General features: G+C 42.6%; 4 protein-coding genes across 4 annotated transcripts in view; all 4 read right to left on the minus strand.

Annotated features, from left to right (window-relative positions):
- Positions 1–8,403, minus strand: part of LOC137258969 (uncharacterized) — a 10,025-nt gene extending 1,622 nt beyond the window's left edge. Inside the window, exons 1-2 of the mRNA XM_067796664.1 lie at positions 8,289–8,403; positions 225–2,894 (exon numbers count right to left, since the gene is read on the minus strand). Coding sequence (XP_067652765.1) covers positions 225–2,894; positions 8,289–8,349 — 2,731 coding nt within the window. The 5' untranslated portion in view covers positions 8,350–8,403. The remainder of the gene's footprint in view (positions 1–224; positions 2,895–8,288) is intronic.
- A 3,293-nt stretch (positions 8,404–11,696) lies between these two features.
- Positions 11,697–16,068, minus strand: LOC137258538 (uncharacterized). The gene is made up of 4 exons (XM_067796247.1): positions 15,963–16,068; positions 14,377–14,475; positions 12,683–12,780; positions 11,697–12,019 (listed from the first exon to the last, which is right to left on the minus strand). The coding sequence occupies exons 2-4, from the start codon at positions 14,453–14,455 to the stop codon at positions 11,855–11,857; spliced, it is 342 nt and encodes a 113-aa protein (XP_067652348.1). The 5' UTR covers positions 14,456–14,475; positions 15,963–16,068; the 3' UTR covers positions 11,697–11,854.
- A 2,352-nt stretch (positions 16,069–18,420) lies between these two features.
- LOC137258199 (uncharacterized) lies at positions 18,421–30,331 on the minus strand. Its single transcript, XM_067795781.1, has 3 exons — positions 30,201–30,331; positions 21,119–21,405; positions 18,421–20,465 (listed from the first exon to the last, which is right to left on the minus strand). Exons 1-3 carry the CDS (start codon positions 30,256–30,258, stop codon positions 20,316–20,318), a joined length of 495 nt encoding a protein of 164 aa, XP_067651882.1. The 5' UTR covers positions 30,259–30,331; the 3' UTR covers positions 18,421–20,315.
- A 4,116-nt stretch (positions 30,332–34,447) lies between these two features.
- LOC137258877 (mucin-2-like) lies at positions 34,448–93,643 on the minus strand. Its single transcript, XM_067796572.1, has 54 exons — positions 93,394–93,643; positions 90,668–90,782; positions 89,519–89,829; positions 89,094–89,208; positions 88,170–88,357; positions 87,533–87,647; positions 86,379–86,698; positions 85,224–85,338; positions 84,835–85,091; positions 84,085–84,199; positions 83,300–83,583; positions 81,316–81,430; positions 78,633–80,278; positions 77,738–77,852; positions 76,501–76,775; positions 75,075–75,189; positions 74,047–74,297; positions 73,191–73,305; positions 69,095–69,339; positions 68,364–68,478; positions 67,700–67,878; positions 66,980–67,094; positions 66,262–66,452; positions 65,261–65,375; positions 64,272–64,510; positions 63,763–63,877; positions 62,677–62,843; positions 62,136–62,276; positions 61,522–61,633; positions 60,758–60,987; positions 59,605–59,719; positions 58,416–58,696; positions 57,865–57,979; positions 56,953–57,125; positions 55,902–56,019; positions 54,590–54,834; positions 53,711–53,825; positions 52,536–52,825; positions 51,285–51,399; positions 50,220–50,437; positions 48,687–48,801; positions 48,103–48,326; positions 46,723–46,854; positions 46,180–46,329; positions 45,218–45,310; positions 43,555–43,730; positions 41,602–41,759; positions 40,726–40,892; positions 39,987–40,037; positions 39,074–39,103; positions 38,375–38,492; positions 37,095–37,186; positions 36,183–36,297; positions 34,448–34,653 (listed from the first exon to the last, which is right to left on the minus strand). Exons 3-54 carry the CDS (start codon positions 89,652–89,654, stop codon positions 34,527–34,529), a joined length of 9,774 nt encoding a protein of 3,257 aa, XP_067652673.1. The 5' UTR covers positions 89,655–89,829; positions 90,668–90,782; positions 93,394–93,643; the 3' UTR covers positions 34,448–34,526.
- Positions 93,644–120,951: the final 27,308 nt, after the last annotated feature.

Genomic DNA, 120,951 nt, shown 5'->3' on the forward strand with positions numbered 1-120,951 from the left:
ACACGTGTGTATGCACATGCGTACGTACATACATATATACTGGACAAAACAAGTTAAGGATATTGGTATATTTATGACTGATATTTTATCAGTGTGCCAATGAATAAATACATTATTATTCATGATTTCCAAATTGACAAATAACCCTAACTATTTCTTTCCAGTATATTTAAATGTACGAAAGCACATGGGTATAAGAAAAAATTGTGTGCTGTACAACTTACTTGAGAAGAAGCTTGAGAGAGTTTCGCTCTGCATAAACCGATTCAGCCAGTTGGTGCTGACGCCCTCGAGGTGGAGCTGAGCGATGTCACAGGTCATGGCCGTCTGGGCGAAACTGTACTGGCTTTGACACAGCGTCTCTAAGTCTGGGGTGGGGTCCGGGGCGTTGAGGCTGGTGGCGAGGTGAACGCGGACGTTGACTCCGCAGACCATACCAGCCACAGAGCAGGCCGAGGTCAGCAGCCAGAGAGGAACTGCGGGCAAAGAGTCCGCTTCCGAGGAGCTGAAGAAGGGGATGATGATACGGCTTCTCTGGACATCCTCTGGGAACTGCTGAAGAAGATCCTTAAGCTCAATGAATGTGACTTCATCAATAACACACTGGTCAAGATAGATTGATGGAATCAATTCATTTTGTCCAGAAAGTAGGGAGTTCCACGATTGCGGTAGGTCAACGCTGGATGATGTCTGTCGGCAATCTGGTCTCATAGAGCCAGACGCAATGCCGAGGATCGTCGACTGATTAATGGTACAGCCGTATGGTTGGTACAGCACAACATCCTGTAGAGTTGGAACAGGGAACAACAGATCTCTCTTGAAAGCAGGTAGACCTACAGCAGCTTCACCGACAATAACAAGGTCGAGTATGTCAACTGGCGCGTCGGAACTACCAGGCCGATAGGAACTCATCATGACATTCGTCTTTTGTCTGATTGCGGGGAAGACTTTGGTCATGGTTAAAGCAAAAACTTCTTGAAGGTCCTTTTCTTCCACAGCTTGACACCACTGTGGGTTAAAGTCTTTCAGGACAGATATAACTTCATTAATAAACTCTACAGTTATCACCGTCTCCACAGACAGTTTAGAGCTGATAGTCTCACGCTCCTCAAAATATTTCTCGGTCTTCTGTTGCAGAGAGACGTATATGTCCATTTTCTTTTCCAGAAGAACGATGCATCTATCCAAGCATTTCCTGAAGACAGAAGGTGATGCATCGTCCAGGTCCTCCAGGGCTTCTTGTATGTCTTTTAACTGGATTGCAACTCCAACTGATCCTCCAACCCTGCCCGTGGCGTCTTTGTTCATCTCGGTGATTTTCCCAATACATTCAAGCAAAGCTGATTCTATTTCACCTAACTTTCCATGATCAAACTCAGGAGCTGCCAACAGTGGAGCTGCATATTCATCAGGAAAGGCAAAGCTGATGATGTCAATTCCCGTGGCTGCTTGGAACAGGAAACCTTTGGCAATCCTCTTCACTGATATGTCAACCTTGCATAGGGTTTTCAGTACTCCACAGATATCCCAAAGAGTGTCGATAAGATAGTAAATAATTCTGGAAGAGATGACATCCTCCTCGACCAAGTCCTTCAAAGTCTCGGCATCCGCAGCTGACTTGTATGCTTCCAGGATCTTTGATGCGCCTTTAAATGCATCGCTTGTGAAGGATACCATGTCAGTCTTTCGGCTAAATCTCAGCAATAGAGCAGATGCAGCTCCACCGCCACTTAGCAAAGCCAATAGACTAATCGCGACGATTATCAGCTCATTGACGTCCACAATATCTCCTGGAAACTGCGCAGAAAGGCTGCCAGATTGCGCCTGCTCAATCTTTTGGATAATGATGCGGAACTCTTGGATAAGTGTGCGTCTCCTTGACAACCAGATCTGTATCTCTTGGAACAGCTTAATGGCGCATTGCTGTCCATTGGTAACATCTTTGTTTGGAAACTGGTACGGAAATTCTGGGAGTTCAAACTCCATGAAGAAGGCAATGTCGAATGTTCCACCATCTGGGTTTTGGCCACTGATGACGTTGGCTCCTGGATTGATGGTGCCGGTGTATGTCACCGAGGTCGTGCTCTTCGTGAAGGTGATAGTGGTTCCACTCCAGGTTCCTGTCAAGGTGAAGTATCCAGTCTCGTCTCTGCCATTGCCAGACACCTTCCCAGTCACAAACATCAGCTGAAGGTAGCAGCGATACTCAGGGCGGCCACTCAGGAACCAGAACCAGACTCCACTAGTTGGTTGATCAGAAGCAACTCCTGAAGGAACGACACTGCCTCCACCAATCTTTAGGACAAATCTCCCTTCAACCCAACATCCACCTGAATCCAGGAACATCCCAACAACCTCCGTTCCCGATTCGTTCATTAGGCCGTAGTAGACGACGTTGTGACGTATCAGACGGAGTCCTCGTCCTTCAAGGCGTCCTTTGATTCTGAAGCTCCCATTTTCATCTTTACCACGTCCAGTTATCGACTTGTACGGAGGATCTCCAAATTCAAAGTCTATACTGAACACCTTAGTTTCTCCAGCTGGGCAGAGGTGTCCTGACCACTGACCAGACTTCGGGGTGACCTTTGCATCTTTCCCACAAAACATCAACTCAAAGGGAGATTCGGAACCGCCGTTACTCTTCACACATGTACCTGTGATCTTGCTGTCAGCATATTTCCCGTTGTAGGTGACGTCGTATTTGCCTGTGTAGTGGATGACGAACTTAACACCGGCACCTCCCCACGTCCCGGAGATGTAGTAGTCTCCCACGCTGTCGGTGCCACCTCCCGCCATCTTCTCGTCCTTGAAGAAGGCAATCTCCAAGACAACACCAGAAAACTTCCAAAGCCCGGACGGTGGCTGTTCTCCCATTCTACATGCCCGCATCATTGCTAAAATAAAGAGGAAAAACACTGTGAGATTTAACTTAAAGATCTTTTATTGCACAAAAATAAAATTTTAATGCATACTGAACAACAAAAGAAACGCATCTGTAGCATTTGCCAAGTTTTAAATCGAAAGCTTGCTTATATGACATTTCATTTTTCGAAAATTGCGTTTCTTTTGCTGTTCTGATTAATGCTTCCAGATTAATCAGACCATAGAGAAACGAGTGACTTATTTAGAACATTTACACATTAGAAAGAAACTTCAATGAAGAGCTATGTTATCTGGATATTTGACAAGACAATATCGGTTTAATGAAATATTTGCTATTACATTAAAAATACTTCTCTGCACTGTGCGATAGGTTGTGAATCAAATGAGGAAAGCTTTGTCACGTTTGTTCATAATACTTTCATGGGACTTTCTAAATTACTTTTTACAGTTTTCTAAATCTCTATGTATAATTAACACCAATGTAATTTACCATTTTTAGCTGTTGTTTTCTTCGTGTGAAATATATAAAATACTCTTAAATGCACGGGACAATACAGCTGTTTTTCGTGTTACTGTTAAAGGATATTTGTCTACAGAAACCTGTTCTCGTTCAGCACTACGCCATAAGAACAAACTACTTGCGTTTGTTTTAAAAACATAAACCGTCCGAAAGATATGCATAAAATTGATGATTCATTTCAGTTTTACAGCCCCAAATAGATCACTGTTCTCTTTACAGACGTGTTTAGAGAAAACATAAACAATTCTGAAAAAATCTGCGATTCACCCCCACTCTCACAATGTACGATTTTATTCAGTGTAACACTTGCATCACAGAAAGCGAGACCAAGTATGTAATATGTACATAGACCCATCTGTAGCATAAATATCCACTTATCTGCACACTGGTATTTCTTTACATTTAAATGGTATGTTTTTGAAGTGTTTGCCAAGTTTGTATTTTACCTCCACGTATCGAGTGCAATCAAACAAGGATGGTTAGGGCAGATATAGTTCTGATGTCAGTGTCAGTAGGAACAAGCAAACTAGCAAGTTACATCCTGTTGTTTACTCGCTCGATGACGTCGTGTTTCTCTGTCCTTAGAACTCGGTTCCCGATCCACGAAAACGTTCGTAGCGCTATGACGTTCGTAATCCTATGATAAACTATAAGAGTTACGACATCTCGTAACATTACGAACGCTTTGTGGATCGGATCCTAGGCGTTGTTTTTCGAAGCTGTCTTAGCGCTAAGGTAGTCGTAAGTTAATGTTAATGTATGTCACTTACGACTATCTTAGCACTAAGGTAGTCGTAAGTTAATGTTAATGTATGTCACTTACGACTATCTTAGCACTAAGGTAGTCGTAAGTTAATGCTAATGTATGTCACTTACGACTATCTTAGCACTAAGGTAGTCGTAAGTTAATGTTAATGTATGTCACTTACGACTATCTTAGCGCTAAGAGAGCTTCGAAAATCTAGGCACTTCTCTCTAGTCGTAGTCCATCCTTCCCCGTTAATCCGGTACCTTCTGTAACCCACGCGTAGAGGATTACCGTTGTTCTCACAGCTAAAGTTGAATTTTAAAATGTTGACGTTAGCATATGCTCTACTGCATTACTTACAGAACATATATCCAAACTCAGTTGTTTGCAGCCCATCGTCTCATGTCAGTACTTCCTGGTGTCACGACTAGGCGTATGCCGAATTCGAAAAGACCACAAATTATTGTTCGTTTTACCTGTACTTTACCTTACATTTCGACTAAAATATGGAGCAAGTGGTTGTGGAAAACCCGTTCGATATATCTTTTAATTCGTAATCAGCAAACTCGATATGTCAAACAAATACAAGCAAGCTGCATTCCTCTTACAACAGAAAATATCGTTGATATTAATATCGTTGATATCACTTAAGTTATCATTAGGTATCATGTATCGTCGTTAGCCATAGTTCCATTAGCCTACTGATCAAAGATTTTCCCCCAGTTCTTCCACATATTTGACACTCCTGTTATGCTTTAATCTTATGTTTTATACATGTTATGCACATATTGCCTAGTGCGTGTGTCATTGGCCATCTGGCCTGGTGTTTAATGTTCTTTTACCACTGTCATTTTTATTGATATGTACATTCACGTGACACAAAAATAGACTATTTTGTCTTTTGTCTGTCCGTATCAATAATGACTTCTTGGACTGTGTCTTGACTTGTTTCAGTCAATATGACCCTGAACACTCTGGTTAACTGTGTACACAGTGGATCACCGCCCACCACGCATGCTGCCAGTACACGCTCAGTCATACTCTCAAAACTGAGGTATTTAATGACGACACACCCAGAGTCAAGCAATACGAAGCATATGAAGTCCCAGCTACATGGACTAAAACATTTGTTGGTAGTGTTCGTCAGTTTAGTCCACATTCTGACAAGATATTGATGCATAGGATTTAGATATAGTTGCAGATAATTAGACCGTTAAATAGAACTGACGCCAAAACCACACCCTCGTGTATCTAGGGAATCTTGTCTTCATTTTAACATAATATAAGCCCTCGAAGGTAACAGATCCATGCTATTTAGCATAATGGAATATAAATGAAATCGTTAAGAAAAATGCATGATTCTATAGAAAGGGAAACTTCCTTTTAACTCTAATGGCAACTTTTAAATTATCAATGCTGCTGAATGGTCACATGCACCCAAAACATCAACCATAATTAAAACACAATTATCATTTATTCATGGCATATGATATACATTGCTGCTTGTAAGAAAACAAATAAACAAATTTTGTACTTGGGTTTACTTCCCTCGAAACGAAGCCCTCGGCAGACCGAACCCAGTCATAGCGGGTGGGTGTGCACTCAGGTGTAACGACGGATTCCTATTTTCTGGTTCATTTGCTGATACGCTGAGGGCTCAAAGATGATCTCTTTGATGGGCATTTTAGAAGTACGGCGAGTCACAAGAAAGTATTATTATTCTTAATGGATAACAACTTCTTTCATTGCAATATACAGTTGTCAAACAAAATCATATACACTGGAAGAAGTTGTTATCCATAAAGAATGTATTTAGGGAAGTTGGGTTTTGCAAATACAATTCAGTCAAAAACCATCTCCATAGAGACGGTAAACTACTGCGTGGCTAGAAACAGTCGTTCGTCCAAGTACAAAGCAGGGCTTGAAAGAGTTTGCACCAGTTTCCGTCAGATCCAGTCATCCGATGTAGTTTGCTTGCAACCCACAGGCATAAAAATATGTCATGTGTACAAGTATCACACCTGCCCTAATTACATAATGTGGCAGAGACAGGAATCGGGTGCACGAGTCATATATCAATTGGTGTTAAGTTCGAATTGCATGTGGTCAATGAATGAAGCTGTGTATTGCATATTGTCTTTAGCAGACAGGCAGGCAGACACATAAGTATCAATAAACAAGACATTGATCTTTCTCTGTGACATGTGACCTTTAATATATTCTGACGCGACATGATTCAGAATGCTAATACAATAACGGGACTCGAACCCGTACCGTCTGACGACCTAGTGAGCTTACAGTCCCAGAACCATGATTCCCTTCCATCAAGTCTTAACTGTGATCCAAAAGTCCTGAAAAACAAGTCTACATTTTCTTGTTTAACATCCCTCCTCACAGACTCTTTTCCTTATTGCTATTTTTTCTATTACAATGACAAAGTTTCAGAGGTTAAGCGTTCGTCTACATGCTGAGGGTGATATACTAAAATCACGAGGAAATTTCTGTGTCACGTACTGGAACTTTCTTGTGCAGTTTAGCAGATAAAATGTCCGCTCAACCCACCAATAATCTGTCTTCGATTAGATATCGGTAAGATGCGCCTGAAGTCATTCCCCCTCATCCTCCCCCACCCCCAAAGCCAGGCCCCACCCCACAGTTATATGACAGTCCCACATTGCTTATAGCGGTGTGAAATATATTCACCCTTTTATCATTAGAAGGCGATAGATAATTATTTGGCTATTACTACACAGTGAAACGTGCACAGAAGAATTCTAATTGCTGTTGACACAGCGTGTCATAAGTGTATACGCTTGGAGAGTGGTATAGAATATGAGTATAAAGAAACATGATGTCTCTTTTAAAATACCATGTATGCCAAAACGATAAAACAGCGATATCCTTTGTAAGAACTGTTGGTAATCGTCTTTCCATATAGCAAAGCCACTGTTGCAGAACATTAGGATACGGGGAAGACCACGTAGGACGCAACATGGGGTATTAATGTAAACAGAGATCCGATACAACTCGCGGAGGAGGATACAACAGAGCATACAACCCAGGATACAACAGAGATTGTACAGAGTACAAATGCATACAATGATGCTTTTTACATTCACGAATAAAGCATGATGCTTTCTTTTGTGATGAAATTGGCTTGAGTGAGTGGATAAGATTTTATATGCAGGCTACAGCAATATGCATGCAATTGTTTCACGTCTTTACCCATCAACATGGGAAAGCCAAGGAATCTTCGTACAGCACGTCGTGACTAAGCAGGCCCATTTGGGAACCAGGTGGTTAACCTCTCTTAGGGGTCCTCACACGCCAAGGGCATTGTGCTGGAAAAAGTTGGTGTTGAGGCTTAACAGCTTAGTTCTGCCCATGTGAGGAACCGAACTTTTGCGTGCATATCGAACACTGTAACTACTAACTTACCCTACCAACCGATTGGTGTGAACTGCTAATAAGAATCAAACTGGAGTGTCTTTTAATGTGATATATATCAACTCGAAGGAAAACACTTAAAGCTCATAGGCTTTCAGTTATTTAGCACCACAAGCAAGCAGCCAGGTTCATGTGAGGAGGGATTAGTGATGTCATTCCATTCTGACGTCATGTTAACATCAGCCCCTTTTTCGCTCATATCTTGACAAAAAATTGAAACTTCAATGCATATAGGGAACGTAACTTTACTTCATCTTACCTGTCTCACCTGCGTCGCTGCATGCAAGGTTATTAACCTTATGCTTGCTTATCGCACATACATTTTGGGCACGTAGTCTAACTTCACTTTACTTGCCTCAACTGTATCAGTGCACGCAAAGTTATTATACCTTATGCTTACTTATCTCGCATATAGTTCAGGAACGTAGCCTTACTTCACCTTACTAGTCTTACATCACTGCACGCAAACTTACGATACCTTATGCTTACTTATGTCTTGCACAAAAATTTAACCTTATCCTTGTCTTTGTCAGTTTATCTCATGTTCAGTCATTTTCGTCTTCTGTTCCATTTATTGTGTTTTGCATGCATGGTGCATTACCACTGTATACTATTATCTCACCTTTCCAGCTACCCCCTGTATCGAACTCCGCCCAATCCCCACCGACCTCTACTCCCCAGTTCACTCACCCCTCACATCCACCGCCTCTCCACGTATCCCCGGGCGACAGTGCTCATACATACGATGCATCACTGAGGTTCTGTTTCAGCAGCCTGTTCCGACCAAGACTTCTTCCCAACTGACACCCTCAATACCCCCTTACCCCCGACACCACGTGACTGAGACCCCAGCTACACGCTGCTATGTGCCTGGAGTGCACGGTTACTTCAATAAGGGGGTGTCTCTTGGACCCAGTGCTGTGTACATGTGGCTATTCTGGCAGCCCATGTTCTGTCATCTCTTTTGTTGCGCTCGACGAGACTCCGCACAGACGTGAAGTCTGTCTGTTGGTCTCTATGCCTTGTTTACACGAGTATGATAGAGTCTTTGTTGAAAGGTAGGGGTATTTGGGTCATGGTCGCGGTGGATCAGGTACATGCTGACATTGCTTAAAAAGCAAATTGCTGCATTTATGATTGGGAGTCAATCTGACTGAGAGTTTAGTTCAAAGTTAAGGATTCTTAGGGCCACGAGCCCATGTTCTGGTGTCCCTCGCAGTGATATTGCTGGAATATTACTGAAAGCGGCGTAAAACAAAACTCACTCACTCATAGGGCTACGAACATTTCGAGGATAAGGGCGCTGATCTTTTTGCATTACGTATATATGATAAATGCGTCCGACTTTACACCAGTAGGTGCACAAGCTGTATGTATATATCAATGCAGATAATAATGACACCCCCCCACCCCCCACCCCCCACCCCCCGAATTTTAGTCAAACTCGTTTCAGCTGCATCTTATACATATTGTAAATGAGTGAGTGACTGGTTGGTTGGTCATGCGTTTGAGCAAGCGAGTATATTTCACACGAACGTGTTTTCGTTACATCAGTGTGTACCAACTACATATTAGTGTACAGTCATAAATAAAATATGCCGTTGGAGAGATTAAGGGGAAAGATATACTGTCTACATTAGTGTCTATAGCCAGCTTTAGAGCGAATGGAAGCATGAATGCAGTTATAAGCCTTAAACTTCAGTTATCTCTCATTTCTTTTTTTTAAAAGCTGAAACCGTTACATATTGCATAACTTCATTCAAATCACAGTTTGTAATGTTTACACAGTGTTGTCTGCTGAAAATAAACCTCTGTCGCCAGTGCAATCACACCAAACATGCACGTGGATCTTTGTCTCAGTCTTGTCTCCACAATCCATTGATCACTCGGATTTCATCGGAAATCTACGTCTATATATTAATATATTAATATACTAATATTGCAGCCAACACGCAGATTCACAGTTATGTTTACACAAGATCATAAGTAAATGAGTCACAAGCAGAGTTTTTACTCTGGTTTTTCATGACAGTTAGGACTGAGTAGTAGAACCGGTTTTCTCACAAAGTAATTCTGGCTGTTCAGTGATCTACTTTCAGATAGGGTGTGTTAAATTGACAGCTGAACACCAAGAATTATGGTTTTACACAGCTCTTTAAAACATCAAAATCTAGATTAACCATAATATATTTTATGGATTATGAAGAACTGATTGTTATGTTTTTGTCCTCTATTCATGTTTTATTCTTCTAGTAGGCGATGCACTCTCGATGACAAAGCGTTCATTATAACGCGATGACTCATTGATGTCTTACTTGTATGTGGCAAGGTGAGAAACGTTTGAACTAACAATATATTCAAACTCTAGTAAGTGTGAGGGTGTGGCTGTGAGTGTAGTGTGACCCGAGCCGTTATCCACGTAAACTACAGAGGGATATTGTACTGCCGCTTCACAGTTTGTCATTGTTTGTGAGACGACTGACACGTGGAACTGGTTCTCGATTAACTGGTGTGGTATGAGTTCTGGTTCACAATTGAAAGATGTTGCTCTTTAGAGGAAGGACCCTTGTAACCGGTTCATGTTTAACAGGGGATGTTCGTGCTTTCATGCAACGTTTTTGGCCAGTTTCACAGTTGATACTGTGATGTCTGTAAGTGAATTGATATTTGTGAGTATTCCTCATCTGGCAGTTAAACAGTTTTGACTTCCATCTGATATGGGTCATATCAGTTCACGGTTTGGTGCAAAAGAAAACAGCTCCTGTTGGAAATCTGGAGTTCTCTCTTTAGTCAAGCAGTCATGTGAATAGTGCAACAGATGAGGGTGTTTCACTGGTGTCTGTTCAGTCGAGTTTTGATATTTAAATCAGTGGAATAGATGGGTAAATCTTTGTGATAGATGGGTACATCAGTGGTACAGATTGGTAAATCAGTGGATCAGATGGGTCAATCAGTGGATCATCTTGATTAGGTATCTGACGCCATTCCTATAGCAGAGCAGCTGCCAAAGCGTTCCACGTCCATTGTTAACTTGAATATCCTTATGGTCAGCATGTTATATAACAAATGGCAAGCGAGTCAAGGAATGCATATATCTGTTGTATTGCGAATAGTTCTGATGCTTTGGTGGATTTCTTTCTCAGTTAACTCACCAGCGTTATATCTGACGTTGTTTGACGTCACTTCCGCCAAGTTATTAGATGACACGATCTATGTAGTGACCCTTACTATAACGGTCATTTGAAGCTAGTTCGTGTAGAATAGGCGGTTTCTGAATGGCCGCTGACTCAGAGTGAATGAGCTTGGTCCAGTTCAGTTTCCTTTGTCACAGTTTGTGCATTCTACTAACATCACACATAAACAATATTTCAACGCCAGTATTAGTCTGGATGCTTTGGAGTAAACTGAAGACACCAGAGCGGAGTGAGTGGATGAGTGAGTGAGTTTAACGACCAGACGCTTTAGCCACTAGGCTCCCTCACCGTCCTTGGATTTAAAATTCAAAATTCAGGTAAAACTATGTGAAACGATCACTGAAACTCAGCTACCACACCGTGAGTTTGGTAATTACATGTAGTTGTGAGTTAGGGCGCTAAAGACCTATTCTGTCTCGGGAAAGGCAATTCGATAAGTATACTCGCGTCCCTTAGGCGAATTCCGATTCACCTGCTTAGTGTCTTTAGCCTTGTAGAGACCGTGGGGTAGCCGCTCCCGGCTTTGTCACATGATGAGTTAACAATTTACATCATATCGGCATTTTTTCAACCACAAAGCGAGGAGATCAAGTCTACAATTATGTAGACTAAATCACAAAGATTGCAGGAGTTTCCTAAAATTCGTATTACATTACGACAGTGTCACACACTAGAAGGGGGCAGTAGGGTAGCTTTGTGGTTAAAGGGTTCACTGATCACGCCGAATGCCCGGGTTCGATTCCCTACATGGGTACAATGTGTGAAGCACATTGTTGGTGTTCCACGCCGTGATATATTGCTAAAAGCAGCGAAAAACCATACTCACTCACTGTTGAAAGCGGCTTTTAATTAAACTCAGTCACCCACTCACTCACTTAAAAAAACGTCATGCACCACGAATACATTTAAGATAAAAGGAATGCTTTAATCGAAAAATATAGACATATACAACCAATCAACATTAATTGAAACACAGAAAATGTAGGCACCGAATATGTGAACACATTGAGCAGTATATTCAGGCATTAAGAACACCCTTAAAGGGAGAATGGTCGTCACATGTCACGTGACAGACGCTTGGTTATTGAGGCCGACCGTTGCAATGAAGGCCAGGGCGATGATAGAGAGGAGCGTGATGATGCCGATGACGATGACGACTTGGAGACAGCTGGTAGTGCGTGTTGACGTCACATCGCCGTCCTTTTCTCGTCTCAGCAGGTAGGGTTCCTGTGGAAACGAAATCCCAGTTATGCATAGCCAGGCCATACAGCGAGTGAGTGAGTGTGTTGGGTTTTACCCCCATTTGAGCAATATTCCAGCAAATGTGACTGCAGGGGGCACCAAATGGTCTTCACATCGTGTACCTCTGTGGGGAATCGAAAATGGGTCTTCGACGTCATGAGCAAACGCTTTAACCACAAGGCTATTCCAAAGCCGCAGATGACCAAGGTATACATTTTAAGATAAGGCTGGTTAATCACTGGAAATGTTTTAACTTTTACTAGACGATATCACATTATTCATACATCTGAGGATTAAGGAAAACGTCCTGGACAGATTTCCGGGTTTGTTTTTGTTTCAGCTTAAGCAAAAACATTAAGAAACAGATCATGAAGGAAGAAGGTACAACTGATGCCCAGAGGGAGGCCTACTTTTGCCAGAATTAACACAGCTGCTATCTGTGAGGAAGTCTTGTTTCCACATTGTTTTCCCATACAGTTCTACGATATTTTTAATCAGTTGCCACGAACCTTTAAAAATAACACATATAACTTTATGACTGATAATAAATTTCTCTTAGTTGAAGAAATCAAGAATTAAAATCCTAATTTATGGTTTGTTTTAAAAGTTGGACAATTAATTAACAAAACGGATGATTATGATAGTTACCCTAAAGCCCCATGCACTGCTACCAGAGTGTACTGTGTGCGCTCGGGTATATCGCCATGGGAGCGGCCCCAAGGAGGAAGGTTGTGCTTTACCGGAAGCTGAAATAAGAAATACATGCCTGATTATACAGTCCGTTTGGGTTCAAATTAGAACGGTGAATGATTACATATACCGAAAGAAGAAAGAAGTAAGTAAGACACATGGTTCTGAAACCTCATCACCCATCTGGATCTGAAATCCGCTTTTTTCATCGATCACGCCTGATTATATGCAGTGTCGTTCCTCTGTAGTTAAAACAAAAGGAAACCATTGGGACCACCTCGTCTGTTTCATGTGTAGATTTATCTGTGAAGATTTTGAGTGAAACAGTTTTGTTATTGGTAGACAATTTCTTAATTGTGATAGTTGCGACATTTCGGTTTAGATACTAAGACCTTCATCAAGCAAGCTGACATGATGAAGGGGACTGTTGTCATGGATAGGCAACTTCGCCCACAGATGCTACGCTTCGGTGTAGATGAAAATTTGTTAAACGTTCCTCTTCATCGCACAAGCTTCCAAATGCCACTTTAAGGCACGCTATCACGCCACACTTGTCTAAAATTCAATATTGCATTTCTCTAAATAATAATATCAGCAACTCAGCGAAGCTACAATATAACTTATTTCCAAAAATATACCTATAAAGATTACTTTATGAAATTAACGATGAATTAATGCAACCTTGCATTAAATCGACTCTCGCGCCCTTTATCGGCCGAACACTATTTCAAGTGTTCCCATAGAGTTATGTCCCTTGGAACGCTCTTCACGAATATCCTACTGCGCAACTTGTGATTTAGGGCAGTTCGACAAACACTGACAACACCGTGTGCGACAGTTTTCGATGTACGAAGCTTAAGCTTTGGAAGAAAGTAAGATTCTTTATAGATAACAACTTCTTTATTAAATATGATACGATGTTCCGGTATGGAGCCTTGTATGTTGTCAAGCAAAAATACGGAGCTCTGGTTACATTCCTTGTACATGTATGGCAAATGTAGAAGTTTAAATTATCGATTTCAGGAGAGTCGCAAAGGATGATAAGCATATACATATATGTGTGTTTTGTTATATATATGTACAAAAGCGTGGCATTATGCCTTTAAAGTGATACAGAGTGACCCCTCAAAGGACTGTCGTGAACACCATTTCTGAATTCCTGTACGACAATTGCATCTCTATACATGTTACACATATACATCGTACGCACAACTGTCCCATTTCGCTGGGCTATATTCCAGTAGCTCCGGTATTTGGTGTTTATATTTCACAACTTTTGAGGTATACACTGGAGCATTCTACCAAATCTTTCAAAGGAAGTCACACACCTCGTGTTTAAAGCTTGTGGATTACAATATTCAGGGCCCGTGTGAAGCTTCCATAAATGTTTTTGTAGATGAATGTTCCATAGTTTGTGAATAGGCCATGTTTCTCAAGATAGAGTTTCACTACAAATGTTTCGTCATTTGTCAGATAAACAACTGACTTCCGACCGTTTTGACGTGTCATCGTGGAAGCAGAATACGATAAAACTGTAGTCATCACTATTTAATACAGATTCATTGACCCATTCCTATTTTCTTTTATTTCGTGCATCCCTCGCCAAGTATCAAATGGTTTAAATTTGTTTCAAACAATGTCAAGTGACATACCTGAGGCCCATTCTCGAGGAGCTTGAACAGACACGGACTCATGATAGTCGTCGTCGTACACAGCCGGATGTGACGTCATTTCAAGAATCGGAAGCGTAGCTGCAATAATATGACTTTGAATACAAAGATTGTTGGTGCATTGATACAGCCTCAGTGATCCATTCATCTGTTGCTAAAAATTACAGGTACTTCCCGTATATGGTACTGACATTTTGTGCGTTGAAGAGAATCAAAGAGTGAATTTCATTGCTGCACACTACTCTTACTGTGCAACCTGGTGCGTGTGCGTAGGTGTGTGCGCATGTAATTGTGTATGGATTTTTGTATTATTTTCTTATACTTTTACTGCTGGCAAAGGAACTTTAAACTGAGAAAATTAGCATCTCGCCACACCGAAAACTCGGGTTAGATTCCCAACGTGGGTACAATGTGTGAAACCCATTTCATGTGTCCCAGCCGTGATATCGCTGGAACAGAGTAAAAACGGTGTAAAACTAGACTAACTTAAGTATTGGGAACAAACCGAAGTAGTTATTAAACGGTTACTGCTCTGGTGCATGGGAAGGACAATAACCAGGGTTAATTTTGGAATTGAACGTCCCCATCCCTGAACACCAACCCTTTTCCCTGAACACCAACCCTCCTCCTTGATCACCAATCCTCCTCCCTGATCACCAACCCTCCTCCTTTATGGATAGACGGTGTCACTTTGCCACTATGTCGTTTGTGAAAGGTCAAAGGACGTTTTCTAAATATCATATTTGCTTCATTGCTTTAATACTGTTTTGAGTAGCAATGCCATTCCAAACTTGTAGGTTGGAAATACAATATTTAAACATAGGCACCTGTTTCAACACTGTATAATCGCTGCTAGAACCATAGCAATGACTTCCTCTGCCTTTTTACGAGAAGGTTTCAGAAATAATGTTATACATCTCTATACAAAACGATGACAGTCGCTCGAGATAGATTATTGACAAATTATTGAGATGTATATATACTCATGGGAACAAATAAGTTAACACATGAACTTACAAGTGTTCCTTTTATTTTTGCAAGGTTTCTTAACACGACATGTATCGCACTGTGGGTAAAATTCTTTAAATAAATAAAGGAACACTCGTACTTCCATGTGATCCCCTATTTGTTTCCATGAGTATAACAGGATATCGTTACAGGAACATTGTAACAATGGAGCATTCTATCAAATCTTTCAAAGGGTGTCGCAAATTCGTGTTACAGGAACATTGTACTTTCAACTATGCAACGACGATAAATCAGCCTTTTTATATAAGATGACCCAACGACCAAGCTGCTTTTATGTTTCCATGACGATGAGTCACCATAAATCTTCTTAAATTGGTAGAAAGATACAGTTCAACAGTATTTGTGTTATTTACAATTCATACATCGTGGGAAAAAGGGTCGTTGAACAACTACGTATACATGTCAGTTAACTATGTCAGTTAACATATATGGTAATCAGCTGATCTTTTGAAGCATGGCGTTTTGTTATCATGTTATGAAATACACGTCACTGCTGATTTGAATTTACAGTAACCCTTATCAGTTAAATATAATCTTACCTTAAACACCGAAAATACTGTCCATGTCACATACACCCTGTTTCTCCGTAGTATTCGCAGTCGTCAATGACGGGACGACAACGATGTGGCCTGGGTCCACGTCACCAGGTCGTCACGTGATCAAAACATTCGGATGGATGAACACTTGTTATCATAACATTGAAACTACGTGTTTCTGCATGAGCGTCTTTGACCGAGTCGCGGGGCTTGGTCACCCGTGACGATCGCTCTGGCTGTACTCCTTGGCAGTATTTGTGAATAGCGACACCCTATTTGAACTGAGTTCGGTGAACAGCGTTCTCGACCGTTAAGCTAATACCGATAAGAAAAAAAATGAGATGCAAATATGAAAGCGCTGTTTGATAATGATGCATTGGGTATTGAATTGAAGTCGTTAATATCGGACATTGGAATACTGCCTTTGGAACGGCAAGGCAAAGGTTTGTTAGCTTGACACATGATGTTTTAAATCCTCGTTAAGGGCTGCTTTTGTGTTTCAGTAAAACCTGACATGGATTGGTATTCAGTCAGTTTACACCTTGTCCACATACGCTACCAGATAAAGAACGTATACGTTTGAAACTGAATTTGACCGTACAGTACAGGGCCGCGTATTGAGAAAGTTACTGTAGCGCAATAAGTCAAGTATGTTACAGAATAGGAGCTACGCCAGCCGTAACCCTACCTTAGTTTTGTGAACCCGGGACTCACGTGTTATGGTAACGTCACTAGTCCGAAAACTGTTGCCGACCCATTTCCGAACTTAAATACCTGAAATAATTCCTTTTGTAAATCCGCCATGAATTGACCTTACTTGTGTGTTTCATCTTAACCACTTCTCATCATAGATGTATGTATGCATTGTCTTTTGATTGGTGGCGTGTAAATCATCAGCAAATGAAATAGTATGTTGAAGTAATATGGGATCAACGTTATTTTTGTGGTTGCTTTATCTGAGTGGTTTTATTTGAAATTATTTAAAAGTAACCGGAATAGATACGTACATATTGCATAATTTGCAAAGTAATGCATTTTAAAAGTAAAAGGTTTCTTGCCTGAACGTATTCCTCGTATTTTCCGAAACGTTCTACATATGTCATTGACAAGAGAGGCGGTGGGACAGCCTGATGGTTAAAGCGGTCGCCCGTCAAGCTGAAGACACGGGTTCGATCCCTGATATTGGTACAGTTTGTCCTCACATGCGTACTGTTTATGAAGCCCATTTCTGGTGTCTCCCGTCGTGATATTGCTGGAGTATTGCTAAGAGCGTTGTAAAACTAAACTCACTCACTCACTTTGACCAAATGTTCATCATTGCACGAATGGATATTTGAGTTTCCACCTTTTGCACATGCTAGTAAATGAGTTTGTCACCTAATGCACATATAACCAAACTTTGAAATAGACGTCGCGTGGAGGGAGCCAGTTTGCATATATTACTCATATATATTAAATAGACTGTGTGATATATGAACAAACACTTGTCAGGCCTCACTTTTAAAAGCCAAACTTGGATCTCATTGTCCCTAGGTACGTCAGACCTGTGTGCAACCTTTCCCTCCCGTCCAAGCTACCAGACAGAACTGTCAACACCAGACTAAAGGTCCATCTAACTGTCAGTGCTATCTTAGACAAGTTCCACTCTACATACATTACAGCACCGAAACAGACCTGATACGTGCTTTCAGTGGCTTATTCTCTGCACTAAATGATAGCTACATGGCTTCCGCTTCATGCGCGATCTGGCAACGGCATTTGATACCATCGACCATTTGACATTCTCCTAAGCCATCTTTTCGTTGAATCTGTCATCCGTGGTAACTGCCGCATTTTTTCCATCCCACTTGGCAGATCGTAGACAAGCAGTAATCATCGGAAATGAAAAATCAGATTTCGTCCAAATACATCGTGGTGTTCAACAAGGATCTGTTATAGGTTCGATACTCTACACATTGCACGCGGCAAACGTGGCTAATATCCTACAGGTCATGACGACAGACAAATGATGGATAACTTCAAAATGAAGAAGTTTCAGGACTCCTCCCAACGCATATCTGATTGTACTTCATGGATGACAGCAAATAAGCTGAAATTGAATGCAGTAAATGGATGGAGGCGATGCTGATCGGCATTAAGAAACAGTTGACCAGAGTAGAAGAACAATCCACCATGATAGCAGATACAGAAATAGGTCTCAGTGACAATCTTAAAGATTTCAGAGTAAATCTGGGCTCACAACCTCTCCATGGAGACACAGGTTACCCACATCAGTCGAAAATGTTACTATAGTAACACTGATTGATCCGCAACACCCGACCACATGGTTCCCCCCTTGCAAGCAACATAGGACTATACTAAATGAGAGAGGGTGTTCATAATACTATGAAAGAAACACTGAAAATATTTCTTTGCAATAATAACATACGTACAAACTAGATAAAACATCATTTACCACTCATTTGTAAAATATATTAAAATATTTTAATTTCGTAATTACGATACATGTACTAGAATTCACATTCAGATATTATGAGTGGAACACATTGTGCAGGGAGTATTGTTTATATACATATAAATATACAATCACTTTCAGTGTTGTCTGTCAACACCCAATGTTTGGCGAGAAGACAAAGTATATTAAGTATTTATTCATGATTTACAACGAATATGACATGTAACGACGAACTGGCTTTAGCAATACATATTCCTCATGCCTTTTAAGCATATACTTTTAAATATGTATGGATGTTTTCAAAATAACAGCGACAGCTTCTTGTTTTGATTATTGTGATAATGTTCTGCAGATAATCGATCTAAGCAAGTTTCATACGAAGGAGGAGCGGTAGGGTAGCCTAGTGGTTAAAGCGTTCGCTCATCACGCCCAAGACCCGGGTTCGATTCCCCACATGGGTTCAATGTGTGAAGCCCATTTCTGGTGTCCTCCGCCGTGATTTACTGGATTATTGCTAAAAGCGGCGTAGAACTATACTCCCTCACTCATACAACATCATGCATCAAACAAGTCAGTGAACCTAACGACCAGGGACCCGTTTTACAAAGCCGTCGTAGCGCTACGTCTTTCGTAAGTCCATGTTACAGTATAGGAGGGGCGACAGTCGTAGCGCTACGTCTTTCGTAAGTCCATGTTACAGTATAGGAGGGGCGACAGTCGTAGCGCTACGTCTTTCGTAAGTCCATGTTACAGTATAGGAGGGGCGACAGTCGTAGCGCTACGTCTTTCGTAAGTCCATGTTACAGTATAGGAGGGGCGACAGTCGTAGCGCTACGTCTTTCATAAGTCCATGTTACAGTATAGGAGGGGCGACAGTCGTAGCAGTAAGATCCAGACTCTTACGCCAAGCATGGGTTTCTGTGTGTAGATTTCCAAAGCTCTCTTTGCGCTAAAGTTATCGTAAGGTAATGTTAATGTATGTCACTTACGACATTCTTAGCGTTAAGAGAGCTTTGAAAATCTATGGCCCGAAGGTGAACACTAACGCGAATTTGCGAATCTGCATGTACATTTCGTTAATACCTATTTTAGGTTTCTTCTTCACATGCCTGATGCCACGCCTCATTGGATATCATGCCTCAAGACAAAGACCATTAAACCTCACAAGTACTGCTACGTACCAACGAATGTTGCCTCTCACAGTCGGTTCACATCCATTCAACCGTGGAGATCTCTGGCAACACTATCCCCTTTTTGCAATATCACGAGCAATAGCAAAATCATTTAGCACAATGGACGTGACACTCTACATAAACTGACGAACAAAAGAAAGTATACTTGAATACTTTCTCGGAAAGAACGTTAACATTTTGAAAATAGTTTTGATTGTGATTGAATGCCACTTAGGGAAGGCCACAAACATTGGGGATTCACAAGTCAAAATCAGGACTGCTTGCAGGGGATTTTACTCTGCTTTGAGGAAAATATTCCCCAGAGCACCTTCTGGCACACGTTTTTACTTTCTTTTTGTACCATGGTTTATTCATAATTAAAATAAGAACTTTATAATGTTTTCTTTATAACAATTTAGCAATGTCATGAAATGTCTAAAAACTAACCTTATTATCTAGCCTATACTGACTTCAAACGGTTTCCAGGATGATAAACCGTTTTTAATACAAAAGCAGATTTGTCAGGCATATAACAATATGTCAGCGAGACTCAAGAGGAATTAATCCAACGCATACAGTTCGTGTATCCTTAAACCAAAAACAAGTTTCCAAATTTGCCCCATCAACCTTCTCAACATAACGAAGGCAGGCAGGTTCGCTATTGACAATGGCAACAATGACGAATGACGGACAGGTGATATATACAAGCACGTGTAGCAGGAGGAGTCACTATGAGTTTTGTGTGTAGACAAGGGCGATGATAGCAGCAAGGCCGACAGCGAGTATGACGAATCCGCCGACATAGACAACAGCCTCGCGTATACACGATCGTGGGGGGTCGTCATCTGACTCCAGGTCTCGTACCAATCGCCGGCGACCCTGGAGATGAAAATGAAAGGAACTTTAGATACCTCTAACATATACAGAACGGTTTCAAAGGAGGGAATGGGAACATGGTTTGTGATGGACAGTGACATGTGTGGTGTGCGAATGAATGTGTTATTCACATCTAGACTTGGTTTTGTTTTTCTCCGAAGTCATATGTATTTTCAAGCTGCATAGATCTTTTGGCGGCGGGAAGCTTAGCGGTTCATGCGTTCGCTCGACACGCCGAAGGCCCGGGTTCGATTCCCCACATGGGCAGAATGTGCGAAGCCGTGATATTGCTGGAATATTGCTAAAGGCTGCGTAAAACCCACCTCACCCGCTCTTTACATCAAATGATACGCGCTCAGTTTCTTAACCAAACTATCAGATTGGAATGAGAATATACGTCTGCTGAATATGCATGTGACCGATCCGAAATAGGTGGTGATCAAGAGAAATGACGGTTTTTGAAAAGTATTGTAACGTTTTTACTTGCTATCCAAATTGAGAGTTCAGGCTCCCGTACTTTTTTCAAAGAATATATGCCTATTTCGTCTACTCACACGTGTACGTTTCATGTCTTACTCCATCAGTAACCATAGTAACAACGAGAGTAATATAGTAAAAAACAAAATTATTAGATATATACGATAAGAATCATTTACCCGTTTCGGTCTTCTCCCCGACCAGTCGTCATCAAAAAGTTTTGTCATGGAGCCATCAGGCGCTACCCACGTTGGTCCATACCCCATAATGACTGGTTCCCGGTATGGCGGCACCACCAATACTGCTTCCTGTGAGAGGTCTGGGTATGGCCTGACTGGCCAGTCAGTGACGGCCAGAGGTTGCGGCGACGACCGAGGCGACTGTTCATTCGTGACAACGTCATACGACATGTAGGTATTGCCCTGTTGCCCTGCCACGTAACCTCGTTCATCGGGAGACAACTGACCTGAAAAAGCAATAAAACATTTTCGTTATGACTGATGCTATTCGAGGTAACGTCACAGAGACGTCACGTCTGTAACGCTGAAAATGATAGATTATAGATATGTACTGTGTGATGCATGGACGATGTCATGCCTCACTGTAAACCAAAAGTCAACGTGTTCTGTGATATGTTTGGTTGAAAAACATGATCATATGGCATTCGATTCCCGGAAACCGCTGCGTATTGATATGTAGAAACATCGCAAACAGTTGTTTTCCTGTGTCATCCACAGTGGTGACGTCATTCAAAGCATTTTATGACGTAAAGTCAGAATGACGTCACAAATGAGCAGCTCTAGATGCTACCACAGGAACCAGCTGAAATGGACAGCTGTTGACACTTCACTACTGCACCCGTACTCGATGTAAACGAGTGCAGACAGTAAAACACTTTAGTTTGCTTTTTTGTTTACAATGTCGATAAACATCGTGTGTTGGCCAGTGTCCGGGTGTTAACGCCGTAGGTTCCAAATATATTCCCGTTCTTCAAATACTCAATAACACCCTGAAATTGGGAACACGTTTATCTCCTAATTCGAAACCCTGCTTTGGAAGAGATCACCCTAATCATTGAACTACCCTAGCACACAGCACCTCATATGATTCAATTAATCATTCTGAAACAGTGTATGCGTAAACCTGTTTTTGCTTTATTTTCTCACATCAAATTAGTTATTATGTTTTTACCATACATTTTATTTGAACACAGACAAGATATTTTTTCCTGGAAATCGTCGGTCCAAAATATATGACCCGACAAAAATACAGCATGCGCCGATGTCATGGCTACAGATAAACAAATATCAAAAGGTCATGGTATAGTATAGTATAGTAGTTGTATTTTCGATCTTAGGTGTTTTTACTGTATCTTGCTTTCTAGATATATATGTTTTTATTATTTTAGTATATAAAAGTACAATAATGTCTTTATCGAATCAGACTGACGGTTAAAGCGATCGCTCTTCGCGCCGAAGACCAGGTTTCGTTTTTCCTCATGGGTACAATGTGTGAAGCCTTATTTCTGGCGTACCTTGTCGCAGTCTGGCTGGTATATTACTAAGAATGGTGAAAAAAAACCAAATTCACTCAATGAAACCCAAGTCTCCAGAGCTTGGTGATCGGTCAGCTTTGACAAGGTTGCTATTTTATCTTTCGGACAAATCAACACCTCCAGCTGCCTCTTGCATCACACTGCTTTGTTGTCATGCAATCTTTGTTACAGTTATACTCATAACTTGAAGTTTGTTGGCAAGAACTGAATGATACACCATGACGACACAGACCTATGGTACGGTCTTTTTACACCGATTAGTTCTTTTGGGTGTACGAACGTTGATTGGAGCTATGCCCTTTGACGTGAAAAATACATATTCTGTCTTGACATAAACTGTGCATGCAAATGTCGGCTGTATACTTCACAGAAAAGGTTGATCGTTTACAGGAGCCAAGACGTAAGCGTGGATCGACTATCATGTTCACAGCATTTAGATGGACCTGGATTGTCAAATGCACAATAGTTGGATTTTTTTCTTGTTTTCACTGGGTTAGGTAGCACAGGGATTAATTTGTTCGTGTGTAACCGGAAAGACTCGTGTTCGATCCCCATATGGGTACAATGTATGGAGACCATTTCTGGTGTCCTCCTCCGTGTTGTTGCGGGAGTATCGCTTCAAGCGGCATATAAAACACTTTTACCTCGCGTCCTTTCAACAGAATCCTCGCTTTTATACTTGGGGATCAACAGAAAGTCTCCTTTAAAGAGTCCCCAATCGTCACAAGTGTATAATTGTTCGTTTGCCAGTAATACATATTAATATTACAACTGATGGCTGCTATATTTACACATATCATAAATAACGCCCTCCAAAGGCGCCGGCCATGCTGTTACTGATGACCTGTACGTCTTTAAGTATGCGATCAGCAGAATTTCTGCTCGTTGTTTTTTTGCATGTTCTCTCATTTGATCAAATCAAATGCAGGATGGGAAGTGAAATAGTTTTTCTATTGAGTGTTCCATGAATTTACCTGTCCAGACGGGACATTCTTAGATTAAACTATCATAATGACAATGTTATTCCTTTCGCCACAAAGCTATCTGCATTTTGTTACTGGGGATGTTGAACTGGGTATGTTTAGTGGGGAAGCAGTGCAATCAATGATTTCAATCCCCGTCTCTAGATCCGCCAATGTATATATCGATATTCAAATGTTATTATATATTTGTGCATTCTTGAAAACACAGATGCCATGTCATACTGACCCTGGTGGTTGTCAGGGACAAGCACAAGAGTGGATGGGTGAGTAGGGTTGTACACCCCTTTTAGCAATATTTCAGCAATAGGTAATCGAACCCGCGTCTTGAGCGTGACAAGCGAAGGCGTTCACCACTAGGCTACCCCACCGCTCCCTGCACACCCAGTGTCACACCCACACCACCCAGTGTCACACCCACACCACCCAGTGTCACACCCACACCATCCAGTGTCACACCCTCAACATCCAGTGTCACACCCACACCACCCAGTGTCACACCCACACCATCCAGTGTCACACCCTCAACATCCAGTGTCACACTCACACCATCCCTTGTCACACCCTCACCATCCGTTGTCACAGGTTCTCATGGAGACTTGGGACAGGGAACATGACTCTAATCATAGTCAGACATGTTTCCGATATTCCCTTAAAATAATATTTATGCTATAGTCCACCACATGTACGATCGTGTAATGGGAAGGGGTAGTAATGCTTTTTTTAGCTTCTATTCCCACGGTTACAATTTTCTTTGACAAAATTACCACCATGTCCTCGACTGCACATATACGGACATTTTATCACATATCAGCAATACAGCAACTGAAGTCTGTCCGATTTATTGCAAACCTGACACATACACCTGGATACCTTTCTCAGTCGTAGCGTCTGTATCGTTTCGCCTGAGTAACTGGCTGTATTTATGGGTCAATAAACACTTAGTATGGTCCTCCCGATGTACCCCGGGGGTCAGGCCTGATTGTCCCTTACTGTACTATGACCTGCGGCGTGTTTTGAAGAATGTCCCCACGAGTAGCAGATTTTATAACAAAAATACCATGACCATAGAACGTACTCATGAGAAAGTACGGTAAGTACTTACAAAGGTGCGGATTGGCACCACACAAAACCCGAAAGACTAACCACCACCCCCCTCCCACCCCCACCAAAAAAAAAGAAAAAAAAAGAAAAAAGAAACAAAAAACAAAACAAAACAAAAAACAAAGCAGGATTACACGATCAAACGACCGACTAAATGCGACAGAATCACGGATTAGGGAGACAAAAACAACTTTGGATTAAAATCACTCTAACCAAAATCCCTTTACCATGTAGATATCTCGGCATTCCTAATCCTTAACTCGACATCCTGCAACCTACATTTTTATATGAACGTGTGCATATAACTGGATATGAAACATACACAGCTATTCATATAGGAATTCCTTACATTCAGTGGTATGCCTGACCTGACTATGTAGCACTGACGCCTGACAGTGTCTGACGAGGTAGATATTCATCACTTGTTTAGCAGAAATGGGTGTGTCGTGACTTCAACAATGGAGCCTTGCATCCATTCCTCAATACAGAGGAGCAAATATAATCGACCTGGTTCGGGAACGTTATCTGTTGCTGAATGCTTTATCTGACCGTGTGGAGTGTGTGTCTGGGTGAATAGCCAGACCGTGTATCTCTGGTGTGGTATTTGTGCTGGGGGCTGCTTTTCTCGCCCTGTGCACAACCTTGAGCGATACCTGGTGTTGTATACCATTAAAAAACTAGGAGATATTCCATTTTGCGAGCATACCACTAGCCAATACAAATGCATATGAGAAAATGTAATGTGTATCCACACAGGAGAAACATTTCCAAAAGTATGAAAGAAATTGTCACATTTTCCCTTAATTGGTTTATATCATCTGTTTTGCTAGTTGACTTCATCATTTGTATTTTATCAGTCTTATAAATCCAATATCCCCTACTTTTTGAATGGTATACATGTATATTGGAAATGTTGCAGCGGTGTAAAGTGCGACCATGTAGTTGATTGGACTCATGTCAAAGTCATGATGGGCAAACACACTCACGACTGGGCTGACTTAAGATATAGACTGTTAACAACAACGGTATCCACTTCCTCGGTCAAAAACCGATGACAGGTTTGCAAAGAACTAAGAGACATTTTCATTGTAGTGATAGCGTTGTCACAGAGGAAACTCGGAATTATCTCAGTAACGCGTTATCTAGCGAGGATGTTAGAATTAGGTTATAAGTAACAAAACCAGAAAATGTCGATGATATAATATACTGGTGGAAATAAATAGAGGGACAGAATACAAGGCAGACTGAGTAAGTTCAGTTTTACGCCGCTTTAGCATTGTACCAGTAATATCACGGACACCAGAAATTGAACCCATGTCTGGAATCAACCCGAGCGAACGCTTTAACAAATAAGCTACCCAACCGAATCTATCAATCGAATGGACCCCTAGGGAATGAAAAGCTTTGTGTATATCCTGCCCACTGACTGCAGTTGAGAATATAAGCTTTAGGGTTCGGGTTAGAACTGATCTTCTGCAACCCGGACTAGTCGAGGCGACTTTCTACAACCTTTATACAAACCATCGTATCGCAACTGCCTGGGTCACGGTAGTATAAATCACTATACTTTCTGGCCAAGACAATCTTTCACAAAGATGAAACATTGTCGAGTGTGTCTTTAATGAAAAAGAAGGATAAATACATTTGTAAAACAACCTTATATTCTTATCATCATTGCTGCAGTACTTACCGTGGGTACCCTGCGGCAGAACATATCCCAAGTGATCGTGTTTAGGGCCACAAAATCAGGTCGATACAATACATTAAGTATGTCACATGACTGATCGTGTCACGGCTCATGCTATCAACCACCTGTATACTGGATGATCTACATTCTGTCGTGATTTAGTGGGATTAGTGGTGCCCCTGGCGTATCTGTACATACAGCCACATTATCAAAATAATATTTACGAATATGTCCATTCCATAAATATGTTACCCAGCTGTAAATAGGTAATATGTTACACCAAAGCATTTACTGTCAATATCAAAACATTAATCAAAATACATCTTATTGAAAAGCTCTCTACAAAACACAACAAGATGTCATGAATCACGACAGATCCATATCTGAAACGGACGGAAGGATCATATATGACTCTCATTCACCTTTTCCAATAAGAAATAAATTAAAATTGTAATTTCGTTTGGCTTTTTTTAACTTAACGACCCAATTTTCCACCAAAACAAAGAAAAGGATTTGCGGCATATAAATTCGCTTTCTACACTGCTCCCATATAAAGATGACCCATGAAGATCCGGGCTAGAATTAATCTTTAGTAAGTCATGCTTTTCGAAACAGGTGACTAACGGGATCGGCTTTATCGCTGACTGGGTTGACACGTGACATCGGTTGCCAGTTGCATAGGCAGTTGATGCTGCTGTTGATCCCATGATTTTCTGGTCCAGACTCGATTATTTACAGACGCTCGTCAAACGGCTGGAATGTTGCGGCGTAAAGCTAAACTCACTCATATAAGGATGACGCGAACGACAATGGCCATGAGTGAATGCTGGTTTTAGGGTCGCTTCATATGGCAGAGTTTCTGTTTAACAGGGGAGGAAGTCCCGAAGCTACGGAGGTAATAATAATGATGATGATGATGATGATGATGATGATGATGATGATGAAGAGGAAGAGGTCTCTTACAGGTAAAGATTCTTTAAACCACCAGTCATGAACTTTTCACATGTCACCAAACGAACAACGGAAACGTCTCCATTTAGGTAGGAATGCGTTTGAAAGAGCCACACGCTGTTTTTCACTGGACCACGACAGAGAAGCATTACACACTGTATACTTTAAGACACAGGGAGATAGATGACGCAGTCCTGCGGAACAGGCGATGCCATCACAATTTACCACATCAACCTGAGCGTGACTACAGGAATGTGACATCGTGACCCGAGGGCGTCCCTGTTAAAACAGTGTTAACAGTTTCTCTCAAAAACGATTTTCTTAAAAGCGGGAAACATTTTATATAGATATATATATAGGTTTGTTTTGACACACCACTTTCCTTTAGGCGGTTGAATTTTATGAAATTCATAAAATTAATGTTTGGGTTTGGAGATGTTTAATCACGTACACAAACCGCCGGGCGTAAGGACGTATGATGGGTAGCTAAAACTGAAACTGCCTAGCAACATTTTGAAACCGTCTGTAACTTCTTGTTAAATCCAATTTTCAAGTGCATACGTATTTATTGTTTTGTTTCGTTTAGGTCATTCATTTGGCTCTACTGTGTAGTATTCTGTATTTTTTCTTTTAGTTTAACATTTAAAGAGTGATTACAGGCAATATCTTTTCAGTTTTTTCAGACAATATAGTAATATTTCGTTAACTCGAAGCCCTGGAAATCAACGAAAATATGCATAAATTTATTGGTATTCGACACAAGCCGAATGCCGTTATTAATGGTGTCAGTAACGATTCTGTGAAGATACAATAAAATCACTTTACAAGATTTATCGAAAGTGTATGGCTTTTACGACACAATAATCCAGCAATATCGCGGCTGGGACATCAGAAATGGGTTTCACACCTTGGACCCATGTGGAGAATCGAACCCAGGTCTCCGGTCGTACAAGCAAACGCTTTAAACACTACGCTATCCTACCACCCCAGACGATGTATCGACATAACAGAGGCTGGATTCATACTCTACAAACAAGAAACCTATTTCCCTGTCCTTGTCACCCACATTCTGAAATGGACATTAAGCGGCGCCCGAGGCAACGACGATAAAGCACCGAGGCATTTATGGCCGAACTTATCAGTACCCCGAAGCGAGCAAGCGTAAACACTACACTTGTATACAGACACAACGATCGGTCTTGAGATAATGTGGCAATCTCATTGTTTATCATACGTTACTCGTGGAATGTAATTCTTCACAAATACGTAAGGAAACAAACAATATTTATTTACAAACTTCGTTAATAACACTGGGCCTGCTTTCACCTTGCAGGTGTCTATTTCGTTTGACAGGTGTCATGGCAAGCCGTAATTTACGACTTGAAATGAACAACTTACATGTTAATTTCTATTAAAACGTGGTACTGTACCATGTTTATACACATAAACGTGTATGTTTAGGTTTATGTCCCGATAAATAATTTCTTCATGAAAATTAATTTGGGTCACATTCAAGGAGTTATTTTGATACCATGTAAGATGCTGGCTGCACTGATCCAAATGTTAGTTAATTAACGAGTCTGTTATGAACTTATCCTTTACGAATCCGACTTAAGACATTACACTCCCGGTTTATTGCTCTGTAACATTGCGTGACTATATCCGCTTGATTGAACTTAGTTTATGTGGGTCGGTAGCGTTCAATGGTCAGAAAACCAGTCATTCTTGTTTGACCTCAAGCACATACCGAAGCTGTAGGCTATTAAACACGCCAAACGAGCACCTGCGTGTATCGTGAAACTATCAACACTTGTTATATCATCCACTTTATTGTAAATATGAGAGTTTGTATTTCCTGTATTTATGTTCTGAGGTGATTAACCCATTAACTGCTGTATTCAAAAACGGTGTGGTCCGTATTCACATGGGCATGTAGTCATATTTGACAGGTGCACACATACTGTGAGAGTTGACCAACAAATCAAGACTGGAAGGGTGACCGGCTACATGGCATGGGCGAGTAAATACACGGGAAAATCCCCCTTTTGCTCTGCAGAAAGAGGTCTAGGTGGTCACAAATTCGAAAAGACACATTACTTTCAGAGTTAAGAATACCTTAGTCGAATCAGAGATGAAACGAAGTTATTTAAATACTTATACGTTTAATGATGAGTGAACGAATAACTGAACGATGATGACTGAAGGAATAACTGAAGGAATGACAGAACGATGATGACTGAACGAATAACTGAACGATGGTGACTGAAGGAATTACTGAATGATGATGACTGAACGAATGACCAAGCGAATGACTAAATGAATGACTGAAGGATTAACTGAACGAATGACTAAAGGATTAAATGAACGATGACGCCTGAACAAATAAACTGAAAGAATGACTGAGAGAATGAATGAAGGCTTAACTTAACGAATGTCTGAAGGAATAACTGAAGTAATGACTGAAGGAATAGCTGAACGAATGACTGAACGAATGCCTGAATGATTGTCTCAACGGTTGACCGAACAAATGCCCGACAAACTGACTGAACGAATGGCTGAACGATGATGGCTGAATGAATAACGGCTTCAAAAGGGATTGTGAACATACCGGAGCATGCATCCCGTAAACCCCATGAACTTCAAAAGTCTCAACAAACATGTTCCAGTTCAACCCCGGCTTGAAACCGAGGAGCCGAGACAATATAAACGCTCACTGTAGCGATGATGTTAATTCAGAGTTTGGGCAAAGGAAGACTGCAAACATAGTAACTGTTAGTAAATATTCATGTACCAGATCATTCAGAACTCCAACTAAGAAACGGACAGAGAACGAGAATGCCCTATGTTTGAATAGACCTGGTCAACAAACTGTCCAGTTCATCTGCGAATTATCGTACAGCATCATCCATGCAATATAACTGATCACCAAGGGACTAATGTAAAACACTTAAAAGTAGATAAGATATTTATATATCAACACTTACGTTTGTTTGAGTCTCCCATATCCACAGAGCTCGAGTCGGCAGGCCTCTCCGTCCCCATATCCCAGCTAATCTCACCTATAAAGGTATGCACATATACGCCCGTTACCTACGGCTCTCCCTTGACTTAATGGGACAAGCCTTTGTGACAGAACTACAGCGTGTGCCTCGTTGTACACAAGACATCCATCTCAGTGGCCGTCAGTCCCACCCCTGACAGAACACGCTGCTACCCCCGGGCTATAGCCCAACACGACTCGTTCTGCAACAGTTTTGATATCGTCAGACTTGACTTCAAGGAGAGCGGATTGGCTCAGATACATTTCTTGCTTTTGAGATGTTCTTTGAAAGTTGATGCTTAAATGCTAGTCTTTATTAATTAAAGGCGCACAGCCACAAAATAAAAAACAAAAGACTTGTCATTCACATTCACATATTTAACATATTTTAGTTACATTATGACAGACACAATACAAGCTGAAGTTTGAAACTTAAGTTAAATTTCTTGACCTATGTATACATTCCTTTAAAGCCCCATTTGGACTTAAGAAAAGACGCCGATTTGAGTGAGGGCATACTAACAAAAAAGTCAGTGAGTGAGTTTAGGTTTACTCAGCAACATTCCAGCTATATGGCGGTGGTCTGTAAATAATCGAGTCTGGGCCAGACAGTCCATTGATCAACAGCATGAGCATCGATCTGCGCAAATGGTAATCGATGACATGCGTCAACCACTCCAGCCTGTTAGTCTCCTCTTGCGACAAGCATAGTCGCCTTTTATGGCAAGCATGAGTTGCTGAAGGCCTGTTCTACCCCGGACCATCACGGGTCTACTAACGGAAAAAAACCTTATCTACCATAACAAAAAAATGCACAAAATAAAGTTAATTACATTTATAAAATTAACCCTAAATATAAATGTAGCAAAGCAGTTTGCAGCCATTTTGGTGTCCATGGAAACACGATCTCATCTCCATGGAGACGTTTTCAACAATGTGGCAACACAAGAAATTGCCTCGGTCCGGCCATCCACGCGTGAGGTCACATCAGCAAGGCAACCACATTCGGCTGACCCATCTAAGGAATCGATTCAAAACTGCCAGTTTGACTGCTCGGACCATTCCTGGCATACGTCCAGTCAGTTCCAGGTCTGTACCAAAACGACTGAAGGGGCACAACATCCGGTCACGACGGCCTGCAAAACGTCCAATAATGATCCAAAGTCACCGACAGGCACGTCTTGCCTGGTGCAGACCGCAACAGTACAGGTATAGTGTTTTGTTCACAGGCGAGATTTTACCTGGACAGCTCAGATGACATGGCAATGGTGTACAGACAGCAATGTAAACGGCATGCTTTCGCCTACGTTGTTCATTGTCGATGTGTTTGTGGTGAGAGCGTCATGATATGGGGTGACATCACATGTCATTGTCAGTGGGAATGTGACAGGGATGACATCACTGGGCCTCATGTGCAGCCGTGCACTCAAGGACAGTGACATAACTTTACATTTCAGCAAGATAATGCCCCTCGACATATCACTCGGTAACCTCCCACAACCCCTAAAGCCCATAATCCATACAGCTTACAATAACAAACTTCATGGTCCAGGGCACTCCTCATCTCCTGCCTGTTAATCATTTCATACAGTGGACCAGTCCAAACACTTAAACCTTAAGAGCATTATGATTATTTAATTAACATAATATCATAACATGTTAATTTAAATAAATATAATTTACCACCCAAGTACATCGTTCCAGTCTTTCTTATTCTAACAATAGGCGACAATATTGAACTTGAGGTTTTAAGAGTCTTTCAATGTCTCTATTCAAGTTTAAGCAAGTGACCCACAGCGTCAAAGAACTATAGAGGTGTTTTCAATCTATGATCAAACGATGCTCAATCTTTCTCATTTTTATCTTCCATTCTTTACAATAATTATGAAAAGAATCTGTACGGAAGCGTATTAGGGCCACGGTGAAAAATAATTTTAAAACTCATTACCCCCCCCTACGTATGAGATACTATCTCCTACGTAATACTTAATAACTCCTAATTGACTGTGGCTCTACTACGCTTCCGCAAATCTGACACATTTTGAAAATCACAAGGATCACATCTGAGGATACAATGAAAGTATTATCAGCATGTAGCGCCACAATAAGTTAATAAGCGTATTTATTCGGTTGTGAAAATCACCGTGTTAAAGTTGTAAAACACAACCTGAATCTGAAGCTAAAACATTTTCAAGCTTATTCAGAAATAATGAAAACAAAACTGGAGACAAGATCTCTCCTTGGCGGGCACCTTATTTACATAAAAAGAAATTAGAGTAACTAATCTTTCCAAAAGGTGGGATAATAATTATGAAAATATGGTTTGTTGGCGAACATTCTTTTCTGAAATACAAGCCTGAACTTCGGAAAGGATCTGGTTTGATTCAAAGCATTTACTTAATCGTCCACATAAAATAAATGTGAAAAGTTTTCCAAAACAGCTCCGTAACGTTATGGATCTATCATTTTCAGGGTTTGTAGGATCGTCTTTATTTTTATGAACTAGTTTGATGATGCCCCAATAATAAATAGTACAATATTAAAAGTTTAACATACACATGAAGGAATATACGCTAGACACCAAAAGAAAAGTTACCCTCCTTCCTTACCGATGGAGGTGCCTATCTTCAGCTTTCGTTGTGATGCATGGACGCCCACCTTTTGGTCTGTCTACTCTGACCCCATGTCTGTCTGCAGAGCTGAATAAGTCTGCTAACCCTGATACGGTGGCATCTGAGGGCGTTGGCAACAGCATTGTATGTCGACCCCATCTACACCATCCCAATGGATCCCACTCTCTCTTCAGCTGTTAATCATGGCGTATTTCTCTTACTTGTGTATCATATCAAGCATTCTAGTCGCTCTTCATATCCTATAGAATAATTCTACACTTGAAATGTATGTAAATACTGTTTGAATATTGTTAAGTTCTGACATTGCTGTGTGTAAAGAGAAAATGGAAAAAATGCTACAAATGCAAGTAAACATGGAAACAACGATAATTTTAAATGTTCCTGAACACATCAGAGATAGCAGAACATTCCGGTACTCCCCTGACCAGCTGTTCTTCCAAAATTGTCCCTTTTCGAGTACGCTTGGGAAGAAATGGAGTGAAGTTTACGTCAAGAACAGAATCAGCCATTGACGTTAGCGGAACACAGAACCATATTTCTCCAGCGTTCTTCAATCGATCAGTGTCGTCTTTGCGTTGCCGCTGTCAAGTTCGCATTAACGCCAATGTTGGACACACTTTATACCGAATTCTGACTTTGACGCCACATCTGTTCAAGGGCTTGTCACGATGCATAGTGTCAAATCATACATATTTTACTATCACCCTGTCACCAGTTTAACAATGATTAATGAAAACACCACTAGTCATGTCATCATCTGTTTTGCATAAAATTGGCATGGCATCACATCATGTACTGTTACTTTACTTCAGTTGTATAATATTGTATTTCACAGCACCAGGCGGGGAGTGTTAACACGAGTGAGGTTATATTCCTGTTTACTCTCATATTACGATTATTCCATGCCATTGAGAAAGAGGTCAAATGTAACACGTGTTATTATTTGGGATTACACTTATAGTAAAGTACAATTGTAGTACTTTTGTGGAAATCGCGGTGGCTGAGCGGGTTAAGCGGCTGACTTTATATGCTGGCGTGTAGGTGTCTGACTCTGAAAGTGTGGGTTCGAATCCCGGTTGGGACTCAACCCCAAAAGTACTATAATATGTACTTTACTGATGAAGTATAATCCCAAATACATCATATGTGTCTACAATATTAGTTTTTTCAGAATTCAGATGGAATCCAAGTTTAGGTATCTTGCGAATAACTGTCCCTAAAATTTTCAGTGACGTTTGAGTCGACACAATGATGTGTTGACAAAAAAGTGAAACAAATTGCTTCCATTACATAACATTACCTCCTACCCAATATCCAGCGAGAGGTGCCCGCTATAAACCATTAGCCGGCGTGAGAGTGAGTGAGTGAGTGAGTATAGTTTTACGCCACTTTTACGCTATGGCGCGAGACACAAGAAATCGGTTTAACATAATGCACCCATGTTGGGAATCGAACCCGGTCTTCAGCATGATGAGCTGACACTTTAACCATTAGCCTACCTAATCGCCCTCGCCAGTTGGCGAGCCGAGGTGTTTTTCAGTCTTTCACATACCCATCAGACAGTTATATGTATAACACGTTTTATTATATAAATAAATACATTAGAGGCGTGAGAAGCGCTACTGGCGACATTGTGTTTACTGTTCAATGTACCCAACAGGGTAGTTGATGACGAAACCGGAGGGGCAGTTGGGTACGGGGCAACATTTGCCCGCGGGTGGACTGCCCATGTGGCATTTGTCCGGCAGATTCCACTGGAGACACCTAGGACGAAACCACTGCATTAGCAACACATCTTTAACTCGACGTCCTCGTAATCACAAAATGCATAGATATATTCAATCTGGTCGTTTGACACAAGCCGGGTGTTGTTATTAGTGGTGTGAATAAGAATTCTGTTCATAAGGATAAAACAGCATCACTTTAGACGATGTAATGAGTGAGTGAGTGTGGTTTTAGATGTTCCAGCGTAAGGGGACGCCAGAAATGGGCTTAATGCACCGTACCCTTGCTGGGAATCGAACTTAGGTATTCGGCGTGACGAGGGAACCCTTTAACCACACACCACCCTAACACCCTGCATTTATTAACAATCAGTCGTACTGATTATTTATTATTTGATTATCTTATTTAATGAATAATGTCTTTTATATTCTCACGTAGGATATTTTGTATACGGAATCTGAACTACACGAGTGTAATAATATACCATGACACAATCTTAAAATAATCGAGGTGTACTTTGTAGGATTGGCGAAGGAATATAATGATTTTCAGAGTGAACGGTCTCCTTAAAAATATAGTGCAAACTGAAAGTGTGAAGGCAAGGGCTCTGTGTGATAGAATGCGTGGCTGAGTGAGTGTAAATGAGTGTGTGTGTGTGTGTGCTACATAAGAGTGAGTGAGTAAGGTTGTAAGATGCTTTTAGCAATACTCCATCAAAATCATGATGAAGGGACGCCAACAAAACGATTTCACATAAAGTAACCATATGAGGAATCGAACCCAGGTCTTAGGCGTGACAAGCGGACACTTTAACCATTAGGCTACCCCACAGTCGTAAGTAAGGGAACGTGTCTGTTTGCTACACGAGTTTGCTTATGTTGCAGCAGTGTTACCATGGATACCACCGAGACACAGGATACTAGAAGCTAACGTTACCATCCCCAAACGTCAGGCAGGGTAAGGTCTCATAAAAAGCTGCATGTTAGAGGGGTACTAAACTCAACGCATGCCAGTCATCTGTACCCTAATCTACGTACATACTGCAGTCAGTGCTGTGTGTGAATCTGATACATATGTCCCTGGGTGATATTAATTGCTAGTCTGATAGTTTCCCATGTATCGAACAAAAATGTGGCAAGATCGAAAGGAATTTACTTGCAAAGATTGCAAATTGGTGAAGCCAAATCTCCTCTAATCTGTCTGTGTCTTTGCGCAAGTAAATTCGTGGATAGGGGTCGTGAGTGCCTTCTTATCTTCAATTTGCACTGGCATTCGTAGTTGGCAGAAATATAGCATTGAAAAAAGTAGGGGATATATGTGTTAGCGATCATACCACAAGCCAGTACCAATGGATATGAGAAAAAGGAACGAACAAATGAAACATTTTCAAATATTGAATAAATTGCCACATTTCCCTTAATTTCTTTTCATCGTCCGTTTCTTCACCATTTCCATTTTATCAATCTTGTAAATCCAATACCCCCTACTTTTTCAGTGATATAATTCAAATGACAAAAACAGTAATAGTATGTGGCTAGAGCTCATCGCGTTGCGGGACCCAGTCTTACTTTGTCTTGCACTGGTAAAATGACCTTGACCCATCTACGCAGGTGCACGTGTAATCACAGCCATCGTCCCAAGTCTGACCCTCTGAATATGTCCGGCCTTTGTAAACACACACGCCTGTAAACAGAGGGGACGGGATAGATGCAGTCTGATCACCGTGAGTCGTTCATACACTAATCAATGCCCAAGGTTTATAGCATACAGGAATTCTCTTGTATAGACGCCATAGGAAACTGCCAATACTTGAGTCATCACAGCACAGCATTAACAGAGATATATACAGCACAACAGTATTTAGTGTGCAGGAAACAATTCTCCAACACTGAACCGGGTGGGAATACGACTTTATGATAGTGACTCCTTAGTTATGCAGTCCACTAAAACCAAAAAAAAAAACAACCAAAAAAAAAAAAATAAATAAATTAAAAAAAAAAGAAAAAAAAAAAGATGTCGCGGACATTAAACTTATAGTGAATTCTCCGTTCAGAGCCGTATCACACAGTTTTAACTAAATCAAAAGGCCGTCTTTGAACGTAATGCTTACTCACTACAGTGGTCTAAACTATTTACCATTGGTCCTCACCAGTTGTAAGTTTCGATTGTAATTTACAATGACCTTTGTGCAAGTGGAAGGGGATTGTGGTCGATGCCACAATAAACATGCTCTGTGGAAGTGGGCCCAGGAAACAGTCGAATTATGAGTAGAGAGGCTCGTGGTTGATGGCACAAGCGTCGATGGCAACCCTTGGTACATTTGTCCCGACAGGTCTCCCTCCAGTTGGTACACGGTATGAACTCGGGCCAATGAGCGCTGAGATTACATCGCGGGAACAAGATATTTCAAGCCTGGTCCCTTGGGTGTGCTGCGCTAACGCTAAGCTAAAGCGTCATGGCACTTGACCACGGTTACCTACCTTTAGTTTCGTGACATATGGGAGTACTACAGCACTGGCCTTCTTGCTTCTCCAGCTTACAGTTTGGTGGAAGGTTGGAGAAGGACGGGCACCTACAACAAGAAATAGTCACTTCATTCATTCATTCATTCATTCATTGAGTGGACCCGCGAAGGTCTGGGGTAGAATAGGCCTTCAGCAACCCATGCTTGCTGTAAAAGGCGACTCTGCTCGTCGTAAGAGGCGACTAACGGGATCGGGTGGTCAGGCTCGCTGACTTGACTGGCACATGTCATTGGTTCACAGATGGATCACTCACTCATTTTATAAATGCAGACTTGATCTCTTCACTGTCTGGCTGAAATAATGCCGATGTGACGTATAGCCCAACTCAACCCATTCATGCATTGATCTGTTGAACATCGTTTAATCGATTAATTAGTGATTGTTCCATTCAGCATATTTCAATTAAATATTGTTCTGTTTACCACTTATTGATTGATTCACAATCGTTCTATCGAACACTTCCAAACAGATGAATTGATAATTGTTCTGTTGAATTTATTTTGCTGGAGAATTGACAATTGTTCAGTTTTTTAAGTGATGATTGATAGTTGTTCTTTTTGCCATATATTTTATTGATAAATCAAAAATGTTCCGTTGATAATACGATATGTTATCGATAAACTGATACTTCTGGGGTTCAACTGTGATAGTAGTTATCCCCTAAGTAAACATATCTGATGGAATAATTGACAACAAAGTATTATTTATAAGATCATTTAAACCGGATTACTTGATAATTTATTCCAGTCTGGGCAGTCATCTGTAGAGAGCAATTTGGTAAATAATGATATCCCTCAATATTAATAAATGACATATGCCCGATTTCTTCGATTTTGGTTGATACATTATTGTTGAGTACAATGAAAGGTATTGCCTGCTTTGTAAGTCAATGGTGAAGTGAAATGGTCAAGTCGAGCCAAAACAACCCATGATGAGAGCTAAGGAAACGAGAAGAGGGACAAACGCTCTATCATAGCATAACTTCGCATTAACTCACTCACTCACTCACTCACTCAAACGCCCAAACACTCACTCACCAACCAACTGACCCCCGTATCTCTGCGTTACCATATCAATATTGGCTGATGCGGTACCAAAAACAATGACGTATTATCGCTTGTCTGTCTTAACGTGTGTCTACGCGCGCCTACGTATGCCACTGTGTGTCTGCCTGTGTCTACTTGTCTACATGTGTCTGCATGTTTTATGTGTCTACTGTTAGTCCGTACACTTACAAGTCAGAGCATCTGTAGAAACCTTTGGTGCCGTCAACGCAGCTGCAGTTGAAGGTACAGCCATCTTGCCAGCTCTGTCCAGTCTTGTAGCTATTGCCCTTGTACAAGCACTCATCAACTGCAACACGACGCACAAGTGCTTGTTATCATTCACGCGGGTTTCAACATTATACGACGGTGATAACAGCACACAACTGACTCAACACGAAAAGCGTGGGTCATCAGAACAACGAAATAGTGAGCTCGGGTTAGAATCGGTCTTCAGTAGTCCATGCTTGTAAGAGGCGACTAACGGGATTGCTGGTCAGACTCGCTGACGTGATTGACACGTCATCGTATCTCAGTTTCGTGGGTCGATGCTTATGTTATTCATCACTGGATTGTCTAGTCCCTTAGGTATTTTCATAAGGGACTTGGGGCATAATACACAGGATAATAGAGGTAAAATCGGATATGATATTCCAATAAACATACTAATACATGTCCCCTCTCTGTCTCACCTTCTTCCTACAGATTATAGAGTGGCGAATGTGAGAGTTTAACTTTATGCCACTTTTAGATATATTTCAGCAATATCATGGCGGGGAGACACCAGAAATGGACTTCACGCACTGTACCCATGAGAAGAATAAAACCCGGGTGAACGCATTTACCACTGGGCTACCCCAACGCCCCCTGGTGACAGATAACACCACCTACTGTTTGAGCTTCCGGTCTGCGAACCGACACCTGTAATTAAGAACAGGGATATTGTGAACAATAAGGTACGTCAAATATGTAGAAAAATGAAAACTCTTTCTCTACTTTTTTCTGTTGAGAGGAAATCTATTGTACATTAAACATATAACAAATACAACAAGCTGGTTCTAATCTATACACTATACATGTACATCCATAGTAACAAATACTATTCAAAATACGTTAAGGGTACATGAACATTATTTTGTGAACGTTCATAACTATTTTTGCAGTATATTAAGAATTATTTCGGGAAAAAAACAAATAGTATTTGTATTGTTTGTATTTATATCTTGATGTAAACTACTTTGGTTTGTATATTGCATCAGCAGAGACGTTTAGACAAGAATTGTACAATACAATTATTGCGACGTTTCAACTTTAAATCAAAATGTCATCACCGCAACGGCGGCAAATAAACCGGTTTTGGAAAATCTAGTCATAAAGTTTGTCGAAAAATAGCCATGAAACGGAAGAGCTGTTGTTTGACGTCACTTACTGTGAATTTTATAATCGTGCAATAAATGGTCCTTCTTTTAAGTTGTTTTTGTTTAGTTTTTAGAATGAATGTAAACATAATAACTGAAGCAGTATTATAGCTCTTATCTCTTATTCGTTTTACCCTCCTATGAGTGTTTCAAGGAAATAATTGGTTGTATTATCATACATAATTCGTAGAACCAATGTGAAGCAGCTAATCTGATATCCATTATTTACTGTAACACGGACTACTAATGCCGGGAGAGCCACATTCACGCGATCACTCAACCATACCCATTGCCGGCTGAGCTAAGCCATTTTCAAATCTTTTTTCTTGAACGTGGCTTTCCCGGGCTGTCACCAGGAAATTGATAGACACTGAAGTTCAACTCACACTTTCCTCCGTGTCCGGTGATGGTCATCACGTCACCTTCGCCGGGGTTGGCTGTGGGGAAACCACATATATGTATTGCGAAAAACACAATCGAGATTCTAGAACGTACTACACTAAAAACAGATGATGTAACGTGACACGTGTTCATGTGCCGGGCGACTCTATTTTTGGACCTCAACATTCTAGGCCTTCAGATTTAATTATTTTTTTCTGATCCCCGGATCACCTGCTTGTTACCTCGTCACAGGTTAAATGTAATTTGGGGCAGGCAATGGGTACAGAACTAATAGAAATCATGTGAAGGACAGGTGCTCCCTTTAGGGCAGGATAGGCTAACCCGTTTTGCAAACACTTGGTTTCAGTAATAATTTCAGTTTAATATTCGTAACATATTGTCACATTTATTTTGCTCGTAACATTAAAGGAATCTGAAAACTGATAATTTTCTTGCAGTGTCGTTATACATTTGAAAGATTCAAAGAAACAAAGGACGAACTATAAACAATACAGGAGAATGAGCAAGTGAATGATTTTAGTTTCACGCCGCTTTTAGCAATATTCCAGCAATATCACGACGGAGGACAACAGAAATAAGCTTCACACATTGAAACCATATTGGGAATCGAACCAAGGTTTTCGGTGTGAGGAGTGAACACTTCAACCACTGGGCTGTCCCAGCGCCTCTACAGGTGAAAGTATAAACGGGGCCTGTGTTGAGGGTGGAGCACCAGGTACGTACTGAATCCCCAGTGAGATCTTGTTTCAGTTGGAGAGTAGTAGAACGCTGGTTTGGCTGCCAGTTTCTCATAGAAGCAGTCTCCCTTGGTGGACACCATCATCCAGCCGTAGGCGTCGCATCCGTTAGACTCGCTGCTGGCGTAGAATTCACGACCACTGTTAGCATCACTGGAATTATCAGAACAAGCATTAGAAGCTGTTAATTGGCTATACGTCATGGGTGCGTATACACTACGTTCATCTCATCCATCAGCCGGGAATAATACGTCAATACGTCATGGGTACATGTACACTATGTTCATTCCTCACCCTTGCGTAATACGTCAATACGTCATGGGTACATTGACACTACTTTTATCCATCACGCGGGAATAATACATCAACACGACTTGAGTATTTAAACACTTCCAGCATCCAGCATCCAGCGCCGAGGAATAATACGTCAATACGTCATGGATCACCCTGGAATCACATACGTCAACACGCCATAGATAGATGTACACTACGTTTCTCAGTCATCCCCAGATGACACGGCAGTACGTCATGAGTATCTAAACACTTCATTCATGCATCACCTTTGAATATAAATACACAATGCTTTTAAGAAAATGGACAAATCTAGCAAATGTTTCCTTTGGGATATATTTTTTCTCAGTAAATAGTCGTTTGCGTTGAGGTTCACCCAGGATTTGATATTTTGCTGAGAAAGTGTATTGATTAGTAAGTTTTACGCCGCTGTTAGCAGAGAAGGGCCTTACGCATTGTACCCATGTGGGGATTCAAACACGGGTCTTCGCATAATACGCGAACGCTATTTCCACTAAGCTACTCCACCGCCTGCTCAAACAAAGGAGTTCAGAACGAAGGACCCCCCTACCCTTTGAGGCTGAAGACACCGTGGTCGGCGTTTTTGATGTCACTGTAGGTGGAGGAAATTATCCTGCTGGGGTCCATCCAGTTGTCCTTTGTAGCACCTTGGGCGTTAAAGATGATGTTGGCTTTCTCTATTCCATTCTTGTAGATGGACAGCTTAACCTAAAGACAGGTAAGACAACAATGTACCTTGCTAAATGAGTGAGTTTAGTTTTACGCCGCACTCAGCAATATTCCAGCTATATGGAGACGGTCTGTAAAGAAACGAGTCTGGACCAGACAATCCAGTGGTCAACAGCATGGGCATCGAAATGGGTTCGAACCGATGACATGTGACACCCGATCCCGTTAGTCACCTCTTACGACAAGCAGAGTCGCATTTTATTTGACAATCATAGGTTGCTGACGACCTATTCTATCCCGATATTCTTTGGTCCAAAGTATGTACGTCGATATGTGTGTGTGTGTATGTGTGTGTGAGTGAGTGAGTGTGTGTGTGTGTGTCTCTGTGTGTGACTGTACGCATGCCGCTGTATATATGAGAATCTAAAGTATGCATGTCGATATATGTACGTATGTGTGTGTGGGCGTGCGTGCGTGTGAGTGAGTGAGTGACTGTACGCATGCCGTTGTATATATTAGAACCCAAACTATGTATGTCGATATGTGTATGTGTCTGTGTGTGTGTCTGTGTGTGTGTCTGTGTGTGTGACTGTGTGTGTGACTGTGCGCATGCCACTGTATATATGAGAACCCAAACTATGTATGTCGATGTGTGTATGTATGTGTGTGAGTGTGAGAGTGTGTGTCTCTGCGTGTCTGTGTGTGACTGTGTGCCACTGTAAACATGATAAACCAAACTATGTATGTCGACATGTGTATGTATGGGTGAGTGTGTGAGTGTGTGTGTGTGTGCGTGTGTCTGTGACTGTGTGTGTGTCTGTGTGTGTGTGTCTGTGTGTGTGTGTGACTGTGTGTGACTGTGCGCATGCCACTGTATATATGAGAACCCAAACTATGTATGTCGATGTGTGTATGTGTCTGTGTGTGTGTCTGTGTGTGTGACTGTGTGTGTGACTGTGCGCATGCCACTGTATATATGAGAACCCAAACTATGTCGATGTGCGTATGTATGTGTGTGAGTGTGAGAGTGTGTCTCTGTGTGTGACTGTGTGCCACTGTAGACATGATAAACCAAACTATGTATGTCGACATGTGTATGTATGGGGTGTGTGTGTGTGTGTGTGTGTGTGTGTGTGTGTGTGTGTGTGTGTGTGACTGAACCCAAATATGAATACAACGTATGGTGTGTGTGTGTCTCTGTGTGTGTGTGTCTGTGTCTGTGACTGAACCCAAATATGAAACCAGCGTATGGTGTGTGTGTGACAGAGCCCAAATATGAAGACAGCGTATGGTGTGTGTGTCTCTGTGTGTGTCTGTGTGTGTGACTGAACCCAAATATGAATACAGCGTATGGTGTGTGTGACTGAACCGAAATATGAATACAGCGTATGGTGTGTGTGACTGAACCCAAATATGAATACAGTAAATGAGTAGCGTTTCACACCAATATTAAATCTACCATTAACGGATCCTGATATCTCCAAAGTCGAATATCTATACATAGCGTTGCCATATGCAACGGGAATATTCCAGTTTGCGAGCATGCCTCAAACCGATGATAAAAAGTAATACATATCCATAAAGATGAACATTTTCAAAGGAATTAAATGAATTGTAACATTTCCCTTTATTTCTCTCCATCATCTGTTTCCAACTTGGCTTCCTCATTTGCATTTTATCTTCTAAATCCAATATCCCCTACTTTTTTTGAACGGTATATTTTATCCGATGGTTAGAGAGACTACAAACTTGCATGTTGTAATACACCCATATCCCTGGAAACAAGGGAATACGACACCCAGGGTATGTACAGAAGGTCAAGTCAAGTACTCGCCTGGTCAAACTTGCATTGATCCCATTGGTTAGCGATGTTCGGCTTGTAGTGACCCTTGAAATTGTTGGTCAGGTCCATGGCTTTAGGGTTGTACTGGTTGGACGTGCCCGACCCAGACCACAGCTGGTACAGGTCCCCGGGGACTCCCGCCACGCCCTTCATCAAGATGATCCACCCTGTATGAAATATATACACATATATAAGCATGGAATATATGAGAATGTGTCCGTTTAGTTTTATTCTTCTTTTAGCAATATTCCAGCAATATCACGGCGGGGACACCAGGAACTGGATTTACACAATGTGTCCAAGTAGGAAATCGCACCCAGGTCTTTTTCGTGACATCGAACCCTTTTACCAAAAGGATATTTAAACTCACCTCAAATAGTTAATAGACAGATATTAGCCCATAATGTTACCATATATAAACATCACCCCATATAGGGGAATATATTATCATCACCTCATATAGAAAATAAATAAACACCACTAGTAGAATATATAAACACCACCCATACTGTGACATGTATAAACTGCACCGAAAATAGTCAATAAATAAACATCACCCGAACTAGTAGAATAAAATCAAATCACCCATACTGTGACATATAGAAACATAGCTCAAACAGAGGAATAAATCAACATCCCCCAAAATAGTATCAAATAAATAAATATCACCCAAATAATGGCATATATGCTACAAACAAAAAGTATGGAAATATTATTACAACTTGCTAGTCATACATAAACGTAAACATGGTGAGGCCATTTATACTCTGATTCAATATTTGTTGAGTTTGAGTAAAATGGAACATTGTCAAGAAACTACCAAAACCTGCTTATGCTGAACCACACCAACTCCATGTTTTATTCAAACGCCCTATCAGTCCTCGACTACCTTATCAACAGTCATGTCATACTATTTTTACCATACACCACATTAAGCCAAGGGACGTAACTCCATGTTTTATTCAAACGCCCTATCAGTTCTCGACTACCGTATCAACAGTCATGTCATACTATTTTTACCATACACTACATTGAGCCAAGGGACGTAACTCTAAAATATACCCGATTTCGGCTGTACCAGCTAAGTATTAACCATTACCAATTCTGTTGTGAAAGAAGTCATATTTATGACGTCATTCCATAATGGACGTTTATGAACTAACAGTGTTGGGTCAACAACCCGTTGCGAGTTGTTTGAAGTACTCTTACAATTAAAATTTATAACACTGTTTTTTTAAACACAAATTCCAACCATTGTAGCTGTAATAGGTGTAATGCTTTTTTCTGGGCATCGTCATTTGCTATGTATGCTAAATACATGTACAGTGGAAGCTGTCTAAACCGGCACTCATCGGGACTACAGAAATAGTCCGGTTTAGACAGCGTGATAGATTGTAGAGGTGATAAATGTACAAGCCACGGGTAGAACTGAGACTTTATGCTGGTGTTGACAACTTGCCGGATTGGACAGATGCCGTTTTGACAGTTTTGTACTGTATATAGAGCAATCTAAACAGTGTATTTCAAAAACATCAGCAAAAAGATGTGAAATTCTTCACGTCTTGGCCAGCTATAGTATTTTAAAACGTTTGGGAGACCGGTTTGTTGCAGCCGATTTTGAATTGTAGATGTACTGTTAATTAGAGCCTTATACCTTGTGATGATCCAGCACCGAACAATGAGCCAGTTCCGACTACCGATTTTGGTGTGGTGATGTGGGACTGCCCAGTAACGATTTGCTCGTTAGCTGAAACAAACAAGGAGATGAATATATGAGATCGTTTTGTGCAGGTGGGTCCTGAACTGCAATAATGTTAGGCAATAACCTTAGCCTGAATCTTTTTCTACAGACAGTTTTTGTACGTGAACTTCTTAAAAAATACGAGCTAAAATTACTGGTCCGTTTAGATACGGTATATAACATAGTTTACTGTATGAGAAAATATTCTCGGCAGGTACAGAATAACTTCTTTGTTCACAGTTATATCTATTCATACAGCTCAACACGCCCACCTTATGTCGTTTCTTACCTCAGAGAAAATGTTCTCTTGAGGCAAAGGATAAATAGAATAATCAACCTATATATAGGACATAATCTCAATACAAAGAAATATGTTAATGATTTCACACTACTACTACTACTAGTACTAGTACTAGTACTACTACTACTACTACTACTAGTACTACTACTACTACCACCACAACTGCTTCTACTACTAATACTGCTGCTACTACTGCTGTTGCTACTACTACTGCTACTACAAATGTTGTTACTGCTACTGTTACCACGACAACTGCCGCTACTACTGTTACTACTACTGAAACTACTACTGCTACTACTGCTACTACCACTACAACTTATACTACTACAACTACTACAGCTACAGTATCGTAACTACAACTGTTGCTTCAACTACAACTGCGAGTTATTTAATCATTCATCGTCCTCATTTGAACCCACCATTTGAACCCACCCATCTGAACCCACCCATCTGAACCCACCCATTTGAACCCGCCCATTTGAACCCACTCATCTGAACCCACCTATTCGAATCCACTCATCTGAAACCACCCATTTGAACACACGGCGCATACTTTTAAGTATTTTATACTCACGGCAGTAACCACAGGTCCGCTTGCAGTTAGCCTTTGCCCAGTCTTCGTATGGTGATTTGCAGGACGCAGCGCCATAGGACGCACAGTTGGTGAGGACGTCGGTGCAAGCTCCGACCACAACCGCTGTCGTCGTGGTTTGTGATTGACCCGCTAGGAGAATTAACAAGATATTTCTGTTGCCAGTATAATCCAGCTTTAAGTGAGAAATAGAACACTGGCGTAACCTACAAGACCCGTGCTAAAAGCTTTGTGCAACGTGACGTCATGTCGTATTAACTAACGTCTTATGTCAGTGTAAATAATTTTCATGAAGTGAGTTTAGGATGGATATTTGTAAAAATTCACAGGCAAATTTGAAACCACCTCTGCTCTGTGCATAAAATTCAGTTCAATTTCCAGACCCCTATTTAACTTATGACATCACATTTATCAACTTACGTATGATGCCACAATGCACAGTAACATAGGCCGCCATGTTGCGGAGTTCACTGGACTTTACATATGTTAAACTGCAGATTAAGTATTAGTGTTAGAGAGCCTTACTTTGACACTTGTTGCACGTCTTGGCACAGTTCTTCATTGCCCATGGCTCGTAAGCACCGCTACAAGAGCTAGGTCCATACTGGGCACAGTTGTCTAGTACATCAACACACGAACTAGCCTCAGTGGGTTTGGCTGGAGATGGAAAAAATAATCAGCTTTTTGTTCCAAAGATCTGTGCTAACAAGATGCTTGAGTGGGTTTCCCGACGACACAGTTAGATGTGGCAACAAGCTTACGTGTTAAATACGCAACAGAAAATCGGTAAACGTTATTGGATGAGTGAGTGAGTGAGTGAGTTTTTGCAATATTCTAGCAATAAATCGCAGGACTTCACACGTTTGTGCTGGAAGACCCCAGTGTCATCAAGTCCCTGAATGAAAGGACGTGGTTTTGTCTTGTTTGATCGTTGTTTAACGTCGCACGCAGCGATATTCCAGCTCTTTAGTGGCGGTTTAAACATGTTCGAGTCTGGACCAGACAATCCAGTAATCAACATCATGGGCATCGATCAACACAAATGGTCAGCGTGTCAGCGAGCTTGACCACCTGGTCCCGTTACTCGCCTTTTACAACAAACATCGGTTACTGAAGACCCATTTCTAGCACTGATCTTCACGGGCGTCCAACAATAGGGGTTAATTTTTTAAAAAGCAACTTACCACAGGGCAAGTGACTTTAAGAAAAGTAACTTGAAATTGTCCTGATTAATTTTCCACTTGACCTGATTTTTATGATATAACATGAAATTATGAAAGATAAACAGCCAAAAAAGATAACCTTTCCTTATTGTCATTGCGAAATTGAATAACTACATTTTGAGCAGATATGAAATGAAATCCATGTTTATTTGTAGTTTGAAACCGCAAGCAGAAATTATCTAGTAACCCACGGACAAGCAAGATACCATTATCTGATTTCCTGAAATGAAAACTGAAATGAAAAACCCCTGTCCACTGTCATTAGACAGCCAGCCAGGAAACTTTACTTTCTCAACACGAATTTGATTATAGCCCCACGGATAAAAACAAAAGAGAAAGTAGATATTTGAGAATCGGATTTGACCAAGACATTAGAAACGCTACTACACTACAAACTGTCGCCGAGAAACTGGAAACCAATCCTAATGTAAAACAAACCCGACTTTAAATAACCCCGTACATAAAATATTTGGAGTAAGCATGTGCTTTTTGTTAAAAGTATACGTACCAACACAGTATGCTACCGTAAGAGTATCTCTTTGACTTAGGCAAAACTACATTTCAATTAAAAAACGAATTAAAACGAAACTTCCATTAAGTCACAGATTCAGTGAGGGCTAAGAAAGAAAACTGCACTTCTGTTACAGTTCTCAAAAGTTCATTACAAATTTTATTAACTCACGACAAAGTCCACAGAACGCTGCACAGTTTGCTCTCCCCCAGGCTTCGTATTCTCCATGGCAAGCGTAGTCGCCATACACAGCACAGTTGGACTTAACGTCCTTACAGGTGGGATTAGCTGAGGGTGATGGGGAGGCCGTGGCGGTGTCACAGCTGACGGCCTTGCAGCACCCCTGGGTCGGTACCAAGTGACAAGTGGCGGGTAGAGAGGTGTATGTTGTGCACCTGTCAGGTAATAATTGATTTATTACAGGTGTGTTTGTTTCTCTGAATTAACTCAGCTTTTGGCGTGTGGTCCGTGAAAGAGTGAGTGAGTTTAGTTTTACGCCGCTTTTAGCAATATTCCAGCAATATCACGGCGGGAGGTTCCAGAGATGGGCTTCACACAATCATTGGGAATCGAATACGGGTTTTCGGCGCGATGAGCGAAGTTAACCATATCTACTCCACCGCCCTGTGAAAGAAGGATTTTGGTCAACATAATCAAGTGATTGAACCATAAACACATATCTGTGCATTTGCATTACGATTCCGTGAATCAACCAGGTCCATCTGCACAACTAGAATATGATGATATGTACTCACATTGGATTACAGCGGTACTGTCTCGTCGTAGCATCTGTACATTCACAGCGGTAATCGCAGCCGTCATCCCACTTCTGACCTTGCTGGTACACAACGCCCTTGTACACACATCCGGCTGTAAATGGGTGGACAAGTGGGTGAGTCTGGGTTAAAGCCTCTGTTGGTAGTATCTGTTTCTATTCTTTCTTTTCACACATAATTTTAATCCAGGATACATATATAACAGTGGCTAGAGCGCTATTGGCTAGAGCGTCCACCTAGTGAGTGGATGGTCGCGAGTTCGGTCCCGGCCACGTCATAAAAAAGACGTTAAAAAGGATACTTGATGGTCCCGCTTATCGCTAGGCGTTAATGGGTACAACAAGGACTTGTCGGCTCGGAGTCAGTATAATGTGTCTGAGTGGGCGATTCATGCTTAACTACAGTGTAATATCTCAGTGGGATAGCACTAAAAACAGCTTAAGTTTGGACAAGTGCAAGCAGCCACACATACACACACATGTACGTTGTCATATGTGCGAAGTAATGACGTTAAACCCAATTTCACCTCATACAAAACCAGATACCCAGGGTAGTGCTTGGCAAAAACTATATACGAAAAGATAAACATATTATATCAACGTTGGAAAGGCATTTGTTATGCATATTAATGCTGTCGCTGAGGTTGCTAGGATTCTGGGACGTCCAAGTGGGGCAACTCTGCACAACGAAATTCAATGCCTTTGACGACAAGGCCACTAAGTGGCCCCATTCTTTTATTATACATGAACATATTGACATTTTGATGTCATATATATATAACGTTTGTCAAAGAGCGCCTACATCAGAAAGTAACGTTAATAAGCAGCAGTTTTTATGTGGTCAAGCCAATTGTAATAAATACACGTAATAGGAAATTGGTTTTCGAGTGAGTGAGTGAGTGATCTAGCAATAATCCTGCAATAACACGGCGAGGGACACCAGAACTGGGCTTCACACATTGTGTCCATGTGGGGAATCGAACCCGGGTCTTCGGCGCCACTAGTCTCCCCCACCGCCCCCAAAATGGGATTCGAACAATTGGGGGCATCTTAGTACGGCTGACGTTTATGACGTATTTCATCTAAATGGATGGGGCGAATGGATCAGGGCAAAGTTGTTCAGTTCCCATGTGTTTTTGAACGGTACTTTTGGTTTATCATATGTCAGCTTGAGTAAATGAGTATGGGTTTACTGAGCGTTTACCAGCAATAACGCGGTGGGTGAACATGGGCTTTACCCACTGTACCTTTTTGGGGATTCAAACCCGAATTTTGGTGTGAGGAGCAAACGCTCCAGACGTTTTTCTACTTTATTCCTTCGTATCGCCTTGATATGGGAGGAATGCCAAATGTGACGTTAGCTTGACACTTTAACAGCACTCAGTGACTGGTGTCACTAATGCTTATGGAGCATAACTTTGCACAGCGAGCTGTGTCCACTTGCATGTCTGTTTCCCGATACCGTCTGTTAGTCTACACTTGTATCTCTGTCAAACACAGTCAGATATATTACCTGTCGACCCGCCGATGGTGTTGCTGTATCCCACGTTGTAGCCTGGTCTGAAGCCGCTGAAGCCGCCAGTGTAGGCGCCGAAGACGGGGTATACGTTGGGGTTGGTAACAGGGTTGATGACGGTGCCGTCAGGTTTCTTGCACATGGGGGACGAGCAGCACCCTGTGTTGGGCTTGACCAGGTAACAGTCGCTGGGTAGATTGTCGTAACTTGGACACCTGGAGATTGGTCAGTCATAGAGTGAGTGAGTGAGTGAGTGAAGGAGGGAGCACAGTTTTGCACCGTTTTAGCAATATTCAGGCAATATCACCCCGGGGAACACCAGGAATGAGCGGGTGTTTAACTGTTAGGCCAGGTCATTCATTGAATACTTGCTTTGTTTGTTTGTTGTTTAACGTCACACTCAGCGATAGTCCTGTTATACGACGGCTGTATGTAAATAAACGAGTCTGGACCAGGCAATCTACAGACTGCCATCATGAACATCGATCTCCGCTACTGGTACTATGACATGCCTCAGCAAAGTCAGCGAATTGTACCCTACAGTCACACTGATTTGCTGAAACGAAATCTAACGGCAGACACAAACACGAGCTCGAGGTACTGCAGATCAGTTATAACAAGGATCTTCACACAGGTAGAACAGACAGTTCCTGAAGATCAATAGATAAACCGGACCTTCATAGGGGAGACAAAAATGGGTTGCTGTAGATCGGTTCTAAACAGGATCTTCATGAGGGTCAAAAAGTAAGGGTTGCGGAAGATCAATTCTAACCCAGACCTTCCACAGTCTCAGTAAGTAGCGATTCGACTTGAGATGGTCAGAATGGACTCGCCGTAATAGAGAGTGAGTGAGTGATTATGGTGTTGCACCACCTTAAGTAATATTCCAGCAATATCAGGGAGGGGGGAGGTTACCAGAAATGGGTTTCACACATCGTACCCAAGTGGGATTTCAAACCTGAGGCTACGGCGTGACGAGGATTCAACTATTATGCTATCCCACCACTCCCCGTTGCTGAGGCCAAAAAAGAATTCTTGGCGGATACAAGCACTGGTACTTACATGGGTTTGCAGGAATAGTATCCAGACCTTGCGTCAAGGCACTCACAGTCGTAGGAGCAGCCATCCTTCCACGTTTCTCCCTGGTGGTACATCTGCTTCTTGAACACACAAACACCTGCAACAACAGGAGAGGATTCATCACTGATTCATTGCACAGGCAATCGTGTCTTTGTGAGGATTAACGATTAAGGTCGAGGATTATCTAATCAGTATGCGTCATCTCAAATTATTAATATTTTTTTCTAAATCTTTAATCCACGCAAAGATACGAGAGCTTATGATTCAATGCACTTTCTCTTGGATATCACGGGAAACATGTCAATGTGTAGAGAAGCACCCGTAAAAGCTTTTATCTAAGGGTCTGAGTTGACCCATGACTTTACATATTTCTATGTTCGATAATCAAGGGCATGAAGTGCAGGTACGTACTGATTCAATGTTGAGGAAGTTACATATCTCTTAATTCTGCATTGAGGACATTACGTATCTACAGTTCACTGTTTGAGGACATTACTTATATACTCATGGAAACAAATAAGGGAACACATGGAAGTACAAGTGTTCCTTTATTCTTTTCCAGGTTTCTTCATTGTTTGTTTGTATTGCACTGTGAGGGAAATTCTGGAAATAAATATAGCAACACATGTACTCTCATGTGTTCCCGTATTCATTTCTATGAGTATACACTGATTCAGAGTTGACGACATGTCTTATCGCTTGGTTCAATGTTGAGGACATTAATTATCTCTTGGTTCAATGTTGAGGAAATTAATTATCTCTTGGTTCAATGTTGAGGAAATTAATTATCTCTTGGTTCAATGTTGAGGAAATTCATTACCTCTCGGTTCAGTATTGAGGACAATAATCATCTCATGGTTAAGTGTTTTTGGTTATTCAGTACATTACATTAACAACACAGAGCATTTCATTGTCCGTTGATTGGGTGCAGTACACGTATTTGTGTTCAGTGACTGCTGAAATGTATTTTTTGGTTCAAGGGTTGAGTGTCTGACCAATTATCACCATATGGTAACCGCCTGTATACAAGTCCAACACCAGAGTCCCGTTTCAAAAAGCTATCCTATTGGTAGGACCATCATACCTCCTATACTATAAGGTAGACTTACGACCGTCATAGCCCTGCGATAGCTTTCTGAAACGGGACCCTGGTTACGTATCTGGTAATGTATCACACACAGTACCTATGTATCCTACCCCATGCCTCATGTACCACCAAACCATAGCACTCACCTCTCAGTCCAGATATAGTCTGCCCCGGTGGTACAGTTGCTCCAGCACCGGGCAGGTTGGACCCTCCGAACATGGTGTTACCATTAGGTCCCACCAGAAGCTGCTGGGTACCTGTTTGTGGTGTGGGGGTGTTGCCGAGGGAATCAGGAGTCGGCCCGGGGGTGGGGACCAGCTGGGGTACAGGGATGTACATGTCCTTGCCGGGAACATCACAGGTGAGACTCGGACAGCACTGACCAGGGATATCCTGCATTTTACAATAGGACGGAAGGGGAGGGAAGTTGGGGCACCTGGGGGAGAAAAGGGAGATAATTACATATTTTAGAGCTGGCTGAAAAGATCGATAAGAGGAAATATTGTCGATAGGATATGGTTATCAGTGTAGAGATTGTCTCATCCCGTGAAGCATACCTGTTGTGTTTTAAAAAGCTTCATCATACTACAATGGCCTTAGACAATCAAATTAGAGTAACACAATTGTTCTTATAAGTCTTAACGTGCTCCTGCGTATTTTGTTTCCATTATTTTCCATATGTAACATTAACCAAACAGAAAAAAAGTATCATAAAAGTAAGCGTTCATGTTTTTGCCCTCTATTGTTTATGTCTGTTCACACAGAGAGAGAGACACACAGACACACACACCGAGTTGCGTTTCCTTTGGTGTTCAGTATATTTGTGTTTCTGTTATAGTCAAAGGGAGTTGGGTTTAAGGCTACTTTGAACACTGCTCCTGTTTACGTTAATACACAAGGCTTTCGACTTTAACCAATTCACTGGAACCGACAACCAGACGAATAACAGAGGCGAACCGGGGTCGAACCCACAGACACTAGGTCACCCCTGCATCTAATGAAACGTTAACTGAGTGCGTGAGTTTCACACCGCACTATGAGATACGATGACGCGTGTCAGCCAGTAATTTTCAAGCTATATGTCGGTCAGTAAATAATTAATGTTCAACCATAAAATCAAGTGATCAACAGCATGAGCATCGATCGGCACAACTGGGATACGATAACGTGTGTCAGGCAGTTCAGCGAACCCTGACCACCCGATCCCGTTAGTCGCCTCTTGGGCTACTGAAGATCAGTTCTAACTCGGATCTTCACGGGTTGAAGCGTTAAGTACTATTTAAGGATAGAAACGCACCTATGATTTCTGTTTACTACTCACTTGGACGTGCACTGGTACACTCCGGCCGCCGCATTCTTGCAAGTACAGACGTACTTACATCCGTCGTCCCAAGATTCTCCCTGGCCGTAGATGGTGCCGTGGTACACGCACACGCCTGAGAAGGGGGAGGAAAGGGTGTCATGGTCGTAATAGGGACCTATGTTGGTTCATGGGTAAATATAGTCCAAAATAAAAACTATGGTGATTCCAGATAAAAGAACGTTTTTCACCAAAATAAAAACTAAGGTGATTCCAGATAAAAGAACTTTTTTCACCAAAATTCGCGGTCTGCACGAACACATCCATTTCAAGTATTTCACTAGTAGCCTTTGATCGAAAATCTTACGAAATCTCGTTTAATAAGGTTTCAGAAACAATAACGCTGTGGCTGTCATGACTCTAAATGGGTGAGTGAGTGGGTGAGTGAGTGAGTGAGGTTTTACATCTCTTTGGGCAATATTCCAGCAAAATCACGGCGTGGGCAATGGGCATATATTGTATCCACATGAGGAATCAAACCTTGTTCCTCAGCGACACATGCGGACACTTTAACCAATAGGCTACTCCACCGCTTAACTCTGAATGAATCATAGCTCCATAGTAACAGATTCTGTTACTTGTGAGAGAAAAGTGACAAAAGCGAGAAAGTACAATTACATTTGAATTAAAGGTTTGTAAATAATCGAGTCTGGACTTGACAGTCCACTGATCAACATCATCGACCCACGCAACTGGGACACGATGACATATGTCAACCAAGGCAGCGGGTCTGACCATCATTTTCCGTTAGTCGCCTCATACGACGAGCATGGGTTGATGAGGATCAATTCTAACCCGGATCTTCACGGGTCTTGGATTCAAGGGAGTTCAAGTACTTACTTCTTCCGCCCATTATGTGCTGCTTTCCAGGGATAGCACTGACTTGGCTCGTCCCCGTGAAGACGCTGTGGGTGCCAAGAGGGATGATGTTCTGGATCTTAGGGTCCAGAGTTGGGGAGGCGGTGGGTTGGTTGTTGCCCGAGAGGGCAGTGATCCCGCCAGTACAGACCGGTCTCTCGCAGCACTTGTTGAGGGGGTCAGGCTGGAGCTGGCAATAGCTGGGCAGGCTGGAGTACGCCTGACACCTGGTAGAAGAGTGCGTGAGTGAGTATGGTTTGACTCCGGGTTTAGCCATATTCGAAGAATATCACGGCAGGGCAAACAGAACTGGCCTTCATACATTGTACCCATGTGGGAAATCGATCACGGGGCTTCGGCGTGAAGAGCGAACGCTTTCACCACTAGGCTACCCCACCGCCCCGAGATGGGGGAAGAGGCAGAGGGAGAAAAGTTACAATGTGATTCAAAACTTCACCTGTGCCAAATATGTCTTAAAAGCGGAAGTTACAACATTTAAAACGCCTTCAATAATTACATGTTAACAGTAACTCTGGCAAGATAGCAACAAAAGGGTTTGCTTGTGGATGTACGATTGCATGTTACATACAATAACACCGGGTGTTCACGGAACAAGACATATTATTCTGCCCTGCTAGTAGCTCTTTGCTTTGTTTCCGATTGCATGTACTAATAGCAATGTTGGCCAAACGGATCTTAACAGTGTGAACTGCAAGCAGCGTTAAACTACTTTGCTGAGATTCATCTCACATCCTCGTTTATCAAGAATGTATGCTCACATGGTTTAGATCTCAGTCTGAGCCTGTAGAGAGAGAGACTGTATAAACTTAAATCGTTTTTCCTAATCCAGTTGAACATGTGAAATAAATATTCTATAAGACAAAAAGAAACCACTGACGTAGTGACGTAAGATACACAAAAGTGTTTTGACAACGTCAGGGGCATGCTATAAACGAAATGTTTATGCGCCTGTATGACACAAAAGACTGATGTAGCAAAGGGTGTTTGCAATGGCGTCTGCTACAACTAAAAGTAAAAGTAAGACGCACACAGCGAAAACCAGGACCCGGTCAAAACATTATAAATGTAATCAATACGTTACTATCATGAAATAGTCGCCGAAAAACGTAAATGTATGATACTAGAACCTATAACATAACATTTTTCATCATTTTTGTTTGGATAATTTTCAGTCACTCTCAAACTGGGTGTATAATTTTTTTGCTCGGCCGGTTAGTTCTACAGGTTCCCTGTCACTGCGGATGCCGATTTGATTTGACAGATGTGAACTCACTTCTGGTTACATGTGTAAATATTTTTGGTGGCATCGTCGCACTTGCAGTCGAAGTCACAGCCGTCGCTCCACATGTCGCCCTGGTTGTGGATAGACCCGTCTGTGTACACGCATTTGCCTGAGGAAAGAGAATGAATATGGTCTTACGCCGCTAGGAACTCTGTCAAGGCGGGGTACACCTGAAGGTACAGTCCCGAATTTCTATAGACAGACTAAATACCAAGGGTTTGTTTTGCATGTGTGATGCTTTACGTGGCACTCAGCAGTGTTAAAGTTGTGTGGTGGTAGCCTGTAAATGTTCGAGACTCCATCAGATGAAACTCCCAGATGAAGTGACAAACGTTGCGGATTTTAGACGTTGTCATCTGGCACAGCAGTCGGTATTCGTTGCGAAGATTATCGGACTCAATCCCCATAATGAATTTAATTTGTGAAGCTTTTCGCAAAGTTGTTATGGACAAAAGCTGCATGAAGTGTGTATTTGTTTTCGTAGGTGCTTGTTGGAAGCAAGTTTCTGTTGAATGCAATTCAGATGTAGTTTGGTAAAGATGACATTTGACGTTGCTTTCAAGATTGTTTCATTGATACTCTGATATCCATGGGCGTGTGGCCTATTGTACAGTTCCGGGCCTATATCGGTTCTGCTGAGCCAGCCAACCCGGACACCGTCGAGAAGGCTAGCCGAACGAGATACTGAAGAGCGTCCTATCCGACCGACATACCATAGTTTAACAAGGATACCACTGAGACACAGTGCATGGACCTGTTTTATCCCTTATTATTACCGCCGGGGATGGTATCTAATACTATGTTTTAACGTCTCTTAAATTATGACGCGACGTCATATTTAACTGATAAAGCAATGTCAAGGTCACAGGCTCATATTTTGTATCAGTATGAGAAACGATCCGGTCTTTTATGTATACTGACAGAAGGCGCTGTCATTAATTATTTACACCACCCTATCCTACCTTGACAGAATCGTAAGCTATGGGATAGCCTGACTTAGCGCAGTCCTTCTTGAGGGAAGGTGACGCCTTCGCAAGCCTACCGATGGCGACTCCAGCGGTGATCTTGGGGGTGGAAGAAGTTGGTGTCTGTGTCGTTGTCGACATCCCTGGCTGGAGGGTGGGTGTGAAGTCACATATGGCCTTTTCACAGCAGTTGTCAGCGGGGTCAGGGTTCAGCTTACACTGTGGTGGGAGGTTGTAATATCTGGGGCACCTGGAGAGACACATGGTTCAAATACTGGTCACAGAACACATTCCAGCGAATCTCATTAATCTCAAAACCTATTATTTCTAAATGCCTGGATAACAAATGCCCAGATGGATGCCTTGTGGATAATGCTTTAAAATGTTTCTTTAAAATCAATCTGGGTTAGAATTGATCTTCAATAACCCATGCTCGTCGTAAGAGGATCAGGCTGTCAGGGTCGCTGGTTGACGTGGTTGACACATATCGCCGTATCCAAATGGCTCAGATCTATGCTCATGCTGTTGATCATTGGTATGTCTGGTCCGAACTCGATAATATACAGACCGCCACTATATATCCGAAATGTGAGTGCGGCGTTAGGAAAACAACCAACCAAACAACCAGCCAACCAACCACAGACATGTCCAGGAGCAAGGTCCGGGACCTAGATTTTCGAAGCTATCTAGGCCCTGTTTCTGAAAGCTGTCGTAGCTTTAAGACTGACGTAAGTGTGTGTTATAGTACAGGACGACAGCTTTGTGAAACGTGGCCCTGCACGTTGTTCCGGAATAACAAGGTTACACTGGGCACGTATATGTTTTGGGATATATGAAGATATATCTTAATATTTTCGGGCGATATTGAGTCTTTGAACCCCATGTTATTGTATTCTGCTGCGAAGAATATTTACAAGTATTTAACTGACGATTTAACCCTCTGAATTAAATAAATACTCTGTTTATCTCTAACTGATAATGCTGATTACCTTTCTGAGCATCTGTACTGCCCCCTAGCGGCGTCGATACACTCACACTTGTAGTTACAGCCATCGTTCCACGTACGACCCTGGCTGTAGATTTGTCCCTTGTACACACACGCAGCTGGGGGGTAAGACGGACAACCATCGTATATAGTCACTACTACTGCTGCTGCTGCTGCTGCTGCTGCTACTACTACTACTACTACTACTACAGGATCTGGTGTATTTCATGTCAAAGGGGTTCGAATCTCTGTTTGGACAATACTTTTCAAAAATATAAATCTAGATTTTTGCAATCGGATAATGTTTTTAGATGCCATAATTTATATATATGTCAAATTTGAACGAAATCGGTGAAGAAATGGAGGGTTTGTTTAGGTAATTCTACCGCTACACTCATTACATAAACTACAGCATTTGAGTGTAATGAGCTACACTCAGATTGCAAAAGTCCTAACAGAGATTCGAACCCCTGTGTTTCATGTTATCTTTACCAGCTAATAACGGTCATAATGGGTTTGTGGCAACCTAGGTTTATAATTAGACTTCTGACTTACTTCTTATGCCCGATACGCCTATTCCATATTGTGGATTGTAATTGTTGTTACTGCCACTGATGCCGGTGATAGTCCCGGGGATGTTGGTGGGGAGGTAAATGCCGGTGATGTTGGGGTACGATACTTCTGGACTGACCCCAGGGGCACCGGTGCCGACCAAACCCGGTTTAGTGACGTAGCTAACGGGAGGGTAGTTGTTACATTCTGGCACAAGACAGCATGGGTCGGTGGGGCTGGCGATCAGGTGACAGGTGGAGGGGACGTTGTCGTAGCTGGGGCACCTAGAGAGAGAGTGAGTGAGTGAGTGATCGAGTGAGTGAAAGCGAGAGTAAGTGAACTGAGTGACAAGTTGAGAGGGAATGAGTGAGAAAATTAATCAGGGTTTACTACTATATAGAAGGCGTTTCACACTGGGAATTAAACATTGCCTCACAAAATGAGAGAGCGGGTTTTAGTTTCAGAACAATTTTAGCAATATTCAAGCAATATCAGCCTGTTTCTGCACAATATCTTGTGGAGTTTATCATATGAGATATAACCCCTTTCAAAACTTGTGGCATATATATATATATATATATCATAAGATCATAGTTTTACGTCACCGTGGCTCAGGCAATGTCAAGGCCATTTGCTCATATTTTGAATCGATATGGGATGCGAACCCGATCTCTATGGAAGCTGACAAAGCATATTATTATTTATATTATCCTTCCCTGTGTGAGTGAGTTGAACTTTACTTTTATCAATATCCCAGCAATATTACGGCAAGGGACACCAGAAATGTGCTTAGCACATTGTACCCATGAGAGAAATCGAACTTGTGTCTTCGGCGTGAGCCCCTTGAACCACTAGGGGCTACTAGGTACTAGGTACTACACACTCCCCGCCTTCAGAAACGTTCTTGGAAAACATTTTTTAACTTCTAGCATCTAGAAGAACTATTAATGAAATGTACTTAGTCTACACAAGAGTCACTGGACCTAGGAATTAAGCCACTCACGTAGGTTTAGAGTGCAGCTTCGAACATAATGTAATTGAAAACACACATGGAAATATACTGCTGTTGTTTCAAGCAGTTTTTGCCTATTCCTTTAAAAATACAATAATGAGTCCGATAAAATTTAGAATGGGTTAATTGTAACTTGACGTTTTAGCTATTATGTGCAGTTTGTCACTATGTGGTCAGTACCTCTCGTGGCAGGAGTAGTAGCCGGTGGAGACGTCCTCACAACGGCAAGTCTTGGAGCACCCGATGTTCCATTCTTCTCCCTGGTTGTAGTATACACCTTGGTAGACACAGAAACCTGCAGCCAAAACATCAAGTCAGCAAAACCTAAACCTGCTATTACTGAATCCGATATGTTAATATTCTTTAACAGAAATAGCAAATGAAATGTCATGTGAACGCAACCCTGACTACCTCATATGCGTAGTTTATAACGTACTGGTGGTGTCAGTTCCAGTGATGTTAAACTGTAACGAATGAATTCAGATTTCAGAATCGCTCATAACATATCCGAAGTTGACCGTCTCTTCTCTTGTGTATGCAAGGATGCCAGGAACTTTTACGACCGCTTCAGACAATCACGATTCATGGTCTTGTGAGTTTTTATTATCATTTATTATAGGATATTTATATAGCGCACATAGCCATGCAACTAACTATTGCTTGCTCAAGGCGCTGGTATTTGTGTCCCTCGATCATTGGATGTCCGTCTCAGCGTCAAATCGTATTATCAATCTCAACTCCCTGGGGAGTGTACAACTCTTGCTGCCACTAGGCGCACCGAGTTTATTGTGGCTCTCTCATCCTAACAAGGTACCCAGTTCACAGCTGGGTGGACTGGGACACATAGTCACAGTACTTTGTCCAAGTGTACTGCACGTTGCTGTACCCGCAACTAGGTGTATGCACGTATTCATGTGGCCACCGTCTGGTCATATAACAACGGATTCGTGGGTTCTTTTAAGTGCACAGGGTCGTGTACTGCACTCTAGGGGTTGTGACAACACGGAAAGAGTCTGCACACAAACTTGACTCCAAGGTTTTTACACCTGGTCACAGGTGGGCTCGATCCCGACATATCAGCCTAGCTGGATCACAAGCCTGGCGCTTTAGCTCGCCCACCGAGCCCCTATGATCATGATCTTATGAGTATGGTTTTACGCCGTTTTGACTAATATGGGCTTCACAAGTTGAACACAGGTGGGGAATCGAACCTTCAAGAGCTGACGCTTTAACCACAAGGCCACCCCACCGCAGTGGTCAATAATTGTCAATAGATTAGTTAGGTAGGTTGAAGCCATTTATGACAGACTAGAGTCCACACGTTAAAACTGACCTCGTTTGCCGAATATAGAAGTGCCAGTGCCGATCATGTTTGCTGTCGATGGTGATGCATTAGGGTTGATGCCTGGGACAGGAGTGGGTGTGAACACACCTGCGGGGGTGGGGATTCCTCCTGGGAAGGGGGTGGGGTTCATGAAGTCGCAGTAAGGCTTCTGGCAGCATTTGTCACTGGGGTCCTGGATCAGCACACATTGCGTCGGCAGGGATGGGAACTTCTGACATCTGGAACGTAGAATATTTTGGTTGGTTTGATGTTTTAAGCCGCACTCAGCACAATTCTAACTATAAGGGGTCGGTTTGTAAATAATCGTGTCTGCACTGCCTCATTTCAAATCAAGCGGATCCTCTTGGTTACTTTCGGGAACTATAGATCCTGTCAATTCTAGATCACCAAAGTGCCAAAGAGCCAAAATACGTTCCATGTTACATGAAAACAAAAACTATTTAACGATATATGTCGTTTTCATACTTAAGTGTCTCGTAGGTAAAATCTCCTGGTTGGATGTAAGTTTTAGTGTTTATCAATGAATGCTTATTATGTTTGACATTGTATCTTTCTTATATAACTTGTGACACTTCAAGCTTATATTTCACTGACAGCCAGTTTGCCAATAATAATCGCCAGAGACCTCCATCATAAGATTTCCTCAACCATTTACTTGACACGTCGTAAAGTAACTGACATACTGGTCAAAGCGGTGTTAAACTCACTCACTCACTCACTCACTCACTCACTCACTCACTCTTGGTGCTTACTTCTCGCTACACTTGTATTTGCCGGTGACGTCGTCAAGGCAGATGCAGTTGAAGTCGCAAGCGTCGTCCCAAGACTCTCCCTTCTTGTAGACATGGTTCTTGTAGTAGCAGCCTAATAGGGAAATAAATAAATAAATAAATAAATAAATAAATAAATAAATAAATAAATAAATAAATAAATAAATAAATAAATAAATAAATAAATAAATAAATAAATAAATACACTTTGCGTAATTTTCCTTGTATAATGGAAAACGATGTGCACCTTTAGATAAACAGACACAAATATTGAAAATTCTTCCTGGAGATATTTCTGAAGAAATCATTTCCTGTTTTGCTTTGCTATTTATTGTTTAGCACCACACTTAGCAGTATTCACGGTACATCATGGTGGTGGTTAAATAGTCGAATCTGGACCAGACTATTCAATGGTCTACATCATGAGCATTGTTTGGGATACGACGACATGTGTCAACATCCGATCCTGTCAGTCGCGCCTTACGACAAGCATGGATTACGCTGACTGTTGTAGACAGGGATTGATACTGTGAGCATCGTGTGTAAACGCCATACGAAGTGGACCATACTTGCGCGCACCAATGCTATGTACGCACCTGTCTTGGGTAGAGGAGTCGCCACGCTGCCGGGTGAGGGTGTGACAACCACCCCCGGGGACACGAAGGGGTAGGGAGTAGGGGTCACTCCTGGCTGCAGTGGTGGCTGGCCTGGTTTGGGGGTCGGGATCAAACCGTTGCCTAGGATACAAACAACGTTGCTCACATTGGTGAACACAACAACTGCAAACACTGCTGTGTTTAATTAAAACTATATGAAAGTGGGTTCGAATCTCAGATTCTTTCAGATTAACTTGGCAAACTGTTGATGCATTCATGTAATTCAGCAAAACATTTTACACATACAAAAATCTTTACAGTACAGTATCTGCATTACCTTTTCTTCATATATTCCTTATATGTATCCCCAGTGTTCCAAGTCCTGTCTTTAATAGTAACACAAGGACATGTTTTGATAGGACAAATCCCTCGCTAGAAGGGCTGGTACATTCGTCTTTCAGGCGATACATTATAATCACATTTACTTATTCCTTTGAGCACTGTTTCATTCCTTCGTTCAACCTAGCAGCGCCCCTTGTACCTGTGATGACGCCCGTGGGTCCTGCCGTGACTGTGAGGAAGCCGGGGGTGGGGTAGACGCCTGGTGCTGGTGTGGGGAGGGGACAGCTAGGGACCTCGCAGCACATAGGATCCTTAGGGTCAGGCACCAGGGTGCAGGAAACAGGAACACTCGCGAAGGCGGCGCACCTAGAATGAAAACCAAGAATATACTAGTGTCTGGTTGGTTGTTTCAGATTTTTCAAGATAAAACATCATGTGTCCTGTCGCTTTGTTGCGATATTGCCTTATTTTACAGGGGCGTTATTGCGATTGCCCGAATCAGCAACCATGCTTTTTGTTCAGAAATGGTAAGAAAATGTGAGGCAGCAGTGAAAAGTGAAATGTTTGTGTGAACAGTGAAAATGAGCAGATTGTATGACGGTGCCCTGTAAGTAAACAATTTGCTGGACAAGGCTGGTAACAAATACACCGTTCTCAGAGATTTGGCTCACCCAGATCCGTAGTATCATACGAAAGCTCCATCGATTAAAGAGCGATAAAATCCGGAATCAACAAATAGGCAAATACTTGTAGATCTAGAAACGCACTGTAAGCGTGGACCTTCCAACTGGACAAACCGGAGATCCCGTTATTGAAGAAAATAACGGCTGATATCAACAATAAACAAATACGTGCATACAGTCCCTGTTGCTCTGTATTACAAGTAATTTGGGACCAGGGGAACGACGATGGTTCTCTTGCATACTGACCGGCCTTTACACAGGTGATTCTCAGAAAAGTAAATAGAATGAGCTTACACGAGCTCTGTATGATTTTGGGTTCGAATCCAGGTTATGATTCTGGGTGTATCAGCGCCATACCCGTACCAATAGGTGACAACCAAATCTAAGACCCTATTCACTCAGGGTACCTCCCGTGACGCATGACATGACTGGTATACTGTACAAACTGGCGTTATACCCAACCCCTCATGATCACTCACTTACTCTGATACGGGTCGGGTCAAAACAAGGAACCGTATGGGTACCAATTTTAGATGCATTTTTGTAACAATGGACCTCTTCTCTTCTGAAATTACTGGTTACCATGACAACTGTCTACATACCTCTGCTGGCACCTGTAAAAGTTATTCTTGGCATCCTCACAGCGGCACTTGTCGTCACATCCGTCATACCACATCTGTCCTTGCTTGTACTGTTGTCCCTTGTACACACACACGTCTGGAGAACAGACACGGTTACCTTACTTCAATACAGATCGTTCCACCCTCGTTCGTTAATACATTCGTCCGTTGGGTTTGTTTATTGTTTAACCCACACCCAACGATTTTGCATCGGATGGCTCAGTTGCGTAAAGGCCATAGTGAACTGTGCGGAGTTGCATCATCAAATGATCGTGGGTTCCAATCACAGGTTCGCCTTGCTTATGATTGTTTGTTTGACGGCATCCTAGTATTTACAAATAATTATGGTAGACCTTGTTATCCGAGATTTCTTCCACAATATGCTGATGCTCAGGTATGGCAGTGAACCGAATGTTCTCACTCACTCACACTCTCACTCACTCACTCACATACTCACTCCATGCCGTGACCATTGGTAACCTGTAACTCACCGACAGGGGTTGGTACTCCTCCTATTGAGGGGGTATGTAAACTTCCAGCTGAGGGTGACACACCCGGCCCGGGGGTAGGGGTAGATACTCCTGGCTTCGGGGTGGATACTCCTGGGACTGGCGTTACCCCTGGTCCCGGGGTGGGGACGAGGTCAGGGCAGTAGGGCTTCAAGCAGCAAACGTTAGTCTTGTCCTGGACCATTGTACATGATGATGGTAGTGGGGGATAACGTGGGCATCTAAAACAATAACAAAAACAATAAATATGGTGATGATGATGATGATGATGATGATGATGCATCCCTAACATGTGGTAGGGTTTCTAACGCTCAAACGCCAGTTACGACGCTATTAATAATAATCATGAATTCATTGCAAATATTTTTAATTCAAAAGGAAAGAATTAGGAAATAATATGAATGTTAGTTAAAAATAAATCAGGTAATATATTGCGAAAGAAGAATAGATACAATAAGTAACGATTACCGTATCAATAAGTAACGATTACCGTATCAAGAGCTGACAGCAGATTTCAATTACACGGCTTTGTTCGTCAATAAAAGTGTGACTTATTCTTCCATCAAATATTTAATGAATTATTTTGACCCAAATCTCACAGTCTTGTGTTTCCACCACGTAAACTGAAATTCGTGTATAGGGCTGGTTCTAGCCTGTCCGCGTCAATAGGGTAGCCTAGTGGTCAAATCATCAGCTCGTCACGCTGCAGACCTGGGGTCGATTTCCCACATGAATACAATGTGTGGGGCCAAATTCTGGTGTTGCCCGTCATGATATTGCTAGAATATTGCGTAAACTATACACACTCACTCACTCACTCACTCACTCACTCACTCACTCCAGCCATTCCAGTCGGGTTACAGTTGAAGCTGAGGTAGCGGAAGTGTTCGGGTTACCTATGACATTAGAACGGGTATCCATCCTGGGTAAGGGAATATGTATGTCTGTATGCCATGTTGTGAAGCACTTACTTCTCCGTACACTGGTATTTGCCGCTGTCGGCATCGATGCAGACGCAGGTGTAGGTGCAGCCGTCGTTCCATGTCTCGCCCTGCTTGTATGTCTTTCCGTTGTATACACACACATCTGTGAATGAAGAACACAAGAATATCAGACCCAGGTTTCCATGGATATGGTGCCATCAGGGTGTGCACTCTATTGAAATTGTAGGTTTCGTTTTCGTTTTTTTTATTTGTTTTTTTAGCTATTTAAAGTAACAATATCCCAGTTTAATGTTGTGTATATTATGAACCATGCTCTCCTTTAATAGTAATCATAAGGAACAATGCTGTAAGAGCACGGTAACAGTTATCTACGGTAACAGCTATCTACAGTAACAGCTATCTACGGTAACAGCTATCCACCATCTATCCAACAAAGCTGCGAACTAATAATAATGATATACTACAATATCATTTGTACTTTGACAAAGTGAAATCCTAAATGTAACTGTAACATATGTTATTGTGAAGGGAGCCATGCCGTGCCAATGTACACTTGACAGAGGGTTATACAAAGTACGTCATCCGGACGCCGCGGAGACTGAGCGGGTTAGATCGCTGAGTTTTGTGCTGGTGATTGGTTGCCCTAATGCTGAGAATGTGGGTTCCAGTCTCATTCAGCCCATTCCTCAGTCCTTTACTCTTTCACACATACAAAAGGACTAGATTCTGCACTTTATTGAGAAAGTGGAATTCCAAATATATAACGTTATTATATACTACCTATACGTTATTTTCGCTTTTGGGAACGAGGCGCCGAATCATAACTGAAGGTGACTGACATCTTCAAGTTGCGCATTACCTTGTGTTTTCAGCAATATCACGGCGGGGGACACCAGAAATGGGCTTCACACAATGCACTCATGTGGGGAATCAAACTCAGGTCTTCCTCGTGACGAGCGAACGCTTTAACCATTAGGCCACCCCGTCCTCCCTCATTACCCTAGAAGGCATATGTAGTGAATACTGACCACGTTTGCCGGTGACGTACGGGTTCAGGCTGGTGGTGGGAAGGCCGTGTCCGGTGATGACCCCGGGAACGCCGGTGATGCTGGTGCCTGGTTGGCCGGGGTTCGCGGCGCAGTTGACGATGTGGCAGCATTTGTCGTTGGGGTCAGTGGCCAGGGAACATTCAGGCGGAATGGTGGGGAAGGAAGGACACCTGGAAGAGGATATACGTGAGAATCAAGTAAGCAGTAGCACGTAGCTTGACAATATTCAGGCTATTGGGACCTTGTTCCTTATACACAAGGAGTTGTTTTCATAACCTGCGGGAATAGCTCTCCACAATATGTCAGAAACAAGGGTGAGACACTATGTCCCCACCCTGACAGCTCTGGGATCCCAGGATTAGTCTCGAATGTATTTCTACTCTGGGACAGTCTCGTACCTGTCAGAGCTAAGTTAAACTCAACTCTGGCCGTGTCGAAATTGTTGCCACCACGGCTGTTTCGAAAATATCTCCAACCCGGAAGTGTCATACATATCTCCACCCCGTGAGTGTCGTGCCTATCCCCACCCAGACAGCGTTGTACCTATTCCAACAGCGACAGCGTCGTACCTATCCCCACCCCGAGACTGTCGTATCTATTTCCACCCTGACAGTATCGTACCTATCCCCACCCGAGACTGTCATACCTATTTCCACCCTGACAGTATCGTACCTATCTCCACCCGAGAGTGTCGTACCTGTCGTCACAGTTGACCTGTTTGGTGGCAGCATCTTCACAGCGACAAACCTTGTCGCAGCCCTCGTTCCACTTCTGACCTTGTCTAAATGGCACACCGTTGTATATACAGAACTCTGTGGAAAGATAGAGACAGCATATAAACTTGTGACAGAGGGATGAGAGTCTTACATGAAACTAATAATTTAACCCCTCAGAGTAAATCCAGATCCATGGTGAGAGTGAGCATTAACTGACTATTCAATCGTCAATAACACCCATTCCAGCGATGGCGAACGCGAAAATCGGTTATCACCACGATAGGCACAGAGATCCTTTAAAGGATCAGCTCTTTACGCTGAACACCTGGGATCGATTTGGGTACAGTGTGTGAAGACATTTTCCGCCGTAATATTGCTGGAATATTGCTAACAGCGGCGTACACCATACACATTCTCTGACTCGAGCCATTCGGACCTATGTCATTGTATCCCAGTTGTGGAGATCGGTGCTTATGCTGTTGATCACTGGATTTCAGGTTCAGACTCCATTCTTAAGAGATCGTCACCATATAGCTGGATTTTGCAACAGAGCAGTAACAACAAACATTCGATATCATCCCTTCATGAACTGACTCATAAATTCAGGAACGGACGAATTAACATACTGTATGAGGTCACTATTGGACACAATCGTGAACACATTTTAATAGTATGGCCTTGTTGTTAGTGCCAAAACTCACGGGGTGTGGGCACTTGTCCTGGGTACAGAGTAGGGTTGACTATGGTGGGAGGTTTAGGGGTGGAGACTCCCGGCCCGGGGGTGGGCACCTGGTCTCCGCACAATGCCTGCTTACAGCACGGGTTGACCGGATCGTAAGCCAGAACGCAGGTCAGGGGAAGGTTCGGGAACCTCGGACATCTGTAGGTTATCGGAAGATTCGGTTTTAGTACAGAAAAGAAAAGCGCAAAGCAATTTTCAAAACATTAATTTACAAAGTGACAGTTCGTCGGCTTTCTGAGAATCATATAGGTAAATGAAAAATAAAGTTGATTAAAGAATCAGCAGCATTGAGTTTGATGAAAGTATTCTATGCACGAATCTGTACGAATGAAACGTAGCACTGAAAGATAACAATGTGCCCGTTTATATAGGTATGCATACAGCGCTAACAATGAATAGCGCAGCACATTATTACCCCTAATAACCCAAGTTGCCTGTCACGTTACTTATCACACCGCGTTCCCATTTTTTGCTCTATAAGTACAATCCCCAACGTAACTGTTTTTCTTGATACTAATGTTTCAATCCATTTCAAAGTATCACACTGAAGTCCCACAGTGACATCGCAAGGATATTGTCAAAATTGACGTAAAACTAAACTCACTCACTCACTCTCTCCTTACCTGTCAGTGCATTTGTAGTTGCCGGTTGTGCCATCCAGACAGACACAGTCGAAGTCGCAGCCGTCCTGCCACTTCTGACCCTCGTTATACGCGACACCCTTGTATACACACACCTCTGAAAAGCAAATTCATAGCTTCATATAGAAATCAATAATTTATTTGTAATAAATATTGTCGTGGCGAAGGGTGTGCGTGCGTGCGTGTGCATGTGCGTGTACGTGTGCGTGTTAATGCTGTCATGTGACGGGAGGTATTTTCAGGGTCTGTCGGATTCAGATGGTGGGGTTAGACCAAATTGCCATCTGGAGTGGATGAGGCTCTGATGCATGAGCTACATCTGACGTGTGTGTATGAAGGAACCTGCATGATTCGAGTATGAGTATGGTTTTACGCCACTTTTGGCAACATTCCCACAATATCTGGGTTCACCAGTAATGGCTTTCACACACTGTATCTAAGTGAGGAATCGAACCCGGGTCTTCAGCGTGAGGAAAGGACGCTTTAACCACTAGGCTACCCTACCGCCCTGCAGGATTCGGAGATCGGTACGACATGAAAAATTGGTGATGACGTCTTTTCGTGAAATGTGCGGAAACTACTGATGTGGCTCCGGATTGGGATTTCCTCATCCCCTACCGGGATGGGGATGCAAGTGTCAAGTTCAGATTCGATCCTCGATGGTTGGGGTGTGTCTAATGCTGTAGGAGAGTATGATCGGAAAGGCGACTTACTTTGTGGAGGGGGCGTGACTTGGGTTCCCGGGCTGGGTGTGACTCCTGTGCCGGGTGACGGGGACTGGCCCGGGAGGTAGCTGGGCACCGGACCCGGGGTGGGAGGCCGGCCGTTACCGGTGATGGTGCCGATCACTCCGGTGGTGCTGTTGCCGTTGTCACACTTAGGTGCCTTACAACAGATGGGGTCTTGTGGATCGGGTACCATGACACAAGTTGGAGCCAAGTTGTTGTACGTGGGACACCTGGAACAAGTCAGAAATTCATTGAAAAAAAGGCATTCCCAAAAAGGTTTCACTACATGTAATAGAAAACATAAAGCCGCTTGTTAATTAATCGAAATATTTTATAGAACATTTCCAAATGACACCTTTGGAAGCAGGCTGCAAAGGAGAAGCCGTCCTGTTAAGCGTTTCTTCGTCACGCCAAGGACCTAGATTCGATTCCCCAAAGAAATGGGTGTCCACAATACTACAATGTCGCTAAAAGCAGTGTAAAAATGTCAAGTTAAACCGAAAAAAATATTGTAAAATAATTAGGCTTATATGTACTTATTAAGGACAATTTGTACAACACATGACAGACGACAGTCATGCCTAACATAGGTACAATGTGTGAAGGCCATTTCTGGTGTCTTTCACCGTGATCGATGTTGCTGGAATATTGCTGAAAGCGGCGTAACACTGATCTCACCCTGATCCTTACGAAAGCCTAATGCTGCCACTTTTGTAGCAAAAGATATTTTTTTTCAAAGACAATTCTCGTTACTTCAATTATTTACTCGTTGCTTCGAGTATTTTCTAGTGATTTCAATGATTTTCTCGTAACTTCGAGTATTTCCTCGTTATTTCAAATATTTTTTCGTTGCTTCGATTAATTTTTCGTTACTTCGAGAATTTTCTCGTTACTTCAAGTTTCTTTCAAAAACTTGAAATTTCGAGTATTTCCTCGTTATTTCAAATATTTTTTCGTTGCTTCAATTAATTTTTCGTTACTTCGAGAATTTTCTCGTTACTTCAAGTTTCAGTCAAAAACTTCAAATTTCGAGTATTTTTCTCGTTGCTTCACGTTTCTTTCAAAAACTTGAAATTTCGAATATTTACTCGCTGCTTCAAGTTTCTTTCAAAAACTTGAAATTTCGAGTATTTTCTCGTTGCTTCAAGTTTCTTTAAAAAACTTGAAATTTCGTATATTTACTCGTTGCTTCAAGTTTCTTTCAAAAACTTGAAATTTCGAGTATTTTCTCGTTGCTTCAAGTTTCTTTAAAAAACTTGAAATTTCGAATATTTTCTCATTGCTTCAAGTTTCTTTCAAAAACTTGAAATTTCGAATATTTTCTCATTGCTTCGATTCCTTTTTCTTAATTTCTAAGTTTAATGGAGGTAGCATGTATATTTTAGGAGATCTGCTCCGAGCAAGATGACATCCTCATAGTCACAGCCTAACTCACATGTCCATGGATACATAAAAAAAATAAAATTCATATCTGAGTATAACCATCAAATGGCACAGCTATGGATCATGCTTGGTACGTGTGCCAAATTTCATGAAGCTAGCATGTATAGTTTAAGGAAATCTTCTCCGAACAACATGACACCCTCATATCCACAGCCACATTTGGGAGGAAACCGCAAAAGCTTAAAGTTCATATCTGGGTTTAAACCCCAAATGACAAACCTATCTATCATGCTTGATACGTGTTCCTAGTCTGATGAAGTTATCATGAATAGTTTAGGAAATATGCTTGGGACGGTATCGACCCCCCAAAAGACAGACCACTTAAAACAACACATTTTATGGTTGGTTGCACAAGGCTTAATTAAGCTGTGTCGTTGAAAATTGTGGTATGTGTCCTGATAAAAAAGACAACATTAGGTTTAGAAATGGTTATACGACCTCTGGCCATATGAAACTTTAAGTGTTATTGAAATTGTTCACTTAATATTTTCAAGAAAACTGCTTCGCCACATGTTGTACGTGGAGACTGGAAGCAAACCAATTCGTACTGATATTCATACCAAAATGGTATGCTTTTTGAGCAAATGGACTTCAGTCAAATCCTCAAAGTTATCGAATATATGGTATCATTTCACAGTTAAGTCTTATTTGCGGTTCACTCCAAAATGACAGACCTCCTGTAAGAAAAATTCAGTGAGTACACTAGTTAGCTCAGCCATGCTCTCCACCCCTATTCCATTAATGAGTTCACTTAGAGTCAGTACATAGTATATAGTCTGTTCAATCTTGGAATTTAAGCAATACTCAATCATCAAAAGGATTTCATTTCACAATGTATGAAATTGAACTTATTCCAGAACCTTATCTTAAATTAACCTTACAAAGTAGAATTTCACTGAGAAAATTTAGGACAACAAATCATAGGTTACCAATGGAAACAGGGCGCTGTCTGAATGGTTTGAAAGAAAGCCGACTTTGTAATCTTTGTAAACAAGCCATATGTGACGAATTCCATGATTTACTAATATGCCCACCACTTGTCGAACAACAACGAATATCATTTTCAACAAAATATTTCTGTGTGAATCCCTCTACCTGTACATGTATTTTCTCATGAAATGTGATTATCAACCACTCACTCTCAAAGTATCCAAATATATGACACACTGTGCCTTTTCAAATGATATCATGTAAATATATTAATTATATTCTCATATACAGGTATGTTCTATGTTTCACCGTTTGTGTTTTTGAGAAAAGAATGAAAATTCTGTTTGTTCTTCTACCAGTCACTACAGAGTATAGTAACAGCACATTTCCATCTTTCTTAATTTACTTGTAATTAGAGTGAAAAGTAGTCGAGAACTGAGTTGCTTGAGAAGCTGAGAATGTTCTCAAGCACTTTTAATATAAAAAGTCTTAATATAAAAATCATAATTCATTACATGAATTAAAACAAAGTATAGTTTCCATATCTGGGCACATGTTATTATTATCAGCTTATGCAAAGAACCCTAAAGTGTGTTGTTTTAAGCGGTCTGTCTTTTGTTAGGTCTGCTTTATGGGAAGATACCGCGGTTGCAAGGGTGCGCATCCTCCCTATTGAACTGAAAGTTTGTTTTATGACCACTGAAACTCGGGTGGTGTAGGGTGTAGCTTGTAGGGTGTGTGTGACTATGAGGATGTCATCTTGATCGGGGCAGATCTCCTAAAATATACATGCTAGCTTCATCAAACTTAGAAATTAAGAAAAATAAAAGTTTTTGACTGAAACTTGAAGCAACGAGTAAATATTCGAAATTTCAAGTTTTTGACTGAAACTTGAAGCAACGAGTAAATACTCGAAATTTCAAGTTTTTGACTGAAACTTGAAGCAACGAGAAAATACTCGAAATTTCAAGTTTTTGAAAGAAACTTGAAGCAACGAGTAAATATTCGAAATTTCAAGTTTTTGACTGAAACTTGAAGCAACGAGAAAATACTCGAAATTTCAAGTTTTTGAAAGAAACTTGAAGCAACGAGTAAATACTCGAAATTTCAAGTTTTTGACTGAAACTTGAAGCAACGAGAAAATACTCGAAATTTCAAGTTTTTGAAAGAAACTTGAAGCAACGAGTAAATATTCGAAATTTCAAGTTTTTGACTGAAACTTGAAGCAACGAGAAAATACTCGAAATTTCAAGTTTTTGAAAGAAACTTGAAGCAACGAGTAAATATTCGAAATTTCAAGTTTTTGACTGAAACTTGAAGCAACAAGAAAATACTCGAAATTTCAAGTTTTTGACTGAAAATTCTCGAAGTAACGAAAAATTAATCGAAGCAATGAAAAAATATTTGAAATAACGAGAAAATACTCGAAGCAACGAGTAAATAACTGAAGTAACGAGAACTGTCTTTGAAAAAAATATTTTGTGCTACAAAAGTATCAGCATTAGGCTTTCGTAGATCCTCACCATTGAGGTATAATATCAGCCACGAAAAAAGCCGAAAGGTCCCGAGCACTAAATTTCATTCCCATACGAGGATTCTTTGCTGTCTTGACTGACAAACGTTTATGAGCAAGAAATATGTTAATAGGTTCAGCACGTATCTTTTATTGGATGTGGACATTGTGGGGGATAAATAGTGTCTGACGTACCTGACGTTGCAGGAGTAAAGACCTGTATGGGCGTCGTCACAGACACACACCCTGTCGCACCCCTCGTACCACTGTTGCCCCTGCGTGTACGCCTTGCCTTGGAACACACATACGTCTGGAAATATACGTAAACATGAGTATAAATATACTTCAGTGAGTTTAGTTTTACACCGCACTCAGCAATATTCCAGCTATATGGCTGCGGTCTGTAAATAATTGAGTCTGGACTAGACAATCCAGTGATCAACAGCATGAAGTTTATTGGGATACACAAATGAAAACAATATCATGTAAGCTCTTTTGCTTCTTCTACTTGCAAAATGGTTGGCATTCTAGAAACTGAGACGTACCAGTATATAATTGGCAAACTTTATGGATAACAACTTCTGTATTTCGTGTGTGCGACGTTTTGATACACATTCTTGCACCGTTTTCAAGCACGAATTATCGAATAAGCTGTTATCCATAAAGTGTGTCTATTTTTTACACCTGTCTTAATCCACTGTGAATAAACATTTTTACCAGTCCTTTAAGATTTTGTGTTGCTATTATATGATAAAAAGTGTCTGAAAGCCATCACTTTAGCATGATATTAATTCAGACATGATTGAAGTGTGTTAATGTGTTTGAGCCAATTTGAGTATTTTTCAAGTCGTGTTTTAGCCATTTAAAAAAGTGTTTCAAACAGTGTTTGAAGACAATTTTAAAAGTTTCTTTCAAGCCGTGTTTAAAGCAAATTTAAAGTTTGTTTAAAGCTGTGTTTGAAGCAAATTAGAACAGTTTGGTGAGTTTACCTCAAACCAATTTGTTTGTCGCTGGCAAACGACGTGGTTTCTGTTTATGGGATAAGATTTACCTTTAGGTATGGGGTATCCGGGAGTAACGCTGGGGCTGGGTATAGGGTTACCCGCGGGGGTAGGTGAGACTCCAGCGGGCAGAGTCGGTGACACACCAGGTGCATAGGTTGCTCCTGGGCTGGGCGTTGGCTGTGGGGTGGGTTTACTGACAGGATTCAGGGCCCCAGGACAGCTGGGTACCTTGCAGCACGAGTTGCTAGGATCCTGAACCATTACACAGTAGGGAGGGATGTTCACGTATTTCCCACATCTGCAATAAGCGTTAGAACAGTCACCAACATTAATAACAGAGCAATTTTGTTCGAACGCTTACTTTATTTGCGTTGGATAGCTATATAGCCCCGGTCTGTAATCGAGTCTGAACCAGACAATTCAGTGATGGGCAGCATGGGCATCCATCGACCCATGCGACCCATACGGTGACATATGCCAACCAAGTAGGTGAGCCTGACCACCCGATTCCGTAAGTCGCCCATTAGACAAGCGTGGGTTACTGAAGACCAATTCTAACCCGATTCTTCACGGGCCAATATCCTAAACCTGTAACGTTATGCTGTAATTTCGTGACATTTGTAGACAGCTCTCTATGGATTATTATAAGGAACGTCGCATTTTCTAACTTGTACAAATCTAAATATGACCCTTATGATATTCCATTATTCACAAGCAAATCTCAGATTGCCATGATCCTATTTTCAGTTCTGGTAGACCATACAGTATTCGTTGGTTTCATGAAAGAAGCAAATGCAATGACCTTTTATCAGTTCAGGCTTTCGTTAACCTTGCTAAAGGGTCTGTATGGTAGCCTAGTAGTAAATGCGTTCGCTCGTCACGCTGAAGACTAGGTTTTCTCACAAGGTTACAATGTGTGAAGCCCATTTCTGGTGTTCTCCATGGATTGCTGGAATATTTCTAAAGCGGCATAAAACTAGACTTCCTCCAATTTGAAGCCGAAACGTGACGATGTAACAGAAAGATTGTTCTGAGCTGTGTCAATACAAGTTACTCGTTCCATCACTCTACATACTTTTCTGTGCAGTCGTATTTCCCGGTAGACTGGTCCACACACACACAGTGGAAGTCACACCCATCGTCCCACTGCTGACCCTGCCTGAAAATCTGTCCCTTGTACAGGCAGAAATCTGAAATAGAGGGGGTCATGTGTACAAACGGCAACAATCACACAATGATTGCAAAAAATCGAAACATTTGTCACCTACATTTGTTATTTCTGGAATTTGTTTGATATTTTGTCAAACCGGTCAAAATCAAGTTGTAATATAAGTCGTAATAAATAGGAACAGGTGACCAAGTCTAGGCAATTAGTTGTGCAGAGCTGTGTTCCTTTCGTCGCATAAGGAACTTATTCAAGAGTGGTTTGAAAAGATATCATTTTCAAGTAAATGTTTGTATTAAACACGTCACAATTTAATTCTGGACTCACAAAAGTCCAGAAACTCTCAGCACTGTGGCCACTCTCTCACAAGGGATTTCACAAAATTAAACAGGCAGCTGTTATGTATATGTGCTAAGGATGAAAAAATGAAAAACTTTTTTATCGAAAACTCAAAATTTAAACTCGCTCGCCCATGGGCACGCCCATGGGCGAACAGTGGCCAATGGGTAAGCCCATGGGCAGGCCCATGGGCGAAAGTGTTTAATTTCATCCAGAATAAATGTTTTGGAGGTTGTAAATGAATGAAAAAATGTTAATTAGTATCATGACACAAATTTCAGCTTGTTGTGACTTGACTCTGCTAACTGACAGCGATTTTTAAAAATCTCGCCCATGGGTAAAAAACATATTGGCCCATGGACCAGAATAATTAATTTCATTGAAACTAAATGTTTTTTTCCAGGCTTTGCAGCTTTTCAATGAATGAACTTGTATTTATTATTGTCTTGACACGAAATTAAGCTTAGTTTGACTTAATTCGGCTAATTAAGACTATAAGATGTTTAAATGTACTTTTGACGCATTAATTATTGTTTTTCACAATGATCCAGCTTTTGTGGTGGTGGCTTGCAGGCAATTGTAAGTGACTGGTATTGTGTCTTATCTATGAAGTACAGTGACGGGCAAATCACCAAGTCGTTATGGGCGACTAACGGGATCGGGTGGTCAGACTCGCTGACTTCCTTGACAAATGTCATCATATCCCAATTGTACAGATCGATGTCATGCAGTCGATCACTGAATAGTTTGGTTCAGACTCGATTGTTCATAGCCGCAAAGTAGCTGGATTCTTGCTGTGTTGAACACAAACAAACGAAAGTTGAGAGTGTCTCTAACCCGGATTCTGAATTCCCACGGGCAGTCGAGAACCAGAATAGCAATAAACAGGCAATGCTGTATAGCAGTTTGGTTTGATCAAAACGTCTGAGTTGTTTCTTTCGTTCCCAGTATCCATGCTCACCTATCTTCAACATCATGAAAAAAGATACGAACTTACTCTCTTTTCCCACAGGGTTGAGTTTTGGGTCAACCGGATTCTGTCCACTGATGTGTCCAGGGATGGCGGTAGGGAGGGGTGAAGGGTTGGGATAGGGGGTGATTCCTGGGGCTGCTGTTGGGCTGACTCCAGGCATAGGAGAGGGGGTAGACCCTGGTACGGGCGTGACTCCCGGCATGGGGGTAGGGATATAGGTGCACTGAGGGACCTGACAGCATGGATCCGAGGTGTCAGTTACCAGGGTGCAGCCTGCCTTCAGGTTGTATGATGGACATCTGAAAGAGACACATAAATTCATAGCCTTTTAAGGGATGGCGGGGTAGCCTAGTGGTTAAAGTGTTCACTGGTCACGAAGGAGTCCCGGGCTCGATTTCCCTCTTGGGCATAATGTGCGAAACCCATTTAAGGTGTCCTCGTCGTGATATTTGTGGAATGCAGCGATAAGGTACGCACAACTAAACTCACCTATTCATAATATGTTTTCATTGGTTCTCTTTTAGATAGGGACTATGAGCTCTCCCATCAGACAATCAGCGGAAAGTTCTAGGGACAATGAGCTCTCCCATCAGACAATCAGCGGAAAGTTCTAGGGACAATGAGCTCTCCCATCAGACAATCAGCGGAAAGTTCTAGGGACAATGAGCTCTCCCATCAGACAATCAGCGGAAAGTTCTAGGGACAATGAGCTCTCCCATCAGACAATCAGCGGAAAGTTCTAGGGACAATGAGCTCTCCCATCAGACAATCAGCGGAAAGTTCTAGGGACAATGAGCTCTCCCATCAGACAATCAGCGGAAAGTTCTAGGGACAATGAGCTCTCCCATCAGACAAGCAGCGGAAAGTTCTAGGGACAATGAAGAATTGGACCATCAGTAGTATGTTGACATAATGTGTGTCCATCCTTCCACTACGATGCTAACTTCCTAGAAGATTTGTCTAAGAAAGGACCCGAAATAGCTGAGCCCTCGTATTTCAAACACCCATGTATCTTTTAATACGACGAGGATTTCATTATTCTGGGTACATCTCACGCACCCTCATAATTAATGTGTCATCAGATTCTGAGTCAGCTCAGACTGACATCGCTCCTGAGCAAGATCTGATTGCCGTTGTATGAACCGAAAGAAATTTCGTACTGAAAATGTACCAATGCCTTGAAAAGTGTCTTTATGTCTCCAAGAATGCCATTCCTTGTGTCTAGTTGATGCGCCATGTTCAAAGTTTGTATACGACCTACCTGTCGAAGCAGGTGTAGTAATTGTTTGTTGGGTCCTCACACCGACATTTCTGACTGCAGCCATCTTGCCAAGACTGGCCCTGGCGGTAAGGTACGCCCTTGTACACGCAGAAAGCTGACGAGAAAAAAGACAATGAAAGCCCAACTCAAAAACGACTTAAACTTTAACACTACAAAACCAATCTCGAAGTTCAGCACTACGTCACAGTACCTTATATTCATTACAGCGTCACAGTGCTTTGTGTTGAACACTACGTCACAGTGCTTTATGTTCATCACTACGTCACCGTGCTTCATGTTCAACACTACGTAGCAGTACCTTATATTCATCACAGCGTCACAGTGCTTTATGTTCATCACTATGTAGCAGTGCTTTATGTTCAACACTACGTCACAGTACTTTATTTTCAACACTATGTCACAGTGCTTTATGTTTAACACCATGTCACAGTACCTTTTGTACATCACTATTGCACTATGCTCCATACTTTAATTTACAATAGTCAACTTAGCAAAAATTATTTTAATTCACTAGAGAGTGCTGGCCCCCGAAAATATATGACCATAGTTGTTACAGTGTAATTTCTTCAATATTCTTCATGAAGAAATAATCCCATACGTTAACCCCAATTATTTTAAAGATACACACACGCACGCAAGCATGCACGCACACACACACACACACACTATATGACTCCACACGTCTCTGAAAATAGGTAATGCATTTCTCTCAATAGTAATAATTATGAACCCTCAGGGAACTACCATAAAATTTATTAAAACAACAAATTATAATTTGAAAAACACCCGTAATAAAAGCGTTCGAATGAATTTATGCAACGTTGGATTAAATCGGCTCACACGTACTCTACCGGCCGAACATTATTACACTTACCAAGAGGATTTGGTGGGATTGTTGGTACAGGGCTTGGATTGGCTGGCATTCCTGGGGTATATCCTGGTGGGTAGGTTCCTCCTGGGTAGGGAGTTTTCGGTATGGGGGGACTCATCCCAGGAGCGTAGGTAGGTGGGGTATATCCTGGTGGGTAGGTTCCTCCAGGGTAGGGTGTCTGAGGAATGGGTGGACTGACACCATTGGGATATTGAATTGCTGGGGTATATCCTGGTGGGTAGGTTCCTCCTGGGTAGGGAGTCTTCGGTCTTTGTGGACTGACTCCCGGGCCGAGGGTGGGTGGTGTAAATCCTGGTGGGTAGGTTCCTCCAGGGTAGGGTGTTTGAGGAATGGGTGGACTGACACCATTGGGATATTGAATTGCTGGGGTATATCCTGGTGGGTAGGTTCCTCCTGGGTAGGGAGTCTTCGGTCTTTGTGGACTGACTCCCGGGCCGAGGGTGGGTGGAGTAAATCCTGGTGGGTAGGTTCCTCCAGGGTAGGGTGTTTGAGGAATGGGTGGACTGACACCATTGGGATATTGAATTGCTGGTGTATATCCTGGTGGGTAGGTTCCTCCTGGGTAGGGAGTCTTCGGTCTTTGTGGACTGACTCCCGGGCCGAGGGTGGGTGGAGTAAATCCTGGTGGGTAGGTTCCTCCAGGGTAGGGTGTTTGAGGAATGGGTGGACTGACACCATTGGGATATTGAATTGCTGGTGTATATCCTGGTGGGTAGGTTCCTCCTGGGTAGGGAGTCTTCGGTCTTTGTGGACTGACTCCCGGGCCGAGGGTGGGTGGAGTAAATCCTGGTGGGTAGGTTCCTCCAGGGTAGGGTGTTTGAGGAATGGGTGGACTGACACCATTGGGATATTGAATTGCTGGGGTATATCCTGGTGGGTAGGTTCCTCCTGGGTAGGGAGTCTTCGGTCTTTGTGGACTGACTCCCGGGCCGAGGGTGGGTGGTGTAAATCCTGGTGGGTAGGTTCCTCCAGGGTAGGGTGTTTGAGGAATGGGTGGACTGACACCATTGGGATATTGAATTGCTGGGGTATATCCTGGTGGGTAGGTTCCTCCTGGGTAGGGAGTCTTCGGTCTTTGTGGACTGACTCCCGGGCCGAGGGTGGGTGGAGTAAATCCTGGTGGGTAGGTTCCTCCAGGGTAGGGTGTTTGAGGAATGGGTGGACTGACACCATTGGGATATTGAATTGCTGGTGTATATCCTGGTGGGTAGGTTCCTCCTGGGTAGGGAGTCTTCGGTCTTTGTGGACTGACTCCCGGGCCGAGGGTGGGTGGAGTAAATCCTGGTGGGTAGGTTCCTCCAGGGTAGGGTGTTTGAGGAATGGGTGGACTGACACCATTGGGATATTGAATTGCTGGGGTATATCCTGGTGGGTAGGTTCCTCCTGGGTAGGGAGTCTTAGGTCTTTGTGGACTGACTCCTGGGGCGAGGGTGGGTGGAGTAAATCCTGGTGGGTAGGTTCCTCCAGGGTAGGGTGTGGGATTGGGTGAGGGGGTGGCATATTGGTTGGGCAGAGGTCCTGGTGTGGCAATTGGTTTGTTAAAATCGCACACGGATATGGAACAGCAGTAGTCCTTGGGATCTGTTGCCAAAGTACACTGCGGAGGCAGCATTGGGTAGGACGGGCACCTGAGATAAAAAGAAGTTGATAAAGATGATTTTATCAGTAAAACAAGTCAATAACAATAACGTCCACAGAGACAGCTTTATGTAATTATATGTCAATATCAACAGGCTGTAAACTTGTAAAACCCTTGGCACCTTTGTGAAACAAACACGAAAATAGTACTTGTCATACTTGGACGACTTTTGGAATGTCACGAGCAACGGGTCTTGAGATGATAACAACAATTTTCATCGTGAATGGTGGTAACCGACAGTGACAAATTATGTTCACTGCTAAATGGTATATGTAGGTAATTTGCTCCTTCGATTCCTGTCACATCTTCAAGTGTTGAAGCAGTTTACTTCCTCGACGTTCGTCAAGGGTACAAGAGCAGTGGGGTAGCCTAGTGGTTAGAGCGTTCGATCGTCATGTCAAAGTCCAAGGTTCCATTCCCCACATGGGTACAATGTGTGAAACCCATTCCTTGTGTCCCCCACATAAATACTTCTGGGGTATGGTTAAAAGTGGCGTAAAACCAAGCTCACTCACTTGCTCATCTGAGGTACACGTTTACACTTTACCTTAAGTTTAAATTCAGATGTAAAATGATTTTTCCCATTTCACCTTTCACTGGCGTGCTTTCCAATTCGTCTTTCTTTCTATCTCACATCAAATGGAAGGTGTATAAATATTATTATATACCACAAGTGTTTTCCTATCTCATCTTTCATTGCAGGTGTGTCCCCCACTTCGGCTGTAAAGGTCGGGTTATCTTCCCTTGTCATTTGTAATTGTAGGAAATTTTCCCATGTAGTTTTAAATTGCAGGTGTGAGCGTCCCTTCACCACTTGTCACTAAACTGTTCATTGCAAGTGGACTTTTTGCCTCACGTTACTATACTGAACAGCAAAAGAAACGCAACTGCCTTTCGCTCAAGGTTTTAAATATTAGAAAAAATGAATGCTAACTTTTATGAAATTTCACTTTTTCGAAACTTGCGTTTCTTTTGCTGTTCAGTATATTTACCTCATAAGTGCAGGTATAGTTTTCCCCATCTCACCTTTCATTGCAGGTGTACTTTCCTGTCTTGCCGTCGTCACAGACACAGTTGTACTTGCAGCCATCCTGCCATTTCTGACCCTCGACGTACACAGTGCCCTTATAGTCGCACCCACCTGCATATAGTTACTTGTATAGTGTTGTCGAAACAATAAACTTCTCCGAAAAGCACGGTTATGCCTTACCTCTCGTGTATTTTGTGAATGACATCATTTTATAAATTATTCCTTATCTATAGTTTTTGCTGGAAAAGGCATAACATGTATGTGGTAGATTACCTAACGTTTATGAATGACAATATAGGATATGTCTTATCTATCGGGGTTTTTTAATGACATCCCGTGACATAGTATGCCTCATTTTCTGAGATTTTTTTGGTGAATGACATCATTTGATTGAATGATATCATATAATAAATCATGTCTTATGTACCGTATATTTTGTGAATGACATAATATACTATCCAAAAAAAGAAACGCACTGCCAGTTTGTATTTTTATTCATCTATAAATCTATTAATTATCTATTGTGTTCAAATAGTCGTCAAAATATGCAGCAAAAGCGTTGATAGCATAGTTTCCACAAATGACACAAATAAAAGAATCGAATTCGAGTGAAAATATTCATTTTGATGTTATTTCTTACAAGGATTAAAAGGACATCGCCAAAACGCAAAATAATCACTTTCCACTAGGAGTTGTGCAGCAAAGAGCATGCACGGTTTGGCAATAAAAATCCAGATTACTTTCTGAAAGTGGCATTCGTTTTGAAGGAGTTTCAAGGTCAAATCACTGCGCTACGTCTAGAGTCTGCGACACGGAACATCGCCAATGAAAGACTGCAGACTGGAGATTACCAGTCTTCTGTTTCCAGGCGTCTCATTGTTAGTCTGAGCAAGATATCACGGCTTGCAGCTCATTGCAGCCAGTCAAGTATAACAAATGACCGTCCCCGTACGGACAGCAGAAGATCGGTACTTCATTTGCGGCCTCGTACTGCCACGGCAACCTTGACTTCGGACGATATCCGGTCAAACTGCACGGAACAAGTTGAAAGAGATTGGTCTGAGAGCCACTAGACATGATGTCGGGCCCGTGTTATGTCGTCACCATCGCGCTCAACGTAACCGTTATCTAAATGTATTCACTGGGTTGTGTAGAATTACCTCCTTCTAAGCTGGTGTAAAACTCATGCACTAAATTTTATGTGTGGACAAGTTATATGCGGTTCTTTTGGGGGATAGTATATCGTGATAGACAGACGATTGCTCCTGGTTGCTACCATAATAATTACTGTAAATATCGAATGGAGCAAACGATGTTTTTGGTTTTTTTTGGGTTTTTTTTGTTGTTGTTGTTTTTTGTTTTTGTTTTTATTTTATTTTATTTTTTTAATTAGAATACACATAATACGACCTAATAGATATGCTGAACCTGATTGTCGTTATCCAGGTCATATTCTGTATATTTTAGTCAAGGAATTGCGGTTACATGAGTCAAAAAATCGGCGGTTCCTTCCAGTTAATTATAACCGCAGGAATCAAAGATATATGTTAAGCTGGGCCAAGGTTTCCACTACAGGTGTTATATTCTTAATATGTCAAATGTATTATACTGGTTAGAATTGATCTTCAGTAACCAATTCTTGTCGTAAGAAGCGACTAACGGGATCAGGTGGTCATGTTCGCTGACTTCGTTGCCACATGCCATCGTATCCCAGTTGTGTACACCGATACTCATGTTGTTGATCACTGGGTTGTTCGGTACCGACTCGACTATTTACAGACCGTTGCCATATAGCTGGGATATAGCTGAGTGTGGCGTAAAACTAAACTCACTCACCGACCATAATATAGAAATTCCCCATACTATTAATCCCATGTATAAAATTGCTATATATCTTGAATGTATAATTAACGATCTTTGGCTATATATGGGAAAGATTTCCTTTGCTACAATATATCGACACATATTTCTTAAACCTACTTCTGGGGGCTGGTGTCATTCCCGGGCCCGGGGTGGGATACTTCCCGTCCGGACCAGGCGTTGGGATCTTCCCGTCAGGCCCGGGGGTGGGGCTGGGGACAGGTGCCTTGCCCGTCACGAAGCCGGGGACGTTGGTAGCGATGGTTGGCTGTGCTCCAGGCTTGGGGGTTGAGTAGCCAGGTTGACCGGGGCTAGGAATACACTGTGGTACTTGGCAGCACCCAGGGTCCCTTGGGTCAGCGATCAGGGTGCAAGTAGAGGGGATGTTCGTGAACTGTGTGCATCTGAATGAGAATTACCCCGTGTCCATACATTACAGATTTAAAGAAACACCTCGGATTGGCGGTTGTACTTATGATGATAAATGCAATGATATTTTATACGTCAGTTAGGTTAAGAGGGTTACTGTTTTAGACAACTCTATGTATCTCAGTTTTTAATATGCCATCTACATCTCACTTCGTTCCTAAAGAAAAATATGTAGTAAAACAAAATATAAATAATAAGTAAACATAATAAAAATAATAATAAAATCCGCATTCTCTCGGAGTAATCGTGCACTAATATCAGACTATATACAGACGGAGCTCTCCTGTTATAATTAAAAACGTTTTTTTAAACGTGAAAAGCATGATTATTTATGCGACAGAATGGTTCGATAATCTTCGTATGGGTTGCATATGGGTAGCCTGGTGGTTAAGGTGTTTGCTCGTCACGCCGAAAACCCGAATTCGATTCCCCAACATGGGTACAGTGCGCTAAGCCCGATAATCTCTGTAGCTCACCTGTCGGAACATCTGTAGAAGCCAGTCTTTCCATTCTCACAGACGCAGACCTTGTCGCAGCTGTCGTAGAATTGCTGGCCCTGAGTGTATGACACGCCCTTATACGTGCATACATCTGGAGGGAAAAGCGACAAAGCGATGAAATATTGTCAATTGTACATGAATTGTTTTCACATTCATTTATGTAATATCGAATTTTGTTTACAATAATTATGATTTTAAAACATCCATTCCTTGTTCCATACATCCCTGGCTCGAGTGTTTCAAAATTGGGGATCGGTTAAAGATCCGGGTTAGAACTGGTCTTCACAAACCCATGCTTGTCGTCAGAGGCGACTAAGGGGATGGGATGGTCAGGTGCGCTGCCTTAATTGACACGTGTCATCTGTTCCCATTTGCGCATGCTGTTGATCACTAGATTGTCTTGTCCAGACTCGATTCAAGGGCTGCTGCTGCCATATAGCTGGAATATTGCTGAGTGCGGCGTAAAACTAACCTCACCCCTAAGAGGTAACTAACGGGATCAGGTGGTCAGTTCGTCGACACATGTCACTATGTTCCATTTGCGTAGATCGATCTCATGATGTTGATTACTATATTGTCTGGTCCAGACTCCATTATCTACAAATCGCCGCCATATAGCTGGAATATTGTTGAATGTGGCGTTAAGAAAACCAACACATGCTTGAAAACACTAACAAACAAACTAACAAACAGACAAAACGAGTCTATATAGTCCAAGAATAGTACCTCTAGGTACAGGCACGGGAGTTCCTGGAACCGGGGTACCAGCCACTGGGGGAGACACCCCAGGGGGGTACGTCTGGCCTGGAGCCAGGGTGACGACAGGTTTAGGGGTACCCGTGTTGGGTGACACGCCTGGGAGGGGTGCGGGTGTCGTAGGCTTCAGACTGAGCGGAGGGAGACAAGACGGCACCTTGCAGCATGCGTCATTGGGGTCGGGCACCAGCATGCAGTAGGCTGGCACGTTGTTGTAGGCAGGGCACCTGGTACAACAAACAGTAGGCGTTTACAATATGTGGCAGGGAAGTTGAAAGGTGATGTAAGCAGGACACCTACTTCCACATACAGTCCCATATGTCCCAACTGACACTATCTTTCTTCTTGCATTTACCTACCTCTCCAGACACTGGTAGCGGCTCTTCTTGGCGTCCACACACTCGCAGTTGAACTCACAACCATCGACCCATTTATCCCCCTGCTTGTGAAGCAGGCCCTTGTAGAAGCATCCCACTGGCAACAAATGCATCATCATCATCATCATCATCATCATCATCATCATCATCATCATCATCATCATCATCACCATCATCATCACCATCATCATCATACACGGACCATTCCCTACCACAGTGTATCAAAATCCCTGCTTGCCGAATTTGATGGCGTAATTTCGAGTTGCGTCCCTTTGGTGTATCATGATCCTGTGGTCGAAAGTTCCATTCCCATATTTCCATATTCGATCTGATTCTAGGATGTAAGAATTGCCCACGTGACAAAAGCCACATGACTTCATCGCGTCAGGCTCTCAATGTCACGTACATATTCAGCTGATGACTTCTTGACTTTATGGTTCTGAGGAGGCACTAGAATCTAGCCAAGGGTAAGTTATTTAAACAGTGATGTTAGGTATTCAAAGCTCAAACATCTTTGTGATTTCTGATTATTAATCATTATGTGTTTAATAAATGTCATTTATATCTCAGAATATTACACATCACTAATTACATCTGAAAAAATACACATCAGGGCCCCGGCTTCACAAAGCGATGCTAGCACTATGACGATCCTACGACCTGTATACCTGCAGTAACTTAAGGTCGCTTTCTTGTACAAAGCCGAAGTTGTTGATCGAAGAGCCTTTTAACAAAAGAGTGACCGTTCCAACTGAGACTTTCATATTCATAGTATTAATGATGTTTTTAACAAACACGTCGAATATGTCGTAACGTCGTCTTTCACAGAAATAAAGACATTGTACATCCATAAAATTGTCATCATTCTAGTTGTAGTCGTCAGTGCTTGTGTATGCAGAATTCCCTATATATGTGTCGCATTTATGCCACGTAAGGTTATCGTTCTATGACTTGCTTTACATCTGGTCGGTGGCCTAGTGGTTAAAGCGGTCGCTAGTCATGCTGAAGACCCGGATTCAAAGTGTGAACCCTATTTCTGGTGTTCCCTGCTGATATTGCTGGAATATTGCTAAAAGGGGTGCAAAATCCAACTCACTCGCTCACTCACACGCACACACACACACACAGAATACTTACTTGTTGCGTTGTCTGTGGGGTTCAAATTTGGGTTCACGCCGTTGCCAGTGAGTATCCCTGGGATAGCTGTGGGTACAGGGTATGGATTGGGGGTGGGGTTAAGTCCAGGGTTGGGGTTGGGAGACATGCCAGGGCCGAGTGATGGCGACACTCCTGGAATAGGTGAAGGTGTTGAGACTCCAGGTAGAGGGCTGGGAGTGTTCGGTTGTGGCGCTGGGGTGGACTGCACGACAGGGGCACAGAAGGGCACCTTGCAGCAGCTGTCCCGGGGGTCAGTCTGCAGGATGCACGTGGCAGGGATGTTGTCATACTTCAGACACCTGGTGAAGAACAATGAACATGATAGGAATATTAGTGGTGGGGTAGCCTAGTGGTTAAAGCGTTCGCTCGTCACGACGAAGACCCAGGTTCGATTCTGCACATGGGTACAATGTGTAAAGTCCATTTCTGGTGTACCCGCAGTGATATTGCAGGAATACTGATAAAAGCGGCGTAAAACCAATCTCACTAAGTAAGTCACCATAGGAAACGGGAGTCCTATAAACGGGAAAACTATTTACCTTGACATATTGTCTTTTTTGTTTCTTATTTCACATGCACTTAAAACTCTTCCAGCTAAATGACTCGCCGACAAATATCGAAACATGCCCAGACTATGCATGATTCACTCCACTGAGCGGTAAACAAACAGGTAAGGGTGAGTGGTGTTAAGGGAAACACCATGTGTCCGGTTACTACAAGTGTAATGACACAAAGGTGTGACGGCACATACCTGTGATTACCCTATTTCTAGTAGGAATCCAATAGTTCCACGCATTCCTACCTAACAGTACACCCGTAGTTTCTAGACTTGGCTAGCAGCTACACCTGTAGTTGCCAGGCTTTCTATGTCATCACCTACCTCTGATTACACCCTTCGTAACTAGACACATGTGATTAAATGTGTTTCCCATGACGTCACCTACCTGTGATTTCACATTTACTGGCCCATATTGGCGTTCTAAGGCGCTTTCAGTGATGTCACCTACTTCACATTACACATAAAGTAGCAATACATGTATTTATATGTATTTCCTGTGACGTCACCTACCTGTGATTACAGATATAGTAGCTAGACACATGTAATTAAAGGTATTTCCTATGATGTCACCCACCTGTGGTTACACCTGTAGTAGCCAGATTTGGCGTCCTCGCAGCTACACTTGAGGTCACAACCGTCATTCCACGAGTCGCCTTGTTGGAAGGGCACGCCGTTGTATATACACACAGCTAGAATAAACAGTCACAGTTGTAATTTTGGAATCAGTAAAACGTGAGCGCCATTGTGTGGTCATTAGCAAAGTAAAACCAACAGAGTTCTGTGCAAACGACAGCAAGAGATTTATGTTATCTAATTCAGCAATTCAAATATGCATATGGTATTTTTAAACCATGATAGGAGGTCGTATAACAAAGTCTTTTTTTTCGATTGGCAGTTTACTTAGAAAACTGTATATTGTTATGAAAAAACTTTAATTTTTGAATAACTCGTATTTTCTTGAGCAGGATACGGTCACCCCTTGGCGAATATTTTGAATCATATTTTAATCAAATGTTCATTTTCAGTGATCCGTTCATATATTTCACCACTATTTTGATTTTAACGCTTATATTGTGTTTCGGGAGATAATCGGGAGCGATTAGTCTTGTTTGACGTTTTTCCCCCTTAATTAATTTCGACAGTGAATGAAATAAGCGACCATGTCTTTGGAATGGACAAGGCATCAAAGGTCTCAGGGTCGTAATACTCACCGCTGGGTGTGGGAGCCTGAGGGGTTGGGGTGCCGCCAGAAAGAGGGGTGGGTGAATGTCCCGGCAGATATGTGGGAGGGAAGAGCGTGGCGGTTGGTCTGAAGTCGCAGTACGGCTTCTGGCAGCAGGGGTTGAGGTAGTCCTGGACCATCTGGCACTGAGGAGGGAGGCTGGGGTAACGCTGACATCTGGGGGGACACATTGAATGCAGGTGAGATAAGTTGATGAGGTGATGATATTTAAACTACATAGCGACGTGCCTGCATGTTTGAACGACTGCAAGTATAAGCCCGTATTAGTCCTGTTCTAGACCAAACTAGACTACACTGCTGCAGTGAATGTCCACTCAAACGCGTATACAGTGAAACCTCAATAGTTAAGCTATCGTTGGTGTGGAACCCTAACATTCCGGACAATCCTTTTGGATTGTATATATGGAGGTCAAACTGTTAATTTTTCGAACAGATATTCCGATTTGCGAAATCAGCAGTTGGAAGAATAGGGAGTATCAACATGTGTGTGCTTTGTATGCCCTGTTGTTGGTCTCAGTTTAAGGTTTCGTGATTTCTTTGTTTGTTATGTAAGGCCGCTCTCAGCAATATTCCAGCTATATGGCTGCAGAACGTAAATGATGGAGTCTGGACCTGACAATCCACACTGATCAACAGCATGAGCATCGATATAAGCCATTGGGATCCGATGACATGCGTCAACCAAGTCTGCGAGTCTGACCACGTGATCAAGTTAGTCGCCTCTAACGACAAGCATGGGTTACCGAAGATCAATTCTAACCCGGATCTTCACGCTTCTCAGTTTAAACACACCCAATGTTAAGAAGAAAAACTATGCCTGAAAACATTGGATTGAGTCTTTACTAACATATATGGATACGCATTATTGCACTGAGGCAAAATAAGATCTTACTTTTCTGTGCATTTGTAAGCTCCTGTCGCGCTGTTGAGGCACACGCAGTCAAACTCACAGCCATCTTGCCATCTCTGTCCTTGAGTGTATGTCTTTCCCTTGTATACACACACATCTGGGGGGAGAAACAACAGGGCTACAAACGTGGACACACCAACTGACTTATCGGTCATCTCCCGCTACCTGACAGTCCCATAAGGCCGACGTCTGCTCATCTAGTTCGTTCACTTGTCTGGTTCCCAGGACGTTGGTCTATCCGTTTCCGGCATGTGTTGTACTGTGAGGGCGGAGGGGGCATAGTCTACTAGTTAAAACGTTATCGATTCACCCCAAAATCAAGATTCAGTTCCCCCTGATATATCAGGAATATTTTAAACAAAACGGCGCAGAATCTTATATACTCCTTTATAATTTTGAAAACTCACTTTTTAAGTCTGGTGCTTGAGTAACGTCTGGGTCTGGTGTAGAGTAAGGCCCCGGGCTTCCAGTATAGCCTGGGTATGGGGTGATTACAGGGCCTGGGGTGGGGCTGCCGTACAGGTGAGGGCCTGGGGTTGGCATTGGGGTGGCTTTTCCCCCAGACACGGAACCAGGCGGCAGAGTTGGAATGAGGCCGTAGCCAGTGGCGTTGGTTTGCGTTGCATCGAAGTGGCACTTGGGCAGTTTACAGCAGAAGGGGTCCTGTGGGTCAGCGGTCAAGGTGCACTGGGGTGGGAGGTTGTTGTAGGACGGGCACCTGCGGATGAGCGCATTGAGTTAGGGTGGGCAAAATTAACAGAATATATATCGCACCACCAACAACAGCAACATAGACGACGCCGAAGCCGACGACGATGGCGAAGCTTTTTGGCTATCTTGTTGTTTAACAACTCCGCAATATTCTAGCTGTATGGTGACGGTCTGTAAAAGATCGATCAGACAATCTAGTGATCAAACGCATGCGTATCGATCTAGCCATTTAAGATACGATGGCATGTGTCAACAAAGTCATCGAACCCGGCCACCCGATCCCGTTAGTTACCTTTTACCACAAGCTTGGGTTACTGAAGATCAGTTCTAACCCATATCGTCAATAGTTAGAATGGAATGGAGCGGAGCACAATCAAAGTCTGGACAATACAATCAAGTGATCAACATCATGCGCATCAATCTACGCAGCTGGGGTCACTGTGACGATGATATGTGTCAACCATGTCAGCGAGCCTGACCACCCGATCCCGTTAGTTGCCCCTTACGACAGGCATGGGTTGCTGAAGACCATTTCTAAACTGGATCTTCACGAGTCGAAGACGACAATAACAATAACAATACAATGATGATAACAATAATGTGCATATATAAGTCGTCAGCAAGTCGTCCATCATCAGCCCATGCTTCCTTGGGATCGTAAAACCCAGGCTGCGTGAGGCGCTAGGCGATGAACACTCAGATTCATTGGGTAATATAAATGAAAATAATCATTCGAACAACTTTAGAGTCACATGCATTCTCGTCTCCCTGGCTAGAATACAACCCCAATTGCCAGTCTGGCGTTTTTAAAGGTTTTGTCTCGAAGATCAGTATATATCTGCTACCTGTTGTTGCATCTGTAGACGCCGGTTGCTCCGTTCTCACACTCGCACTTGTAGTCACAGCCGTCGAACCAAGATTGTCCCTGTGTGTACGATTTGCCCTTGTACACACACACGTCTGAAATAGGTGACAGGAAAATTACTAAGTCTTACAATGACATACCGTGTTGTTAACGCCTTGTTTGAACAGTTTTGTTACAGAACAGTTTCGTTTCATGTTTACTGTCCAGAACAACACGTACAGCTTTAAGGTTGAGTGTTGCAATACTCACTCACCTGTGTTATGACAAAATCGGGTGTTGCTTAACTCTCTATTCGATAAAATATACACATAGCATTGATTAGGCAACAACCGAATCCAACGTAATCTTTTACATGTTGGTCCAAACAGGCGATCAGACCGTATCATACTCGAGCGCAGATGTAAATCACATGTGTCACGCAGTATCTCAAAGGAAATGGGTCGCACTGGTTTAAAAGACGGTAGTACTGAAATAACCTTTCTGACATGGTGTTTCAGAAAAAAACCCACAAGATGGCAATGCATGCTTCATGCATTACTAGCATGACTGACGCAGGTATGTCATGCATAAGGAAGTTAATGACGCTGTGGCACGACTGCGATCGCCAATAGTTTCTGTATATAACTAAGTCCTTAAGTCTCCCAGGTTCTGTGCATAAGGGTTCAAGCTGCAAAGGATCACTCCCCTTGTTACGACGTCTCCATTCGCAACAATAGGAGTCGGTAATGTGTAGATGATAGCGACATTCAGCCATGTCCTCAAGTTACGGGTTTCTCGGAGCATACACCAGAAGTTCCTGCCTCTGGGTATCTATCTCTGAGGAAGGGCTTTCGAATTCTCCCTCAATAAACAGCCTACGTATTGATGGAGAGCTGCACTCAAACTTATTCCGTTCGGATCATGGGACTGCATCTTGTCATCCTGATTAGGACTTGGTCATCATGCCCTAGGGTATTTGTCTTCCTTGGTCATCCACGTCTCCGAAGATCCTTTACTTCACAGGTCTACCAATAACATTCTGGTTAATATCTCCTTTGGTCATCCACATCTTAGAAGATCCTTTACTTCACAGGTCTCCTACTAACCTTCTGGTTAATGTCTTCCTTGGTCATCCACGTCTCCGAAGATCCTTTACTTCACAGGTCTCCTACTAACCTTCTGGTTAATGTCTTCCTTGGTCATCCACGTCTCCGAAGATCCTTTACTTCACAGGTCTACCAATAACATTCTGGTTAATATCTCCTTTGGTCATCCACATCTTAGAAGATCCTTTACTTCACAGGTCTCCTAACCTTCTGGTTAATGTCTTCCTTGGTCATCCACGTCTCCAAAGATCCTTTACTTCACAGGTCTCCTACTAACCTTCTGGTTAATGTCTTCCTTGGTCATCCACGTCTCCGAAGATCCTTTACTTCACAGGTCTACCAATAACATTCTGGTTAATATCTCCTTTGGTCACCCACATCTTAGAAGATCCTTTACTTCACAGGTCTCCTAATAACGTTCTGGTTAATGTCTTCCTTGGTAACCTTGGCCCCTTGCATGTGGTTCCTAATCGACCTCAATGTTCTCGAGCAGTCATCCCTTATTTGCAGAACAACGCCATTGAAATAGCACCTGCCCCGAAAGGAGTCCTGACAAAACCCCCATCTTGGGAATATCTCGGAAGCCGAGTTCGAGCTGGAGATCCTCCTTTACCAGAAGTGTAGAGATTGGCGGAGACTCTCCTTGAGGGATGTCAGAGGATTCCGATGACTCTATTGCCAGTATGAGGGGGAGACTGACAAATGTTATCAATACGAGGGGTAGGTACTCCAGACAGCGATATGGTCGCTGGTGGTTCATACAAACAGCCATTATTTGAAAATTGAGTGTCGAGTGCTGACTATCAGAATAAGTGGCGGACATTACCGATGTTTTGCAAATGCAAATCAATGGAAGGGAGAAAACTTTAAATCTGTTTTTCTTGTTTGCAAAATCTAGTGATGGCTACAAAAATATTTGTACCCCGCTTCAAACAATTCAAAATTAGCACTGAGGTGTTCGGTAACATAAGTAAGTTGTTTACTGGTCCCTCGGGGTCCATTGACTGAGGTACCCTCGATGTTTGTGTATGTTCCCTGAGCCAAACATCGAGGGTACATCAAGTGATGTTTCCCTCGTGACGAGTGAACAACCTATATTGTGATAAAAATGCGAAGGTGCTTGGGCAATGCCCATGTGTAATATACATTGACAGATCCTACTTCAACCTTATTTCGCTCACACCATGCAGGTTCGACAATGAAAATACATGGATTATAACAACTTGACCAGGATTTTGAGGTCTGGCTCGGGCAAACCAATTGCAAGGATAAATATGGGATTCGAACAGACAGATCTAATTCTTTGAATATTTTTAGTAAAATGTATGTTCAATAGTGTCAATTTAGAAATTCGCAGAGTAAAAAATAACAACTGTCCTGGGACAAGATACAGTAAACAAGCGACAACAATGATTACTGCAAATAATAAACAGAGTAAGAGAATATTATTATCATTATTACTAAGTTATTATCAGCCATAAAGGCAAGGATTTCCTTTAAGTTCAGAGCTTTGTGAGATATTTTCTCCTTATTCTACCAATAATGTTCAGTGTAGAATCGGAAAAAGTGAAAAAGAGAAATTGCAAACCAATATTTTGGTGCGTTCCTAATCTTATCCTACCTCTAGGCGTGGGAGTGACGCCTGGTCCGAGGTTTGGTGTGACTCCAGGTGATGGGCTGAGGCCTGGTAGAGGGGCCAAGGTCGTCCCTGGGAGTGGGGAATGTCCTGGGAGGGGTGTCTGTCCAGGAGGGGTAGGCTGCGGGGTAACGGGTCCCTGGCTACACTCGGGTACCTCACAGCAGGGGTTGGCGGGATCCTTAACGAGGGTGCAGTAGGGAGGGAGGTTAACAAACTGCGGACACCTGAAATCAGTCATCACCAGTGACCAGTTTCTCATCTCAAACCTGATCTGAACAAGTGAAAATATTAATAAACAAAACTTAAAAACTGAAAAAATGCTTTACACTGATGTAATTTATTTTTTATTAAAAAGAGATTTTTTTAGATCATTTACACTTTTGTATGATTCAGATCGAATCGGTTAAATAAAGCAACCAAACCATTCATGAAATAAGATACAGCTGACCTTGTGCATACGAGTAAGAGTAGAGTACTGCCCTTACTTACCAGATCACGGTGAAGGGCAAAACTGAGATGAGAAAACCGTTTTCATTGTTTCGGTATGGAAATTAGGGGCGACTCTTTCTCCCTTTGTTTTAAGACTACTTACAGTTCTGTACATTCGTATTTCCCAGACAGAGCATCTACACATTGACAGTTGTAGTCACAGCCGTCCTTCCATGTCTGACCTTGGTTGTACTGGTTACCCTTGTACTCGCAGTGTCCTAGCAACAGGGGAGATCATTCTAAACTGCGCGATGTTTACAAGATGTTCGTTCATATAAAAATCGAAGACGGGACGAAGCTTAATTTCAGGACAAATTCAGTATATTTACGAAAATGTACGAGAAATTTAAAATGTCGACGCTTGCATAATTGTTATAATAATTGTGTATTATAATTAATCTCTAACGGAAGTCAGACTGATTGCTATACAGAAGTTATGGATCTATATAACTTGTTCCTCTTTATCACACCAATTTCTAAAAATCCAAAAATTTAATACAAAGAAACTATCATTTCACTTACTGATGGTCACTGGTGTGGGGATGAGTCCTCCAGGCCCGGGGGTTGGTGGAGGGACGTTGATTTGACCCACTATTTTGCCTGGGACAGCGGTCGGGATTGGGTAAGGTGTTGGGTTGACCCCAGGAATGGGACCAGGTGTCTGTCCTGGTAGGGGTGACACGCCTGGCCCCGGGGTAGGGGTACCGACTGGGGCTGGTGTACCCGGCTGAACTGTGCAGACAGGGGTTAAACAGCACGAGTCCTTGGGGTCGGTCACTAGTGTGCAGGATCCAGGGAGGTTGTCGTATTTAGGACATCTGGAGAGTTCAAGATTTCCAACATTATTTATATTTTTTGGTTTGGTAACATATTCGTTTTGGTTTCACATGTCTGCGGCCTAGTTGGCCCTGAATCTGACCGGAGAGTGGACTGACTGATTATTGTTTAAAACCGCACTCAGCTCATATTCCATCTTTAAGGCGGCGGTCTATAAATAGTCTGGACCAGACGATCCATTTGCAAGACCTTCATAGTCCGTACTCTTTACTTTACATTTGGCTTATAACTTTGAATGTAATTTTAGTATTGGAATATCCTCGTAACTCTCCATTCCTTAAAAGTGTAGTGGAGTGCAGTGAAGTGTCTATAGGCATATTTCCACATGTTGTCAATCAGAACTCTTTTCAAACGCTTACCTATCAGAACAGGTGTAGATACCCTTGGCAGCGTTGTCACAGCGACATCTGAAATCACAACCATCCGTCCAGACTTGACCCTGGACATACTGGACGCTCTTGTAGTCACATGTACCTGAATAAAGGGAGATTACTCGTTGTGTTAGTAAAATATGCCCTGCTCGTCATGTCTGCAAATTTTATGCAAGGTTCAGTGTAATTTCGATTCTTAACCAGCACAATTCATATATTGTTTTGTGCGAGTATAAATTATTATTTTAATTAACCATTTTCGATACGGATATAAAAGCAACAAGAATATGTTTAAATTGATACTTAAGATATGTTTAAACTTCCTAGAAAAGAACTTGTTAAAAGAGTGTATAAATACAATGTTTCAGTGAACAGGTGCATTTACCATATGGTGCCAAATAATTTCATTTCAAGTTGCCTTTCTCTATACAAACAAAAAATAAACTGTGAAAATTTATTTGTTTATCCTGATATTGTGTACTGCGGTTCCGTCAAATCTTTAAGCATAAGGTGGATTTTCTTAATGTTTAACTGGAGTTTTAATGAATTTTCCATGTTTTCAGAGCCAAACGAAGTTTCACCAATTATATATTCAAGACACATCCACTCATGATATTACACCAGTTAAGATAAACATTTAACGATGAATCCATATAATAAGATATTTTCAGTATACCACTAAAGAAAACTGTAGCTTCTGTTTTATTTAAAAGTGGGACTCTAAGAATGTTTATGTGAGTGAATACGATCTTTGAATTGAAAAATACGTGATTAAACTGTTTTATCTTAACCAGCATTAGTATCAGTTGGTTGGCTATTTTTGCGGAATCAATGGTAACCAATACAAATTTTTAGACGTCCCCTCAGCTGCGACTCATGTGTCACTGGACCTTGAAGGTTCCTGTACAAACCTGGAGAGGGCGTGGCCAGACTCCCAGGGGACGGGCTGACACCGGCCGGAGGGGTCTGGTACCCGGTCAGACCATTGCCAGTGCTGCCGAAGTTGCATCGTGGCACTTGACAGCAGGGGTTGGCGAAGTCGGTGATGAGGTGGCAAGCCGTGGGGAGGTTAGCGTACCGAGTACATCTGCTCAGGGTAGATGTAACATGTCAATGCCAGACAGCAAGCAGTCTCGATTGCACGTAAACCAAATTCCTTTGGGCACAAAAGTGAGTGGGTGAGTGTCACTGAGTGAGGATGGTTTTTCACCGCTTATAAGAATATTCCAGCAATATCACGACACAGTAAATGGGCTTCATACGTTGTACGGAACTGGGTAATCAAACCCGGGTCTTCGGCGTGACGAGCGGACGCTTTAACCATTAGGCTATCCCATCGCCCCTTTGTTGCAAAAGGCAAAAACAGAAGTGGAAATTGTAAGGAATGGACAATCAGGGAATGACACCAGGTGTTCGAGACGAAAGTTGTGTGTTTGTTGCCTGGCGACGCACAGCAGTTGCCATGTGACGCTTACAAACCAGACAATTAACTGCTGGACCAGATTCCCGATCTACAAAGCGTTCGTGACGTTACGAGGGTGGTGGGGAAGGATAGTTGTTAAAGCGTTCGCCCGTCACACCGAAGGCCTCGGTTCGATTCCCCACATAGGTACAATGTGTGAAGACAATTCCTGGTGTTCCCTGCCGTGAATATAGCTAAAAGCTAAACTCACGCACTTATAATGTTATTGCCTTAAACTTATAGTTTATCACACACTTACGAATGCTATAGCGCTTGTGGATAGGTACCCAGTTTGTGTTGAAACTGTTACGAGAGTGCATTTTCTGTAAATTCTATTATTGACTAAGTGATAATTATTATGGGTTACATTTGGTATCATAAATGTTCAGTGTTATTAGTTTTTTAGCGGCAGGACTTTGAGGTAGAGCTTTAGAGTTGCCTCCCTTTGGTGTGCTTTGACCTGGTAAACACAGGCCTGTTCGCGAAGGTTCCGTATTTCGAAACCTTTGTTGTTAATCTTTGTATCTTGCTTTTGTTTGCTGCCAAATACAAAATATGAAATATTTTAGACTTGTCTGTGCTACATTTTGCTGGTTCTGATTGGAAAGTCTAACAAATTTGTAACTGTAACAAAACTAAAAGTTTGAATTACGTTATCTCTGTAAACCTTTGTATCGTAACCAATCATTGGATCGTCTGGTTTAGATACGATTACATAAAAACCGCGAATGTACAGTTGGGATATTGCTGAGTGCGGCGTCAAGCAACAAACAACAAATATTCCCTGAAATCTACTTTAAATTTCACTTACTGGCGTAGCAGTAAAATTTGTAATGTATTTTGACAGTCGATTTCTCAGAATTTAAAGGAAGAAATTGGCGATGACGACTGATACTGAAGTTGCTCTATCGTAGAGAGCCGCTTCTGGTTGACAGTATACTCACCTCTCGGTACAGCGGTAGTAGCCGGTGTCTTCATTCTCACATACGCAGCTATAGTCACAGCCGTCCACCCACCGTTCCCCCTTCTTGTACTGCGTACCCTTGTACGCGCAGTAACCTGCACAGACGAGGTGGATGAGGCACCATTATATGTGTTAATTTATATCCAGATAAACCTGATATCGACAAATTATGTTTAGCCAAAATCAGGGGTTTAATTCTCAGCAGAAGGAAACACTTTTTATGCTTAATAATGTTCTGATATTTCTTAGGTTTTGAAAATGATTTTGTCAGTTATAATTATTTTTCCAATGGTTCTGTACATATTACTCTTTTGAATGTTTGTAAATACCATTCATATGGACAAAAGGGAGACGTAAATAAAATATTTTCTTTTCGTTACACTCCACTACTGAGTCTAACAAATCCTTATGGGAGGTCACGTCAGGTAACCTTTGAGATTGACCAATCAGAATACAGCTTGCCAAATTATTCGTGGACATTCGCACACACCTTTTGAACTTTTCATCTCGAAAAGGTTCGTACCCGAATGATTCCGAATGTTATTTAGCTTACGCTCGCTTCCGGGTGATGCACTCGGCGTACGTACAACCATGACAACGGTGAGTAAACAGTCGCTGAAAATGGTGTTTTTTGCAGTATTCAAGGATGTTATCTTGCGGAAATATTAGCTAATGGTAACCATGTCAACAGAAACCCCAAAGCGTATATACTGCAGGTCAAATAATTGTGTTATATGCGGACTTTTGTTTGTGGATCCACAGGTGTCAGTGACCTGAATATTTTGAAAGTCCCTCCGATCCCTGATTGGTTAAATCTATTTAACCGTCTCGTATTTGATTGGATGGTCATTGGTCGCTCAAAGGTTACCTGACGCGATCTTCTACTAAGTTTGGTTAGACTCATTGGTGGAGTGTAATGAAATACACTGAGACGAAGTTTACTTAGACAGCGTCTGTCTGCTTCAGTGATGTAAAGTATTGACTGTCTCTGATAAAAAACTCATAAAATCATAAAAGAAACAGCCATATCTACGTCAGTGACGTCAGTATTACGTCACCAGTGATTATTTAGAACGTCATGGCCCCCTGTTCCATTTATCTGTGCATCGTCTGAAATGAGGCCGGTATTACGTCATTCATGATGTCTTCATGACATCATAAGTAATTAATTATAAGGTCATGTTTCTTATGTCCATAAAAGTTACACTGACCGTAACAATGACGTCGTTTCATTTATCATGCACGTATTCTACCTGGCGTATGAAATCAGTTATGTATTAAAATTGGATTTTAAAAGTAGGTTTATAAATTGGTTGATGTTGAACTAAAAGATAAACAGAATAAGCGTCATACCTATGGCTGTACCGCCCGATGTCTGGGTGCCGCTCCCTGTCACTGACCCCGCGGGGACAGTTGGAAGGGCGGGTACAAGTCCAGTGCCGGCGGTAGGGGTCCCGACGACAGAGGGGGCACACTGTGGCATCCTACAGCACGTAGGGTCCAGGGGGTCAGGGACTTCCTTGCATGCTGGACCAAGGTCCTTGTACTCGGGGCATCTGAGGTGGACAAACAATAGGTACATGGGCTCACAGGGATCTTTACGGGTGGCATAACATGCATTCATGGATGCACGCACGCACGCACGCACGCACGCACGTACATACATACATACATACATACATACATACAGACAGACATCACCGAACAATTACGTTTACAAAGGATACGGTTCTGCTTTACCCACCTGCTCAAACAGGTGTACTTGTTGTTCTGGGAGTCATCACAATGACATTTGTAGCTGCAGCCGTCGTACCACTGCTGTCCCTGGTTGTAATGTTTTCCCTTGTACACGCAGAACGCTAGAAAGAGATCATCCTCGTGAGGCAGGGTATTTTATATATATTATAGTTATGATTACATAATGTCATTTAGAACGTGGCCAAATGTATAATATGTTATATTTGGGATTACACTTTCTTGGTAAAGTACAAATTCTAGTACTTCTCTTGAGTTGAGTCCCATCCGGGATTCGAACCCACGCCCTCGGAATCAGGCACCTAATCGCCAACACACAAAGTGAGCTGCCTAACCCGCTCAGCCACCATGACTTCCAGTTAAATAGAATCACTTCACCTTTCGAAAGCTATGGCGTGCGCTCTGCACTGCACGGTTAAAGTTACTGTACATATCCCCGAGTGACTAGTTGGTCAAAATATTTGGATATTCTATTCATCACATTCACACCATTTGCTTATTCACCACATTCACGCCATTTCTTTAGTGATTTATTGACTCCATGTGAGTATACTTTGTTTTCCGCAATATTGTATTTACATAAGAGATAAAATATACCGGTATAACCGGGTTCTCGTCTTTCTTTTGTGTTCGATCTCGAATCCTTATCAACAAGTCCTTTTCAAGGTGTACAAGCAACACGTATTCGATTTATCCGAAATATCAGATATAGTCTGCATGGCGTCCCTCCTCGGTGGTCCAGTTGATGCATTGTCTGTGCAGATGGCGGAAAGTCCGTGGTTCAGTTCCAATGTCGCGCCATACAAAGCTCGTTAACAGATGGAACATTTTGTTACCCTGCCTCGGGCCTTGCATTATAAGGGAAATAGCACAGCTACTTACGCAGGCCTGGGGTAGGGAGGGGCGTGGTGGTCTCCTGGGGCTGTGTGTTAGGGGAGAAGGAGGCATATCCAGTGAAGCCCTGGTAGGGTCCGGTGAAGTTGCACTGGGGGATCTTACAGCAGGCGTTGGCTGGGTCGGGGACGAGGCGACAGAACGGCTCGGGAAGGTTTGTGTAGTGGATACATCTGAAATAGAAAAGAGTAGTATAGGGAATGATAGTTCTGGACCACTTTCAAGAAATGTCTCTACAAAGCCTTATTTACTAAATAAGGCTTTGGTTGGGCCATTAGCTCTTGCTACTATTACCCCTACTACAAAATTACTGTGCCTTGGTAGGAGGTAATACTGTGCCGTACGGTACGATCAATAATTCTTCTCTTACAAATCCCCTACCCGGCCCATCCCTCAAGTAGTACAAGTTAGGTTCGTCGGATTTCATATCCACTTTATCTATGTTGTAAGTTTTGACTGACCATATAGGATCGGTGGCTCGCTTACGGCTATCGCCCCTATGTTATGTTTATATCGATGAAACAGTTTAACGTGAACCGCCTACGATCTCTTTGGTGTTCATAATAAAGGCTTGCTGGGCTTTTTGTATTCCCTGTGCTATGTACTTTTTTTTCTCGTCCTCGCTGATAGCAGACTTACGAGACTTGGATCGAATATCTTGTTTCATTCCGTTATATTTTTTGAGCTCAGAGAGGATTGAACTAAACTCCTCTTCTGAGATCTTACTGTCAGAGAGTGCCGTGGAAATTCGCTCACTCACTGTGTTCAGCTTTGCTTCGGCCAGAACCCTGATCTCGTCGTGTTTCAATGCCTTACGATTAAGTCTGCGTGATACTAACTTAAGCGCCAACCCTACCAACCCTGTCACCCCAGCCGTTATTTCAATACCTAGCACTATAGGTGCAGCCACGATGGTGGTTAACAACCCAACGCCTGCCGCCCCTAGTCCCATGCTGGTTGCCATAAGGGTAGTGTCAGCCCCGTCCACGATATTGAAAGCTCTATTATACTTTTTACATAGTGCTTTCCGTGTGTCACGGTCTTGTTCTAGTTGACGTTTCACATCACATAACTGCCTCAAGCGGAACCCATCTACGGTTTCCAGCGTATTCGCTACTTCCTCTACGACTGGGTACAGACCCATCCTATAATATATATTATGAAAGATATTTTAATTGGGTTTCAGTTAATAGTTCTTCAATGTATTTGAAGTCTACAAGGGTTAGATTATTACCAATGATAATAGGTGAGAGGCTAATAGACTCTCCTGTTGTAATAAAAACCCCACTGAGGTTTATTAAGCGGTTTATAGAACCCCAGGTGGTCTCCTGTTGTATAATAATACGACAATATTGGTGTATGTGTTCTTTAGACCAGTGTATTGACACCCCGGGTAAAATTTGGTGTACTCTTGAGGTGTTTTCATTGTCTAACTCAAAGAAGACTTCTATGATGAGTGTGAAAGGGATTAATATTCTTTTATTTGGATTACTAAATGTTAATTTATTGTTTGACCTAGTATTTAACCCATTTTTTTTCCTGTCCCAAATAGTTATCATACGTAATCCCCTCTCCGGAATGAAATCCCCGGGCCAGATACCGTTGTTCCTAATCTTAGTGGTATACCTCGTATCTGCGTCTAATGTGATATAAGGTGAGGCGAGTGTTAAGTTGATCAGCCATTTGGGTTCTTTAAAATCTGATAACGGCACCCGTTTGTACACGTTGTCTTTGAAGTGCAGGATGTATAATTCATCTTCCTCACCAGGCTGATCGAATCCCTCCGTATCTCCCAGGTCGTTAAGCGTAGTGTTGGGATGATGACTGGTCATTATTATACTATTATGATATAATTTCCAACTGGTTTTCTGATAATAATTCAGGGGTTAACTTAATACCCATGAAGTGTATGTTGTCAGGCAGGAATATATTGATTAATGATATCTTGTTTTCCACGATCACGTTGACCCCCTGCAGACTGGTCTTGGAGTCGGCACCCACCCGCACGTAAACGTTGCAAACTTGAAACTGGTGTCGTTTCACCCACCCGAGTTTGATCCCCTTCACGATCTCGACATCATTCCCCGATGGTTCCCCTAGGTAGACTTTGATGAACAATGTTGAGTTTGCCGGTAGATCCTCTAGTATCTTGACCACGCCTTCGAATTCAGACACCAACTGCAATTTCACGTTTTGCATGGCCGGTTTACTCGATAGCATGTGGGCTGCTATAGTGTTGACTGGGCTGACGACTATACTACGTCTCTGAGTTGGGACGTAAGCCACGAGCAGGGTTCCATTGTTCACGACTTTGTTTAGGTGGTTGTCTTTGTTATCCGTGAACACGTAAGGGGAGACGAGTTTAATATTGAGAAACCATTTGTTATCGGGTAACAACACCCACTTGTCATCTTCGGTGAAGACGAGCATATATGGTTTGTTTTTGGCGACGGTAGTGCTCTCAACATCGTATAAGTCGAACAGTTTACCTCCGAACGATGGGTATATTACCCAACTATTATCACCGGTGTTGACAAGGGAGTACTTAGTATTTACTGTTGCTCTTGTGGTATCTATCATATCACTTAGGGTTCCACCGGAGGGGATTTCAACGCGTTTGTAAATGTTGTTTTTCAGTTGCAAGGCATACGATTTACCATCTACTCCGGGAGCGTCGAAACCGCGTGTGTCTCCGAGGTCGGAGATCCCGATATTGGCACATTTTTTCACTCCGGGCCCTTGTGCGCTGGTCATGTTACGTGAAGCGTTAAGCTGAGGTATCCTATATTTACAGGATTATGATTTATATCTAACACCGATATTGTCAGCTCAGGTATGTTGCCCTGGGTTAATCTCTTATACTGCCGTGGTGAAAATGACTCGGTTCTACCGTCGTTGAATTTCTCAGTTTTCACCGGCACTGCTCTCAATATAGTGGAAGGGTGACCTCCTTGAATGTTATACGTTGTGCTCACCTGACCTAGATGAATGTACAGCTCTCGGTACGGTACTAGGTCGGGTAACTTCGTGCCTGTGACGGTTGTTGTTGGTTTTATCTCGTCAGGAGACATACCGAGCATCCTTGCTAATGGTCGGCCGAGCCTCAAAGGGTTTATTCCATTGTTGATTAACACCACTGTACCGTTTGAGTCGTTCATCTTGAGTTCGGCCCCCAGGGGTTTGAAGACCTCGTCGTTTAGAGAGCACACGCTGTAGTAGCCGTCAGTTATCTGACTGCGAGTTCCACTGACGAACAGCTTATTGTTGCTGATATTAATGTTAGTCCATTGCGGTAGGTAGGTGATATCGCAGAGTGCGACTTCGAGTTGACCTGACGTGTTATCGATCGCGTGCGTCAGCTGAACGGCCTCATCGCTCGTTATTCCTGGAAGTGTTATGTACATATTACATATATATTTATTATATAATAGTTTTAAAATGTATTCCCCTGGTGTGTTGTACCCTAAACTGGACGTAGATTTCTCCACCATGAAGATCGTGGTTGCTCCTGGGTTGTATTTCAATGCCAAGTTTATAGATATGCCTGATAAGTATAAGCTTTCGGTGACTAACATTGAGGCAGTCCACGCTTGGTTCAACAACCCTATGCAGTTCTGGCAGAACCAATTCAACTTTGCCGTGTGGTGCGCTACAACGGGGTGTGGTGTGACATTGACTGACACTCGGCGTGGACCGCTGAGTCAGTCTGTGTTCAAGTTCCACGTGTACTACCAGGTCAGACGTATCCTTAAAGAGATCAGCGCCCCCCTCCCACAGGACAAAGCGTGGGACGCAACAAACAACCCGTACGATAGACGGGTCTACGAACGTATTTGCAACGAATTCGAAATAGACCCGAAGACGGATTGGCGTTTGCCGGGGCTGAACCACGGGTTGGGTATTCCTTACGCTCATGGGCTCTCGCCAAAGGCATTTGACAAACATATACTAATAAAATTTATGCAACGAAAAATGTTTAGTACGGAACGTTTTTCCCATGCATTAGCTGATCTTGTTCCTAAACCTAACAAATCTGGACCAAAACCAGTGAAAGATGCCAGTGATGATTTACTGACACTAGGTATACTTAGGCAGGACTTTGCTTTGTCGAGTAATGAATGGAGGGATGATCGTATGGACTTTAAAAAAGGTGGTGTTGGTTTCACAATCCAGAAAGTGGAGCAGTCAACCACAGACGGGTGGAAAATGTTCATGCTGGACACGTCGAAAGGATTCACTCGTGCCGGGGTAGTCAGGTTGAACGACTCGATTCGAACGTACGTGTGGGCGCTGTTGGGTGCGCAGTCGATGACGCGTTCCAACATCATCGGTAAGGGAACTGCTTACGACGCTCAGACACAATTCGTTTCCAACGTTGAGGATGCTATCAATTCTCCAGTTGATCTCCCGCGGGCTATCGAACGCTACCAAAACGTGTTAGAATACGCCAGGTCGAAAGTCGACTACGTGTTCGGCGTGGGGTTGTACATGGCTCCGAGTGATATGCAACTGAGAGTAAAAAAAGTGGTGGGTTATAACAACGAAATAGTCATAGCCACGAAGGATCAAAAGTTGGGTATCAACCCCGATATTAACACCCCACATATCCCACACACCCAACCACGTGAAAAGGGTATAGTTGCGTCGCCCCCGGAGCCTAAAGTTCATGTGGGGGTACCCCCCACACACTCTCATATTCAGGCTCAGCAGCATATTGATAGTAAAACGGCCCTGGTGGTTGGTGGGGTAACTTTGGGACTTATTTGGTTAAAGATTTCTTAGCCGCTACGTACACCAGACCCGCCACGGCGACGATGGCTGCCCACAGGTTTTGACTGAGCCACATGGCAGTTTTAGACAGAGCGCTCAACAACCACGAGACGATGCTACCCAGGATGCCGGGAAGGGCTTCGGCGGCTTTACCAGCCAGTTTAGCTAGGCCTTCCCCGAGTTTTTTAATCCAGTCTTTAACACCACCGCCAGGGGGTGTGGGGGTAACTCCCCCACCGGCAGGCCCCACAGGGGTTCCCCCCGTCAGTGACACCACGAGGGTTGATATAATGAAACCCAATGCAGTCAGAATGCTGGCGATGGTGATCCCTTGCTCCCGGAACAATATCCGAATCCTGTTGGCTAAAGTTGTATCCTCGTTCAGTATTCTATCGATTGTTTCCCGAATACGACTGATCTGGGATCGAAGCTGTTCACGATTCGAGGAAGCGGCTTCCAATCGTGTACGTCTCTCGTCTTCTAAATCACGTATTCGTTCATTGATACGACGCTTCATATCATCGTTTTCAGTTTCGTTGAGTTTGGTTTTTTCCCTAGCGATGTGCTCGTCGATTTCGTTCAGTTTCCCCATGTTGTTCACGAGTTCTCCACGCACGCGTTTCACGGCTTCGTCTAAGCCGCGCAGTTCCCTTACCGGAAAGTCAAACCCCGGTAACGGTTTGTCCCAGTAGGTGCTCAACAGTTTTTCTATGCTGTCTGAGGCTTCTGTAGCACGCTGTGGTGTCATTTCATCTCTAGTGGTGAGGTGGGATCTGGTAGCTTGCAGATCTTCTTTAACGGCCTTAGGTATTGCACCACCGTAATCATTCATGTTTAGATTTTTACGGATAAATTCAACACCATAGCGGCTGGCTAGAGTTGACAAGGCCAGTGGTTTTTTATTGCTCTTGTTAAAGAGGTCAACCCCTGGGTCAGACTTAAGGCGTAGAACACCCTTTGTATCAATAAAAAAATCCTTATGGTATCGACCCTGTGGTTCAACGTAGTTTTTATCTCTTCTTAAACTTTCGAAATAATCATTTACCGTTGTTTCCAAGAGTTCTTGGTTCAATGGTGAACTAGTAAATGAGGTCTCCTGCTCATCATCGAATGCCTGGGCACTAGCGCCCGGTATCTCATCCATAGGTATGTCTTCATCCATTAGTATTAAAAATATATTTCTTTTATATAACAATGTACGGTAGAAAATTAGATCCTTTCAGAAAATTGAGAGAGCCATTAGGAGCCAGAGCCGTGCGACAGTCGGTGACCATCACCAACAATCCCAGCAAGATAGACCAGAACCAAACTCTGCTGGTTAGATTTCCAAACCTTGGTGAGAATGACCTCATTGTACCAGGCACTGTTCGACTGGCGTTCAATATCACGTTGACCTCCGACAACGACAAACGCGAGCTAGTGCGGAACGTGGGTCGAGCTATCATCAAGAAAACGACCGTCAAGATCAGCGGTAACGAGGTGCTGAGCATCGACGACAGCGACGTGTTTCACTGCTACAAGGATCTCTGGAAAAGCGATGGAGAACGAGTCAATGATGTGTACCAGGGTATCAGCAAATCAACCCGGGCGCGCATAGGGTATGTCTTCACGCAAGACCAACAAGACAAGCTATCGGCCGGTGAAAAGGCCATCGCTCTAGCATACGGGAATCGATTCTGTGTGCCGCTCGACTTCGAGTTGCTCACGGGACACGCACCGTTTTACCAGGCCGCGCTGGGTGATAGGCTCGAATACGAGCTCACGTTTAACGACTATAGCAAAGTAGTGCGTACGCCGAACGGTGATGAGGCCAGTTATGCCATAGACAACATCTCTCTGGAGTTCGACATGGTCACTAGCCCGGAGCTGGCCAGGCAGGTTCGAAGTCAGTACTCTGGGAAGATGGCTATCCTATACGATCGCGTACTGAGGCATAGATCAGTCGTGCGAGATAAGAGCGACACTGTGTGGAATATCAACCTGAACGTGCCGGCCCGATCGATGAAAGGTATCCTGGTCGTCCCCGTGGAGGATTACGAGCCATTCCAGAGGGACAGCGAGAAGTTTTTCAACCCCGAGATTGAAAAGGTGGAAGTTACCATCGAGGGCGTGCCCAACCAGCTGTTCAGTCATGGTATGAGGCCACACCAGCAGTGGGATGAGATAAAAAAGCTACCAGTGGGGGATTACATAACAAAGGACCTGGACCTAAGCTCCGTGCAGATCGGTGAATACCTGACCACCAAGTATGCCCTATGGTTGGACATGCGATCCACGGATGATGATAAACTGCACGGTAGCGGGCGCCGTATAGATAACGGCAGCGAAGGGATAACCATCCAGATTAATAAGAAGGCTCAAACCGCTGGTAAGTTGAAATTATATCTGTACGTTATTATGGACGCGCAACTTAATATAGACAATGGGAGATTCGTGCAAGCCATCTACTGATGGGGGAGACCCCCACACCCCCCTGAGGTTACCCACTGACCCACACTGCGCTATCATATGCGGGCAGACTGGCTGTGGGAAGACCGTTTTCGTGTTGGATATGTTGGAGGGTTACTACAAGGATGTGTTCGATAACATCGTGATCATGTGCCCTACTCTGGGCATGAATAAAACGTACGCGCGACCTTGGGTAATGACGGACCATGACGTACACAAAATCGACCCTGGAACACGCCTGCAGGACTGGTTGAAAGCTCTTCACGAGAAATTTAAAGGGGAACCGACGCTGTTTATACTGGACGACTGCAGCGCTAATCGCGAGATAACAAAAAAGAGAGACATGCTATCGTACCTGGCCTTCTCTGGCCGGCATGCAAATCACAGCGTCTGGGTGCTAACGCAGAAGTTCAACTCGGTGTTGAAAGACCTCAGGGAGCAGACGCGATGGGTGGCCTTATTTCACTGCAAGGATAGGGATTCGTTTGAGGAGTGTTTGAGAGAGAACGATGTGATGAGTAAATTAGAACGGGAACGGGTGAAGAAACAGCTCGCTGAAACTAAACACGCTAAGCTCGTTCTAAAGACCGACCAACCAGTAGCATATAGAGTATACTAAAGCTAAGCAAAGCTAAGCTAAAGCTAAGCAAAGCTAAGCTAAAGCTAAGCAAAGCTAAGCAAAGCTAAGCAAAGCTATGATATTTGAAGTATTTGTCGTGTGCAACTTAACATTCATTTCTCTGTGTTTTGTCTGCATCGGGTATTATATAGTTAAAACTAAATCTTACTTGTTATATTATAAGATGGAGTGTGAGGAATTGCTCGAACAATTGTCTGTGGAGGGTTCCCCAACTGGGGATTCCCCCATGCGAGAGAAACTGGTGGCATTGGCTGTTGGCGGCAAAGCCAAACATTACTTTGGAGACTACACTCCAGATAAAATTAACAAAATGTCAGCCGAAGAAATCGATAAGCTGTACGCTAGATACGAGTCCCGGCTCGGAGCAGAAATGACAAAGACAATAGGATCGGCTATGACCCAGATATACACCGGTATTGTGTCACATTTCCTTCCCATTCCACCAGAGCGCCGACTTTACCTGTGGGAGGACCTCGAGAAAGACCCTTTTATCGAACACGCCGTGAGCTCTATCAGCTGCGGGCTGTACCACAAATATGGTATGTTGTTGGCTCCAGTGACGGCGGCGATTATCACGGCAAAACATTGCCAATTTGAGAGAAAGAATAATAATAATAGTATAGATGGATGCTGCACAGGAAACCCCAGTGGAGGTACCCCCAACAGTGATGGAGGAGACCCCACCCCCAACAGTGGAGACCACTTCAACAGTAACCAGACAGAAGAATCCTAAGAGAGTAGCTGCCGGTAAAAAACGGTGGCAACATAAAGTGACCAACCCAACCCGACTGTTGTTGGCTGTAGGTGTAACTGCTGCCTTGGCTATCTCGTGGTTATATACACGTGAGGGACGTGAGGTGGTACCTGAGGTGGTAACCCCCACTGTGGGGGGTACCCCCACCGTCGACCCGCATATCATGTTATAATTTTAATATTTTATATCATATACATAATGTCTGAGGGGAAAACGTTCGTCAACGACGCATACCACGCCACAGTGGTAGCCAGTCTAGCAGTAGGGTACGCTCGGTTGACTAAAATGGTGCTTAAACAACCAACTATCAAGCTAGATTTCAACCTGCAGGATATGGGTATGCTCATAATGAACCTTGGTATGGCGATGGCCACAAAAGACATCCTAGTAAAACAAGGAATAATACCTGATAATATAATGAAATAAATATAGGGATGGCCACGATAGCTATGATGGTCGGTGGGGCGTTAGTGAATGCCCTGGCATTTTCCGGGAGTAATTTCCTCTTCTCAAAACTACGAGATGATCACGCGGCTGAAATACAGGAAGAAAGGAAGCGACACGATCTCGCTACTGAGAAATTACAAAGAGCACAGGACGAGTACGTTAAAAAACGCCTCCAGAGGATCGATTTTATTAATGAACAACTCACGCGTGAAAACCATGCCATTAAAACATTCAACGATGTCGATGAAGCAATGAAAGAATACTATCTACTAACTGGTAAACAATTGGAACCGCTCAATAAACCCACACTCGCTCAGTACTACACACCATCCAAGGGACAAATGAATCATGAACTGGGCTTCATAGTGTTGGGTATAGCAGCTACTGCGTTGGTTGCTAAGCAATTAAACTAAAATACCTATATAAGTAAACATGAGACCCGCTCCATACCGATGCGAATATATACTTATGGGGAAGACCGAGGCCTGTGGTAGGAAATGCAGGAATCAGGGGTTCTGTTGTTTCCATATGGGAAGTCCTAACTACACGTGTTCTGTGTGTGGTATCGGGGTTAAAGGGCACTACTGTTTATGTAAAGCTCACGGAGCGAACGTAGTCAGACATCAACTCATATACGAGAATAAAAAAGGCTACATAAAAGAACGTAGGCGACTGCTCAAGATAGCCACTTAAGAGTTACCTCCCCTTACTGTGAACCAATTAGAGATTATACACACCTACGTATAGCTATGTCTGCGGAAAGTGTGATTAAAAACATATTCAAATATGAACTGGCTTTATGGGGAAGCTTCAGATTTAAGATAATATTGGACGTGGTATGGATTAAAGAGGGTTTTAAGTATACTCACCCCTTCGAATGGGAGCGGGATATCGCGACTCAATACCATATAGAACGTTTTTCAAGTCTAAGTGAATACTATAACCAAGGCGAGTGCTGGATTGAAACAGCCACACTATATATTTTACCAGGTACGTGGGACGATTTGACAGAATTACTAGAATTGGACCCGGCTGCCCGAGTTTGGCCTCTTCTGGATTGAAATATTTTTAATAAGGTTACTGTGAACCAATTAGACATTAGTTCTCTTAGGTGTAAACACGATGTCTACTGTAAGCGAGCTCAAGAGGGTCGCAAAACAGAGAGGTGTTATCGGGTATTCTAGAATGCGGAAGTCAGCATTGTTGAGATTACTAGGTTTAGAAGCCCCTCCTACGGTAAAACAATTAAAAGCTCAAGCAAAACAGCTTGGGCACACGGGTTATTCAAACCTGGGGAGAGCCGGGTTAACCGCATTGTTATCACATGCCCCCGTAGCAAAACCTCCCACTGTAAAACAACTGAAAGCTGAGGCACACGATTTGGGTTTAGGCGGGTATTCCCGTATGAGAAAACCACAGCTTGTAGAATTATTACGACAGAATAGAGCTATTGACCTACAGTTCGTGCGCACTGAGCGCGCTGTAGGTAACTATTTGAGAGGTTGGCGCATGCACGTTGATAGAAACATAGACATTATAGATATCAAGCCTCTGATAGCTGATAAGGTCAACCAGGAACTAAATAACCTAGGAAGTATCAAGTTTCAAATCACAGTGAAAATGTCGCTCGATAAGCAGGTTGGGAGTACCACTGAGTATGTTCAGCCTTACTTCCGAGGTCAACAAGAGGTTGTCACACATGCAGAGACCATTGACACATCAATCGATAATAGTTTTCAGCAGATACGAGAATACCTAGAACGCTACACACACTTGGGGTCCGGGTGGGCTGTAGATAAAATCGATAATGTCTATCTAGACATAGCTAACTACGTGCCGTTCAGAGGCGGGTCATACCTAGCCTTGCCTCCCTACTATAGGAACAAACATGCCATAGTAAACGTTAAGAATAGAGGAAACGATTGCCTGAGGTTAGCTATCAGGTCAGCCTTATTTCCAGCTGGCACTCATTCAGATAGGCTTTCTAGCTATCCCCAAGATGATGGGCTTAATTGGGATGGTATAGATGAACCCACCCCCATATCCCAGATCACTAAAGTAGAAAAACAGAATAATCTGGCTATAAATGTCTTTGGGCACGAAGGTAACACAACAATAGTACACAGGGTAAGCCCGGTGAAGGATTGCCAAGTTATCAATATATTCATGATCCAGCGAGGTGAAAAGTATCACTACACGTGGATAAAACATCTCAGCCGGTTGTTGCACGACCAGTCGAAACACGTTGGGGAAAAACACTTTTGTGTACGATGCCTACACGGTTTCAGTCGAGCTGATTTATTAGAATCCCACCGGGATGATTGCCAAGGTGTGGGGCAGACGGCCATACGAGTCGACATGCCTAAGGAAGGTGAAAATATCCTAAAATTCAGTAACCACAAGAACCAAATGCCTGTACCTTATATTATATACGCCGACTTCGAAGCCTTAGTTGTGGGTGGGGATTCCCCCAGTGGTGGTGCCTTTACCCACAAAACCCAGGAACATAAGGCCTGCGGTTTTGGATACATTGTCGTCCGTTGTGACGGGGAAACTAAAGCTCCGGTAGTGTATAGAGGCCCTGACGCGGCTGAAAGGTTTCTAAAGTGTTTGCAGGAGGAAGAAAAAATTATTAGGAATGCATTGTATAGAATCGCCCCCATGCGTATGACCCGAGCCGACAGGCTAGCTCACGCTAGTAGCACTAACTGTCACGTGTGTGAATCACCACTTAACGGTGATTCGGTGAGAGATCACTGTCACATAACTGGTAAGTATAGAGGCGCCGCTCACAACGCGTGCAACCTCAAGCTTAAAATCAACCCTAAGACAATAAACATCCCCGTTGTCTTTCACAATTTGAGAGGGTACGACTCACACTTGATCATGCAGGCCATCGCGAAAATCGATGGTAATATAACGTGCATCCCCAACAACATGGAAAGATACATCTCCTTCAGCTTAAACGGACTTAGGTTCATTGACTCGTTTCAGTTCCTCCTGTCGTCACTCGACAGTCTGGTCAAGGCCAACAATACCTTCCCTATCACCGATCGATACACAGACGCCGAGAGTAGACCCCTGCTTATGAGGAAGGGTGTGTACCCCTATGAGTACATGGATAGTTGGGCCAAGTTCACAGATACCAGACTACCCCCTATTGACTGCTTTTATAGCAAGCTGAATGAGGCGCCCGTCTCACGAGATGATTACTCGCACGCGACTAACGTATGGAATAAACTGGGTTGTAAGAACCTGGGTGATTATCACGACCTGTACTCGAGGACAGATGTACTGCTGTTAGCCGACGTGTTTGAAACGTTCAGGCGGACCTGTTTAAAGCAGTATAAACTCGACCCCGCATGGTATTACACCAGCCCAGGTCTGTCGTGGGACGCCTTGCTTAAAAAGACCGGAGTTAATTTGGAATTGCTCACAGATTACGACATGCACCTATTTATTGAGAAAGGCTTGCGAGGTGGTATTTCCATGGCATCCAAACGATACGCTAAAGCAAATAATCAATACGTGAAAGGTTACGATCCTAACAAACCAACCAATCACATTCTCTACCTCGACGCAAACAACCTGTACGGCTGGGCCATGAGCCAGTATCTACCTACAGGGGGATTCGAATGGGTACCCCACGTTGATGTTATGGAGGTTGCACCAGATTCGAACAAAGGGTATATCCTCGAAGTTGACTTAGAGTATCCTAAGGAATTACACACATCGCACAACAGCTATCCCCTTGCACCCGAACGTATGAGGGTTAATACAGACTGGATGTCTGAGTACCAACATAACTTGTCAGGTGGGCGTGTGACAGACGTTGAAAAACTCGTGCCTAACTTAATGAATAAGACCAAGTACATCGTTCACTATCGCAACCTACAGCTGTACCTGTCGTTGGGTATGAGGCTGACCAAAATACACAGGGTGCTCATGTTCGACCAGAGTCCATGGATGGAGCCCTACATCAGAATGAACACAGACCTACGAAAAAAAGCCACCAGTGATTTTGAGAAAAATCTCTACAAGCTCATGAACAACTCGGTGTTTGGTAAGACTATGGAGAACCTGAGGAAACGCGTGACCGTGAAGCTGGTTAGATCTAGTGAGGAAGACAAGCTCAGGAAATTGATAGCCAATCCGGCATTCAACCGTAATAAAATATTTACAGACAACCTGGTTGCCATACACATGAAGAAAAGCCACATAAAATTCAACCGGCCTGTTTACGTGGGGATGAGCATCCTCGATTTATCCAAACACCTGATGTACGACTTTTACTACAACGAGCTCAAGAAACAGTACGGCGACAGGTGTGAAGTGCTGTACACTGACACGGATTCCCTGCTGATGGAGATTCGAACCGAGGACGTGTACGAGGACATGAAGAAACACCTCGATTTATACGACACCAGCGACTACCCTAAGACCCATACCCTACACAGTACGGTAAATAAAAAGGTCCTAGGTAAGATGAAGGACGAGTGTGCTGGCACGCCCATAGCCGAGTACATAGGTTTGAGACCTAAGATGTACTCCATACTGAAAGCCGACAATAGTGAGATCCGGAAGGCTAAGGGGGTTAAGAAGTATGTGGTGAAACAACACATCAAACACGCCAGATTCAAGGAAGCCCTGTTCAAGACCCGTACCTTTAGACATAAAATGAACCCACTTAGAAGTGATGGACATAAGATATACGGACTGACTATAAACAAGACGTCCCTGTCGCCTATGGACACGAAACGTTGGATAGCTATTGATGGTATAAACACATACGCGTATGGACATGAAAAAATTTGAGGCTATTTACTACAGCCCGCGTGGGTACTGGAAAGGAGCTAGCGCAGTAGATAAGCTAGCTAAACTAGCGCGAGTACCCCCGGAGGAAGCCAAAGCGTGGCTTGAAAAACAAGCCCTGTGGCAGATCTATTTGCCGGCACCACGCTACGTGCCTAGAAGGAGGTTCGGTATTAACATACCTAATAGCGTTCACCAGGCAGACCTACTGTTCCTACCCCACGACAAGAGGTACAAGTATACCTTAACCGTAGTGGACGTAGCCAGTCGTTACAAGGAAGCCGAACCCTTGACCACGAAAGATTCGGCCCAGGTAGCCAGAGGATTCGAACGCATATACAAACGCAGTCCGCTGACGTGGCCAACAGAGCTGCAAGTTGACCCCGGACGGGAGTTCATGGGTGCCGTGTCACAACTGCTAGCCAAACACGATACAAAGGTCAGGCGTGGCACGGCCGGAGCCCATCGCAGCCAAGCCATAGTTGAGAGATTTAATAGGACTTTGGCTGAGCGCTTGTTCGGCTATCAGTATGCTAGGGAGATGGCCACCCCTGGAAAACGATCGACTGAATGGGTCACGAGGTTACCCAAGGTGGTGTCGGCAATCAACCATGAAGTCACCCGTCTCACCGGTAAGAAACCGGCAGACGCTATCAAACTAAAATCAATAGTTGCAAAGTCGGCCGCTCCATTGCGTGGGAAGGAGAAACAGATACCAGATAGGGCCCTAGTGAGGTATCTATACCAGCCGGGGGAACACGAGGGCGATAGCCGTAAGCGAGCCACCGATCCTATATGGTCAGTCAAAACTTACAACATAGATAAAGTGGATATGAAATCCGACGAACCTAACTTGTACTACTTGAGGGATGGGCCGGGTAGGGGATTTGTAAGAGAAGAATTATTGATCGTACCGTACGGCACAGTATTACCTCCTACCAAGGCACAGTAATTTTGTAGTAGGGGTAATAGTAGCAAGAGCTAATGGCCCAACCAAAGCCTTATTTAGTAAATAAGGCTTTGTAGAGACATTTCTTGAAAGTGGTCCAGAACTATCATTCCCTATACTACTAAAAGCGTCATCAGTGAAGGTGATATCATTAGGATAATGCATTTGATTGGACAGGGACAAGTCTCCGGTTTACCCAAATCAATCAAATGTTCTGTGATTTAGGCTAATGGCAAAAATGGAATACGGATTCGACAAACTGAAATATATTTGGCTAATTTATCCCATACCAAGCAGACACACCATGACACAAATATTATAAGAAAGGTGTTGAACTAAACACTCTCGCTCAGACACGGCTACTTACTTCTCCACACATTTGTAGTGGCCGTATGTGGCGTCGTCACAGACGCAGTTGTAGTCACAGCCATCCTCCCACGTCTGTCCAGGGAGGTACTGTTTCCCCTTGTACATACAATAGCCTGCGGGAAGATCATGCGTACATTGTGATGTACAGGCAGGAAGACAGTAAACTACAGACAGGGGAAAGAGCGGCACAATGGCGAGAAACTCCTGCATGGGACTGAACAAATGGTTCAGAAGCATTTTACATCATCGATATACTGGTACGTAAAAACTATAAGCTATCAGACGTTCGTGCACAGCAACGCCTTATTTATTTATTTATTTATTTATTTATTTATTTATTTATTTATTTATTTATTTATTTATTTATTTATTTATTTATTTTTATCTATGGGTGGGGGTAGGTCGAGGTCGGGGTGGTGATGTTCGTTTGTTTCTCTAGAATAGGTATATATTGCGAGGGATCAAGGATACCCCATACACCGAATAACGGCCCAAGTTTTCTTGCTTCAAGTTGATATCAACAGGCGCTGGGCTTGTTGCATGGCTGAAATCTCGCTGATTCAATATTGTTTGCTTCAGTCTAATGTGTATTTATAATTATTTAAACAATCTGTGCATTATTACATTTTTCAAGAATATTTTCATGAGAATTGATTTCAATGTCCTCTTGCGATAACGGACGTATGGGTTGTATGTAGGGTAATACTTGTCTATTCCGCCATTCATACTACATGTTGGTCGTAAATATAAACATCAACGGAAAAAATATTCAGCTTACCAATTCCGCCGAAGACATCGACTCCTCCTGTGGGAGGGGGGACGGTTGGTCCGAGCTGGATAATGGTGTAGCCTCCCACGCCCTTCCATAGGTCACCTGTACTTGGAGGCTGGACAGCGCCGTAGCCTTGTACCGCTTGACCAAACGACGGGACTGCAACGTAGCCGGCTACAGCGCCGGTACAGTGGGGGATGAGGCAGCAAGAGTCGTTGGGGTCGGTCACGAGGGTGCAGCTGGTGGGCATGGTGGGGTACGTTGGGCACCTAGTTGGGGGCAAGTAGGCATTGAGTGAGTTTAGTTTTCCTCCGCATTTAGCATACGATGGCATTTATCAACGAAATGAGCAAGCCTTACCACCCGATCCCGTTAGTCGCCTCTTACGACAAGCATGAGTTTACTGAAGACCAATTTTTACCTGGTCTGGTTCAGACTCGATCATTTATAAACAGCTGCCATATTGCTGGAATATTGTATCACACATACACTATGATGAAATTGTATAATTCTTAGCAGGTGATTGCTGCGTCATCGTTTATTTAAAGTCACAAACGAACAACATCACTTGTCTCTGAAACGCAACCTACTGCACAAGACATTCATTGCTGTTAAAATGAACCATTTGGAAGAATGATTTGGATTATAAATAAAATCACCACTCGTGTCTTCTGACATCAAAGTTATCAGTAATCTCATATTCCCAGCCCGCAGAGCTAGAAAGTTTCACTGACGAAGATTCTCTGACAATGCTTTATGGGAGGGTGTTCTACCTTGGCTTGCAGCTGTAGCGACCAGTTGAGTCGTCGGTGCAGATGCAAGACTTACTGCAGGCGTCGTTCCACCGCTGATTGAGGGCGTAGACGCCGCCGTTATACAGACAACCATCTACAAATACAATGGAGAAGGTTTCAACACTGTATACATGAACCTGTAAGTTCAGAGCAGCCATTTTCTGTAAAATGTGTTCAGAAACTAGATATTGGTCTATTGGTCAATAGCAAAGCGCGAATGTTTGAAAACAGTTCTTTTGCGCTGTTTTGGACAATAAGTGTGCATAATCAGCAGGGCTGTGCAATATTACAGCAATATTGCTTGCAAACCAGAGTATACCGGTACAGTAATACGAATATGGTTCACATTCTGCAAAATGTTGGGTGATCCAGAGTTAGCTCACTTTGAATTATCTGCCCTTGATTTCCATAACAACAACAAAAAAATTCGAGGCGATTCCGAACAAGCGTGCAAAAGTGTAGTTTGGAAATAATTTCGGACTTAAAGTAAAAATAGAAATAAAATGCCTGAAAGATTTTGTCGCACACAAAGACAGAAACCTTCCAGTCCAGTGTGATATTTCTTCAGTCATTTAATACAATATATCGCAATATGAGAATCAGGGCAATATTCATTCCACATAAACAGGGTTAAAGGCAATGATATATCACTAGTGGGAGGGGTAGTAATATTACATTTCAGTTTTAAGGCAGGTTGAGACGAGTCCTGATCTTCATCGAAATGTTAGTGATTCAAAGGGGTGTATTAATTGGGATACTACATGCCATTGCTATTAGGGACAAATGTAACTGGTGCTAATGTACCACGTAAAACTGTGCCAAACAGGGACGTCAGGGTTTACCCTTCAGCAATCATCTATATGTCAATGACTATATTTTCCTTTCCAGCTACGTCTGACAGTAATCTCTGTATCTACGATTTTGAAAGCCTTTAGTTAATCCGTACTCAGTTTTGGCGCTTGGAATCCAGTTCCGCCAGTTCCTGGCTGAGCTTTGGCTCCAGATGGAAGGGTCGGCGCGACGTAAGCACCAGTGCCACTTCCGGTTCCGGTTCCGGTTCCGGTTCCGGTCCCGGTCCAGATCATGCCGCCATTACCAATGGTGTTAAGGTTTGTGGAGGAGGAGACGAACGTTCCAGCACTACACTGGACGCTTGGACAGCACTGACCATCCTTTTTAGTCACTGTGCAGCCGGATGGCAGGTTGTTGTAAGTAGGACACCTGTTGGAAAATTATGAATACAGGATTTATCATAACACCTGTGTTGTAACAGGACAAGGCCGATTGATACAAAGGTATCGGTTGGGTATAAAGGAGCCCAGTCAGTGATTTGATTAAAGTACAATGCCTAATATTAGTGAGCATATAATTTCTCTGATCACTGATTTGCTGGTATGACACAGTAATGAAGGAAAACAACTTTGATTTTCTAGGCAGCGTTTGTGACAGAGTCCAACTCTGACAAAATAATTCATAATTTATTTCTTGGATACAGAGGTTAAAACCTTAAATATCATGTATTAGATTTGAACATTTTGAACAAAGACTATTACTAATCCCACGTATTTAGCATTCCAAATCATCATAGTAAAGAGCATTCTGATTTATCTGTGAATAAATTATCTGCTATCTCATATATGCTATCTGTAAATATAATTCCAGCTCTACAAGATGAGAAAACCTGCAAAACTTTCTTCACTTACACCAGATCTGGTATTGACTCCCGATGGAGCAGTCCAAAATCAAGTATGTATTACACCCAGATGCAGACAGCAAGGACATAAAATGGCAGTGTCTACAGGATATTTGCAACTGTTACTTGAGTCCGTATAAGGCATTACTCACGTGCTGAGACACCTGTAGTAGCCATAAACGGCGTTCTCGCAGACACATTGCTTGTCGCAGGACACCTTCCAGTTCTGGCCTTGCATGTACTTGTGGCCATTGTACAGACAGTGATCTGACAACATACAGTGTGATAACAGTACTTGTGACTTGTGACCTCGCAACAAACAGTATCGATATTGTGATAGCAAGAAGAGACACTCTACTGATACCATGGAGATTTCTAAAACTGAGTAGACCTGTAGTTTAGGTGCTCACACTAGAGGGCACTAACCCAAACGGAATCCACGAGTATTGTCCTGATCTGGCACCCAGTGATTACAACCTGAGGAATGAGTGGAAGACTATTTGCCAATGACAAACTCAAGCCTACAACAGAAGCTTGGTTTAGGGACCAGTCAGAAGACTTCACCATGACTACAGTAGTGTTATATCTCTTTTCCATTCATCACAGTATTACTAGCGGCATAACTGTTTCACAACTATAGGTAGTAACTTCTCAAAACTTTTGACCTCCCCTCGTAACTTGAACTCATTCCCTGTGTTGTGCTGCACACTGCTGTGCATCAGATATACTCAACCTTGCTGTCCACATTTTTCACGATACTTACCATTAGCACCTGCGATAACTTGACCGTCATCTGAAAAGAATATAGGAAGTATGTACACTCAGGTAATCACGCGTGGCTGTTGACGCTCTTGCATGTTCCAGATCATAATACACAGAGTCCAACATGACTAAGAGGCTCAAGAGACTACAAGAGGTTCTTAGCTGTGCCTGACAACACAGTCATTTGGAAGAGATAGTTCCGAGTTATTTTCGAAATGTATATTTTTTCTACAGAAATATAAAAGTGCACATAGAAATTTATTCACTGACCCACAGAACACAGCGATGTCAGCCAAAGAACAATTAATAATACTATTAAAATGTGGAAATGTGCACACATAAATTGTAAACCGAAAGTTCTGTAATCTGATTGGTTTACAAACATGATCGATTGGTATTCGATTCCCGGAAATTGCAAGACTGTTCGCTGCGTATTGACACAGAAATATCGCAAACAATTGTTTTTGTTGTGTCATCAATTCATATTGTGACGTAAAGTCAGAATGACGTCACAAATGAGCAGTTCCAGATACTACCATGGTAACCAGCTAAAACGACCAGCTGATGACACTTCACTTCTGTACCCGTATTTGATGTAAATGAATGCAGACAGTAAAACCTATGTGGTCCTTTGGTTCTCTTTTTGTGTTTACATTGTCGATAAACATCGTGTAATGGTCAATGTCTGGGTGTTATTGGGTATTTGAATCAAGGGAATATTTTATTTCAAACCTATCGCCGGAGGTTTCAAATGAAATATTCTAGTGCTTCAAATACCCAACTATACCCGAAAACTGGCCATCACATGATGTTTATCTCCTGAATGAATGACCTGAGTAATCTTTATCTTTCCGCGAACACGCAGTTATAGATGATTTTTTAGTAATCCACTCATTTAATTCTATCATTTTCTTTGGCCTTCAGAATCGGTTTCGCATATTAATAGATTGTTAACTGGCGTGGACTGTTAGGACATACTCACTGCAGAGGTTGCAGTACTTCCGGCAGTTGCTCTGAGACCAGCCAGGGTAAGACTTGCACACAGACCGCCCGTACGAGGCGCAGTTGTCCAGGGTGTCTTTACAAGGGGGTGCTGCCGTGGCGCTCATACCTAGATGTGGGTGAACATTTGAAATGCAAAACAATCTGTACACAAGACTGTATTTTACCGATTTTTTTTCTATGAGAGAGGTTATAGGCAGATCCAAGTCCGGTAAAAACTATTATATGTGACGATTTGACTTCATTCCATTCGATTGCGTGATGGGGTACGAAATTCCTCGTGTGTTTGTTAAAAAATTCCAATCAATCAGGATTACGAATACCAACAAATGCACTGTCACAGGACATTCGTGATATTAATTGATTTGGAAATATTTAAGCATGACACAGGGGCTTGCATTATGTGGTAATGTTTTGAAATGTTTTAATATACGCTTCAAACCATGAGAAAAAGTCCATTTATTGCTAAAAAGAAGCAAATGGAAAATCAATTGTTTTTTTCTCGCGCAGGTTCGGATCCGGCCGATGCAACCGGGGTGTTCTGGAATATACCACA

The sequence above is a fragment of the Haliotis asinina genome, chromosome 12, assembly GCF_037392515.1.
Source record: "Haliotis asinina isolate JCU_RB_2024 chromosome 12, JCU_Hal_asi_v2, whole genome shotgun sequence".
In the NCBI taxonomy this organism is placed as follows: Eukaryota; Metazoa; Mollusca; class Gastropoda; order Lepetellida; family Haliotidae; genus Haliotis; species Haliotis asinina.

Excerpts from the sequence above, each read along its gene's own strand:
- LOC137258538 (XM_067796247.1), bottom strand. The coding sequence starts at position 14,455 with ATGACGTCACATCCGGCTGTGTACGACGACGACTATCATGAGTCCGTG. Across the intron at positions 12,781-14,376 it reads TCCTCGAGAATGGGCCTCAG|CTTCCGGTAAAGCACAACCT; the intron begins GTATGTCACTTG and ends TTCTTATTTCAG. Across the intron at positions 12,020-12,682 it reads GCAGTGCATGGGGCTTTAGG|GAACCCTACCTGCTGAGACG; the intron begins GTAACTATCATA and ends TCGTTTCCACAG.
- LOC137258199 (XM_067795781.1), bottom strand. The coding sequence starts at position 30,258 with ATGGGGACGGAGAGGCCTGCCGACTCGAGCTCTGTGGATATGGGAGAC. Across the intron at positions 21,406-30,200 it reads TATGGGAGACTCAAACAAAC|GTCAGTTGTCTCCCGATGAA; the intron begins GTAAGTGTTGAT and ends TTGCTTTTTCAG. Across the intron at positions 20,466-21,118 it reads CGGGGAGAAGACCGAAACGG|GGTCGCCGGCGATTGGTACG; the intron begins GTAAATGATTCT and ends TTTCATCTCCAG.
- LOC137258877 (XM_067796572.1), bottom strand. The coding sequence starts at position 89,654 with ATGCCAACCCCAGGCCCTCACCTGTACGGCAGCCCCACCCCAGGCCCT. Across the intron at positions 87,648-88,169 it reads TCAGGCTCCCACACCCAGCG|CTGTGTGTATATACAACGGC; the intron begins GTGAGTATTACG and ends TGTTTATTCTAG. Across the intron at positions 48,327-48,686 it reads CAGTACCGCTGTAATCCAAT|GTGCACAACATACACCTCTC; the intron begins GTGAGTACATAT and ends ATTACCTGACAG.